This window comes from Stomoxys calcitrans, chromosome 3 (assembly GCF_963082655.1).
Source record: "Stomoxys calcitrans chromosome 3, idStoCalc2.1, whole genome shotgun sequence".
NCBI classification, from domain to species: domain Eukaryota; kingdom Metazoa; phylum Arthropoda; class Insecta; order Diptera; family Muscidae; genus Stomoxys; species Stomoxys calcitrans.
Window position 1 is genome coordinate 66,091,739 of NC_081554.1, and position 144,179 is coordinate 66,235,917.

The 144,179-nt window shown below is 40.9% G+C and overlaps 4 protein-coding genes across 8 annotated transcripts; 3 read left to right on the forward strand and 1 right to left on the reverse strand.

Annotated features, from left to right (window-relative positions):
• The first annotated feature begins 26,064 nt into the window (after nt 1-26,064).
• LOC106081538 (ribosome biogenesis protein WDR12 homolog) lies at nt 26,065-28,115 on the forward strand. Its single transcript, XM_013243553.2, has 5 exons — nt 26,065-26,311; nt 26,376-27,054; nt 27,110-27,356; nt 27,524-27,656; nt 27,730-28,115. The coding sequence occupies exons 1-5, from the start codon at nt 26,253-26,255 to the stop codon at nt 27,899-27,901; spliced, it is 1,290 nt and encodes a 429-aa protein (XP_013099007.1). The 5' UTR covers nt 26,065-26,252; the 3' UTR covers nt 27,902-28,115.
• Nucleotides 28,116-32,436: 4,321 nt separating this feature from the next.
• Nucleotides 32,437-33,605, forward strand: LOC106081540 (splicing factor C9orf78). Its single transcript, XM_013243556.2, has 3 exons — nt 32,437-32,656; nt 32,717-33,339; nt 33,400-33,605. The coding sequence occupies exons 1-3, from the start codon at nt 32,538-32,540 to the stop codon at nt 33,564-33,566; spliced, it is 909 nt and encodes a 302-aa protein (XP_013099010.2). The 5' UTR covers nt 32,437-32,537; the 3' UTR covers nt 33,567-33,605.
• A 3,840-nt stretch (nt 33,606-37,445) lies between these two features.
• Nucleotides 37,446-51,533, forward strand: LOC106081555 (ubiquitin-conjugating enzyme E2 E1). Of its 4 annotated transcripts, none has more exons than XM_059365197.1 (4): nt 37,447-37,617; nt 44,914-45,726; nt 45,804-45,888; nt 50,059-51,533. In XM_059365197.1, exons 2-4 carry the CDS (start codon nt 44,985-44,987, stop codon nt 50,069-50,071), a joined length of 840 nt encoding a protein of 279 aa, XP_059221180.1. In that variant the 5' UTR covers nt 37,447-37,617; nt 44,914-44,984; the 3' UTR covers nt 50,072-51,533. The 4 variants fall into 4 exon arrangements, with proteins under 4 accessions (XP_059221183.1, XP_059221180.1, XP_059221181.1 ...); XM_059365198.1 differs by lacking the exon at nt 37,447-37,617 and adding an exon at nt 37,624-37,707; XM_059365199.1 differs by lacking the exon at nt 37,447-37,617 and adding an exon at nt 38,185-38,356.
• A 6,249-nt stretch (nt 51,534-57,782) lies between these two features.
• On the reverse strand, nt 57,783-86,760 carry LOC106081552 (alpha-protein kinase 1). 2 transcript variants are annotated; one of them, XM_013243575.2, is made up of 6 exons: nt 86,671-86,760; nt 77,681-77,895; nt 77,135-77,605; nt 76,576-76,992; nt 64,442-65,115; nt 57,783-58,770 (listed from the first exon to the last, which is right to left on the reverse strand). In XM_013243575.2, the coding sequence occupies exons 2-6, from the start codon at nt 77,844-77,846 to the stop codon at nt 58,363-58,365; spliced, it is 2,136 nt and encodes a 711-aa protein (XP_013099029.2). In that variant the 5' UTR covers nt 77,847-77,895; nt 86,671-86,760; the 3' UTR covers nt 57,783-58,362. The 2 variants fall into 2 exon arrangements, with proteins under 2 accessions (XP_013099029.2, XP_013099027.2); XM_013243573.2 differs by lacking the exon at nt 86,671-86,760 and adding an exon at nt 86,448-86,648.
• Between the last annotated feature and the right edge of the window lie 57,419 nt (nt 86,761-144,179).

Consider the following 144,179-nt stretch of genomic DNA (forward strand, 5'->3'; position numbering starts at 1 on the left):
GCTTTTCGGTACGTGGCTTAGGTATTTTGCCATAAAATAAATGGTTATTACGATAGAATTGTTGTTTTTGTTTTAACTTTTTTTTTTGGCATAAATAACATACGAATTGGACATGGAATATTTTTGTGTGAAGGGGATTTTTTTGTTGGTAGCTGTAACCGCAAACAAAAAACAAATTATTTGCGATAGTCTGCGACGGTAGAATTCTGAAATAAAAGGAAAATGTGAAGGCGTGAATACCAGTTTATCTCTTATAGTATGTCCCGCGATGTAGGGGCTTAAGCCCAGTGGACTTCTGGTTTTTATGTGACCATCCACGGTCCGACCTATGACAGCAAAACAGAGGTGTCCTTCTCACAGTGGGCGATTAATGGGTAATGCACTACGACACCCCTCAGCTGCAGGGATATTATTACTCACTTATAGGACCATCACCGCTACCTCGTGCTACAGATAGTAGCGATTCTCTAACGTAAAAGTGTTCCCCCAACGTCAGGGTGTTACGCGACTACATGTACATTGGCGCACAGTGGGATCGAACCAAAAAAAACTAGTAAAAACCAGTAAGGAAGGGCAAAAGTCGGGCGATGCCGACACTTACCCTATAAGTACAATGTGGGAGCTAAATCCAATTCTGAACCAATTTTTATGGACCTCGGTGGATGTTTTCAGATGGGTTTTTAAACAATCCGTATCACTTTTCGAGCAAATATGTTAAAACTGTAATATCTACGGTTGATAAATGACAACATTTTTACAAATTACCCAAAATCTGACAAACATATAAATGGGAGCTATATCTAAATCTGAACCGATTTCGAGCAAACTTGTCAGATATTGTAGTAGTCATCGAGGGAAGCGTTTTGTAAAATTTTGGCAAAATTGGTAAATAAATGCGCTTGCAGTGGCTCTGGGAGTGATATATGACAGCTATATCTAAATCTGGGCTGATTTCTATGAAATTCACCAGTAATGTCGAGAGTCACAGAAAAATTATTCCTGCCAAATTTCGAGTGAATCGGTTAACAAATGACAATTTTATTGCATTATTACTGCAAATCGGACGAACATATAAATGGGAGATATATCTAAATCTAAACCGAATTCGAGCAAACTTCTCAGATATTGTGGTAGTTGCCGAGGAAAGCGTTTTACAAAGTTTTGGGAAGATATGTCAATAAATGCGCTTACAGTGGCTCTAGAAGTGAAAATCGGGCGATATACATATATGACAGCTATATCTAAATCTGAACCGATTTCTATGAAATTAATCTGTAATGTCGAGAGTCATAAGCAAATCCTTACTGCCAAATTTCGAGAGAATCGGTTAACAAGTGTTCACTTTATTGCAACAATTCTTAAAATCGGAAGGACATATATATGGGAGCTAAAGCTAAACCTGAACCGATTTCGAGCAAACTTCTCAGATATTGTGGTAGTTGCCGAGGAAAGCGTTTTACAAAGTTTTGGCAAGATTGGTCAATAAATGCGCTTGCAGTGATTCTAGAAATTAAAATCGGGCGATATATTGGGTTGCCCAAAAAGTAATTGCGGATTTTTTAAAAGAAAGTAAATGCATTTTTAATAAAACTTAGAATGAAATTTAATCAAATATACTTTTTTTTCTAAAGCAAGCTAAAAGTAACAGCTGATAACTGACAGAAGAAAGAATGCAAGCTGTGAAAAAATTTGTCAACGCCGACTATATGAAAAATCCGCAATTACTTTTTGGGCAACCCAATATATATGTGAGAGTTATATCTAAATCTGAACCGATTTCCATGAAATTCCCTAGTAATGTCGAGAGTCAAGAGAAAAGCTTTATTGCCAAATTTCGAGAGAATCGGTTAACAAATGGCCATTTTAACAAATGGGGTAACCGACTATATTGGAACGAAACCTTGCTGATACCTGAGCGCCTCAGCAATTAATAGGGGGTTCTTGACGGAGTGCATGAGACTATGCTGCGGTGGACCACTCGTGACACCATGATGAATGAAGACAATAATAATAACAAAACCAACAACAATAACACCGATGATGTTCCGTTAATCCGGGGAAGGCGCATTGTTCTGGTGAGACCACCAAGGTGGTTTCTGTGTATCCGACTAGGCCGTCTCCTTAAAACAATTTTTATACCCTCCACCATAAGATGGGGGGTATACTAATTTCGTCATTCTGTTTGTAACTACTCGAAATATTCGTCTGAGACCCCATAAAGTATATATATTCTTGATCGTCGTGACATTTTATGTCGATCTAGCCATGTCCGTCCGTCTGTCCGTCCGTCCGTCCGTCCGTCCGTCCGTCCGTCCGTCCGTCCGTCCGTCCGTCTGTCTGTCGAAAGCACGCTAACTTCCGAAGGAGTAAAGCTAGCCGCTTGAAATTTTGCACAAATACTTCTTATTAGTGTAGGTCGGTTGGTATTGTAAATGGGCCATATCGGTCCATGTTTTGATATAGCTGCCATATAAACCGATCTTGGGTCTTGACTTCTTGAGCCTCTAGAGGGCGCAATTCTTATCTGAATGGAATGAAACTTTGCACGACGTGTTTTGTTATGGTATTCAACAACTGTGCCAAGTATGATTCAAATCGGTTCATAACCTGATATAGCTGCCATATAAACCGATTTTGGGTCTTGACTTCTTGAGCCTCAAGAGGCCGCAATTCTTATCCGATTGAAATGGAATTTCGCACGACGTGTTTTGTTATGATATCCAACAACTGTGCCAAGTATGGTTCAAATCGGTCCATAACCTGATATAGCTGCCATATAAACCGATCTTGGGTCTTGACTTCTTGAGCCTCTAGAGTGCGCAATTCTTATCCGATTGAAATGAAATTTTGCACGACGTGTTTTGTTATTATATTCAACAACTGTGCCAAGTATGGTTTAAATCGGTTCATAACTTGATATAGCTGCCATATAAACCGATCTTGGGTCTTGACTTCTTGAGCCTCTAGAGTGCGCAATTCTTATCCGATTGGAATGAATTTTCGGCACCAAGTATTTCGTTATGATATCCAACAACTGTGCCAAGTATGGTTGAAATCGGTCCATAACCTAATATAGCTGTCATATAAACAGATCTGGGGATTTGACTTCTTGAGCTTCTAGAGGGCGCAATTCCTATCCGATTTGGCTGAAATTTTGCATGACGTATTTTATTTTTACTTTCAACAACTATGTCCAATAAGGTTGAAATCGGTTCATAACCTGATATAGCTGCCATATAAACCGATCTGGGATCTTGACTTCTTGACCCCTAGAAGTCGCAATTATTATTACCGATATGTCTGAAATTTTGTACGACGGATCCTCTCATGACCATCAACAAACGTGTTTATTATGGTCTGAATCGGTCTATAGCCCGATACAGATCCCATATAAATCGTTCTCTCTATTTTACTTCGTGAGCCCCAATGGGCGCAATTCTTATACGAATTGGCTGAAATTTTACACAGGTCTCCAACATATAATTTAATTGTGGTCCGAACCGGACCATATCTTGATATCGTTTTAATAGCGGAGCAACTCTTTTCTTATATCCTTTTTTGCCTAAGAAGAGATGCCGGGAAAAGAACTCGACAAATGCGATCCATGGTGGAGGGTATATAAGATTTGGCCCGGCCGAACTTAGCACGCTTTTACTTGTTATGGTTCACTCCTTACCCAGTGCTCAGTTCGTCCGTTTTAAAATATGAATCCTACTTCACTCTATCTTGACACAAGGAGAGAGGTCACCCGTGATTGAGACGATGAAAAGGCAGCTAGCCGCGCAATACAGCGATCTAGAAAGACTTCTTACAGAGACGGCATATAATGAATCTTATATTGGACTCAGTCAGGAGAGCGCATTAGGTTTGATGGTTAACCTAAGCTTGTCTGACAAGGATCTGTAGGTTACAGGAAACCGACCAGGGGACCAACCAGCGAACTGACGTCGGAGCTCCGGGCCAAACCAGACAGGATGCGCTTGATCTTGATGCGACGAGTTAGAATACCCCGCCAAGTAAGCCGAAGCCAAAAAAGCCATGGTATGCCTATAATCGGGCTTGTTCTTATCTCAATAGATATGTGGGCAAGAGCGACCTTACACAGAGGGAGAGGGGGCTCATGAGGCTCAACTGGAGAACACATCTTTGTGACGAGGGGAAGTATCCAAGCGTTGAAAAGACTCCCACTCCCTCTCTGCGGACGAACGGTGGTGTCTTTTCCGTCGCCCGAGACGCAGTGAGAGAGCGCTGGCATGAAAGTTGCCACTCTATCACCACTGGTGGGATAAAAGAAGGCAGATTGTGTTGGGCAAATGAGAATATTGAGTCCCACCGGCCTGGGGCGAAGCTAGGGTTTTATCTATGAATGATTTGCTGTTCGGACAGTGGCTAAAGTATGGATCTCGACTGAAGGTAGCTGTTCGGACAGTGACTAAAGTATGGATCCCGACTGAAGGTATTGATTCGTACCTGATGACGTTGCTGGCGAAACAGAACGTCGGCTCTTTACAGACAGGTGGAAAATTCTTTCCATAAAAATCATGTGCAGAGAGAGGTCTAAATGTGCTGTCAACTATTGACAAGGATTGAGCTTTATCCTTCCTATTGTGGCTTTGGTTATAAAAGGGATTCTCAGGTTTTCGAGAAGGAAAGAGTGAAAGTGGTTGCCTATTCTGATGGCATCCACCTGTGGGTCAAACAGCGAAAAAATTAGAAATAAGTCTTCAACTTTTTATCTGTTGATCTGAGCGTAAAAACTATTCTAGACATTTGTAGAGGAGGACATATGTCCATGAGGCCCTCCATCTTTCTTGGGTCACTCTGCCTACACGGATGGGTGCAGTGTCTTTCAGTCAGAGTTTTTTTTCGATTCTCTGGGCCTTGGGTGTGATCCTGAGTGAGGTGAGACGGCGTTCTCAGACTGTCGCGATTTATGGGGACTGTCAGGCGGCGTTTAAGGCCCTGGCTGCGCGTCAAATAAGATTACGACTTGTCGGCAGAAGCAAGGGGTTTGTTCGTTTGTTCCCTACCATCAAGGGATGGCAGGGAAGGAAGCTGACGAGATGGTTATGGCTGACGAGATGACAGTGATGGGGGGTGGGGGGGGGGGAGATTGGTCACTATAATGTCAGGTCGCTGCCATTGCGATAGGCGCGGGGAGAAGAGAATTTATGCAGCGTCTGTGGGAATCAGGAGGAGTTGGAGACAGTTGAGCATCTGCTATGCCAGTGCCCTGCGATGACGGGTAGAAGACGTTGGATTATGGGTGAACACCTCTTCTCTTCACTGACCTCTCCATAATCTCTCGACCCTCGAATTCCTAGGAATAAGGGAGTCACATAGACTTCTGGATGGGTGTAGCGTCTCTCAGGCAGAGGATTTCAGTTCCAGGGATCTGAGCCTGATGCAGGAGCGGCGGCCCACTCAGACTGTCACGATTTATGTGGGCAGTCAGGCTGCTTCGAATGCCCTGGCTGCTGGTAGCATGAGGTTGAGGCTTGTCGGGGGACGTTTTGGCGGCTGCTGTCAGATTATGATCGGTTCCGGTTCACCAAGGGGTGGTGGGGAACGAAGCGGCTGACGAGCTGGCCAGGTTTCGGGCTGTAAGATTGTCAAGGCCGTGTGGCAGAGATTCTCCGAAACGAGGACGTCGATTGTTCTCTAGCTGGGGAAGTGTTGTCAGATCGCTGACATGGCGATGGGCTCAGGGAAGTGTATGCAGCGTCTGTGGGAATGAGGAGGAGTTGGAGATAGTTGAGCTTCTGGTGTGCCAGTGCCCCGCGATGACAGGGAGACGGCGTTGGATTATGGGTGAACGAAGCGGCTGACGAGCTGGCCAGGTTTCGGGCTGCAAGATTGCCAAGGCCGTATGACAGAGATTCTCCGAAACGAGGACGTCGATTGTTCTCGAGCTGGGGAAGTGTTGTCAGGTCGTTGACATGGCAATGGGCTCGGGGAAATGTATGCATTGTCTGTGGGAAGAGGAGGAGTTAGAGATAGTTGAGCATCTGCTGTGCCAGTGCCCCGCGATGACAGGGAGAAGGCGTTGGATTATGGGTGAACACCTCTTCTTTTCACTGACCTCTTCACAATCCCCGAATTCCTAGGAATAAGGGAGTCACATAGACTTCTGAATGGGAAAAGGTTTTCGCGATACTCAGGGCCTTGGATGTGATTCTGAGTCAGAAGAGGCAGCCCTATCGCACTGTCAATATTTATGTGGATAGTCAGGCAGCTCTAAAGGCGCTGGATGCAGGTCCCTTGAGGTTGAGGCTTGTCAGGGGATGCAAGGAGCGTCTCGGACGTTTGGGGTTGGCGGGGAACGAAGCTGCTAACGAGCTGGCCAGGTTTGAGTCACGGATGGGCTCTGGGAATACGACGCCGATGGTGAACCCCCTCTGTTTTGGCTGCTTAGAAAGGTGGATTCTTACTTTGATGCAAGTGCTGACTCGGCGTGAGCTGGCGTTGTAGACCGGCAGGGCAACCCAAGGACGTGTGGCAGACATTCTTCGAAACGAGGACATCGATTGTTCTCGAGCTGGGGAAGCGTTACCTTGGATTGTTGGTGGAGGGGAGGGAGATTTGCAACTACAAAGTCAGGTCACTGACATGGCGATGAGCTCGGGGGGATGAGGACTTATTCAGGGTCTGTAGAGATGAGGAGGAGTTGAAGACGGTTGAGCATCTGCTGTGCCAGTGCACCGCGTTGACGGAGAGAAGGCGTACAATTATTGATGAACACCTCCCTTTTCATTGACCTCTCTACAGTCTCTCAACCCCCGCATCATTTTAGAATTCTGAAAGGGTTTGGAATTGCGGGCTTGGCGGCTCCCTTATCGGTGAGACTTCTTCGGTCTCTATGCCAGATTTTTAGTTTCTTTTCATATTTATCTAAGAGCTTTCCGTTCTCTATTTCTTATCTTTCTCGAACAAACACAATAGACCAGAGGCCTCCGAGTGAAGCTGTTGGCAACTGCGGTTGCCAAGCCCGTGTCCTAACCTAACCTTATGGACCTTGCACCAAAGACAAAAATGAGTAAACCAAAGATGGAAAATGGTAACCACTTCGCCAGGGAGACGTCACTAGTTAGGTATGCTAAAGCAAAACCCCCTCTTGACAGATTAAAATCTATTAAATTAAAATAAAGTCATTTATTTAAAAAAATCAAAAATAAAAAAATACCGAAACTTAATTTTACTCCAAGAACATATTGACTCTGGCACCTTATGTAACCAAGTCCACTCCATACCAAATGAATTTCCTGTAACATTTGTTTGCTTCCTACTTTCCATCAACTTCAAATGGCATAACACTGAGGTTTTTATGGCTTTAATTTTATTACCCACCAACAAGTTAAAACTTTCTGCAACACATTGTTAAGCAAATATTTTATTGGCCTTTTTTATTTTCTTTTTTCTAGCTTTTTAATGTTGGTTAAAATGGTTGTTTCAGAACTCCGGCATGGCTTGCTTTATGCCTTTTTCCTAACCGTAAGCGGACTTCACACAGGCAGTTGTTTTGTTTTATTGTCATTCCACGATGTTTGAGGTTGCTATCTTTGTTGGGAGGGTGAATGGCAGTAGAATGTAAATAAAGAAAGGTAAGATTCTAATATATGGCGAAAACACAAAAAGGAAATGCCTAACTATCTTGTGAAGATGTACATTTTATAAAATGTTATATTCAAAAAAATTTATTAGCCCTTTATTGGAAAATCAATTTATACACACACGTGTTTTATTTTACTTTATGTACCAAAGGTCTGCCAATCCATGCAAAATTTTTAGGTTCTAGGAGCAGAGAAGGCTAATTGGGAGATGGGTTTATTTGGGAGCTATATCAGATTATAGGCTGATGTAGGAAGTCATATCAAAACACTAAGTATAATATTTCAGCCAAATCCGGCAACAATTGGGGCTTCTAAGGGATCAAGAAGTCAAGATGGGCAATCGTTTTATATTAGAGCCATAAGCGTAGACACGGATGGGCTAAGCACCCTCCAAAACAGTTTTAGTTTTAGTCTTCAAGTAAAAATGGTGCTTCTGATAGTCAATGAAACAGTCATTGCAGCCGAATTGTGAGATGAGGTCAGCGGGATGACAACAGTAGTGAGCGAGGAGATAGCATACGACTGGGTTAGACCTAGGTGTCTTAATGTTAACTCAGAGAAGACCGAAATCTGCCTGTTCACGAAGAAGACGAAGGTGGGCCAATTTAACGCCAATAGAACGATTTTGATATCTGGCAAGGACAAATACTTAGGCATGATATTGGACAGGAAACTGAATTGGAAGTAACCTATTGAGAAGGCTTATAGGTGTTGAGCACAATGTACACGGGCTCTTAATGGGAATTGAATCCTATGATAGTCCACTATCTCTACAGGGGCTTGATTAGACCAATACTTACTTACGCCTCAGTTGTTTGGTGGACTGCGATGTATAAAAAGTGCAACATAAGGATAATACAATAGGTTAAGAAAACATGTTGTCTTGGCATATGCGAAGCGATGAGGACTACGCCCACTTGGGCACTGGTGACTATTCTAGATATCCGACACATTGACATAGAAATTAAGTGCGAGGCAACCACTGCGGCTATGAGACTTAAGGCGATGGGAGAATGGATTGAGTACGGGAGCAGCTCATACCATCGCGGTATAATCGAGGCGACGATAGGAAACCTGGAAGAAAGGGAAGAGGTTTCCGATCGGATACCTGAGACGATACACTGCTGCCAGCGGCACAGTCTTGGCCTGGGGGTCTACATTGAGAACCCAAGGACTGAGATCTGTTTTCGACTGCCTGACCTTAATACTGTCCTACATACAGAGATCTGGGCGATCACGGAGTACGTAGGGTAGTGTGGTGGTAACGCGAGGATGTCGAGTGTGAATCTTTACGGACAGTAAAATGGCCATAAGGGCAATAACAACCGGCACGGTAAGGTCACGTACAATCTTCCAGTGTAGAGATTACCACCCTCCTTTGTATGGCACAATCCGAATCATTTGGGTGTCGGGTCATAGCGATGTAAGGGGGAATGAAAGAGCAGACCATTTGGCAGTAAAGGCCAGAGGATTGCCGTCAATAAACTTGGTTAACCCGAAGTCTTTCGGGTTGACGCCATCCGAGTTAGGAGCGTGGTCGACGAACGTTACACTGTGGAACATCGAAACGGTCGGTAGCCCAAAAAATCCTATAGGGAGATCTTGATTGTGAGAAGACTAGGCTATAACTAAAAGTAAGTAAGAAGGAGGTCCGTATAGCTTTCAGTATCATAACGGGACACATAGGACTACGAGCTCACTTATGCAGGATAGGTGAGGAAAGTGATAGCATGTTCAGGGCATATGGGGAAGATGTGAGATGTTGGAGCATATCCTATGTCATTGTCCTACTTTCGCGGCTAACAGACACCGGCACTTTGGTGGGGACACAGTACCAGACATAAACCAACTAAGAGGCATGGTATGGAAAACAATTAGCGATTTTCTAAGCAACATGGAATTCCTGACTTAGATTTTCTTTTTCAAGCTTACTTTTTAGTATTTAGAGCGCACAACAAGCCGATTCACGAAAATGTTCACGAGTTAGTTCCTTTTTTTTGTCAAATTTAATTTTTCTAGCCATTGTAAATAGTACAAATAATGGCCATTGTAAATAGTACAAATACGTTCTGAGTACGATTATGCTAGAGAATAACAAACTTTCCAATGGAAATGCCAGAAACTTATATAGCAGCCTCGCACTAGTTTTTTTTCGATTCTATCCCACTGTACGTTGCAATGATCAGTCAGCACTCCTATCAGCAGTCTAAAGTCATGCTTCCTCAGCCGCAGGATAAGTGATGTCCACTTCGGCCAACACCTCATATGTGGCCACTGTAGAGATGTCCATTGTACCAAAAGTCTCGCATAGGGGAGGGCTAAATGATTCAGTAGCATGATCAAGCGATCCATTCCAGGGCAGCTCGTTTTAGTTTCCCGCCCATCTTGTTGGGCCGGGAGCCTAATAACCATTCCCATGGCCCGACTTAAGACTCTTCAACACCTGGTGAATGTCAGCCTCATCAGACTTTGACGATGTCGGCCTCATCAGACTTGTACTCCTATCGAATTTAGACTCATTCGTCCCCTGGTTTCGGGAATATTTGAATTAAATTTTTTTTTCGATTTTGACCGAGACTTGCTTCGTATTTTGCAGTTAAGAAGACATTTGTGATTCGATTTTAATTTTAATGTATGATTTGGATTCGTGACAAAATTAACAAGACTGCCGCATAAGTGCCCATATTTGATAGTTCTGTTAAAAGTTATACAGTTTGAGAGTCGGAAAAGTTAAAAGGAGTATTATTAGCATTTTTTGGTCGAAAAATGTATTTTAATTGATTAGTCTTTATTGAAAAAAAAAACTTGCTATTTTTTCCCATTTTTTTCTTCCTTTTAAGTAAAGAGGACATTTTGCAGATGCGATTTAAGAAAAATTTGAGAAAGATATGTTAAAATAGGCAATTTTATATTAAAAAACCAGTAAGGAAGGGCAGAAATCGGGCGGTGCCGACTGTATAATACCCTACAACTACCCTATAAGTACAATGTGGGAGCTATATCCAATTCTGAACCATTTTTGATGGACCTCGGCGAGCAAAAATATGTTCAAACTGTAATAACTACGGTTGACAAATGACAACATTATTGCAAATTACCCAAAATCTGACAAACATATATATGGGAGCTATAACTAATACTGAACCGATTTCCATGAAATTAACCAGTAATGTCGAGATTCATTAGAAAATCCTTCCTGCAAAATTTCGAGAGAATCGGGTAACAAATGAAATTAAATTAAATCAATTTTATTGCATTATTACTGCAAATCGGACGAACATATATATGGAAGCTATATCCAAATCTGAACAGATTTTTATGAAATTCATCTGTAATGTCGGAAGTCATAAGAAAATCGTTCCTGCCAAATTGCGAGAGAATCGGTTTACAAATGACTATATTATTGCAGTATTACTGCAAGTCGGACGAACATATATATGGGAGCTATATCCAAATCTGAACCGATTTTTTCCAATTCAATAAGCTCCGTCTCTAGGCTGAAGAACACGCCAATACCAAGTTTCGAGCAAATCGGTTAACAAATGACCATTTTATTGCAGTATTACTGCAAATCGGACGAACATATATATGGGAGCTATATCCAAACCTGAACCGATTTTTTCCAATTTCAATAGGCTTCGTCTCTATGTCGAAAGACACGCGCATACCAAATTTGAAGACGATCGGATGAAAATTGCGACCGTAGTTTGTACACAAATTAACATGGACAGACGGACAGACGGACATGGCTAAATCGAATCAGAAAGTGATTCTAAGTCTATCGGTATACTTGTCAATGGCTCTATCTCTCTTCCTTTTGGGTGTTACAAACTAATTCACTAAGTTATAATACCCTGTACCACAGTAGTAGTGTAGGGTATAATTAAAAAAAATCCCTCGAATTCAAAGCCCAGATCCCCCATTTAGACTAATGTTTTTTTTTCTCAATATGTTTCCGAAACCCATGCAAAAAAGTTTTTGCACCTAACAATAAATGTAGCCTCCACAGCAAATTTACTAAAAAAAGCCAATTTTGAAAAAATCTTTGCACAAAATCGTTATTTTTGGGAATTTTTGTGAAAAAAATCGGGCAGAATTTATTTTTGGTTTTTTAAGGACACTTATATCTGCAAAATTCAAAAATAACTTCTAAGAAATCTTTATTCGTTTTTTTCCTTAGAATTTTTTCAATTTGAATATTCGTTTTCATAAAAATTAAAATTTTCCTTTATTTTTGGAAATCGGACAATTGGCAGACTGAACAAATGTTCGAAATACCAAGGTGACCGACCTTAGGGGAATGTCGAAAGGGGCCCGGACAACCTAGGCCCTTGAAATGTCGCACCCGATCTCGCTAACACCTCATCTCTAACCATTGCAAATTTCAAATGTATATCTCTTCTCTTTCTCACACGGCATATATTTTGCTAGTTTATTTTTTCAATTTTCTCCCACTGTGCCCCATTTGGAGGCCCCCTGTTCCTTATTAGAATTTTTATGGACAAATATGCATTTTCAGAAAGCTGCAGCTCTACCCCATAAAAGACAGGTCGCCTAACCCACCCTTCTCCTTAAGGTGAAAAGTATCGTCTCGGTCTTTCTCGGGTTCATGTCAGGTCCGTTTGCGCGTCGCCCATCCAAACAAGTACCTCAATGCCATCGAATGAAGTTCGCAATAGTCATCACGTTCTCGAAGGACTTCAAAATCGCATTGCCACAAAAGATAGCATACAACTCCTTCTTGCTGAGTTCCTCTGGACACAATCTTCCCCATCGATGGCCGACTTGCGACAGGAGTAAAGCGCATTCAGTCCCCTTTTAAAGCTTTCCTCGACGTTGCTTCTTCACCTTAGTAGTTATGATCTCTTATCAAAAATCACATCAATCAAAGTACTTCGACATCCAGAACAGGTCCCCTGAAAATGCCTAGCCATCTCCTGATGGTGAAAAGTACCAGCTGCGGATTGACCCAAGCCCGTTGGCCCTCACCCATCCAGACAACTGCCCTAATGCACCCTGAACGTAGTCCGAAGTAGCAGAAAGGAAGCGGCCAAACACAATAATGACGACGTCATCTACGTAGGCAACGACCACCACCCCCTTCTTCTCGAAGGATTTTAGAATCCCATTGGTAGCCAGACGCCATAAAAGAAGCGTACTTCGCCAGTGATGCCTTGATAATCCAACCTTCAGCATTGTATGAAACCGATTCTCCAAAAGGGAAAAAACTTTCCTGTCTACTAGAACTCCAAGTATGGACTCCAACTTCACGTTGTTTAAAATCCTTTCTATGTCCAAGAAGGCCGCCAAGTTATGGCACTCACTCCCAAATTTTAACAAGTAAAAGCGTGCTAAGTTCGGCCGGAACGAATCCTATATACCCTCCACCATGGATCGCATTTGTCGAGTTCTTTTCCCGGCATCTATTCTTAGGGGAAAAAGGATAAAAGAAAAGATTTGCTCTGCTATTAGAGCGATATGGGCCGGTTCGGACCATAATTAAATTATATGTTGGAGACCTGTGTCAATTCGAATGAGAATTGCGCCCTTTGGGGCTCAAGAAGTAAAATAGAGAGATCGATTTATATGGGAGCAGTATCAGGCTATAGAAAAATTCAGACCATAATAAACACTTATGTTGATGGTCATGAGAGGATCCGTCATACAAAATTTCAGACATATCGGATAATAATTGCGACACCTAGAGGCTCACGAAGTCATGATCCCAGATCGGTTTATGGCACCTATATTAGGTTATAAACCGATTTGAACCCTATTTGGCACATTTGTTGAAAGTCATAATAAAATACGTCGCCAAATCGGATAGGAATTGCGTCCTCTAGAAGCTCAAGAAGTCAAGTCCCCAGAAGGGTTTAAATGGCAGCTATATCAGGTTATAGACCGATTTGAACCATACTTGGTACAGTTGTTGGATATCATAGCGAAACACGTCGTGCAAAATTTCATTCCAATCGGATAAGAATTGCGCCCTCTAGAGGCTCAAGAAGTCAAGACCCAAGATCGGTTTATATGGCAGCTATATCAAAACATAGACTGATATGGCCCATTTACAATCCCAACCGACCTACACTAATAAGAAGTATTTGTGCAAAATTTCATGTGGCTTAGCTTTACTCCCTCGAATGTTAGCGTGCTTTCGACAGACAAACGGACAGACGAACAGACGGCATAAAATGTCGCGACGATCAAGAATATATATACTTTATGGGGTCTCAGACGAATATTTCGAGTAGTATACCCCCATCCTATGGTGGAGGGTATACAAATTTTATGATTAAAAGTTTTTGCTTTAAATCTTTTTGTAGTCAGCGCTCCGCCTTCGGAGCAGTTTGACCATGTTAAGATATTCCACAAATGCCACCAGTATTTGAGAGGGGCAACAAAATTTGAAGCATTTTTGATGTTCTCGTCGGGACTCAAACTCAGACCATTTTTTGATATTGATGCACCTTCTAATCTATGCACTAGGTTAGCCATTGTCATAAATTCACAAAAGTTTAAAATAGTTGCACGATTTCCCTATTATTTTTTTAACTCTGTCAAAAACTACTCTGGTTTTCGACGTATGTATTATACATCGGAAATGTATGTCATATACGTCAGAGTTCCTGACAGACCATCCCTGGTACTGTTATCGGGTCAACCCTTATTCAAAGCGTGTTTAAAGCCACATACCAGCGAATTCGTTAATTAGTCTCTCCAGGGTCTTCCAAGTGATTGAGAGACGGATTTGCTTTTAGTTCTAACCAACCTAATCTCAAGTCTCCCATCCGGTACATCGCAAATCGCAGATACTAAAAATCATCTCAAGGAGTCGTATGGCATACAGTTCTGCCCTTTTCAACGTAGCAAGCGGTACGCCATCCGGTCCCTTACTGTAAGATCAAACGAATTCAGTAGTTTTTGCTTCCCGTTATCATTTCCTCAATGACGGACTGTGATTAGACACTGTGATGTACCAGAGGAACATCGATACAACCCAGGTACAACGACCCTCCTGCTACATCGTCCAGTATTTAGGGAAATGCATTGCTGTGAGTAGCTCGAAAACCGAAGGTTTAAACTTCGTCCAGGTTCCGCCATCTCTTAGAATGCAACCAAGGTTTTTCGGATCCGAAGAGAGCATCCTGAGGAATCTGGAGCACTCATTCAACCTCTCCATCGGCTCGCCCATGAGGCCCTCTTGGTTCGAATACTATCGATGAAAATATTCTATGACCAGCTTGTATTACAGCTTCCTTTGGAGCAACTTTGACCCTTCGTACTGCTAGTCAAAATATGTCTTTTACCATACCAAATAGCAGTTTTATGCTTGCCTATTTTTTCCATTTAAAATCAGCATTAATGCCACTTTGATCTCTCGCAGTCTTCTTTGGCCTGCTTAAAATTATAATTGTAAAATAAACGACGCGTAACATTTGTTACAAGGTTTCTTATTTTCGTTGTCTCTTGGAATACGCAAATATTTTCATAATTTTGTATTCGAAAGTAAACAAATGGCAAATGTTATTTTTAAAACATTCTCCTTACACCTCCACATTTGGTTAATTTATAGTTGGCATAGTGACATCAAAAAACTAAAATATCTGCACTTTTCTAGACTGACGCTGCATGTGATTCATTGCATTGGTGTGCCATGGAGAAAAGAACATCGTAAAGCGAGAAAACAAAAATTCAAAATTGGGCTAGGTTGGGTATTTTAAATTTAGATAGTGTTTTAGAAACGACATGATTTTTTTTACGCTTTACCATAGGATCGGAGAATACTAACTTTGTCATTCCGTTTGTAATACTTCAAAATATTGATCTAAACACCTATAAAGTATATACACATAATCGTGGTCGTCATGAGATTTTAAGTTGATCTTTCGATGTCCGTCCGTATGTCTTTACACTGTCGAAAGCACGCTAACTTTCGAACAAGTATTCAAAGTTTGCACTTTTTTATTGATGGATTCTTGTTTGAACCATTGAGTGTAGCGGACATGAACCATTATTTCGCTTCTGTATCTCGTAAAAGGTTGTAATTTTCAGAATTTTTTTTTTCTTTTTTAAGTCACTCAAGGATGGCTACGATAGTGTTATCCATTGGGCGGTTCATGATCCATCGTCTGTGCTCAGTGGAGCGGCAGATCTAGAACCACGGAGTAGGCTTAGAATGGACTCCAAAGGCCCAACAGCTGTGGTGGGTCGTAGCATGTGGTCTGCTACTGAGACCTCGACTGGTGGAGCGGTTGCGCTCCACTCGCTAGCAGATGACTGGTCAGAAAGAGCTTTCGACGAAGACACCCATCGGCCTTCTCTGGCAAACCAATACTCTCTTTAAGAGTTTGGAATAATAAGAGAATCATCGCTCTCAGGCCCTAAAGAAGATTGGCGAGATCTGGCTAGGCGCAGCACTGGATTTAGTCAAGACCAATGGCACACGCTTGGATACCAAGGCTTCCCTCAGATCCTGAATCCATACTTGGGAGACTATGGGACTGTAATCCCAATCTTTCAACCACCAACTGGAAGATAGGTAGATTGGATGAGGCTGATAGTGACCGAAGACATACAGTATTCGTACTAAACTTCAGCAGACCTCAACAAGTCTAATGGAGTTGTGTCCTACGGATTCAACAAGTCAATGCTGAGGGTCTATAAAAGCGATGGGTTTGGGGAACCAGGAGATGACTCAGCAGTTGTTGCTGAACACTTATCTGAGGAACTATCGACCGCATCTCTAAAGTCTGGAGGATTGCAGGAGACTAGATTTCCCCTGCCCTTATCGGAATAGGAGACGTAGGCGTCGAAAACGAGACCCGACAAGCCACTGCAGGTGGGTCATCCGGTTGGAGGGAAGGACAGAACTCAAAAGGGACATCGACGGCAGCAACTAGTGAATTATCTAAGGAGGAATCGTCCGCATTGCAAGTACCCGCAGTCCTGAGAAAGAGTAGTTCCATCGACTTCTTAACTACCCCTGGATGCGCAAGGAAACTCATCATGACTAGATGTAACTAATCTTCTGCGGATGAACTCCTGGCTGACTCAGAAGACGAGGGTAATGCAACAGTGGTGGAAATTCTGAATTCCGACCATGGTCCGGTTTCTGCATATAAATCTCCAATATTGTAAGGCCGCTTCGGCGACACTAAAGGTCCTTCTGATGGCAGGAGGATTTGACGTGGTTCTTATTCAGGAGCCATGGGTGTGTGGAGGAATGGTTCGTGGACTAAAAATTCCAGGATTTAAACTACTCAAAGGTACGGGAAATGGGATACACTGGGCCAGTATTATTTCAAAGAGTAGTCTATGTGTTTTTCTTCAGTAGTAGCCAGCCATGAGCTTCCCTCGGAAAGAGCCTCATTGAAGGAAATGATGGAAATGCACATCACCAGATATGGGGAAGTCCGTATGTCAACGAAAGGGGTGAGCTGCTTATCGAATACATTATAAGTTGCAATCTGGCGTTTTGTAATAAAGGGAATTAACCGACCTTTATTACCAGGAACAAGCAGGAGGTACTAGATGTTACCTTTGCATCAGAAGATCTAAGCAGAAGATTATGCGACTGGGAAATGTTGGATGAGCACAGCTTCTCTGATCATCGGTATATTAGTTTCAGCCTTTTGGAAAATACTGCAGAAGTGGTCCTCGGCTAAACAGAAGTAAGGCGGGTTGGGATAGATTTAGGCACACATTCTGCACGACTATCCCTTCTAGATCAGAAATGGAAGTGGAAACTACGGAGGATATAGACTTAATGGTCAAACGGATCACGAAGCCCCTGAATGGCTCGCTTGTGTTAGCATGTCCTAGAGCCCATCCAAGGGGCAAATAGCGACCGACATGGTGGACTCCAGAACTGGTTGCTCTTACGAAGGACTGCAGAAAACTATGCAACAGAGCGAAAACCACAAGGGCACTACACGATTGGGACGTCTATAAGGCTGAGCTAAGAAAATACATGGGCAAGCTGAGAAAGTCTTAGAACAAATCCTGGGTGGAATTCTGCAGCTCCGTGTAGGATACATCCGAGACCTCTAGGCTGAGCAAGATTCTATCCTTGAGACCTGTTACGGTGGGATATATTCAGAAGTCAGAGAATCCATGGACAATGTCGGCAGAGAGCCATTGGCAAAAGTTGGGGGTTTAAACCACATGTCATGCACTGGGTATATGCTGCAGTTGTCAGACCTATAATGATTATGATGTTGTGTTCTGGTGGACGGCGCTTTAAAAGTCCACCTACTGTTTAAAAGTCATCCGGATCCAAAAGATGGCTTTTTTGTGCATCACAGCACACTGAGGACAACACAATCTGATGCACTGAATTTAATGCTACACCTAATGCCACTGGACATTGTGGCGAGACAAATTGCCACTTCTGTGGAGCTTCCGCTTTGGTCATGTGACGGCTACGGACACTCTGTTATCCTTGATACAATGTTCCAGGCAGTGTGCATTACACCCTGCCTGAGCCGCTTCTTAATAATGAGTACTGTACTATTTTTCCTTATAGAACCGATTGGAACTATGATATCCCTGATAATAGAAGTTACATAGATTTCTAAACGGATGGTTCCGAACTAGACGACCAAGTGGGCTTTGGGGTGTACTTTGAAAAACTAGAACTGGTCCCATCGAGAAGGTTACCCGATTACTTTGGTGTGTATTAAACGGAGAACCTTGCAATTATAGAAGTGGTGGAATGGCTAAGATATAATGTTACAACGACAACTGGCATAAATATCTTCTCAGACCGCCAGGCAGCCATTAAATCTCTGGAATACATATTTCTGAAATCAAAAACCGCCCTCGACTGTCGGGAATTTTACGAGCTGGCGAGTCTAAGAACTACTTTACACATTCCAGGGGAACTGGAACCTGAAGACTTTGTTTACATGTCGCTAGAGGGATACCCACACCTCTAGCGACATGTAAACAAAGACTTACAGGAGCAGGCCTGAATTATGTCGCCTAATCCAGAATGGAAGTGGTATACCGCTTTGCTGTCAGTGGCTACAACAGACGTCTCAGCCATTGTGTCCGTCCGTCGTGACAGGTCACTGTTTGATCGGTAAACATGGTGACTGAAGGTTGCAAGTAACAACTTTTACAGAAGGACTGGCAGTCAGAAGGAGTTCCATTTTAGGTTCTCAGTTCTTTGAAAACTGTCTCAAGTTGTTGACGTTTTTAGGCAATATGGTTGTTCAACAGTAGAACCTAAAACACGCGTCCCCATGGGCGCTACACTTCTCAGACTTAGCTGTTTTTGGCAAAAAGACATCTGTTATGATTTCCAACATCCATGTCAATTTTGATCGGAATCGGTCCATAACCTGTTATAGCTCTGGTATGGCTTCCACATAAACTAATCTGACGATTCGAATCCTTGAACCTTAAGAAGTCCCAATTCTAATCAGATTTGGCTGCAATATTGCACAACGAGTTCTATTATAACATCCAGCATCCATACTAGGAATGGCCGAAATCGACTTATAACTTTAGACTTCTTGAGATTCCTGATTTTACTCGCTGACTTTGGATATTGGACAAAAAATAAAAATTTTGCCAATTCCAAAAAAATGCATTATGGCCTCCACCGTAGAGCAGAGGTTAGCATGTCCGCCAAAAGGCTGATCGCCTGAATTCGAATCCTAGCAAGAACATCAGAAAATTGTTCAGCGGTGGTTATCCCCTCCTAATGCTGGCGACATTGAGGTACATTGCAGGTAAAAACTTCTCTCCAAAGAGATGTCGCTCTGCACGCACGCCGTTTGGACTCGGCTATAAAAAGGAGGTCCCTTATCATTGATCTTACAATTGAATCGGACAGCACTCATTTATTTATGAGAAGTTTGCCCCTGGTCCTTAATGGAATGTTCATTGGCAAATTTTGCATTTTTTTACTCAACAATGACCTCCACCCCGTATCGCAGAAGTTAGCATGCCCGCCTATGACTCTGATCGCCTGAATTCGAATCCTGGCAAGAACATCAGAAAAAATTTTCAGCGGTGGTTATTCCCAACTAATTCTGGCGACATTAGGTGGAAAGTGTCGCACTGCGGCACGTCGCACGAACTAGTCTATAAAAAAGAGGCCCAATTTCATTGAATTTAAATTTGAATCGGACAGCACTCATTGATAGGTGAGAAGTGTGCCCCTGGTCCTTAATGGAATGTTCATGGGTAAAATTGCATTTGCATCCCATTGTGCAATTGCCAAAATAATCGCTCCTCTAGCCAAATCACCCAGACGAGCTAATATATATGCCTAATCAGCGCGTTACCTTGTCTTAAACAGTTTATCTGGTAACCCATCGGCGCCTGCTGCCTTGTTGCTCTAACTGCAAATTGAAGCAATCTCTACTATGTTTTCATGGTTTATATTCCTTTCGGGCGCCCAGGTTTCAGCTAAGCTCAGTTCGCGGGTTAACCTTGAATACACTCCTTAAATAAGAAGAACCCGGTTGCTTCATTGGCGGGTATGGTAACCTAAGCACTAAGGATGGCAATCATTTGGCCACATCGGCCAAATAAATAAATCATTTCATAGTTGTTGCAAAGCACAAAAAATCATTTACCTTAAATTAATCAATTATTGAGGTAATGAGTTAATGAGTGAATGGACGCCATGAATTAATACAATTTCATCATGTCCTTGTGTGTGTTTTTAAAGTTGTTGGCTCACCATTGGGGGCGGTAAGATGACCCAATAACCCCATATTGAATCAACCACATACAGGGGTCAAAAAAAGTATTCATCATTAGCAAAATTGATAATAAATTCACTTATTTTGGGTAATTGAAGAAAATTTAAAGTAAACAAATAATGCAGTTTTATGCAATAGTTTATTTTTCGTAATATGTTTTAAAATAAATTCAAAAAATAAATTTAATTAGCGCAAAAAATGCAATTTTATATAATAAAACCAAAAACAGAACAAAAAAAGTATTCATCATTGATGTGCTATCATCAAAGTCAAATTCAAATATTATTTGGGAATCCCCCTTTTCTGTTTTATTTAGTAAAGGAGGCTTTGCCCTTGACAGCAAATATTTAATTTAATTGAAAATATAGTTTTTGTCAAAATGGGTCGTAAGCAAAACGAGGTTTCTGATGAGGTAAAAGTTTTGATAATAAAACACCACAGGAATGGTTTAACTCAAAAAACTATCAGTGAAATATTAAATAGACCACGATCTACTATACAATCCATCATCAGAAAGTGGACACAAACGAAAACTGTTGACAATAAACCAAGATCTGGTCGACCAAAAGCACTTTCAGTTGGAGATGTGCGTTGGCTAGTGCGGCAAGTTCAGAAAACTCCGAAGACAAATGCGACCATTCTTCGTAAAAACACTATGGAATATTTAGGGAAGGAAGTTACTACACAAACAATTCGAAGTACACTCAAAAGGCATAGTTACAGAGGAAGAACTGCACGTAAGAAGCCCTTTATAAATAAAATAAACCGAGTGAAAAGGCTAAACTTCGCAAAAATGTATGTAAAACAGCCCGAATCATTTTGGAAAACAGTCATTTTTGCAGACGAGAGCAAGTTTAATCTTTTTGGGTGCGATGGAAAGGTCATAGTGTACAGAAAACCAAATACAGAGCTTGAAGAACGAAACACAGTTGCTACTGTAAAACATGGTGGAGGTGGTTTAATGGTTTGGGGGTGTATGGCGGCTTCAGGAGCGGGAAATCTTGAAATTATTAATGGAGTAATGGATCATAAGTATTACATTGACATTTTAAAGAGGAATTTAAAAGATAGTGCTGTAAAACTTGGGCTTGGTAATAACTTTCAATATTATCAAGATAATGACCCCAAACATTCTGCTTTAAATACCAAGATGTGGATGCTGTATAACTGCCCCAAAGTCATTAAAACTCCTCCTCAAAGTCCCGACTTGAACCCAATTGAACATCTTTGGGAACATCTCGAACGCAATTGAGAACGCGCAATTTTTCGAGCAAGAGTCAAATGCAACAGGTGATAATGGAGGAATGGACTAATATAGACCAAAATATAACCGCTAAATTAGTCCAATCGATGTCAAACCGTTTAAAAGAAGTTATAAGACGCGGTGGTCGAATAACAAAGTATTAATTTTTTTAAATTATGTTATTTATTTTTTTGTTTTTTTGCAATGATGAATACTTTTTTTGTTTAATTTTTTGTGTTCAGCTGTAAAATGGCCCTTTTTGTTCCAATAAATACTATTTTTTTCTTTAAAAACAATGAAATTGTGTACATATATATCACACAAGCACTACTGCATCATTAGTTTAATATGTTTTTATTCCAATTGTCTTTTGTAGACTTATTAAAAAAAAACATTGAATGATGAATACTTTTTTTGACCGCTGTACATCATCTTTAACAAATCCAGTTCTGGGACAAATTTCAATTCCACATGCACGTAAAGCGGTCACAAAATAAAAAGTTACAACAAGGCACTCACTCTAGATTGGTTGATAGAGAGACAGACTGCCAACCAAACTCATCGCCACCACCGTTATGGTGTAAATGTTCCAATAATGTTGGAACACTTGGTCCCCAATCATTGGCTGGGGGAATACATGGAAAACCGAGCACTTTCAACTGACATCAAATGTTCACCGGAAAAATGAAAACTTTATCCACAAATGCGCTTTTTTTTGAGTGACACTCTGGGGGAAACATCATTGCATGAAAGGAAGCATAAAAGTTAATCGAAACTGCAAATGAGCGATAAAAAACATAGTCCACAAAAAAGGATACACTAACAATGGTATATGGAACAGAGAATACGAGTGTGAAATGTTTGATGTTTTTCGATGGAAAACTAAAATTTTAGATTTATTTCATTATTATTATTTTGCTGGGGGAAGGGGGCGAAGCCATGGATAAATTCAGAATCTAAGAAGTATCTTGCAGCAATGATGACACATAATTAAGTTGATAACTAACAAAAAGTTTCTAAAGGAGGAAGTGTCAAGATTGTGACACAAATTGAGAGGAACGAAATTCATGCAAACGATTCTTAACCCATTAAGACCAAACTTTAGATTCTCTTGTCTGATTTTGACAAAAAATCACGCATTCTTTATTTGGAGATATTTTGTAATCAGAACAATCAGTTCCTACCGTTGAACTAGACAGATGAAACTTCTTCTGCTTGCCAGTGCCAAATACGCACACAGCAGGTGCTCTATAGTTTCCCGCTTTCCAACATTCTCCAAGCCGTCCTTTATATCCGGCTGAGTATTTTATGGTAGATGGATTTTTGAAGCGCTGTCCAATAAAATACAATACCATATGGTCAAGTTTCACCATACTCAAGACGCATTCCGGCAACAAACGACCCCTTCAGATGTTCACAGCGCAGCAAGAATTCTCCGATCAATAGTCACAAAAGCAACTGCCCGCTTCATTCTCGCCGCTCGAATACTAACCATCAGACAAAATTTCCCGGCCGGAGTAGTGAGATTGGCCTAGGAACGTGATGGGCTTCGCTTGTCAGCAAAAGAATAAGTGAACATAACGAAGAGATTGACAGGTTGGTCAAAGATCACAAACGCAAAATATGGTTGGAGCAAGTGGAGAAGTGCAACATAGGCTCTGGTGCCAATAGATTGTGGTCAAACGTGAGATCACTCAGGGAACACATGCCAGATCGCAATTACCGGAAATGGACAGATATCGGACTGAAAACGATGTGCAAATCATTTTGGAAGATAATTCATCGAGCATCCAACTGGAAACAAGTCGAGAAGCAGCACACTAAGAAAGACAACTTCAACTATTCAGTGCAAAAGACGTTGTCGAGGTTATAAGAAGAGCTAAGCCATCGAAGGCTATGGGCTCCGATGGAATACCGATGCTGATGCTGAAGCAATTGGGTGAAGTGGGAATAAAATACCTGACAGACGTCCTAAATCAGTCCATCTTCACCCTGGTGATTCCAGAAATTGTGAAGGTAGGTCAGGTGGTCCCTGTTCTAAAGCCAGGTAAACCTACAGACCAAGGAGGTTGTCCTTTGGACATTTTATCACATTGTGATGCTACAGGAAGAGGAGAAGGAAGATGTTTCTCGTTTCTACCGTAGAACTAGACACATGGAACTTTTTCTGCTTGCCAGTGTGGTATACGCATACAGCAGGAGCTCTATAGTTTCCTGCTTCTCGACGTCCTCACAGCGTTCTTTAGGTCCAAGCCATCCTTTGAATCCGGCAGCGGACTTTTGGAGCACTGTCCAATAAAAGACAATACCATATGGTCAGGTTTCAGGGACCATACTCAAGAAGCTTTCCGATGTTCACAGCGCAACAAGGATTCTCCGCTCAATAATCACGAAAGCAACTGCCCGCTTCATTCTAGCGAGTACCAACCAAAAGACCAACTTTCCCGAGCGAAGCAGTGAGTTAAGTCGAGGAAAGTGATGAGCTTCGACTGGCCAATCCTGACTGCACAAGGATAAGTAAACTTAGTGAAAAGATAGACAGGAGCAAGTCGAAAAGTGCAACACAGGCAAGGGTGGCAATAGATTGTGGTCAACAGTGAGATCACTCAAAGACCCATCAAGGAGCACATGACAGGTCGCAATTGCCTTCAATGGACAATAGATACCAGACTGAAAACGATGTGCAAATCATTTTGGAAGATAATTCATCGAGCAGCCAACTAGAGGCAAGGCAAGAAGCAGCACCCTAAGAAAGACACAGAAACTCCTGTTCAAAATTGAACTACAACTATTCATTACAGAAGACGTTGCCGAGGCCATAAGTAGAGCTAAGTCATCGAAGATATGGGCTCCGATGGAATATAGATGCTGGTGCTCAAGCAAATGGGTGAAGTGGGAATGAAATACCTGACGGATGTACTAAATCTGTCCATCTCAACGCTGGTTATTCAAAACATATGGAAGGTAGGTCGAGTGGTCCCTATTCTAAAGCCTGGATAAACCTGCTGACCAAGGAGACTCATACAAGCCAATCTCTCTCTTGTCCCCGGTTCCAAAGCAGTGATGGAAAAGTCAGTACTTTGGTACTTTTTCCACCCGAAGAGTCCCGAAGTACCCCTGCTACCGATTTAGTACCTTTTGATGCACTAAGAAGTTTTTTTAAGTATTCGGATGTTTTTGAGCTTTTTTTACTGACAAGTAGTTTTTAATTTGGGAAACGCATCACGCAAAAATAAGGATATTCGTTTGTAAGGCGATCGAATCATGTCCGCCCGACGCCTTATATGACTTATTGAGCCTCTAGAAGGCTTTAGAAGAAGGGATACTTGACACCCAATTTATTTATGAGAATGGCGTTCCACTCCTGAATTCCTTTCATTTAGGCCCTATGTTGTACCTTTTGGTCTACATGTCTGTTTGTAGGGTTTTGGGTTGGGGCTTAAAAATTTGAATATCTGATTTCCGTTTTGGGATTACTATCAAAAATTCAAATAAATCTGATGTATAGCTGATGTAGCAGATGTATATTTCGCAAAAGATGGGCACCTTTCGTCTTCGATTTGAGTTATATATAAGGAGTTTTTGGACAGTGTAATCACTAAGCGGTAAGGCAGTATTTTTCCAGAGAGAAATTTTTGATTTCTGCACTCAAATATTTTTGAAACTATTATGCAAAACAAAATGTTCTTTCGATCCAAAAAGTACCTTTTAAGTACTATTTAAAATGCATTTTCCATTCCTGTTCCCAAGACACTTGAAGCGCTGCTCTTACTTGGCCTGAGCTCGCCCCTGATCCCAGCAAATTATCAAAACGGATCATCATCCCAAGACAGCCGGTTGTACGTACCGGGTTGACCCGATAAAGTCCTTCATCGGCAAGGGTTGCCACCTCAGTGTAGAACACACTGCAACAACAACGGATTCCGTAAAATGCATAACACTACAACAACACTTACAGCTATCACCACATACATCGACCGCGGTCTGATGGCGAAACGGCCTCATTAACGTACTGTCCTCATTGCTCACGACTTGTCAAAAGCATTTGTCACGGTCGACCATACCTGAGTCTGATCTGTACGTTCGACATCATTGAGTCCGATTTGTGCGTTCGACATCATACGCAGATAAAAATAACTTCTAAAAGCAACAAATTTTGTCGAAAAAGCGACGATGAAATTTGTTAGTTTGCCTACAACAATTTATTTTGAATCTCAGTGACCGAAAGTACGAATTTGTTGTTGAAAGTCAATTTTTGCAAGTCAACATATAACAACAACAACAATATATCCATAAACAAGACAAAAAACCATTTAACCAAACGCCAGATGTGCTTTGGTGCACAGCTGCATATCACACAAACAAAAGATAACATTATATCCAATGCCATCTGCATTGTTAACAGATGGTCTACCATATTTAAAGTAAGTCACTCTATTCTCTTTGCATGTTATGACATATGGCAACACCGCCACTATCTGACATGTGGTAGTGATTTCTGAACGTGTTTATAAAAGCCGAAAGAAAAAAAAAACATTTGACTAACGTGATTTTAAATAAAATTCCTTGAAATTCCTACAAATAATTGAAGGAAGACTTTAAAGAAATATAAAGGAAACCGAGATAGTGATCTCAGAGTAGCGTAATAGGAAAATTCTTTAATTTTTAAACAAAAAGATGGAAGCCGAAAATGGAGAAGGACAAGTTCAAGTGCATTTGAAGACAAAACAGGAACAGTAAGTGCAATTGTGGTACTGTTTTCATGGGAAATGTTAATGGTGTTCTTCTTACTCTCCATAGTTATGGTGTTCCCGATGTTCCCTATTCCATAGATGCTACAGTAACCACCACCGAATTAAACACTTTTGTCAACACTCTCCTCACACAAACCTCAGCAGATGAACACAAAACAGTGGAGTTTGACTTCTTGGTTTTCGATGAGTACCTTAGAGGGCGACTATGTGACCATTTGCGTGAGAAGGCAATATCTTTTGAGGATGCCATTGAGATTGAATATGTAGAAAGATTCCCAGCACCTGAACCTCAAGATTGTCTGCTGCATGATGATTGGGTGTCGGCGGTAAAAACAAGCGGCAAATGGGTTTTGACAGGATGCTATGACAATACTTTAAACATTTGGACTATCAAAGGCAAACATGTATTAACTATACCCGGCCACTCGATGCCCATAAAGGCTGTAGCCTGGGTTTCGCTGGACAATGAAAGGGGAAAATTTGTCTCTTGCTCACAAGACCAAACTGCAATGCTATGGGAATGGGTTGTGGAAACAAACTCGGTGGAATGTGTTTCAGTTTGCAAAGGTCATGAGAGGGGCATTGACTGCGTTGATGTTAGTCCCGATAAAGAGAAATTTGCCACTGGATCTTGGGATACCATGTTGAAAATCTGGTCTTCAGAAATCAATGAAGCTGTTGATGGTTCTTCCAAAAAGGCAAAACTTGATGCTGGTTCCACAAGAGTAAGTTGAAGAATTCTATACTAAAATGGTAAAATATTAATCTCTACTCTTACAGACTCCCAAAATGACACTACAAGGACACCGTGAATGCATTTCGGCGGTTCAATGGATGGACAATGACACATTGCTCACAAGCAGCTGGGATCATACCATGAAGGTCTGGGATTTAAATATGGAAGGCATAAAAACCGAAATTGCCACCAACAAATCCATATTTGATGCCAGTTACTCGAATCTTAATCGTCTTATAGTCACAGCATCGGCAGATAAAAATATAAGGCTTTATGATCCCAGAACAAGTCGTAAGTATAGAACCCCATCACAAAATTTCCTTCAATCCCATGGCAGCCGGTAGTACGTACCGGTTTGACCCAATGAATCCTTCATCGGCAAGGGCAGCCGCCTCTGTGTGCAACACACTGCTATAACAACCACAATTTTTCCTATTTAAACATTTCTTAATTTGCAGAGGGTTCCGTGGTACGCAATACCTACCTGGGCCATCAACAATGGGTGGAAACTATTGAGTGGTCAACCACAGATGAATATCTGTTTGTATCGGGTTCATATGATAACCAAAATAAATTGTGGGATTGTCGCAGGTATTATTGAACTTAACATTTTATAGAGGTTTTTTTTTAACAATTGTACTTCTTTTTTGTTTTTCAATTCTAGTCCCAAAGCCCCTTTGTACGATTTAATTGGCCATGGTGATAAGGTCTTGGACATTGATTGGTCCAATCCCAAGTATATAGTCTCTGGTGGTGCCGACAATACCGTTCGTGTTTATAAGTCCCGTAAAGCTGTAACTTCTAATTCGGATACCAAAATGGATACAAGTAAATGATAAACATACTTCATTGACTTGTACTGTCTTTGAACTACCACCATGAATTACAAATTACTAGAAATATTTTCCGGGAAAATATTTACTCCTTAATGAAATGATTGCAGTCTAATCTATATTAATGCCCTAAGATACACGTTTTTTTTAAATACAACATGCAATACTGTTAAAACAAAAATAAATGGACGTAACCTTTACATTTTTAACCATTGCAGATGATTGGATTTTCAGTAATTATTTATATCTTCCACCATATTAATTGTGGAAGACATATGAACTTTGGCGCAATGCCTCGAAATATTGGTCTAAGACCCCTAGATTTCGCCATTATTATCTGATTTTAATTAAATTTTGCGTGTGACTTCTGTTCGTACCATATATAGCCCAAATCTTATTCTAACCTTAAATAACTCTTATATTAAACGATATTCGGATTTGAATTATTAGACATGTAAAGAGTGGACTTACTATCCTATTTGATCAAAAGAAATGCATATGTCGTAGAAAAATTTGATAAGATGAAGTAAGACTGTACTGTCAGCAAATGAAGGCAGTCAGAAGCGGGAATGAAGTAAAAAATTCGACTGTATGATGCGTTTGGTTTATACTGACACTACTCCACAGATGAAGAATAGTCAGCAGAGTGCAATTATTCGATTTCCCTAGATATTGGTTGTGTTGTTGGTTTGTTGTATGCACTGCAGCGCTCTTCCCATGGCCTACAAATCAAGCGTATTGTGCAAAAGATAGGTATTTACAGTAAAAAATATAGTTATGCCTAACCACACTGCTCCGGCTTTTGAAAGAGATCCAAGTAACGTCTAACCTTGAGCAATATGTGTAGTGTATTATACCATCCGGATCTTAAAGTCCGGATCAAACTAAAGTCATATCCCTCAAGGTTAGACGATACCAGCCCCAATATCTTCCCTGCATGCAACACAGGATCCCATGACACCAAACACCTATTTAAATGACCGAAGAAACCAACTACTATATCTCCAGAAGGTAGTCTAGGCACGAAATAAAGTGTTCACACATAATCCTGTTCCTTCTCATGCAATTGCAGGGAAGTCATTAAACGGTTCTCTATCATTCCAACTCATCTTCATCAACCTTACTTAACATAACTCCATATAAAGGTAGAGGCTACGCGCCATTCGACACCCGATTGTCACGTTTATTCAACTCTGATCAGATTATTCTTGTTTTTTAATAGATATCTGGCGAGTTAAGCTCGGAGCAGATAGCTGTTTCCCTTCAGTATATCTGCTGCTTCAAAACAACCAACAATTCAGACACTTAAGTATTTTAAGAAACCACCAATTAAGGCAGCCAGATTCCTCAACATTCTGATTCTGACTATGCTACAGTAGCGACTCTACTGTAAAAGTTTTCCCACAACGTCAGGGTGTTATGCGATTGCGTGCTCATTGACGTTCCATGGCTTGTAGTCGGGGGTAACTGACTATATTCGAAGGGTACCTTGCGGATACCTGGGCGCCTCAGCAAGTAATTGTTCTTGACGCAGTACAACAACAAAGCCGAAGGTAATCGATTGATCGAGGGAAGGAATATTGTGCTGTTGAGACCACCAAGGTGGTTGTGTACCTCCGATTAGTTCGTCTGCTAAGAAAAAATTTGATGGTTCACTTCTTACCCTGTCTGCTGTTCATCCGTCATATAATCTGAATCCAACTTTACTCAATCTCGCATAAGTGAGATGCAAGGAGAAAAACTACCCGTGATAGAGGACCTTGAGACGCGGAATAGGAAGCTAGCCGAGCAATACAGCGAGCTAGAAAGACGACTAATGATGGGTCTTACATTGGACTCAGAAAGAAGAGTATTTCTGCAGGTTCAAAGGACGACCTAACCTTGTCTGTAGAGGATTTAGAAACTACAGTGATTCCAGCCGCCTTATCGGAGAAAAAAGGACACAGTACCCTGCACGGGATAACCTTCAGCACCTGCTACATCTTTGATCTGAGTGGCGTTGATCGTTATCACGTGGAGTTTAGCTGGTAGCTACCGGGCACGTCCACAGGTTACGGATGGTGGAATGTCCCTCCCGGAATAGCAGTAATTGCTATCGCGGACATACAGCGGTATCGTTTGGAGATTCTCCGTGAGACTGAGCGGCACCAGCTCTTGCTTAAATACTAAGTGTCCATGATGATCGATATGACAAGGTGAATCATATGCGCCATTATTTCAATGGCCAATGAAATAATGGCTATGACTTTCCCGGTACAATCGGTTTTACGGATCGGAAAGAGCTTACTCACTTATAGGAGAATGATCGCCACTTCCAAATATAAATGTGGCTACAACAACTACGAACAAATCTGGACTCCCCTACGTTTGAATCCATATAAAACACCGCACCGGGGCATACGCCATCTCAGATGAGATGGGGTCAAAAATCGACCAGGAGGCTTTCCAGCGATATGAAGCCGGTGATTCCAGGCTAGGCAATACAGGATGTGCTTGATCTCTATAAATCGAGTCATAATACCTCGCCAAGTAGTCCGAAAGCAAAGGCCAAGAAAGCAAAGGATGCCCAAAATCGATCATGCTCTTATTTACGGAGATAAATGGGCAAGAACCAGAGCGACATTACACAGACGGATAGGGAGCTAATTATGCTCAACTGGAAAACGCTTCTTCGTCACGATAGGACTTTTCCAAGCGTTGAAAAAAGTCGAGCTTACTGAGCCTTCCTTTTTTGTAGACGATCGGGGGCGGTTGTTTTGTCGCCCATAGCTCAGTCGAAGAGCGCTGAAAAAATGGTTTGGAACTCTCCTACCACTGGTGAAATCGAAGAAAGCAAAATGTGGTGGCACATCTGACAAGGGGTTCCCAGGCGGTTAGGAGACGCCCAAGCTACGGCCAGTGATCCCGCACCAGTGAAGACTAAGTTAATTGCCAATAGGTAGAAGGCGTCTGGAAGACACCTTCTTTCTTAAAATCTAACTCGTCACACACCTGTGAAAAGAAATATATCAACCGAGGAGAAACAGCCATCGTCAAAGAAGAGACATGTAGTGCAAATCACCATTAATCATTTCTTATTATCTGTTATTGCATGTTATCGATAACTACCCACTACAATATTGCACTGGATAGGACTAAAATAAAACACAGCAAGAGGTCATTGGAGAGGTCTGGAGATCATTTTATATAGGAGCAATATCAATACACAGACTGAATAAAACCAATCAATGCCCGGTACAGGATAACTATGAGCACCACACAGGCTGGAACTTTAAGCTCCGATCTGTATGGAGTTTATTGTTATCACGAGAAGCTAAGCTCCTGGAACTTTAAGCTCCGATCTGTATGGAGTTAATTGTTATCACGACAAGCTAAGCTGTCAGCTAACGGGCGCGTCCACAAATGGAATGCTCCATACGGAGTAGCTGCAATTGCAGTCGCAGACAAACAGCGGTATCGAGCGGAGAGTTTCAGTGAAAGTCCGGGCGGCACTGTCTCATGCATAAATACTGAGTGCCTTTGAGGTGAGTTATTGGCGCATTTAAATAACCAATGGCCATTATGTTCCCGCCGCGATCTTTCCTTTGGACCGTTACGAGCTTGGTCGTCTATAGGAGCTAGACGAGGATCGCCACCTCCACATACAGACATGTGGCTACAATAACAACAACCAATCCATCATTGAAATTATTGTACAAAATATTAGCCCATGATGAAAATTGCAACCTCCATAGAGAAGAAAAGCTTATTTTTGCACAGTTTTCAACAAATTTTACTTTACCGATAGTATCGATAGTGAAACTATCAATCATCGATAATTTGTCAGCTCTATCCGGCAGGTGTCGGTTGAAAGGGGCATTTCAGGTGACAAAATTCCCACTGGGGATGAGACCAAAAGGAAGACGCCCCAAAACGCCAATCGCCAGGCTGGGTCGGGGTGAGCTGGTCCTAAGCGCCAGATGGTGGCCATTGTGGACCGCACCTAACAACTGATCAACTTCTCTGGTAATGTCTGTTTGACTGATTCTGCGATATGAAGAAGAAATGACGAGTTAAATTATTAAAATAATGGATTGCGAAAAGTTGCGGCAAATTTATTAACCCATTAGAGACTAAGTTTTCTCATCACATAAGCTTGTAGTATTAATTACACGTTGTCCTATAAAACAAACTACAAATAAGATATTTATTTAAAACAAAACAGTTGTGGTTTTATGTCAAATTCTATAAAATACACTTTTCTTACCTAAATGGTCATAAAAAATGAAGAAAGAGATTTTTTGTTGTAAAAAAAAATAGTGGCTTAGAAAATAAAATTTTTCAAAATTTTTAATTTTTTTATTTTTATTAAAAAGTTTTTTAAAATGTACATTTATTTAAATTTAAAATGTTCTAAATAATTAATATACGATATTTCATCAAAATCAGGTCTGGCGTTAATGGGTTAATAACTTTGCCATGTGTGTTTATTTTGAATTCAAAGAAACATATGGCCACTCTTAATATATCATATTTGACAGTTTGGCTATATCAAGCGAATACTCCTAATGTTTACAAAACAAAACAAAAATATTTGCAAATAGAAATTGGTCTAAAGAAGATATTTTTAAACAAAAATAGAGAATTCATCTCAAAAACAATGCTAGAAAATGAAGAAGTTAAACCAGAAAATGAGGAGAAAATTGTTTTCAAAAAGAAATCACGGAAAAATTTAAGGCAAAGACGGAACTCGGATGATAATGAACCCTCTGAAGAGCCGTAAGTAGTAAAGTTCAAGTTGAAAGCCATCTCTTGCTACATCACCATTAACACTTACAGACTCTCATTGGCCGAAATCAAAGAAAGACAAAAACTACGCGAAAGGCCCCATGGCGTAAGTGTAGTTGGCCTTGCATTGGGCAAGAAATTAGCTCCCGAAGAGGAAATCACCATTAAAGACCCTTTTAACGTGAAAACTGGTGGTCTGGTTAACATGCATGCCCTAAAATCGGGTAGTATGAAAGAAGCCGAAGATGATGCCTATGATGTGGGAATTGGTACCAAATTCTCAGCTGAAACCAATAAACGTGACGAAGACGAGGAAATGATGAAGTACATAGAGCAGGAATTGCAAAAGCGCAAAGGTCTGTCACAGCAGCAAACAGCAGAAAACGAAACAATCGCAGACGCACAAAAATATCTAACCCCTGAGGAAGCTGCACTCTATGCGTTGCCTGATCACTTGAGACAATCCTCATCACATCGTTCGGAGGAGATGTTGTCCAATCAAATGTTAAATGGCATACCTGAAGTAGATTTGGGCATCGAGGCAAAAATCAAAAACATCGAAGCGACCGAAGAGGCCAAACAAAAGTTACTGCAGAATCAGAAAAACAAAAAGGATGGACCCTCGCAATTTGTACCCACCAACATGGCTGTCAACTTTATGCAGCATAATCGATGTAAGTTATCAATGGGAAGTCGTAAGCTCTTTAAACTTAATGGTTTTACTTGTATTTTAGTTAATATTGAGGAAAACAATGACCACCAAAAACGACGTTACAATCAGTGGAAAACTGGTGACGATCCAAATGCAAATCCCAATAATCAGGTTGGGGCCAACGGTGTTAAACGCGCCACAGACAACTACCATTATGATAAATTTAAGAAACAATTTAAACGTTACTAATTTTAGAAACAAATAATAAATGATAAATTTAAGAAACAATTTAAACGTTACTAATTTTAGGGATACTTGTAGAGTGCTCGATTAAGAAGATTGAGACTAGAGCAATACCAATACCATAATACAGTATGGAATTTAATAACCTATTGGTTAACAATGTGATGCCCAGGTCTTTTATGGAAGAAAAAGTATACGTATTTGCCTGCGTAGATGGTGTTGTTGTCTTTTTAGCCACATTTGCATGTGGAGGAAGCGATCCTCGTCATACTCCTATAGGAGAGCAAGCTATTTCCGGTCCATGGTACCGATCAACGCAGGAGCGTGATGGCCATTGGTTACTTAAAGGCGCCAATAACTCGCCTAGTCATATCGAGCATCATAGGCAAGAGCCGGTGCCGCTCGGCCTCTCACTGAGCCTCTCTACTCAATACCGCGGAGTGTACGCGACTGCAATTGCAGTTACTCCGTATGGAGCATTCCACTATCCGCAAAACGGGAACGCACCCGGTAGCTCCCAGCAAAGCTTTTCGTGTTAAAGATGAACACCACGAATCTCGGAGCTGAAAGTTAAAGCCCATGTTTTTGTTGTTGTATCCACATTGGCATGTGAATGTGGCGATCCTCGTCAAGCTCCTATAGGTACGCATGCTCGTTTCGGTTCATAGTACCGATCGCCGTGGGAACGTTGTGTTCATTGGTTATTTAAAGGCGGCAATAACTAGTCTTGTCGTATCGAGCATCGTAGGCACTCATTTTTCAAGCAAGATCCGGTTCCGCCTGCCCACTCTCGATACAGCTGACTTTTCAATCGATATAACAGGGGTCGATGGTCGTTGTATCTCTACTATTTCCAGCCTCGTTTAAGGTGGTTTAATGGGCGATGACCTATGTGCTTGGGATAAACCCCAGAAACAATGAGCAGGTAGAATTAAAACACAAAAAGGTTGGCGATTTGAGGGGTTGGTTTGGAGGGACAAAATTTTCCGCTCGATCAAGAAGTTATTCTTGACAATAGATTGGATTCGGGAAAGAACGTCAACGTGGTTCGGCGAAAGAATGTCAACGTCTACTCTTTTCGTGATGCAAAAGGTAGGAGTCGGGAATGTTTAAGGCGGTGGTTCGGACGAATACCACCTATGGATGCCTTGTCTGGCAGCAGCTGTGGACTCCAAGGATTCCTAAAAAATGTACGGGGTACCGCTGCGGTGCTAATCTCGGATGTCTTGTCTGGCATCAGGCTCTGTGCAGCAGTGGCCTCCAAGGATTGCTAAAAAATTTACAGGGTACCGCTGCGGAGCTAATCTCGGTGTAAAGAGGAGCGCCTCGATGAAGCACTGAATGTCTTACTCGATCTAATGACTTTGTACTTACAGGATGGATGTGCATCAACGAAGATCACCCTCAGACCGAGGGAATGGGAAACCGTCGCAGTTCGTAGAGCAGCAATCAGGCATATATAAATTTGTTCCACTGCATGTTGATCAGAATATTACGATCCCTGCAAGGGATGACTATGAGCACCACACGGGATGGAACCTTCAGTTCCGATTTGTGTGGTGTTCATCGTCATTACGAAAAGCACAACTGGGAGCTACCGGGCGCGTCCACAGTTTGCGGATCGTGGGATGCTCCCTATACGGAGTAGCTGCAACTACAGTCGCGGGTAATTAGCGGTATCGAGTGGAGAGTCTTAGTGAGAGGCCGGTCGGCACCGGCTCTGAGTGTCTATCTTACTCGATATGACAAAGCGAGTTACTGGCGCCTTTAAATAACCAATGACTGTAATGTTCCCGCGGCGATCGGTCGTAAGGATCGGAACGAGTTGCTCACCTATGGAGCTTGACAAGGATGGCCACCTCCACATACAAATTTGGGTACAACTAAAACAGAATATCACGATATACCGCAATCCAATGGCAGCCGGTTGTACGTACCGGATTAACCCGATGAAGTCCTACATCGGCAAGGGCTGCCGTCTCATTGTACAACACTGCTACAACAACAACTACGATATTCCTGGACAGTCATGCCAGCACGTCATGTGAGGTCGAGACTGGCCGGGTCCCAAATAGATGGATCAAACCGGTTTGCGAAAACGGTGATGTGGAATAGTAAGAGACACTACCATGCCATTGCGGATACAAGACACAGGCTTCCGCTTCTTCCTTCCTAATGCTAGCGATATTTGTGAGGTGCTTTGCCATGTAAAAACTTCTCCCCGAAGAGGTCGCACTGCGCCATGCCGCTCGGATTCAGGTATAAAAAGGAGGTCACCTATCATAGAGCTTAAATTTGAATCGGAATGCACTCATTGATATGTGAGAAGTTTGCCCCTGTTCCTGGAATGCATTTTTATTATCATTCTGGGATACTTTTGTTGACTGGAAGTAACTTTGACTGATGAGAGCATATTGTTGTTCATAAAGATTCAATAAAATGATATTGCTACTATTCCTGCTACATACCAATAAGAATCATCGGAGGACCACTTTGCATGACTCATTAACTCAACACCTCTTAGCTAAGACATCGCCCTGTCTACCTCAAAATTACATTTGCACGGCTTACCACAGCGCGTTTTAAATTTCAGTATCGTGTTTCCCCATTTAAATTATACTACATTAGATAACTTTGAGCGTTTGAACATCTCTCCATCATCGGCAATGGCTGCCGCCTCAGTGGACAACACACTGCTACAACAAGAACACTACATTCATACATACAAAGTTCCGTTAACTCTATTTTACATTGATAAGATATGATGATTGTAACGAATGCCTACTGATACCACTTTGGTAAATTAATTAGACTAATAGGTAGTAAATTCAAAAATAACTTACTTTTTATTGACACTAATATATCCCCTTGATGCCTTATTTAGATTTTCTCCTCAGGATACAAAATTTACATTTTCTTATTGGACTAAATAGAACAGGCAACACAAATATTTACTATGCACAGGTGCATACTTTAAATAGCCATTACCGTGTTCTTCAAATTGCCAACAACAATAAACTCTTTAAGAGCATTTTCCAAACCACATTTTCTTTTCACTATAACACGTTTAGACACTTTAATTCACTAAATAAATCTTGACCGACCGGATGAACATTTATTTTGCATAAAATACCGCGAAATACTGAAACTGCTAAAGCAGAGTTGTACAATTTTGTTTACCACTGGATCGACCTAATTCATAAGCGTGCCCAATGAGCTTTCTTTTTTAACGGTTCATATGAAACCTGTTTTTGTTTTGCAATTTGTTTTGTCGCGAAGTGCACTATCTGACGACGAGTTTTAGTTGTGGTTTTTGGTTTTAGTTAGGAACTATTGCACCCACAAACAACGAAAAATAGCGCGAACTAGTAACATACTCGAAATCAGAGTTGCACTAACCACTGATTTTGACATAAAATGCTCTCAATATTTTGTTGTTGGGCAACTGCCACTGCCCAATATATATTCATTTACAGGTAATGGCAGTTGCCCAACAACAATGTATTGAGTGCACTATCTGTCAAAATCAGTAATTGGTGCAACTCTGATTTTGAGTATGTTAGTAGTTCGTGCTATTTTTCGTTGTTTGTGTGTGCAATAGTTCTTAACTTAAATATACACAAAACCAAAACTCGTTGACAGATAGTGCACTTTGCGACAAAAAATATGTTACTCAGCTGTTTACGGTAAACTACCTGCTAATTATGTCATGCCACTATCCGTAAATGAATCTATCTTGATAATACCCATAAAATCCGTCGATAAATGTTCAAGTATGAACACCCCATAGCGCAGTCTCAATTGCATTTCAAAGTCGAATCGAATTTGTGGACGTCGTTTCATTGGCTTTATTTTCCCCGCCGGAATTGTCAAGTGCCGGCGGCATAGATCTCTGCCGACTACTGTTTTTGCGAAAAATCAAAGCGTTTTAAAAAGTTGTCGGCAGAGAAGAGTAAAATAATTATAATTTTTAATAATTTAAACGAAAGAACAAAACGCATATATAAGTATAAGCAACGCCATAATTGTGATATTCGCTCCAAGGGAATTGTAAAAAGTAAGCTGTGGGAATATTTCTATATCAAAGAAAAAGGCTACCGATTAAATTGCCATCAAAAGTTGTGAAGTGTATAATCCGATCGGCACGGTAAGACGGCTTTGTGTGTGAGGGCAGAGAAAAGAAAATATAATAGAAAACGATTTTCATTGGAAATTTTCAATGCCAAGCATTGAAAAATGTTACAGTTTCGTATAATTCGTTAAAGATTTGTGTTGTGCTTTTAAGGTGCTTAAGTAATTGCAGAAAAACGGCAATTCTGTTATACTGAAATTTCGCCGAAATGTGTGAGCAGGCAGTAGCGACTCGACCACAAACAACAACGCAGCACAAAGAACTTCAAGTGAAAAATTGATTTAGCTTGCGGCGGCAGTAACGTTGATGGTGGTGGTGGCCATTCCTAATATTCCCACAATTTTGTTTGCTGCCAACATCGTTGCACAAATCCTTTTGCATTTGGAAAAATTGCATTTTCCCATTGAATTGCCATAAAAATTTCTTTTATTTTTTCTATTTGTGTATATTTTGTACAACACACTTCTTATTGCCGTAACTTTTTTCTGCCCAGCTCTTCTTTTCTACTGCTTTTGTGACCGAGAGTGTGTTTAATTTCGTAGTATGCTTCTTTTGTTGTTGTTGCTGGTTGTCTGATATTCTCTGATGTGCGTTGCTATTGCTACTTCTGTTTCGTGCTGTGCTCTGTTTTTGCAGTGTTTTAATACCCAAAATGGCCGCTTAAGTAAGAACGACGTCGGTGTTCAGAATTTTTTTATTTTCCAAGGGATTTATTTCATCATAAACGTTTATTAACGCTTTGTTCTGGATTGTGGTCATAAAGATTATCTGTGCGATTAGCTTGTCTAGGGCTTGGATTCAAATACCAATAATGGGAAACTAATAGGACTGATGCTATATTGCATTTTTGAAAACCCATTTTTTGGGTTTCTTGTTTTTATTTGTGTTTTTTATTTGTCAATCCTTTTATGGCTCAGCACTTTGTAGGTTGTTTTATTAATGCCTAAAACTATGCTTCGATTTTCTTTATAGAGAAACTATCCTAACCTCAACTCGAATGACAAGGTTAATGCCATAGCAGGCTTTACTAAAATGGACATCAAACGATGTTTAAATATACCTGCTCGATTTTCTTATGGTATTTGGAAATGTTTGGAATTTTTGTAATTCTCCTTACCTAGCAATCTTTATCGCTAGCCGCTTCACTCGGAGACCTTAGGTCCTTTGTGTTAGAAGAATAAAACGAGTGTAGATAGAGTCCCACCGCAGTAGGGTGCAAGATAGTAGAAGTAGATAACTCGACACCGGGTCTATGCACCAGCAACAGGGCCTTGACTATCAGCCCATGCCCCACGTAGAAAGTGTTGGGCTTATGGTGATCCTCGTCGAAAGCGACGGAAATCTAGTAGGTTGTACAGGAGAGGGTTTAATCCTATGGCAACCGGTTGTACGTACCGAATTGACCCGATGGCTGTTGTTGTTGTAGCAGTGCGTTGTACACTGAGGCGGCAGCCCTTGCCGATGAAGGACTTCATCGGGTCAATCCGGTACGTACAACCGGCTGCCTTGGGATTGGTTGACCCGATGCAGTCCTTCATTGGCAAGAGCTGCCGCCTCAGCTACAACAACAACAGGGGCTTCATTTCGTGGAAACGCACGATGGCCCGTGACTCAAATAAGCCTGATAGCCTTCCTCATGTTTAGAAGACGATTTTTTACATCCCCATATCAATCTTTCATGTCCCGACGCCAGAGCTTTAAGCGAGTTTAGATTGTCCACATTGTGTGTGTCTGTTGGGTCGCCTAAAAGAAGCTGAATCTATCTAGGGACCTATATGACTCCTTGACTCTTAAGAACTTAATGCAAACTCCTGCTCCGTAGCTCAATCCATAAAGACCCATCCGTGTATGTAGAAGGATTAGGGGGTATGATTAATGTCCAGAGCTCCCTATCTATGAAAACGGGGTCCAATCTGCCAACAAGGGAGTGAAGTAATGATAAAAGTTCGAAAAACTTCAGGTTAGCATCAGTGGCATTCCAGTCTAAAGGTGATCTTCCTTGCCCCAACAAATGCTATATTCACAGTCTACCCGGTGGCACTACTTGCCCCCTTGAGTTTAGCTTCTCCTTGATACTCTGTACCTTGTCGAACAATTTGCGGAGGCAATAACCAACCAGAGCCTTACACCAGACAAAACATCCATAGGTGAGAATCAACCGACCCGCAGCCTTAAACACCCAGTGCACTGTTTCCGGCCAAGCATTATCCTGCGGAGGTCTCTACCGAAGCATCTAGGATGTTTCCCTAAAACCACCCAGCTATCGCCTGCTTGGGAAATGTACCAGCTCAGACTTTTCGGAGTTTTTGCCTCGTCCATCCAAACGGCGTTCTCAATGCTCCTCGAAAGATGACTGTGAAGAAAAAAGTTGTCAAGTAGGGATATGGACAGTGTCCAAAGGACATTTACGATGTCTATTGAGGTCGTGATACAATGTCCGATGTTCCTTGGTACAATGCCCGATGTTCCAGGCAGTGTGGATTACAACCTGCCAGAGTCGCTTTTTGATAAAAAGTACTGTACCACTATTCCTGATAGAACTGATTGGAACTACGATATCCCTGGTAATAGCAGCTACATAGACTTCTTCGCGGATGGTTCCAATCTAGACGACTAGGTGGTCTTTGGGGTGTACTCTGAAAAAGTAGAACTGGTCATATCAAGAAGGTTACCCGACCACTGCAGTGTGTATCAAGGGGCAGATTCTGGCTAAGACAATGTCATAACGACAACTGGCATAAATATCTTCTCAGATAGCCAGACAGCCATTAAATCACTGTAAAACTTATTTCTGAACTCAAAAACCGCTCTCGACAGTCGCAGATCTCTTAAAGAGATGGCTGAACTGTTCAATATTCACCTGTTCCGCATGCCAGACCACAGAGATATCCCAGGGAATTGTAAAGCGGACGAGATTGCGAGACTAGAAGCTACCGTACACATTATAGGTAAACTGGAATCTGTGGGTATGCCTTTGGCGACATGTAAACTTAGTCTTCAGCATTAGGCCTGAAGGGTAACGAATGATAGATGGTCACAAAGGAGGGGCTGTGAGCATACCAGAATTATGTGGTCTAATCTAGACTTGCATAGGTCTACCGCTTAGCTGTCACTGGCTAGAACAGAAGTCTCAGTCATTGTGTCCGTCATGACAGGTCCCTGTTTGAACGGAAAACATGCTGACAGACTGAATGTTGCCAGTGGATGTGAACATTCGCATGTTATTGGGCTTTTTACAGCGATCTGGATGGTTCAGTGGTGTGAACTGTTCCTGTGGTATCACAATGGACGAAAACGTCTAAGTGAGTCTGATGGCAGACTGTCACATTAACTTAATCTAACCTATTTCGGTCGTGAGAAGAAGCATATTACAGGCGGGCAAGCCTGCACCTGCTACGTTTTACCTGCAAACGTTGAAGTCATCTTTACGAGAGGGGAAGGGTCTGACAAAGGTTGACGTGTTAAGGAAATCGTCTGGTGTAGGCATCAATTTCAGATTGGAAATGTGAAGGTTTGTCAGAAGAATATCTACGCCGTGAAATTTTCACGAAGATTCTAGGCATAGTAACTTCATGCGTTCTGAGATTGTACAAAAAACTAGAAAACGGACAAACTTGCTCTGGTAAAATCAACGATAGATGTTGCAAGATCCTAAACACTGTCGTGAACGAAGCCACTTCTAAACCTCCTGAAGACATATATGCTAATGGACAAGGCTGTTCTGCGGGGTTCTGGACATCAAGGGGTGACGGAGAACGAGGCGGACGATGAGGAATAGGATCGCTGTAAATAGCAGATCGTTCTACGTAATCAGTGTACCCATCCACTGCGGGCAGTCGTTATTGCTTTCAGGATGGCAAGTCCTTGAGGCCGAGGATGTCACTGTCATGTCATGTCTTTGACGTAGCGCCGGATACGGGCAGAGTCGGGTATACGGGCAGACGTCCATGAAAACTTAAACACCCTGTAAATCTTATACATTTTTCACCAAACATTCTCAATGCAAATTCTCTTTTCTTTTTTAACAATTTCTACATAGAAGTCCGCCAAACTACTGAGGCGTAAGTAAGTATTGATCTAATCACGCTCCTGTAGAGCCAGTGGACTTTCCTCCGATTCAGGCCCCATTTCGAGCCTACGGCCCGTCTACATAGTGCCCAACATCTGTGAGCCTTCCACTTCCAATTTAGTTTCTTGTCCAAGATCACACCTCAGTATTTGAGCTTGTCAGATATCGAAATCGTCTTATTGAGGCCCGGTAATTGGCCCAGCTTAGTCTTCCTCGTGAACAGGTATATTTCAGTCCTCTCTGGGTTAACATTGAGACCTCTGGGTCTAGCCCAGTCATATGCCAGACCCTTTCGTATCTTCTGCATAGCTGGTTCGAGTCCTTACCTTAGAAGTATTATAACATCGTCTGCGTTGCAGACGGGTTCAAATCTCTCCTAAGTCAGCATCCGTAATAGGTCATTTATGTTGGTCACCCATGGAGTGGCGATAAAATGCCCCCCTGTGGCGTGTCTTGCGCATTGTTAAAAGCTCCCTCGATGTCATTGCATGCCGCCAATGTATACGTCTTAGCATAGAAGGATTCTTCTATTTTATGCATAACCTCGTGCAGGGTAGTCTCCACCGACCTTCCCTTGACATAGGCATGTTGTTTGTATTTGAACAGTTCGCTGCATGTCCTACTCTTTATCATGGTGTCCACAATACGTTCCATGGTTTTGAGTAGAAAGGACGTGAGGCTTATAAGTCTATAGGCCTTTGGCGTCGCATTACTTTCCTTGCCCGACTTGGGAATAAATACCACCATCGAAAGTCGATTTTGGGATCCATATGCTTTCGTCGTTGATTGCAGGTTGGCAAAGCCTTGAGACCGTGAAATTCGAGGAACAGGACTTCACTGATCCTGGGGTTGAGAAAGCATGGTATCAAACTGCTGATAGCAGTTTTCTCTGGTTATAGCAAAGTCATGTCTTCGCCGTAGGGGAGAGTCTTTAATTTACAGCGCATGTGTAAAGAAAAAGACTTTCAAGCAATTTTGTATCACATCCCCGCAATTTTGGTGAGAAGACGCAGGATAATGGGCTAAAAGCTCTTTCCATGCCTGGTCTAAGATGGCTGCCTGAGCCACGGTGAAAGTTTGTCCATGGTCCAACAGTTTCCTTGTTGTTATTGTTGTAGTCAGATTTTCATGTGGAGGTGGCGATCTTTATCAAGCTTCTGTATGTGAGCAAGCTCGTTCCGTTCCAAAGAACCAATCGCCGTGGGAACAGGGCGGCCATTGGTTATATAGGCGCCAATAACTCGCCTTAGTCATATAGTATAATAAACCTATGGACGCGCCCGGTAGCTTTTCTCGAGACAGCGATGAACACCACACACCGTACCTCAAGGTTTCAACCTGTATGGTGCTCGGGATAACTGAGTTTTCCTACTTTTTTCTCTTTTGCATTGTTTTCCTTCTATCGTTTCTGCCAATCCCATGGCAGCCGGTTGTGCATACCGGATTGACCCGATGGACTTCTTCATCGGCAAGGGCTGCCGCCTCAGTGTATAACACACTGCTACAAGAAAAACAATCTTATGGCAGCCGGTTGTACGTACCGTACCGGATTGACCCGATGGATTCCTTCATCGGCAAGGGCTGCCGTCTCAGTGTACAACACAGCAACAACAACAAAAACAATAACAACATCGTTTCTGCTGTTCTGCATCATTCTAGATGTACGCCTGTCTGCATTTCTTTGTCTTTTGTTCACTTCTACCCTTTTTAAGAGTAAACGTGATGAACATATAATCTCAGAGTGAAGAGTCTAGCAACCTAGGTTGCTTTTCGCATGCCCAGAAATCTAACGTAACCTTTGTCAGATTTCTAGAGGATTCGTGTCCCCAACACGAGGGATCTGGGATCTATAAAAGTTTTATAATTGATAACAAGTAAAAGCGTGCTAAGTTCGGCCGGGCCGAATCTTATGTACCCTCCACCATGGATCGCATTTGTCGAGTTCTTTTCCCGGCATCTCTTCTTAGGCAAAAAGGATATAAGAAAAGATTTGCTCTGCTATTAGAGCGATATCAAGATATGGTCCGGTGTAAAATGTCAGCCAATTCGAATAAGAATTGCGCCCTTTGGGGGCTCAAGATATAAAATAGAGAGATCGATTTATATGGGAGCTGTATCGGGCAATACCATACTAAACACGTTTGTTGATGGTCATAAGAGGTTCCGTCGTAGAAAATTTCAGGCAAATCGGATAATAATTGCGCACGTTAGAGGCTCAAGAAGTCAAAACCCAAGATCGGTTTATATGGCAGCTATATCAGGCTATCACCCGATTTGAACCATACTTAACACAGTTATTAAATATCATAACAAAACACGTCGTGCAAAATTTCATTCCAATCGGATAAGAATTGCGCGCTCTAGAGGCTCAAGAAGTCAAGACCCAAGATCGGTTTATATGGCAGCTATATCAGGTTATGGGCCGATTTAAACCGTACTTGGCATAATTGTTGGATATCATAACAAAACACGTTGTGCAAAATTGCAATCCAATCGGATAAGAATTGCGCACTCTAGAGGCTCAAGAAGTCAAAACCCAAGATCGGTTTATATGGCAGCTATATCAAAACATGGACCGATGTGGCCCATTTACAATACCAACCGACCTACACCAATAAGAAGTATTTGTGCAAAATTTCAAGCGGCTAGTTTTACTCCTTCGGAAGTTAGAGTGCTTTCGACAGACAGACGGATGGACATGGCTAGATCGACATAAAATGTCGCGACGATCAAGAATGTATATACTTTATGGGGTCTCAGAAGAATATTTCGAGTAGTTATAAACAGAATGACGAAATTAGTATACCCCCAATCCTATGGTGGAGGGTATAAAAATATTGAGTTTAGCCGTTCTTCTGATGTTTCTGGGGACCAAAAGACATCTTCTGCGATAGATGAGTGATTAGATGAATGACAAGACAAACACAATGTACCCTGGGGTTTTCGGGTGATGCTTACTTAAGGGTAGATACAGTCGGTTTTTTCTATAACAATAAATAGAAAGCGTTCTTCAAGAACTTTATATATGGGGCTTCCTTTTACTCTTTTATGGTGATTGGTGTGCGATTTGTACTAAATATTAAAACATAAAAAACAGAATAGAAAACACATGCCTTCATATATATATTGATTCATATATACTTTTCTTTTAGGTCATCGTCTCCTACGAAGGCTTTCATTTTGAGAGAGGTAACATCCACATTTTAAGAGAGGAAAAACCACTATGTCATCGTCGACAACTACTAGTGGTGGCACAGCGACAACTAACAGTACTGGTTCAGCTGCACCCTCAGTAGGTCTTGTTGCAACTAATTCATCGCCTCCCGGCACTGCCAATAGCAATATGTCTGCCACAAATAATTCAACATCTAATGCAGCCGTAGCTGGTGTTGCAGCGGCTGCTGCTGCCGCTGCTGCTGCAATACGTGGTCGCAATGGTAACACTTTACAGTCTGGTTCTTTGCCAGCTTCGGGTTCTGGTGGCACTGGCTCCACAAATTCTGCGGTTGGTGGCGGCGGCGGTGGTTCATCCTCAGGCCCTGCGGCTGCTGCCGCTACCACAAGTGAAGAAACGCGCAAGGATCCCAAACCTAATCCGAAAATTTCTAAAGCCTTGGGCACTTCAGCTAAACGCATACAAAAAGAGCTTGCCGAAATCACTCTAGATCCACCGCCAAATTGTAGTGCCGGGCCCAAAGGTGATAATCTGTACGAGTGGGTGTCGACAATTTTGGGACCACCCGGTTCGGTGTATGAAGGTGGAGTATTCTTTCTGGATATTCACTTTTCACCAGAGTATCCATTTAAACCTCCTAAAGTTACGTTCCGTACGCGTATCTATCATTGTAACATCAATAGTCAAGGTGTTATTTGCTTAGATATACTCAAGGATAATTGGTCTCCAGCATTGACCATATCAAAGGTATTGCTGTCAATTTGTTCCCTGCTGACTGATTGTAATCCTGGTATGTAAAGAATGTTAAAATTATCTCTTATTTGCTGTTATAACTGTTTTTTTTTTTTTGCTTTTGCTTATTTTCAGCCGATCCTCTGGTAGGCAGTATTGCCACACAATATTTACAAAATCGGGAAGAACATGACAGAATTGCCAGACTGTGGACAAAGAGGTAAATACTTACATATTTTTTTTTTGAAAAAGAAGGGCACAATTTTGAAACATAAAAAAGAATTCAATTTCACCTTTGAGGCTGAAAGAAATCTTCCATTCACAGCTATTGGGTTGCCCAAAAAGTAATTGCGGATTTTTCATATAGTCGGCGTTGACAAATTTGTTCACAGCTTGTGACTCTGTAATTGCATTCTTTCTTTTGTCAGTTATCAGCTGTTACTTTTAGCTTGCTTTAGAAAAAAAGTGTAAAAAAAGTATATTTGATTAAAGTTCATTCTAAGTTTTATTAAAAACGCATTTACTTTCTTTTAAAAAATCCGCAATTACTTTTTGGGCAACCCAATATTTGGGGTGTAGTTAATTCTGCTAGGTTTGTGCCCCTTTTGCATTTAGATCTTGGAGATAATTGGTTTATACTTTCACATAGCTCATCGAAGTTAATCCACTTTGCCAGAATAGAGTAATCATTCGCCTATGGTATCTACTCGGCAGTAGAGGATGGATCCTGCTTAAAGAATTAGAGGTTAAACAGGATCGGGGATGGAAGAGGGATCTAAAGTGAAATTGAAAAGTCGACTTTTTCGATTATCAAAGAGCCGACTTTTCGAATTTTTTTCTATTATCAAAAAGTCGACATTTTTACAGAAAAAAATAGCTTGTTATACTCAGCATTATAGGATAGGATTTTTGCCATTACGTTTGCAATACATCGATGTATCATTTTCCGAAGCAAAAAAGTATAGACATATTTTTCTGATAGTCATAAAATTTTCACGATGTCCGTGTGGCTGTCCGATTTCACGATGCCCGTGTGTCTGTCCGTCTGTTGAACAGCCTTTAAAAATACAGAAATATAACCAACCATTCGATTGACCCACTGGTCTGTGAATCGCTTGTGAGACAAGAAACAGCACTGCGTCTTCTGTGCCTTAAGGTCTACTCTGTTCATTCTGACCCACTCGAAAATGGCCAACAAATCTTGGGAGAGCGTCTCATCCATAATGCGCCCCCTGTCCACCATCTCTTGAGGACTGGGCGTATGGTCGAATGAATATGAATGACACAGACTACTGTCTTCGGCAAATGAGTAGACTGGATTCGAAGTCAGACCCAATAGATCATCAATGAAAATAAGAAAAAGGTAAGGGGAAAGGATAGAGCCTTGTGGCACACCTGCGGTTAATGTGTACTCATCTGATGAGAACCCATCTACAACAACTCGTATAGTGCGATCTCTGACTTAGCTCGATATAAATCGAACGAAGTTATTACCGACTCCAAAAGCGACAAGTTTTGATAAAAGTAGACCGTGCCAGACCCTCTAAAATGCCTTGGAGATATCCGGAGCCACGACCTTACTCTCACCAAACTGGTGGATAGAGGGACTCCATCGTTCCGGCAAAAATGCCAATAGGTATCCCGTAGAGCGATTTCTGCGGAAGCCATTTGAACTCTAAGTATCTGACAAGATGGTGGTTAACCATATTCTCCATAACCTTGGAGAGCGCTGAGCATATCGCAATTCGTCGCTAATTCGCAGGGTTGTTCGCCTCGCCTTTTTTTGGGGATGGGCTGAACGTTCGCAACTTTCAACGCACCGGGAAAACTCCCGCACGGTAAGCAAGGTTGAAAAGATTGCTTAGTGGACGACAATTTGACTTCTTGAGCCCTCACAAGCCCTAATTTTTGTCCGATTTGACTGAAATTTTGCATATAGTGTTCTGTTATGCCTTCCAACAACTGCCCATATCTCTCGATTTGACTTCTTGAGCCCCTGGAAGTCGCAATTTTTGTCCGATTTAGTTGAAATTTTGAACGTAGTGTTCTGTTATGACTTCCAACACCTGTGCCAAGTACGGTCCGAATAGGTCAATAACCTTATATAGCTCCCATATAAACCGATCTCCCGATTTGACCTATTGAGCCCCTACAAGCCGCAATTTTCGTCCGATTTGACTGCAATTTTGCATGTGGTGTTCTGTTTTGACCTCCAACGATTGTGCCGAATACGGTCCGAATCGGTTTATAACCTGATATAGCTCCCATATAAACCGATCTCCCGATTTTACTTCTTGAGCTCTTACAAGCGGCAATTTGTGTCCGATTTGACTGAAATTTTGCATGTGGTGTTCTGTTATGACTTCCAACAACTGTGCCGAGTACGGTCCGAATCAGTTTATAACCTGATATACCTCCCATATAATCCGATCTCCCGATTGTACCTCTTGAGCTCTTACAAACCGCAATTTGTGTCCGATTTGGCTGAAATTTTGCATGTTCTGTTCTGTTATGACTGTGCGGAGTACGGTCCTAATCGGTGCATAACCTGATATAGCTCCCATGTAAAGCAAGCTCTCGACCTTTCTTGTTCGGTTCTTTGAAGCTTTAAGTTTTGCTGGTTTGACAGAATTATGCCCTTCAACTAAATTTATTTTGTATAAATTTTAAGCAGAATCCATGGTGGAGGTTCCCAAGATTCGGTCCGGCCGAACTTAGCATGCTATCCCACCACCTAAGGATGGGGATATATTCATTTTGTCATTCCGTTTGCAACACATCGAAATATCCGTTTCCGACCCTATAAGGTATATATATTCTTGATCAGCGTAAAAATCTAAGACGATCTAGACATGTCCGTCTGTCTTTCCGTCTGTCTGTTGAAATCCCGCTACAGTCTTTAAAAATAGAGATATTGAGCTGAAACTTTGTACTGGTTCTTTTTTTTGTCCATAAGCAGGTTACGTTCGAAGATGGGCTAAATCGGACTATAGCTTGATATAGCCCCCATATAGAAAGATCGACCGATTTAGGGTCTTAGTCCCATAAAAGCCACATTTATTATCCGATTTTGCTGAAATTTAAGACAGTGAGTTGTATCAGACCCTTTGACATCCTTCGTCAATTTGGTTCAGATCGGTCCAGAATTGGATATAGCTGCCATAAAGACCGATCCTCCGATTTAGGGTCTTAGGCCCATAAAAGGCACATTTATTATCCGATTTTGCTGAAATTTGGGACAGTGAGTTGTGTTAGATCCTTCGATATCCTTTTTTAATTTGGCCCAGACGATCCTCCGATTTAGGGTCTTAGGCCCATTAAAGCCACATTTATTATCCGATTTTGCTGAAATTTGGGGCAGTCAGTTGTGTTAGGCCCTTCGACATCCTTCGTCAGTTTGGCCCAGATCGGTTCAGATTTGGTTATAGCTGCTATATAGACCGATCCTCCGATTTAGGGTCTTAGCCTCATAAAAGCCACATTTATTATCCGATTTCGCCGAAATTCGGTACAGTGAGTTGTGTTAGGCCGTTTGACATCCTTCGTCAATTTGGCCCTGACCGGTCCAGATTTGGTTATAGCTGCCATATAGACCGATCCCTTGATTTAAAGTTTTGGGCGCATAAAGGCCACATTTACTATCCGATTTTGCTGGGACACTGAGTTATGTTAAGCCCCTAGACATACTTCTGCTATATGGCACAGATCGGTCTTGATTTGGATATAGCTGCCATATAGACCGATCTCTCGGTTTTAGGTTTTGGGACCATAAAAAGCGCATTTATTGTCCGATTTTGCTGAAATTTGGGACTGTGAGTTATGTTAAGCCTTGACATACTTATGCAATTTGACACAGATCGGTCAAGATTTGGATATAGCTGCCATATAGACCGATCTCTCGGGTTTAGGTTTTGGGGCCATAAAAAGCGCATTTATTGTCCGATGTTGCCGAAATTTGGAACAAAGAGTTAAGTTAAGCCCCTCCACATATTTCTGCAATTTGGTCTAGATCGATTAAGATTTGCATATAGCTGTCATATAGACCGATATCTCGATTTAAAGTCTTGGCACCAAGAAAGGAGCATTTATAACCTGATTTCACTGAACTTTGACACAATAACTTATGTTAGGCTTTTCGACATCCATGTTGTATTTGGTTCAGATCGGTTTATTTTTAGGTATAGCTACTAAAAAGACCAATATTTTGCTATGCACAATTGAACAATGATTTGTACTTATGGGACATAAGGTTTGCAATTTTCACCGGATTTTGATGAAAGGTGGTTTACATATATACCCGAGGTGGTGGGTATCCAAAGTTCGGCCCGGACGAACTTAATGCCTTTTTACAATTTTTTTTAAATAAAATTGTCTTCTCTTTATTTTTTAGGTATGCAACATGATTTACTCAATTAATAAAATCATCTAACGTATGTTGTAGTCGTAAGGAGAACCTCAAATATTATAACACCATAAACTTATTAAAAAAAACAAAAACATTACAAATATTGATAACTCACTGAAACAAAAGAATTGCCCCTCCCCCCTCAACAAAAAAATCAAGCAACCAACTACTATATAACTACAGCAACCACAGAAGAAAGCAGCAAGAACCATAAGAGAAATCTTTACATATTTCAATAAAATATCTGAATGAGTAAGAACGAGAAGAAAGAGTAAAAATAAACGAATTAAAATTGCAAATAGAAACGAAGAAATTTAAAAAAATAAATAACAAATGATACGCAACACTGCAAAAAGAAAACTATAAATATATTAAGAGATAACAAATTATTAAAACAAAAAAAAAAAAATAATAATAAAAAATATATAATAACACAAACCAAGAAAAAATTATTTTTTTTTTTTTAAATATAAAATGAAAGAATATAAAAAAGCCTATGTTAAAAAACAAAGCCCTGAAAAAGGCTTTCATTTTGGCTTTATTTTAGGAACAAGATTTTAATTTTTAACATTTTTCACATAATTTTTTTGAAACATTTGAAAAGAACCTCAATGCGTTGTAAATTCGTTAATCCAAGGCGACTTTGAGAGGCCTGACTATATGATCCCTTGAGATCAGATAAAAATTAAAAACAAAAAATTAATTTTTATATTTAGTTATGTTTCTTTTTGTCTAAAATCGTTATGGCACCTTTCGATGGAAATGTCTCTTTAAAAAAATTGTCTGTATTTATGTATATCTGTCTATTTATTTGTTTAATTCTCTCAACAAAAAATTTTTTTTTTGGTTTAACGCTAAACACACAAAATAAGAACATGGCTCACAATTCAACCGAGAATTCTCTATGAATATTCCCCTCCTTTCTCCCCCCATTGAAGGAAGCAGCAAAATAGTTTTAGTTTATGTACAGTTTTAAGTAAAAACAAAAAACTTATAATAAAAATAAAACAAACTAATAACCAAGCAAGTCCCCAAAAAATAAAAAAAAAAACATTATCTCTTACGAAAATGCAAAACAACCATAAACTATATATATATACGAGTACATAAATATTATAATTCATCATAGCTTTTTTTTATATTGATTATTTAAAACGAAATCTTTTCTTCCTTTGTCAAAAAAAAAACATCCTCTATAGTTTTGTATGTTTGTTTCATGATTTTTTTTTTGTTTGCAATCGACTTCTACTTTTTTTTATTTTTACGCATATATTTTAGCATCTCTTCCTACGATGTTTTATGCTGCATCATCAACGAAGACTAGTTTGGAAATGACATTTTTTTTTATATATAAAAACAAAAAAAAAAAACAAAAATATATTTATACACACATTAAAAAAAAGTCTTTATATTTTTTTAATTCATTAATTTTAAAACTTTATTTTAGTATGCTTTTGTTTGCTAAACAACAAAATTATCGCTTTATTCCTTTTTTGTATATTCTTCGAATTTCAAGAATGATAATAATATAATAATAATAAAAAAAAGAAATAATTAAAAAAAAATTATCTATAAAACAAAGTAAAAACAATTTCTCAATAAAACTAAATTTGACAAAACAAATTTTTAAAATTTAAATAAAAAAAGTGTAAAAAAACATACCATGAGAGTTTAATTTTTTTCAAACACACTGCCATGAGAGGGGCATTTTGCTTATTTGGCTATGGCAGAACATTTGTTCCACTAGCCGAACGTACAATAGCGTTCCAAGCGCCTCAATCTTCTGCGCTCATTCTAAAATCTCTGACACCAAGTTTCGAGGTGTCTCTCACCACATGATCTTTCCTTCGGGCTCTTGGTCCTCCCGGTTTGCGTGTACCACCGTGTTTGCCTCAATCTGCTCAGTTGTACAAGGTGTTTTGGGAGATGAAACTATCCTTTTCGTCTTATCTACATTTACTGCCAGACCCATCTTCAACGATACTCTTTGGATTCTTTCAAATGCTGCAGTTACTGCTTCCGGTGACCGTCCCACGATGTCGTCGGCATAGGCGAGTAGCATGTGTTCTCTGAGATGGGCGGTATCAAATCAATTAAATTTTTGGCGAATTTGTTTCAAACAATCAGAGCCAGAAACAAGTAAAAAGGCGTTAAGTTCGGCCGGGCAGAACTTTGGTTACCCACCACCTCGGGTATATATGTAAACCACCAGAATCCGGTGAAAAATGCATAATTTATGCCCCCATAGCAGCTATATCGAAATATGTTCCAATTTGGATCAAATTCGGCACGGACATTGAGTGGTCTAATAAGTACAAGTCATTGTTCAATTTTGTAAAAGAAAATATTGGTCTTTTTGTTAGCTATATCCAAATATCGACCGATCTAAGTCACTGTGTCAAATTTCAGCGAAATCGAATTATAAATCCGATTTTAAATCGAGGCATTGGTCTATATGGCAGCTATATCCAAATGTGATCCGATCTGGGCCAAATTGAAGAGGGATATCAAAGCGCCTAACACAACTCATTGTCTCGAATTTCGGCGAAATCGCATAATAAATGTGCCTTTTTTGGGCATAAGACCTTAAATTGAGAGATCGGTCTGTATGGCAGCTATATCCAAAACTGGACCAATCTGAGCCAAATTGTAGAGGGATGTCAAAGGGCCCTACACAACTCGCTGTCCCAAATTTCATCGAAATCGCACAATAAATGCGCCTTTTATGGGCATAAGACCTTAAATTGAGAGATCGGTCTATATGGCAGCTATATCCAAATCTGGACTGATCTTGGCCAAATTGCAGAAAGATGTCAAAGAGCCTAACACAACTCACTTTCCCAAATTTCGGAGAAATCGGACAACAAATTTGCCGTTCATGGCCCCAAAACATTAAATCGAGTGATCGGTCTATATGGCAGCTATATCCAAATCTGGACCAATCTTAGTCAAATTGTAGAAAGATCTCGAGGGGCCTTCCACAACTCACTGTCCCCAATTTCCGCGAAATTAAATTATATATGCGCCTTTTAGGGGTTCAAGACCTTAAATCGAGAGATCGGTCCATATGACAGCTATATACAAATCTGAACTGATCCAAATTGCAGAAAGATGTCGAAGAGCCTAACACAACTCACTGTCCCAAATTTCTGCGAAATCGCACAATAAATGCGCCTTTTTTGGGCATAAGACCTTAAATTGAGAGATCGGTCTGAATGGCAGCTATATCCAAATCTGGACTGATCTTGGCCAAATTGCAGAAAGATGTCGAGGGACCTAACACAACTCACTGTCCCAAATTTCGGTGAAATCGGACAATAAATGCGGCTTTTATGGGCCTAAGACCTTAAATAGAGAGCTCGGTCTATATGGCAGCTATATGCAAATCTGGAACGATCTGGACCAAATTGAAGAGGGATGTCAAAGGGCCTAACACAAATCATTGTTCCAAATTTCGGAGAAATCGGACAATAAATGCGCCTTTTTTGACCCCAAAACCTTAAATCGAGAGATCGGTCTATATGGCAGCTATATACAAATATGTACCGATCTTGGCCAAATTGCAGAAAGATGTCTAACACAACTCACTGTCCCAAATTTCTGCGGAATCGGACAATAAATGCGTCTTTTATAGGCCTAAGACCTTAAATCGAGAGATCAGTCTAATGACAGCTATATCCAAATCTGATTCGACCTTGGCCAAATTGCAAAAAAATGTCTAGGGGCCTTACACAACTCATTGTCCCCGATTTCCGCGAAATCGGACAATAAATGCGCCTTTTATGGGCCTAAGACCTTAAATCGAGAGATCAGTCTATATGGCAGCTATGTCCAAATCTGAACCGATCTTAGCCAAATTGTAGAAAGATGTCAAGGGGCCTTACACAACTCACTGTCCCCAATTTCCGCGAAATCGGACAATAAATGCGTCTTTTATGGGCCCAAGACCTTAAATAGAGAGATCAGTCTATATGCAGCTATGTCCAAATCTGAACGGATCTGAAGAAGGATGTCGAGGGCCCTAACAGAACTCGCTGTCCCAAATTTCGGCAAAATCGGACAATAAATGCGTCTTTTATGGGCCTAAGACCTTAAATCGAGAGATCAGTCTATATGGCAGCTATGTCCAAATCTGAACCGATCTTGGGCAAATTGCAGAAAGGTGTCGAGGGGCCTTACAGAACTCACTGTCGCAAATTTCGGGGAAATCGGACAATAAATGTGTCTTTTATGGGTCCAAGACCTTAAATCGGCGGATTGATCCATACATATGGCAGCTTTATTCAAATCTGAACCGATCTGGGCCAAATTAAAGGTGGATGTCGAAGGACCTAACACAACTCACTGTCCCAAATTTCAGCAAAATGCGATAATAAATGTGGCTTATGCGCCTAAGACCTTAAATAGGCGGATCGGTCTATATGGGGGCTATATCAAGATATAGTCCGATATAGCCCATCTTCGAACTCAATCTGCTTATGAAAAAAAAAAAAAGAATTTGTGCCAAGTTTCAGCTCAATATCTCTATTTTTAAAGATTGTATCGTGATTTCAACAGACAGGCGCACAGACGGACGGGCATGGCTAGATCGTCTTAGATTTTTACGACTATCAAGAATATATATACTTTATAGGGTCGGAAATGGATATTTCGATGTGTTGCAATCGAATGACAAAATGATTATGCCCCCATCCTTCGGTGGTGTTTATGAAAACATAAAAATTTGCCCATGAACATTCCATTCAGGAACAGGGGCAAACTTCTCCCATATCAATGAGTGCAGTCCGATTCATGTTTTAAGCTCAATGATAAGAGGCCTTCTATTTATAGCCAAGTTCAAACGGCGTGCCGCAGTGGGACAACATTAAGAGGTAATAAACACCGCTTAAAATGCTTCTGATTGTCTTGCTAGGATTCGAACCCAGGCGTTCAGGTTCATAGGTGGACATGCTAACCTCTGCGCTGCGGTGGCCTCCAATCAGAACCAGGGCTGCGGAGTCCACGCAAGTTGCTCAACTCCAACTCAGACTCCGAAGTCGACTCCGGGCACTTAAAAATGCTATGTTTTATACCCATAACTAAAGAAAGGGGGTGAGGTGCTCCAACCTAGGCAATATTAAAGGTTTTAGCGAGTAGATGACGAATATGTATAAATAAAAAATAAAAATTGGATCAGTGAAGGACCTACGGGATCTTGAAGATTTTGGACTACTTTAACCCTAGGCAATATGGGTACCAAATGAAAGGTATTAAGGAGTAGATTGTGAAAACGAAAAAAAAAATTACATTCACCTACAGCGCTTTTTCCAATTTTCATTTTTATCCTAAATCCATTTTGGGACACTATGGGATCGAGGGGCCTTTGCCCTAGAAAAGGACTTAAGAATCTAATTCCTGGGCTCAGAGCTAGGGGTTGCGCCCTATAAAGTGCTTTTTTCCCAAATCTCGTCATTTCGCTTCTAAACACCTCGACATATATATAATAAACTAGCTGGACTGAGCCCGATCCACTGCGCCCCTCACCATAGCATGGGGGTATACTAATTTCGTCATTCTGTTTGTAACACCTCGAAATATTCGTCTAAGACCCCATCAAGTATATATAATCTTGATCGTCATGACATTTTAAGTCGATCTAGCATTGTCGGTCCGTCCGTCCGTCTGTCTGTCGAAAGCACGCTAACTTTCAAAGGAGTAAAGCTAGGCGCTTGAAATTTTGCACAAATACTTTTTATTAATGTAGGTCGGTTTGGATTGTAAATGGGTCATAAAGGTCCATGTTTTGATATAGCTGCCATGTAACCCGATCTTGGGTCTTGACTTCTTGAGCCGCTAGAGGGCGCAACTCTCATCCGATTTGGCTGAAAATTTGCATGAGGTGTTTTGTTATGTCTTCCAGAACTGTGCTTGGTATGGCTCAAACCGGTACTTTACCTGATATAGCTGCCATATAAACCAAACATGGGTCTTGACTTCTTCAGATTTTTGAGGGCTCGATTCTTATCCGATTTGACTGTAATTTTGCACGTGGTGTTTTGGTATCACTTCCAACAACTGTGCTAAGTTTGGTTCAAATCGATTCATAACCTGGTATGGCTGCCATATACCCCGATCTTGGATCTTGACTTCTCGAGCCGCAAGAGGGCGCAACTCTCATCCGATTTGGCTGAAAATTTGAATGAGTTGTTTTGTTATGTCTTCCAAGAAATGTGCTTAGCATGGCTCAAATCGGTTCATAACCTGGTATAGCTGCCATATAAACCGTTCTTGGATCTTGATTTCTTGAGCCGCTAGAGGGCGCAACTCTCATGCGAGTTGGCCGAAAATTTGCATGAGGTGTTTTGTAATGTCTTTCAAGAACTGTGTGAACTAATTATGGTTCAAATCGTTTCATAACCTGATATAGCTGCCATATAAACCGAACATGGGTCTTGATTTTCTTCAGCCTCTAGAGGGCGCAATTCTTATCCGATTTGACTGTAATTTTGCACGTGATGTTTTGGCATCACTCCCATCATCTGTGCTAAGTATGGTTCAAATCGGTTCATAACCTGTTATAGCTGCCATATAAACTGATCTGGGATCTTGACTTCTTGAGCCTCTAGAGGGCGCAACTCTCATCCGATTTGGCTGAACATTTGCATAGGGTGTTTTGTTATGATTTCTAACAACTGTGCTATGTGTGGTTCAAATCGGCCCATAACCTGATATAACTGTCATATAAACCGATCTGGGGTCTTGACTTCTTCAACCTCTATAGGGCGCAATTCTTATTCGATTTGGCTGAAATTTTGTATGAGGTGTTTTGTTATGACTTCCATCAACTATAATACGTATGGTTAAAATCGTTCCATAACCTGATATAGCTGCCATATAAACCGATCTTGATTCTTGACTTCCTGAGCCACTAGAGAGCGCAATTCTTATCCGATTTGACAGAAATTTGGCATAAAGTGTTTCCTTATGATTTCCAACCACTGTGCTTTTTATGGTGGAAATCAGTCCATAACCTGATATAGCTGTCATATAAACCGATCTGGAGTCTTGACTTCTTGAGCCTCTAGAGGGCGGAATTCCTATCCGATTTGGCTGAAATTTGGCATGACATGTTTCGTTATGACTTCCGACAACTGTGCCAATTGTGGTTCAAATCGGTTCATAACCTGATATAGCTGCCATATAAACCAATCTGGGATATTGACTTCTTGAGCCTCTAGAGGGCGCAATTATTATCCGATTTTGCATAAAGTGTTTTGTTCTAACTTTTTTTTTAACTAACCGATCTCGGATCTCGACATCTTGAGCCGCTAGAGGGCTCAATTACGGACATGGTTAGATCATGTTTTCTTGAGCCGCTAGAGGGCGCAATTATTATCCGATTTGGATGAAGTTTTGTCAAATATACGGTCTATAGCCTCCTGATACAGCTCCCATATAAACCGATCTCCTTAATTTACTTCTTAAGCCCCTAACTGACTTCTTCTATTGTCTCCAACATTCATTTCAATTATGGTCCGAATCGGACCAATATTTGATATATCTCCAGTAGCATAGCAATTCTTTTCTTTAACCCTTTGTTTGCCTAACAAGAGATACCAGGAAGAGAACTCGACAAATGTAATCCATGATGGAGGGTATATAACGCTTTTACTCGTTTTTCTAAATTCTTACCAATTTCCTTGGTACACTTAAAGTAAAAGCTTATCTAGTTACCAACACAAATTAGATTACACTTTATTATAGTATTTAGTTTAAACTTTGTTTTAATTTACAAAAAATATGTTTGTCTGTTTGTTTTTCATGTTTGGTATGTATGTATGTGTGTGTATTTCAAAACTACACACTAAAATGATTATAATAGTATATGATTAGTTATATATATGTAAGTTTTTAATTTTTAGTTTTTATTATCCACACAAGACTAGATAAAATTAATAACTTATTTTAATACAATATTTATAAGAAGTATGAATAACTCTATTTTCTTAAATTTTTTAGCTTTTCTTGTTTCGTCACTTTTTGACTCACCGAAAGTCAAAGTCATCTATTGACGAAAACAATTGTCGCACATTTAAAATTAGTTTAGAATATATTTTTCTCTGTTTTAGTTTTCTTTGGTTTTACGGTGTTTATGGACTATGGTACTCCCATCATGTGGTAATTATTGTGTTTGTTTTAAATGTGGTATGCTCCAAAATATATATGGTATATCATCAAATTTCTTTTAGGGGTTTTTTTTTCTCCAAAGCTGTTATAAAAAGTGTTAGAAAATCGCTACGTGGTACCTGCTTACAGGTACATGCCATTCACCAGAAAATCTGCTTCATGCGAATACGGCGTTTTTCCACCCATGCGTCGAGCTCTTCTGCCCACAGTCCGCATGCGACAACCAATAAGTATGGCCAAAGCTGCAGTGATTAGTAGGCCCAATGTAAGGGATAGCACAGCGCCGCCCGGTCTTTCTGACTGGCCATCATGATCTCGAAATTCTAAGGCCATATTTTGATGTATAATTTCGTATTGTTCATGGACTGGCGAGGCAGCGGGTTTAGCTGCTTTTGACGAGCTTGAGGAGGTTTTCAAGGATGCAGATCCTTGTTGCTGCAGTTGCTGTAATTGGCTAACATGTGTTTCATCGTTGGCATCTGAGGTCTTTTGCAAGTCCTTGGATTTACTTTTGGCTTTTTTGTGTTTGTGCTAAAATGATACAAAATTACAAGAGGTGTTTTAGAATAAAAGTTTGGCGATTTTTTAGTTTTGAAGGAAATTTTGTCAAAATTCAATTTATAATGGAAACGTGGTGTAAAGGATAAATGAGTCCTTCGACGATGAAATGTATAAATTGACATTGTGCATTGGCATTGAAATGTTGACAAAATTATGCAGATATATCAAAGTCTGACAAAATTTACCATAGAAATAAAATTTTGACAAAATTTCCCATAGAAAGGTTAATTTGATAAAACTTCCTAAAGCAATGAATCGTTAAATTCCCCTTAAAATATAAATTTTAACTTAACTTCTCTTAAAAATAAAATAATTCCATATATAGAATGACATTTTGACCAAATTTCCTTAGAAAATAAAATTGTTGACAAAAATTCCCTTAAATATACAATTTTGACAATATTTCCTATAGAAATTAAATTTTAAAGAAATTTTCTTGCAAAGTTGAAACAAATTCCCTTAAAAATGATATTCATTTTTGCATTTGGCAAAATCTGGTGAAAAATGCATACCTTATGCCTCATTGCATTGAAATATGTTCCGATTTGTACCAAATACTAATAAGAACAAGTCATTAATCAATAGTGTATAACAAAATATTGGCCTTTTTAATAGCTATATCTAAAAACAAACCCATCTGAACCATATACGACACGGATTCGAAAAGCCTAACATAAGTCACAGTGTCAAATTTGAGTGAAATCGGATTACAAATGCGCCTTTTATGGGACCAAGATTTTAAATCGAGATATCGGTCTATATGACAGCTATATCCAAATCTGGACCGATTTGGGCCAAGTTTCAGAAAAATGTCAAAGAGTCTAGCACAACTCACTGTCCCAAATTTTGATGAAATCGGACAACAAATGCGTCTTTTATGGCCCGAAAACCTTAAATCGTGAGATCGGTCTATATGGCAGCTATATCCAAATCTGGCCCGATCTGGGCCAAATTGAAGAAGAATGCCAAAAGGCCTAACACAACTCACTGTCCCAAATTTCAGCAAAATCGGATAATAAATGTGGCTTTTATGGGCCTAAGACTCTAAATCGGCGGTTCGTTCTATATGGCAGCTATATACAAATCTGGACCGATTTGGACCAAATTGGTGAAGGATGTCGAAGGGCCTAACACAACTCACTGTCCCACACTACGGTGATATCGGGTAATAAATGCACCTTTTATGGGCCTAAGACCTTAAATCGAGAGATCGATCTATATGGCAGCTATATCCAAATCTCCACTGATCGGTTCTATATTGCAAAAGTATGTTGAGGGGCTTATCTTAACTCAAATAATAACTCGAGCAATAAATGTGCTTTTATGCGCCCAAGACCTTAAATCAAGAGATCGGTTTATATGGCAGCTATATCCAAATCTGAACCGATCTGGGCCAAATTAAGGATCTCGAAGGGCCCAACACAACTCACTGTCCCAAATTTCAGCAACACCGGATAATAAATGTGGCTTTTATGGGCCTAAGACCCTAAATCGGCGGTTCGTTCTATATGGCAGCTATATGCAAATCTGGACCGATCTGGGCCAAATGGAAGAAAGATGCCGAAGGGCTTAACTGTCCCCAAGTCGGACAACAAATGCGCCTTTTATGGGCCCAAGACCTTAAAAAGAGAGATCGGTCTATATGGCAGCTATATGCAAAACTGGACCGATCTTGGCCAAATTAAGATTAATTAAAGAAAAATCGGATAATACATGTGGCTTTTATGGGCCTAAGACTCTAAGACGGCGGATCGGTCTATATGGCAGCCATATACAAGTTTGGACCGATCTGGGCGAAATTAAAGAAGTATGTCGAAGGGCCTAACGCAACTCACTGTCTCAAATTTCAGCAAAATCGGATAATAAATGTGCCTTTTATGGGCCTAAGACCCTAAATTGGCGGATTGGTCTATATGGCAGCTATATCCAAATTTAGACCGATCTGAGCCAAATTGCAGAAATATGTCGAGAGGTCTAACGCAACTTAATGTCCCAATTTTTGGCTAAGTCGGCTAATAAATGTGGCTTTTATGGGCCTAAGACCCGTAATCAGCGGATTTTTCTAAATGGCAGCTTATGTAAATCTGGACCGATCTGGGCCAAATTGAAGAAGGATGACGAGGGGTCTAACGCAACTCAATGTCATAAATTTCAACCAAATCGGATAATTAATGTGCCTTTTATGGGCCTAATACCCTAAATCGGCGGGTCAATCAAGATATAGTCCGATAGCCCATCTTCGAACTTAACCTGCTTATGACAAAACAAAGAATCTGTGCAAAGTTTTAGCTCAATACCACTATTTTTAAAGGCTGTAGCGTGATTTCAGCAGGCAGATGGGCGGACATGGCTATTGCGCTGATCAAGAATATATATACTTTATAGGTTCGGAAGTTGATATTTCGATGTGTTGCAAACGAAATGACAAAATGAATATACCCCCATCCTTCGGTGGTGGGTATAATTATGTAATAAAATTTCCTATAGCAATGAAACTTTGAGGAAAATTTCCAGAGAAATGAAATTTTTTGTAGAAATGAAATTTCTGTAAGTAAAATTTTATATCCATAGGAAATTTTGTCAAAACTTCCAAAAGAGAAGAATTTTACAAAATGTCTTATGGAACAAAGAACCGAATAATACCCAAAATTTGACATTTAAAAGCCACTTTGGCCAAATTTTGTCAAAATTTCCAAAAGATAAGAATTTTACAAAATGTCTAATGGAACAAAGAACCGCATGATACCCAAAATTTGGCATTCAATAGCCACTTTGGCCAAAGCAATTGCCTGTTACGCATGCTACCTTCAAACAAAGTAAGCTAGAAACATACGCACATATGTATACAATAGAGTGGTTGATGGCCGAACATGTTAGTAATGTGTGCTTGGGGATGTGTTTTTCAATTGGTCGTCGGACAGCGTGTGTTGTTTGCAAATGAGCAATACTCAGGTGAGTGTCATATGAAGCCAAAGCAAGCAGAGGAATGAGACATCAAGTGTTTTTGAGCGGCCTAGTTATACTCTATTGTTTTTTGCCACTTGCTTTTTATACCCACCACCATAGGATAGTTTTATAGAAACCTAGTCATTCCGTTTGTAACACCTCGAAATAATGATCTGCAACCCCATAAATTCTGTATCGTCTCGACATTCTGATTCGGTCTACACCTGTCCATCCGTCCGTCCGTCTGCCGAAATCACGATAGTGGTCGAACGCGTAAAGCTAACCGCTAGAAATTTTGTATAGATACTTTATATTGATGGGCAGCATCGGTTCAAAAGGGCCATATCGGTTCAGGTTTGGATATAGCTCCCATATAAACCGATCTCCCGATTTGAATTCTTGAGCGCATGGAAGCCTCAATTTTTGTCAGATTTGGCTGAAATTTTGCAGATAGCGTTCTATGCAATGACTCCCAATAACTGTGCTAAGTACGGTCGAAATCGGTTTGTAACCTGATATAGCATATAAACCGATCTCCAGATTTGACTTCTTGAGCCCCTGGAAGCCACAAATTTCATACGATGTGACTAAAATTTTGCATGTAGTGTTTTGTTAGGACCTTCAACAACTGTGCCAAGTACGGTTCAAATCGGTCAATAACCTGATATAGCTCCCGTATAAACTGATCTCCAGATTTGACTTCTTGCGCCCCTGGAAGCCACAAATTTAGAACGATTTGACTGAAATTTGGCATGTGGTGTTCTGTTATGACATCCAACAACTGTGTCGAATACGGTCTAAATCGGTTACCTGGTATAGCTCCCATATAAACCGATCTCCCGATTTTACTTCTTGAGCCCTTACAACTCGCAATTTTTGTCCAATTTAGCTACCATTTTGCACATAGTACGGTTCAAATCGGTCTATAACCAGATATAGCTCTCACATAAACCTATCTGCCGATTTGACTTCTCGAGCCCTTAGCAGCCGAAAATTTTATCCGATTGACATAGTGTTCTGTTATGTCTTCCAACCAATGTGCCAAGTACGGTCCAAATCAGTCTATAACCTGATATAGCTTCCATATAAACCAGTCTCTCGATTATCCTTATTCGGCTCCTGGGAGCTTTAATTTTAGCTGGTTTGATAGAGTTTGGTATGTAGAATAAAATTATGCCCTTCAATTAAATTTAGTTGGAATACATTTTTAGCAGAATCCATGGTGGTGGGTTCCCAAGATTCGCCCCGGCCGAACTTAGCACGCATTTACTTGTTTATTTTTGGATGAGAATTGCTTATATCGGTGGCGTACGTGCTGTCTGTCTCCGTCAATTCAAAAGTGCCAGACTTTTTTCCTTCACCATAGGATGGGGTATCTTAATACTGATTTAGTCTTTCCGTTTGTAACATCTCGAAATAATCGTCTAAGATCCCTTAAAGTGTATATATATTCTTGATCGCCATGACATCTTAGTCGATTTAGGTATGTCCGTCCGCCGGTCTAACCGTCCGTCCATCTGCGCGTCCGTCCGTCTGCGCGTCCGTCCGTCTGCGCGTCCGTCCGTCTGCGCGTCCGTCCGTCTGCGCATCCGTCCGTCTACGCGTCTGTCCATCTGCGCGTCCGTCCATCTACGCGTCCGTCCGTCTGCGCTTCCGTCCGTCTGCGCGTCCGTCCGTCTGCGCGTCCGTCCGTCTGCGCGTCCGTCCGTCTGCGCGTCCGTCTGCGCGTCTGTCCGTCTGCGCGTCCGTAAGTCTGCGCGTCCGTCCGTCCGTCTGTGCGTCCGTCCGTCTGCGCATTCGTCCGTCTGCGCGTCCGTCCGTCTGCGTGTCCGTCCGACTGCCGACTTCTTTAGCTTTTAGAGCGCCCAATTCTTATCCGATTTGCCTGTAATTTTGCACACGGTGTTTTGGGTTCACTTTCAACCACTGTGCTAAGTATGGTTTAAATCGGTTAATAACCTGTTATAGCTGCCCTATAAACTAATCTGGGGTCTTGACTTCTTGAGTCACTAGAGGGCGCAATTCTTATCCGATTGGAATGAAATTTTGCACGACGTGTTTTGTTATGATATCCAATAACTGTGCCAAGGATGGTTTAAATCGGTTAATAACCTGTTATAACTGCCCTATAAACTGATCTGGGGTCTTGACTTCTTGAGTCACTAGAGGGCGCAATTCTTATCCGATTTGGCTGAAATTTTGCATGGCGTGACTTCCAATTACTGTGGCAAATATGGTTCAAATCGGTCCATAACCTGATATAGCTGTCATATAAACCGATCTGGGATCTTGACTTCTTCAGCCTCAAGAGGGCGCAGTAATTTTCCGATTTGGATGAAATTGGATGTACAACGGCTTCTCCCATGACCTTCAACATACGTGTCAAATATGGTCTGAATCGTTTATAGCCTGATACACCTCCCCTATGAACCAATCTCCCTATTTTACTTCTCGAGTCCCTAAAAAGCGCAAATTCCTATTCGATTTGGCTGAAATTTTACACAATGACTTCTTCTATGGTCCGAATCGGACTATAACTTGATATAGCTCCTATAGCATAGCAATTATCTCCTTAGTTTGCCTAAAAAGAGATATTGAGAAAAGAACTCGACAAATGCGATCCATGGTGGTGGGTTCCCAAGATTTGAACCGGCCGTACTTAGCACGCTTTACTTGTTCTTTTCTAATCTCTTACCTTTTTTGGTGGCTCTGTTGATTTCTCCTCCGAATCATCATATTCATCTGAATCATCCATTTTTAGGGCATTCTTGGCAAGTGATGAAGGATTTAAAACTCCTGTGGGTGATGAGGATTTAGAATCACCTGTCAACTGTATGGGTTGTTGTTGCTGTTGTGGTAAAGAAGGCACCGGCAATTGGGCAGATTGTTGTTGTTGTTGTTGCATCATTACACTCGGCACTTGTTGTGGCTGTTGTTGAACGGATCCATCAGGTTGCATTGCATATGAGGGTCCCTGGGGCAGTGTGAATTGTTGTTGTTGTTGCTGGGACATTGTTAAGCTCTGTTGTTGTTGTTGCTGCTGCTGTTGTTTCTGTTGATTTAAAATAGCCTGTTGCTGCCAATTGGAATTAATGGGTGCTGGAGGAGGGGGTGGTGGCGGGGGCAAAAGAATATGTTGTTGGGCATACACAGAATTTTGTTGATCTGCATGGGGGATATAGAGACCACTTTGTTCCAGAGTTGAAGCTACATTATTGCCAACGCCACCATTGATATCTGCTGATGAGCCAGCTGGAGTATAGATGACATTGCTACCAGGCTGGCGATTATTAACAAAGGCTGTAAAACCATCACCGACAACATTGACACCTTGTGGCAGGGCATTCATGTTTTGCAAATCTGGATTTCCTGTAATGGTAGAGAAAGGGTTTAAACCGTTTGTAAGATTGCGTGATATCAACAGAAAGAAACATAAACACCGACATAGTTAAATCCTAGGCCCTCTCTCTGTCCACCACTATAGGCCTGTCTGACTATCTGGTGTGGCAAGAAATATTCATTAGTAGTGAAGTTAGTATACCTTCCCTTCCTATGATGATTGGCATAAAAATTGGCTCTGTTGTCTGTCTGTTTTGTATTCTAATGTGCTGTTCTAACTTTCATTTTGTCTATCGTTCATGTGTGCCTTTTGTCTAAGTTTGCCCTTTAGTCTTTTTGAAAAATCTTAGCATGGGGTGTTTTTCTTAATGTAGTAATTTTCTTTGTACATTCTATTTGAAGACTTTTTTTCACTAATTACTTTTTCTCGTTTCTTTTGGAGTTTTTCCTCCTTAATTGGTGTTTGGTGAATTTCTTCTCGCCTTCTTTAATGTTGAATTTTCCACTCTGTTGAGCTTAAAACAAGTTCAGCCTAAGCGGTATTTTTATCAGAAGTTCATAATCAACGCCATCACCATCACCGTCGTCATCATCATTAGCAAGTGACACCATTGCATGACATTTGAATATGTTGCTCCGCAAAGCAGTTGAATAAAAGCGAATTGTTCCCTTTAAATGGTATAACGGAGTAGCACATAACCCTGATCTGGTAAAAATAAATGTGGGTCATTAAAGTATTGTATAGCAGTTTAAGGGTTTATGTAAACAAGTGAAACAAGCTAACACAATTATTTAAAGTAGGTGGAACGAACAAAACTTCTATAAAAAAAATTATAACAGATTTCTTAAAAATCATCCAACCCTATTCCTATAATGGGTCTTTGATGAACCTTGACGTCATCAAAATGTGAGTGTCATATTCGATGGCCACCGTAGAGCAGGGGTTAACATGTCCGCCTATGATGCTGAACGCCTGGGTTCGAATCCTGGCGAGAACATTAGAAAAAAACAAGTAAAAGCGTGCTAAGTTCGGCCGGCCGAATCTTACATACCCTCCACCATGGATCGCATTTGTCGAGTTCTTTCCCCGGCATCTCTTCTTAGGCAAAAAAGGATATAAGAAAAGATTTGCTCTGTTATTAGAGCGATATCAAGATATGGTCCGGTTTGGACCAGTATTAAATTATATGTTGGAGACCTGTGTAAAATGTCAGCCAATTCGAATTGCGCCCATTGGGGGCTCAAGAAGTAAAATAGAGAGAACGATTTATATGGGAGCTGTATCGGGCTATAGACCGATTCAGACCATAATAAACACGTTTGTTGATGGTCATGAGAGGATCCGTCGTACAAAATTTCGGGCATATCGGATAATAATTGCGACCTCTAGAGGCTCAAGAAGTCAAGATCCCAGATCGGTTTTTATGGCAGCTATATAAGATTATGAAACGATTTGAACCTTATTTGACACAGTAGTTGAAAGTACGAATAAAATACGTCATGCAAAATTTCAGCCAAATCGGATAAGAATTGGGCCCTCTAGAAGCTCAAGAAGTCAAATCCCCAGATCTGTTTATATCACAGCTATATCAGGTTATGAACCGATTTGAACCATACTTAGGACAGTTGTTGGATATCATAAAGAAATACCCCGTTCAAAATTCATTCCAATCGGATAAGAATTGCGCACTCTAGAGGCTCAAGATGTCAATACCCAAGATCGGTTTATATGACAGCTATATCAGGTTATGAACAGATTTGAACCATACTTGGCACAGTTGTTGGATATCATAACAAAACACGTTGTGCAAAATTTCATTCCAATCGGATAAGAATTGCGCACTTTAGAGGCTCAAGAAGTCAAGACCCAAGATCGGTTTATATGGCAGCTATATCAGGTTATGGAGCGATGTAAATCATACTTGGCACAGTTGTTGGATATCATAACAAAACACGTTGTGCAAAATTTCATCCCAATCGGATAAGAATTGCGCACTTTAGAGGCTCAAGAAGTCAAGACCCAAGATCGGTTTATATGGCAGCTATATCAAAACATGGACCGATATGGCACATTTACAATACCAACCGAACTCCACTAATAAGAATAAGAAAATTTGTGCAAAATTTCAAGCGGCTAGCTTTACTGCTTCGGAAGTTAGCGTGCCTTCGACAGACAGACGGACGGACGGTCATTGCTAGATCGACATAAAATGTCTCAGCGATCAAGAATATATATACTTTATGGGGTCTCAGACTAATATTTCGAGTAGTTACAAACAGAATGACGAAATTAGTATACCCCCCATCCTATGGTGAAGGGTATAAAAATTAACCGGTGATTATCCCCTCCTAATGATGGCGACATTTGTGAGGTACTTTGCCATGTTAAAACTTCTTCATAAAGAAGTGTCGCACTGCAGCGCGCCGTACGGACTCGGTTATAAAAAAGAGGTCCCTTATCATTGATGATGAAGAAAACGTGCAACTTAATGACAATACAACAGGCTTATGTCCTGCCATAGGTTGGGCGATGTTGATATTTTAGATATCCGACCCATAGATATACAGGTTAAGTATGAGGGGGCCACTGCGCCTATGAGACTCAAGGCGATGGGAGAATGTAAACAACTTTACGGACAGTATACTAGCCAGGACGGTAAGGTTATGGTTATTATGGCCTTGGAGTCATTGCCCGATTAAGGATGATCGAGAGACCGGTTTACATGGGAGCCATATAAGATTATAGACTGATTTGGACCGTATTTCGCGTAGTTATTGAAAGTCGTTAGAGAACACCGCATGCAAAATTTCAGCAAAATCGGAAAAAAATTGCGGTTTGTAACGACTCAAGAAGTCAAATCGGGAGATCGGTTTATATGGGAGCTACATCAGGTTATTGACCGATTTGGGCCGTACTTTGCACTGTTGTTGGAAGTCAAAACAGAACAATATATGCAAAAATTTCAGCCAAAACGGACAAAAATTTCGGCTTACAGGGGCTCAAGAAGTAAAATCGGGAGATCAGTTTATATGGGAGCCATATCAGGTAATAGACCGATTTGGGCCGTACTTTGCACAGTTATTGGAAGTCATAACAGAACACTATGTGCAAAATGTTAGTCAAATCGGACAAATATTGCGGCTTCCAGGCGCTCAGGAAGTCAAATCGGGAAATGGGTTTATATGGGAGCTATATCAGGTTATAGACCGATTTTGACTGTACTTGGCTCTGATGTTGGAAGTCAAAAAAAAACTAATACATGTAAAATTTCAGCCAAATCGGACAAAAATTGCGGCTTACAGGGGCTCAAGAAGACAAATAGGGAGATTGGTGTATATGGGAGCATTATCTAAATCTAAACCGATATGGCCCATTTGCAATATCCAATGACAAACATTAATATTAAGTAACTAACAAAATTTCAAGCGGCTAGTTTACACTATCGTGATTTCGACACACAGACGGCGGACGGACATGGGAAGATCGAATCACAATGTCGAGACGATTCGGAATATATATACTTTATTATTATTTCGAGGTGTTACAAACGGGATGACTAGGTTAGTATACCCCCATCCTATGGTGGAGGGTACTTGGTACATAGTTTGCAAAGTGAAGCCATTGATGAACCATAAAATTTACAAAAAACATATAAAAGCGTACTAAATTCGGCCGGCCGAATCTTATATACCCTAAATCATGGATCGCATTTGTCGAGTTCTTTTCCCGGCATCTCTTCTTAGGCAAAAAAGGATGAAAGAAAAGATTTGCTCTGCTATTAGAGCGATACCAAGTTATGGTCCGGTTCGGACCACAATTAAATTATATGTTGGAAACCAGTGTAAAATGTCGGCCAATTCGAATAAAAATTGCGCCCTTTGGGGGCTCAAGAAGTAAAATATAGAGATCGATTTATATGGGAGCTGTATCAGGCTATAGACCGATTCAGACCATAATAAACACGTATGTTGATGGTCATGAGAGGATCCTTCGTACAAAATTTCAGGTAAATCGAATAATAATTGCGACCTCTAGAGGCGCAAAAATGACGGTTTATATGACAGCTATATCAGGCTATGTACCGATTTGAACCATACTTGGCACGGTTGTTGGATATCATAACAAAGTACTTCGTGCAAAATGTCAGCCAAATTGGATAAGAATTGCGCTCTCTAGTGGCTCAAGAAGTCAAGATTCAAGATCGGTTTATATGACAGCTATATCAGGTTATTGACCGATTTGAACCAAATTTAGCACAGTTGTTGGAAGTCATAGCGAAACACGTCGTGCAAAATTCCATTTCAATCGGATAAGAATTGTGCCCTCTAGACGCTCAAGAAGTCAAGACCCCAGATCGGTTTATATGACAGCTATATCAGGTCATTGACCGATTTGAACCGTACTTGGCACAGTTGTTGGATATCATGACAAAACACGTCGTGCAAAATTTCATTCCAATCGGATAAGAATTGCGCACTCTAGAGGCTCAAGAAGTCAAGACCCAAGATCGGTTTATATGGCAGCTATATCAAAACATGGACCGATATGGCCCATTTACAATACCAACCGACCTACACTAATAAGAAGTATTTGTGCAAAATTTCAAGCGGCGAGCTTTACTCCATAGAAAGTTAGCGTGCTTTCGGCAGACAGACGGACGGACGGACATGGCTAGATTGATATAAAATTCACAACGATCAAGAATATATATACTTTATGGGGTCTCAGACGAATATTTCGAGTAGTTACAAACAGAATGACGAAATTAGTATACCCCCATCCTGTGGTGGAGGGTATAAAAATGTAAGGGTGAAGTAGTATATTTTTCAACTGTGGACCACGAATACAATAAGGCTATTTTGTGTATCGCAACTATCCAGCCTTCCCAGAAACTGGTTAGGAATCGCAAGTGTGACTACAACAATTACAACACAGTACCTAGCTTTGTGGTTAACTAATTTTGTCCTAATAAACTTTTCATAAACAATAGAATAGGGTTTCATAAATATAAGAAATATTATAATAATTTTTTTCTTAAATGTTATGAAAAATGGTCATAAATTCGATGAAAGTTTTTCATAAATGTTATGAAAACTTTTCTTGAACAACATGTTTAATTTTCATAAATGTTATGCCATGTTTCATTGATTTGAAACGTGTTTCATATATGTTATGAAAAGTTTCATTGGGGCGTAATTAAACATAATTTTCATAAATTTTATGACAAAATCATAAATATCATGAACATTTTTCTTTCTCTGTACTAAATTGTTGAATTTCAAACTCACGTTTATAACCACCTATACATTAACAGGAATGAGCATCGTTTATTGCACTACTCTGAGTGAACGTTTGCTGTTCTCATGTACTGAACGATACATATAAAATAATTTATAAAAAAATGCTGAATAATTTTGTAAATTTGTAACTAGAACACGCAATTCTCACAACCATGCCTTGGTGCTTGAAAGCGTATACCTTAAGTACTAAATGGCTTTTACGCGTGCGCAGCCATAACATAAGCTTCGGGCAAGCTGTCATGCTAAATAGACATAAATAGCTGTGGCTTAAACTAACTTTTGCCGTAAACCGAAAGCGACAGCTTGTATGATAGGGAGACAAATAGTTAAACTCTAAGAAAGTGTGAGTTTGAGTTGGAGCTCATGTAATTAACTTACTAAGATTAATTTAACTGTGAGAAAATACCTAAAGTGATGTTCTTGAAATGAGTGTACCAAGTTTGCAAAATTATTATGAAAAAGTACTTTAAAATCTAAAGATTTTCTTGATTCTAGACAGAATACAAGTACGATATAGCATGAAATAATTCATTAATGCGATGGTTAGCTTTGGAAGACAACCCATAAAAATTATGCAATTAGACATAATATTTTAATTCCATCATAAAATTATCTTAATTAAAAATTATTCCTAATTAAATAGTCCAACATCTATTATAGGCCATAACAGTTTTGCTTACCACACTTGCCCACAGAACCATGGGCTGGTTCTGTGGGCAATTCAACTCCATAGTGGAAATTAAATTTAAAATCCAAATCCCAGGGTGAAAAAGAGCAAATTTACCTTAAAACACTGGCAAATTTTACCTAAACTCGAAAGACAGATTGATGCTACATAATGTTAGTGGGACAAAAGATGCTTAAATTAAAGGCAACAAGTAAAAGCGTGCTAAGTTCGGCCGGGCAGAATCTTTTATACCCTCCACCATGGATCGCATTTGTCGAGTTCTTTTCCCGGCATTTCTTATTAGGCAAAAAATGATATAAGAAAAGATTTGCTCTGCTATTAGAGCGATATCAAGATATGGTCCGGCTTGGACCAAAGTTATATTATATGTTGGAGACCTGTATAAAATGTCAGCCAATTCGAATAAGAATTGCGCCCTTTGGGGGCTCAAGAAGTAAAATAGAGAGATCGATTTATATAGGAGCTTTATCGGGCTATAGACAGATTCAGACCATAATAAACACGTATGTTGGTCATGAGAGGATCCGTCGTACAAAATTTCAGGCAAATCGGATAATAATTGCGACCTCTAGAGGCTCAAGAAGTCAAGATCCCAGATCGGTTTATATGGCAGCTATATCAGGTTATGAACCGATTGAACCTTATTTGACGCAGTTGTTGAAAGTAAGAATAAAATGCGTAATGCAAAATTTCAGCCAAATCGGATAGGAATTGCGCCCTCTAGAAGCTCATGAAGTCAAGTCCCCAAATCTGTTTATATGACAGCTATATCAGGTTATGGACCGTTTTGAACCATACCTGGCACAGTTGCTAGATATCATAACAAAATACTTCGTGCAAAATTTCATTCCAATCGGATAAGAATTGCGCCCTCTAGAGGCTCAAGAAGTCAAGACCCAAGATCGGTTTATATGACAGCTATATCAGGTTATGAACCGATTTAAACCATAATTGGCACAGTTGTTGAATATCATAACAAAATACTTCGTGCAAAATTTCATTCCAATCGGATAAGAATTGCGCCCTCTAGAGGCTCAAGAAGTCAAGACCCAAGATTGGTTTATATGGCAGCTATATCAAGTTATGGACCGATTTAAACCATACTTGGCACAGTTGTTGGATATCATAATAAAACACGTCGTGTAAAATTTCATTCCAATCGGATAAGAATCGCGCACTTTAGAGGCTCAAAAAATCAAGACCCAAGATCGGTTTATATGACAGCTATATCAGGTTATGGACCGATTTAAACCATACTTGGCACAGTTGTTGGATATCATAACAAAACACGTCGTGCAAAATTTCATTCCAATCGGATAAGAATTGCGCACTCTAGATGCTCAAGATTTCAAGACCCAAGATCGGTTTATATGGCAGCTATATCAAAACATGGACCGATATGGCCCATTTACTATACCCACCGACCTACACTAATAAGAAGTATTTGTGCAAAATTTCAAGCGGCTAGCTTTACTCCTTCGGAAGTTAGCGTGCTTTTGACAGACAGACGGGCGAACATGGCTAGATCGACATAAAATGTCGCGACGATCAAGTATATACATACTTTATGGGGTCTAAGACGAATATTTCGAGTAGTTGCAAACAGAATGACGAAATTAGTATACCCCCCTTCCTATAGTGGAGGGTATAAAAATGCAATCTTGCCCACAAACATGAAGGAACAGGGGGTAAACAAGTCACTTATCAATTAGGGCTGTCCGATTCAAGTTTAAGTTCAATGATAAGGGACCTCCTTTTTATAGCCGAGTTCGAGCGATGTAGCGCTGTACGACTCCTCTTTGGGGATAAGTTTTTCTATATCATAGTACCTCACAAATGTCGTCAACATTAGGAGGGTATAACCACAGATAAACTTTTTTTCTAATGTTCCCGTCAGGATTAACACACAGGCATTTAGCATCATAGGCGGTAATTGCAACTTCTGCGACATGGTTGCCTGCAGTATATTTTGGAAATATATTCGGAACCGTTTCCGCGTGACTTCGAAGTGGTTCACAACCATCTCTTCTACCCGGTTAGGGGAAGGATGATTTACGCATCTGACTATAACGCCTTTCATCGTATGCCGGGCTCCCCCGGAAAGTACTGGTACGACCAACTCAAGAGGTAGAAAGAAATTCCAGATGGCAACAAGGACGTTCCTATATTCAGACGACCCGGATATGAAGACACAATGCCCGACAAAGGTTTGGTTGAAAAAAAGGTGCAGAAATTAATCTGCCCCATGCCACAATGGACATACACCTAAATCAGTAATCGGCTTCTTGTGCGCTCTCAGATTAATTTCTGCACCCTCTTTTCAACCAAACCTAACCTAACCTATGTCGGGCATTGTGTCTTCACATCCGGGTCGCCTAAATGTAGGAACGTCCTTGCTGCCATCTGGAATATCTTTCTACCCCTTGAGTTGGTCGATTGCATGCCCTCTACTGGTTGGGAGTTAAAGTCGCCTGCCACTATATGGTTATCATCAGTCTTTCTCAGCGCATCCTCGATAGCATCAAGTTTGTATTGGAATTTGTTAATAGCATCGCTGGAGGTAAGGTAACAACAAAACAACGTAAATTTCATTCGCTTTACCCACACGGTTACTCCTGATACTGGCTGATGTGACTCGTAACTTGCTGTTCTTAGTACGAGTAGTAATGCCTTCGCTCTTGACTGCGTTTCTAGGGCCAGTACTTCAAATTGGTAGTCATATAGGGGTATACTATTAGTGATCTCCATAGGTATTTTATTTTTGTTTGCAAGATTTCAAACTACATTAGCAACTAGCCTGCTCCGCCGTCAGGTTAGTTCGGCTTTTGTTGTTTTTAGTCTTGTATCACACTCAGTGGCAATTGCGGTTAGGAGAAAGTTTCCCAGCACTCTAAGAGATATACTTCAGGAATCTCTGCGCGCAATAGCAAAGTGGGCTACCGAAAGTGGTCTGGGTATAAATCCGTGCAAGACAGAAGTAGTTCCTTTTAGCAGGAGATACAGTGGAACCTATCTCCTTGGAAGGAGAGAATGTTCCATTTACATAAAGCGCAAAATACCTGGATGATTGGCTGGACAGGAAATTGAACTTCAAATCCAATATTTTAGAAAGGGCAAGAAAGGCCACTCTTGCCTTATACACCTGCAAGGGAGCCATTGGCAAAAGTTGGGGATTTAGACCGCGTGTCATACATTGGGTATATACTGCAGTTGTCAGACCAATTATGCTATATGGTGTTGTGGTCTGGTAGACGGCGCTTCAAAAATCCACCTACTGCTCAATACTTAACCGGATCCAAAGGATGGCTTGTTTGTGCATCACAGGCGCACTGAGGACGACACCATCTGATGCTCTGAACTTAATGCTACATCTTATGCCTCTGGACATTGTAAAATTGCAAATTTTGCCCATGAATATTACACTAAAGAACAGGGGCAAACTTCTCACATATCAATGAGTGCAGTTCGATTCAAGTTTTAAGCTCAATAATAAGGGGCCTCCTTTTTATAGCCGCAGTGCGACACCTCTTTGGAGAGAAGTTTTACATGGCATAGTACCTCACAAATGTTGCCAGCATTAGGAGGGGAAAACCACCGCTGAGAAATTTTTTTCTGATGGTCTCGCCAGGATTCGAACCCAGGCGTTCAGCGTCTTAGGCGGACATGCTAACCTCTGCGCTACGGTGGCCTCCAACATTGTGGCTACCCAAATTGCAGCGAACACTGCCGTGGGGTTAAGGAAGCTTTCTCTATGGTCATGTGGCGTCTACGGACACTGCGTTATCCTTGATACAATGTCCGATGTTGCAGGCAGTGTGGATTACACCCTACCTGAGCCGCTTTTGATAAAAATTACTGTACCACTATGCCTGATAGAGCCGATTGGAACTACGATATCCCTGGTAACAGAAGTTACATAGACTTCTATACGGATGGAGTGTACTCTAAAGATTTAGAACTGGTCATATCGAAGAGGTTACCCGACCACTGCAGTATGCATCAAGCAGAGATCCTTGCAATTGAGGAAGTGGTGGAATGGCTAAGATATAATGTCATTACGACGATTGGCATAAATATCTTCTTAGACAGCCAGGCAGCCATTAAATCCCTGGAGAACGTATTTCTGAACACAAAAACCGCCTTCGACTGTCGCAGATTTCTCAACGAGATGGCTGAACAGTTCAAAATTCACCTGTTCTGGGTGCCGGGTCACAGAGGATGAGCTTGTGAGACTAGAAACTACCCTCCACATTGCAGGGATAGATGAATCCGTGGGTATGCCTCTAGCGACATGTAAGCTAAGTTTTCAGGACCAGGCCCTAAAGGGAAACGAACGCATTCCAAAACTATCTGGCCTCATCTAGACTTGAGGAGGTCTACTATTTTTCTGTCATTGGCTAGAACAGACGTCTCAGTCATTGTGTTCGTCATGACAGGTAACTGTCTATTCGAAAAACATGATGATTGCCAGCAACAACTTTTGTAGAAGCTGTAGGGACATCGAGGAAGAAGATACTATAGAACACCTTCTGTGTGTGTGTCCCGCACTAGCCGTTAGAAGGAGTTCCACTTTAGGTTCTCATTTCTTTGAGAACCTGTCTGATTTAGCGGATGTGAACATTCGCAAGTTATTGGAGTTTTTAAAGCGATCTGGGTGGTTCAACGGCAGGAACTAGAAGGCATCTTCCTTCTTCTGTTCCTGTGATATCACAATGGACGAAAACGTCTAAGTAAGTCTGATGGCAGACTGCCACTTAAACCTAGCCTAACCTATCCCTCAGTATTTGATCGATATCTTGTGAGGATGATGTCATCTCTGCCGATTTTTATCTTCAAAGTAATGTATCGTCTCATCGTCAGCAGCAGATAAACAGATCTGTTGCAGCTGTAAGTCAAGTGAATCCTGCCGGCTTTTGTATGGATCTTAATTTGGCAACTTTTGTGTTCCTCAATATAATTACCGCGGTGATATTTTCTGCATGGCCCACATAGTAGGCATCGTCTGACATACCTTTCTGTGGAATCTCGTCAAGGGTGGCCTTCATAGATCTTAGCTTTGATTGTATCGTAAACCAGTGTCCAATGTTTGAAATCGTCTTAAATAACCCTGTCACTTGGGACGAACCTTTTTGAAAACATAAAGGCAACTATGCCACATAGTTTATACAAGCCTGTATAAAGAGCAAAATTCATCGAGACGTGCTGCAAATCTCTTTGAGCTTATGATGAAAACTCTGCACTTCAATGAGTACAAAATTGTTGATTTCTCGATGTGCCAACTTCCCTCACTTCAGTGATACTTCTATACAGACATATTGATAACAGATAAAAGAACTCTACGAAGAGGCATTTTTCTCCTTTACAGTAGATTTTTAACGTACTAAAATACATTCCTAATCTTTTACAACATAAACCGGACAAATAATTTGATTCCAATTACAAAGAAATAAACGTTGAATTGACATGTTATTGTTCATTATTTTCCTCAATTTTTTACTCACCTCCATTACTGCCACCAACACCAATAGGTGTGCCTGAGACAATTTTTCGTGTTTCCCATACAGTTGGATCTTCACGGTTATTGACCACAGGTATGGAAGCTACAACACCAGCAGTAGCTGCCTGATGTGAGGGTTGTTGCATATTTTGTAGCTGCTGTTGAGCTGATTGTTGCATTAGCGAGGGTTGATATTGAGATAATGAGGAACTGACCGAGGCTGTTTTACTATTGAGGGATGATGTAGTGTCAGATGAAGATTTAGAAGCGGGAGTTAAATTACTATTGGCTCCCGAACATTCCGGTCCCTCATCACTGCCATCTTCACATTGTGGTATACCGTCACAGGCATTGTAAATAGCAATACACTCACCCGAGTGGCAAGAAAATTGAAAGCGGCCACATTGTGCGGAAGCATTTACTGGAAAGGAAAGGAGAATATTAGTTGAATCTTTGGCATTTATTATGCATTTCCTTAAGGATTTGTGGAAATGGTTCCAATCATTGATCCAGCCCTATCATTTGCTTTTTTGTTTATTAGAACTCCACTTATTATTATTTACCTTTGGCTTCCTGTGCCATATCCGTTCCTAGGGACTTTTTAGTACTTCCATTGGATGGCATTGCATTAATCAGCCCCAGCTCTCCGTTCTTCTCTCTTATATCTGGTTTAAGTTTAAGATTTGATAGTTCCCATTCTTGTTGTGATATGCCCGATGAGCTCTTGTGTGCCACCAACGGATGAGGAGTAGTTATATCCAGACCATGTCGTATAACTGGAGTCAAGACAGCACTTGTATAATTGGCATGTCGTGTAAATTTACAATGGAAATTTTCCGGTGTGCCACATTCGAATAAATAGCAATAGCCATCCTTTTTACTTTCGAAAATGTAGACATCACATGATTCGGTTTCACAACACAAACGTTGACACTCTTCCATGGTGTCCAATTCGAGGCCTTGTAGATATTTGCCCCCAATGGCCTGAGATTCACCGGTACGTATTATGGTATTTTTGTGAACATCAAATTGGCCTTGTTGGGAAAAAAGGGGAAGATGTAGTTGGATCAAAAATTCAATTGAAAATTATTTGGGAGTTATGTACTTACCTAAACATATCTGCAGGTCCATGCGCTTTTGTAAATGATGCGTTTTGCCATCATTCAGGGTTTCGAAGTTCACCACTTCCTTAGTCGCATGAGTACCCATGTGTTGCACATTTGCAATTAATAGTAGTGAAACAATAGCCAGAGGCGAAATTGTAACATCCAACATGTTTCTGGCAGAGTGCAACTTGTTGACAAAGATCTAATATGGGTGAAATCTGAGAATCAAAGAATAAAAATTGGGTCAACTAAATCCTTGGTTTATTCAGTTATCCTGGTTTTATAGAGATCATTGTAAATTGGTTATATTTCTTAGGATTTTTTTTTTGAAGAATTACATCCACTAGGGTTTGAAGCACAAATTTTATTTTTAGCCCCTTTTTTAAAAAAAATTATTATTTTGGAATTTTACGAACTTTCGCCAGTTTTTGGAATAGAGGTATTTTTGGGGAGAAACAAGCATTTTTAAGTTATAAACCGTAATGCTCGCATACGACGCTAGATGTGGTTTGAATCCCCGGAGAACAGTAGAAGAATTTCTCGACTGCGCGACTGTTGACGCACATCGAAGAGTGTGCAGGGAAAAATGAAACCGCTTCGCTTGATGGGTCTCCGTCTGCAGGATCGTATTATGGTCAGGCAGTCTAAAACAGATCTCAGTCCTTGTTTTCTCAATGTAGACCAGCAGGCCCACTCTTTCCTCTAGCTTTTATCCATCCGTGTAACATGAACCTCCAGATGGCAATAAAAGGGTTCCGTCAGTACAGGACTGTGCCGCTGGCAGCAGTGACTCGTACTCGACCTCAAGTGTTGTCTCAGTTATCCGATCGGAAATCTCTTTCATTCCTTCCAGGTTTACTATCGTCGCCTCAATTATACAGCGATGGTATAAGCTGCACTGAATCCTCTATCCATTCTCCCATCGCTTCAAGTCTCATAGCCCCAATGGCTGCCTCTCACTTGATCTGTATATCTATGGGTCGGATATCTAGAATGGTCTCTATTGCCCTAGTAGGAGTGGTCCTCATAGCTCCACCTATGCCAAAGCAGCATATTCTCTGAACCTGTTGTTATACCCCCCACCGAAGGATGGGGGTATATTCATTTTGTCATTCCGTTTGCAACACATCGAAATATCCATTTGCGACCCTATAAAGTATATACATTCTTGATCAGCGTAAAAATCTAAGACGATTTAGCCATGTCCGTCCGTCTGTCCGTCTGTCTGTTGAAATCACGCTACAGTCTTTAAAAATAGAGATATTGAGCTGAAATTTTGCACAGATTCTTTTTTTGTCCATAAGCAGGTTAAATTCGAAGATGGGCTATATCGGACTATATCTTGATATAGCCCCCATATAGACCGATCCGCCGATTTAGGGTTTAAGGCCCATAAAAGCCAAATTTATTATCCGATTTTGCTGAAATTTGGGAAAGTGAGTTGTGTTAGGCTCTGCGACATCCTCCGTCAATTTGGTCCAGATCGGTCCAGATTTGGATATAGCTGCCATATAGACCGATCCTACGATTTAGGGTCTGAGGCCCATAAAAGCCAAATTTATTATCCGATTTCTTTGAAATTTGGGACAGTGAGTTGTGTTAGGCCCCTCGACTTCCTTCGTTAATTTGGCGCAGATCGGTTCAGATTTGGATATAGCTGCCATATAGACCGATCCTCCGATTTAGGATCTTAGGCCCACAAAAGCCACATTTATTATCCGATTTTGCTGAAATTTGGGACAATGAGTTGTGTTAGGCTCTTCGACTTCCTTCATTAATTTGGACCAGATCGGTTCAGATTTGGATATAGCTGCCATGTAGACCGATCTTCCGATTTAGGGTCTTAGGCCCATAAAAGCCACATTTATTATCCGATTTCGCTGAAATTTGGGACAGTGAGTTGTGTTAGGCTCTTCGACTTCCTTCATTAATTTGGCCCAGATCGGTTCCGATTTGGATATAGCTGCCATATAGACCGATCCTCCGATTTAGGGTCTTAGGCTCACAAAAGCCACATTTATTATCCGAATTTGATGAAATTCGGGACAGTGAATTGTGTTAGGCCATTCGACATCTTTCTTCAATTTGGCCCAGATCGGTTCAGATTTGGATATAGCTGCCATATAGACCGATTTCTTGATTTAAGGTTTTGGGCCCATAAAAAGCTCATTTATTGTCCGATGTCGCCGAAATTTGGGACAGTGTGTTATGTTAAGCCCCTTGACATACTTCTGCAATATCGCACAGATCGGTCCAGATTTGGATATAGCTGCTATGTATACCGATATCTCGATTTAAAGTCTTGGCCCCATAAAAGGCGCATTTATAATCCGATTTCACTGAAATTTGTCACAGTGACTTATGTAAGGCTTTTCGACATCCGTGTCGTATATGGTTGAGATCGGTTTATTTTTAGATATCGCTACTGTACTTTGGTCCAAATCGGAACATATTTTGATATAATTGATATGGGGCATAAGGTATGCAATTTTCACCGTGGTGGTGGTGTATTCCCGAGGTGGTGGGTATCCAAAGTTCGGCCCGGCCGATCCTGATTGTTACACCTCAAATTAAATTTGCTGTCCAAGATCTCTCCTAAGTGTTTGACCTTGTCATATATCGAAATCGTTTTGTTGAGGAAACGTGGTGAGTCAAATTGGCCCACCTTCGTCTTCCTCGTGAACAGGCATATTTCATTCTTCTCTAGGTTAGCATTGAGACCCCTGGGTCTAGCCCAGTCATATGCCATATGCAAGACCTTTTCGGCCCTTCTGCATACCTCGTTCGGATCCTTACTCCTAAGAAGTATTAAAACATTGTTTGCATAGCAGATTTTCAAGAAATTTAAATGGTCACCCAAAGGAGAGGCGATAAAATGCCCCCAGTGGAGTGCTTTGTGCCACGTTCTGTCTTGTCATGGGACCCGCAATTTATCAACCTGTTCCTTAGCATATGGCTTATCCAGTCTCTAAGGATCCGGTCCACCAGGTACTGGTCTAAGGATTGGATCAATGTGTCGATCCGCACATTGTTAAACACCCCCTCGAAGTCAATGCAAACCGCCAATGTGTACGTCATGGCATCGAAGGATTCTTCTATTTTATGCACAACCTCGTGCAGGGCAGTCTCCACCGACCTTCCCTTGACGGAGGCATGCTGTTTGTATATGAGCAGTTCGCTGGATGTCCACTCTTTGTCATGGTATCCACAATACGTTTCATGGTTTTGAGTAGTACGTCCTATCTACTCAAAAGGCTTATAGGTATGTAGGCCTTTAGTGTCGCCTAACTTTCCTTGCCGGGCTTTGTTATAAATACCACTCTTGCCTCTTGCCAGTCTTTCGGAGTATATGTAAGTCCTAAGCACTTTGTGAAAATAGTGGCCAGATGAGGCGCCAGATAGTCTTCCTCCTTTTGTAGAAACGCCGGAAATATTCCATCAGGTCCGGGTGACTTAAATGGTTTGAAGCTCCTCAAGGCTTCCTTGACCATACATTCCATTATGATACGCCTTTGATCAACGCCATCAACCTCCAAGATTCCGGTATCTCTGTGTGTCCCGTCGTATCCTGTGGAAAATGCATTCTCATCAAAAGCCTAAACATATCCTCTGTTGACACTGCTCTCACTTCATGTCGTCTATTAACGTTTCAGTTTGGATATGGGTTTTTGAGAAAAACTTTTTCATCTTGGCGGCATTATTAACGCTACGACCTGGTCGCAGAAAAGCTTCCAGGAGGCACGTTTTACCGCTCTGATAATCTTATTGTATTGCTTGAGCCGTGGGTAATACACATCCCAATATTCTTTCGATATTTTACGGCGTGCTCTGTTAAAAAGTCTGCGGGCCTCTTTTCCAGTTTTGCGCTGATTTCTTTGAACGGCCGTATCTTCTAAACTAGTAATCTGATATTTTTTGGGTAGCATTTTTGAAATCGTTCAAATGTTTTACAGAAGAAAGTTTCTTTCTAAATTTCGTAGGCGCACAAGAAAATATTGATTTTTGCCACCTGTTTCCTCTGTCCGCGCCATAGCCCGACGACAGCATAGTTAAACGCATTAAAATACAACGGTTGCTTTGACTAGGTCATGCTGTCGGAGTGAATGAAGAAACACCAGCGAAGAAGTCTTTAAGCGGCGGCCATGACACGCAAAAGGGCAAGACCAATCTTATTGTATATGGAGTGACCAAGTGAGAAAAACATATCGAAACTGGGGGTCAGAGATTGAAGAAGGGGTGCAGAATATAAAGGCGCTTGGAAATCTATTGGGTTGCCCAAAAAGTAATTGTCGGTAATATAGTCGGCGTTGACAAATTTTCAACGGCTTGTGACTCTGTAATTGCATTCTTTCTTCTGTCAGGTATCAGCTGTTACTTTTAGCTTGCTTTAGAAAAAATGTGCGCGAAATTTTGTTTACATTTGTTTGTTTGGCGTCAATTTTAATATGGAGCCCACAAAGGAGCATTTTCGTCATATTTTACTTTATTATTTCCGTAATGGAAAAAACGCGGAGCAGGTTGCTAAAAAGTTACGAGATGTGTATGGTGATAAAGCCTTAAAAGGAAGACAGTGTCAAAATTGGTTTCGCAAATTCCGTTCTGGAGATTTTTCACTTAAAGATGAGCCACGTTCAGGTCGGCCAAATGAAGTTGATGATGACCAAATCAAAGCATTAATCGAATTGGATCGTCATGTAACTGAGCGTGAGATAGGAGAGAATTTAAATATACCAAAATCAACCGTTCATTATCACATAAAAAGTCTTGGACTGGTGAAAAAGTTTGATATTTGGGTACCACATGTATTGAAAGAAATTCATTTAACAAACCGAATCAACGCTTGTGATATGCACCTTAAACGCAATGAATTCGATCCGTTTTCAAAACGAATCATAACTGGAGATGAAAAATGGATTGTTTACAACAACGTTAGTCGAAAACGATCATGGTCCAAGCATGGTGAACCAGCTCAAACCACTTCAAAGGCTGATATCCACCAAAAGAAGGCTATGCTGTCTGTTTGGTGGGATTGGAAGGGTGTGGTATATTTTGAGCCGCTTCCAAGGAACCAAAAGATTAATTCGGATGTTTACTGTCAACAATTGGACAAATTGAATACAGCCATCAAGGAGAAGCGACCAGAATTGGTCAATCGTAAAGGTGTCATATTCCACCAGGACAACGCTAGACCGCACACATCTTTGGTCACTCGCCAAAAACTGAGTCAGCTTGGCTGGGAACTTTTGATGCATCCACCATATAGCCCTGACCTTGCACCATCAGACTACCATTTATTTCGATCTTTGCAGAACTCCTTAAATGGTAAAACTTTCGGCAATGATGAGGCTATAAAATCGCACTTGGTTCAGTTTTTTGCAGATAAAGGCCAGAAGTTCTATGAGCGAGGAATACTAAATTTGCCAGGAAGATGGCAAAAGGTTATCGAACAAAATGTATATTTGATTAAAGTTCATTCTAAGTTTTATTAAAAATGCATTTACTTTCTTTTAAAAAATCCGCAATTACTTTTTAGGCAACCCAATATATTACGTTCCGCTTAAGGATCAAATGATTTGTAATGACCAACTAAAATAAAAGTAAAGTAAAGTTGAATTCACTTTTAGAGAACACTCATATAGACCGATCTGCAAATGCAAATTTGCCCATGACCATTCCATTAAAGTGCCGTCCGATTCAAGTTAAAAGCTCAACGATAAGGGACTTCCATTTTATAGCCGAGTCCGACCGCCTGCCGCAGTGCGACACCTCTTTGTGGAGAAGTCTTTACATGGCTGCCATACCAAATGGTACAGTACCTCCCAAACGTCGCCAGCATTAGGTGGGGATAACCACCGCTGAAAAATTTCATGATTTTCTTGCCAGGATTCGAACCCAGTCGTTCAGCGTCGTAGGCTAACCTCTGCGCTACGGTGGCTTCCGGTTTCTCCATTTTATTTCTTGAGGACACCGAGGGCGAAATTTTCGCTCGATTTCAATAAAATTTAAAATATTGGTTTGCCCAAAAAGTAATTGCGGATTTTTTAAAAGAAAGTAAATGCATTTTTAATAAAACTTAGAATGAACTTTAATCAAATATACTTTTTTTACACTTTTTTTTCTTAAGCAAGCTAAAAGTAACAGCTGATAACTGACAGAAGAAAGAATGCAATTATAGAGTCACAAGCTGTAAAAAAATTTGTCAACGCCGACTATATGAAAAATCCGCAATTACTTTTCGGGCAACCCAATATCAGCCTCCTCTGTGGTGTTTAAAATAGTGTGGAGATTTCGATGAAGCTCCCACATAGACTTTGAACTTTGCGAAGAGCTAATTCATTTAATGTCTTGATATTCGAAGAGGTAGGTTATATTAGTGCCTCTTATATCAATCCTGAAAATGGTTCAGGTAGATAAAGTTTAGCCGCCATATAAACCATTCCCTTACACACACATAAGACATAAGGTTCGCCGAAAATCAAGAGTGATGGATATTCGAATGTTTACCTCCTAGTCAGAATGAGGTCCAAGTAGCAGTGACCCGACTAAAGAACAACAAGGCAGCAGGAGCCGACGGGATACCCGCTGAACTATTTAAGACCGGAGGCGACACGCTGATAAGGCGTATGCATCAGCTTATCTGCGCAATCTGGCTAGAAGAACACATACCCGATAATCAGAACCTCAGCATACTACGTGCCGTACACAAGAAAGAAGACAAGACGGAATGTGCCAACTACAGAGGAATAAGTCTCCTAACCATCGCATACAAGATACTCTCGAGCGTACTGTGTGAAAGATTAAAACCTAAAGTCAATGAGATAATTGGGCCCTATCAATGTGGCTTTAGACCTGGAAAATCCACCCTAGACCAGATATTCACACTGCGCCAAATCCTGGAAAAGACTCGAGAAGGATCAACACCTACCATATCATTGTTGGCTACAAAGCCGCCTTCGATACTCCTTTACGTTCAAAGGTATTTCAAGCCATGTCTGAGTTTGGTATCCCTGCAAAATTAATAAGACTCTGAAGGATGACACTTGCTGATACGCGTTCCTCAGTAAGAATAGAAAAGGATCTTTCCGAACCATTTAGTACCAAACGAGGGTTCAGACAAGGAGACAGCCTCTGGTGTGATCTCTTTAATATCGTGCTGGAGAAGATTATACGAGATGCAGATGTGAATAGATATGGCACACTAATCACAAGAGAACACATTCTACTCGCCTATGGCGACGACATCGATATCATAGGTCGGTCACCGGAAGTAGTAACTGCAGCCTTTGAAAGAATCGAAAGAGAGTCAGTGAAAATGGGTCTGGCAGTAAATGTAGATAAGACGAAATGCATGGTTTCAACTCCCAAAAGGCTTTGCACAACCGAGCAGGTAAAGAAAATGGAGAAAGTAGGGAACCACAACTTTGAGACAGTCAGTAACTTTATCTACCTTGGCACCGCCGTAACCGAAACGAACCAGTTTTGAGATTAAGCGAAAAATAATACTGGCAAAAAGATGCTACTTTGGACTAAGTAGGCAGTTTAGAAACAAGGCCACCTCTCGACAGACGAAGATTACACTATACAAGACACTGATATTACCCTTGCTGTTATATGGCTCTGAAGCATGGGAACTTGTGAAAGCAGATGAGGCAGCGCTTGGAGTATTTGAGAGAAAGATTCTTTGTAAAATATATGGACAGTTTGCGTTAATGGAGAATATAGGCTAGCTGTATGAGCTGTATGACGACGATAGCATAGTTACACGCATCAAAATACAACGGCTGCGTTGGCTAGGTCATGTTCTCAGAATGGATGAAGAAGCTCCAGCAAAGAAGTCTTTTGAAAGCAAACACGGTGGTACACGCAAACCAGGAAGACCAAAAGCCCGATGGAAAGATCAAGTGGTGGGAAACACCACTCGAAACTTGATGTCAGAGATTTTAGAATGAGCGCAGAAGATCGAGGCACTTGGAACGCTATTCTACGTTCGGCTAGTGTAACAAATATTCCGTCATAGTCAATTAAAGTAAAGTAAGGATATTCGAAAGTCTGGCCCTGCCTTGTTTTACTTGTAACTTATTACTTTTTTCCTACATTTTTAAAAACTTCTGTCTGATTCATACATGCCCCACACTTTGCTATCCCCCAAACATGAGTGACCCTTTATCACATGAGTAAACAGCAGCAGGTTGTTTTTAAACATATCAGGGAGACCCTCCTTAGTATTTAAACTTTAAAATTTCTTCAATTACTTTTAAACACGGACCTTTTCTTCCAAAAAAGATAACACAATTTTCCACTAACGTCTGACAATCGTTTGTGGCTTCGTATATAGTTTTCTTCTTTTCTTTTCTACTACAATAACTGAAGCAAACAGACTAATATTGTATTGTCATTGTCGTTCAACTCATCCTGCCACATTTTAAAGGGGATTAATTGTTGTTATTTAATTTTTACACAGATACAAACATGCACCCCAATGGATACACGCAATTTTAACGCAGAAACACGCACTCATTCACACACACACACACACACACAATCACAAATAAAAGACAACAATAACAAATCACAGCAATATTGATTTTGGAAAATTTTTGGCCATTGCCACATTCCCCTTGGCTAATTCCCTTCTCTTAGTCAATGGGGGGGCTGCACACAGCCTTATCAATTTTTCACTCAGCAGGTATTGTGTGTATCAATTTTTTCTTTTTTGGGACATTTCGTTATTAGCTGCTTAATATTTCTTTTTATTTATTTTTCTATTTACTTTTAATTTAAGGTCATTTAAATTAGACCTGCTTGGTTGATTTCTTTTAGTTTTGACTTCGTTTTCAATATCTCGCTCTCTCTTGTTTTCCTTTTCCACGATACTGTTGTTCACTACACTTGGATGTTAGAAAAACTGAAATTGTCAAATTGAAAGCAAGTGTTCTTCACCACCAACACCACCATCTCCACCACAAACACACACACACACATACAAATGCCACCTTATGAGAGAATGGGGAATAAAAGGAAAAACTGCACAATGCAAAAACTATTATCAAAACACTGGACACAGGCAAGGTGCTGCCATCAAGAGTACAAATACGATAAAAAGAAGAGGAAGCATTTGAATGAAACAGAAAGAAAGAAACAAACAAAACAGAAAATCAACCACCACCACTTACAGGGGAAAGTCATTGCATCAACATTGTGACCATTCACCCACCCACCCTTGGTTATATTTTGTTTACTTTTGTGGGGGTGTATTAACAGGGGTGCTTTTCAACAAGGTTGTATTTGGGTATAAAGACAGGGTTGTATTTATAGGGCAAGAAGACCGACTATTGTGAATGTTTGGCGTTAATATAGAAAGACAAAATACAAGTCGAAGTTTTTTTTTTGAATTTTGCAGATAAAAGTGCCTATAAAAACCAAAAATAAATACTGCTTCACAGAAATACCTAAAAAAACCCATTTTGGGCAAAGGTAGGTTCCACATAGGCATTTTTAGTAAATTTGCTGTGGAGAATACAAAAATTGTTTGGTGCAAACAAATTTTTGCATGGGGACATATGGAGTAAAAACAAGTAAAAGCGTGCTCGGCCGGGCCCAATCTTATATACCCTCCACCATGGATCGCATTTGTCGAGTTCTTTTCCCGGCATCTTTTCTTAGGCAAAAAAAAAAGGATAAAATAAAAGATTTGCACTGCTATTAGAGCGATATCAAGATAGGATCCGCTTCGGACCACAATTAAATTATATGTTCGAGACCTGTGTAAAATGTCAGCCAATTCGAATAAGAATTGCGCCCTTTGGGGGCTCAAGATGTAAAATAGAGAGATCGATTTATATGGGAGCTGTATCGGGCTATTCAGATTCTGACCATAATAAGCACGTATGTTGATGGTCATGAGAGAATCTGTCGTACAAAATTTCAGGCAAATCGGATAGGAATTGCAACCTCTAGAGGCTCAAGAAGTCAAGATCCCAGATCGGTTTATATGGCAGCTATATCAGGTTATAAACCGATTTAAACCATATTTGGCACAGTTGTTGGATATCATAAAATAAACGTCATGCAAAATTTCAGCCAAATCGGATAGGAATTGCGTCCTCTAAAAGCTCAAGAAGTCAAGCACCCCGATCTGTTTATATGGCAGCTATATCAAGTTATTGACCGATTTGAAGCATACCTGGCACAGTTGTTGGATATCATAGCGAAACACGTCGTGCAAAATTTCATTCCAATTGGATAAGAATTGCGCCCTCTAGAGGCTCAAGAAGTCAAGACCCAAGATCGGTTTATATGACAGCTATATCAGGTTATGGACCCATTTGAACCACACTTGGCACAATTATTGGATATCATAACAAAACACGTCGTGCAAAATTTCATTCTAATCGGATAAGAATTGCGCACTCTAGAGGCCCAAGAAGTCAAGATCCAAGATCGGTTAATATGGCAGCATGGACCGATATGGCCCATTTACAATACCAACCGACCTACACCAATAAGAAGTATTTGTGCACAATTTCAAGCAGCTAGCTTTACTCCTTCGGAAGTTGGCGTGCTTTCGACAGACAGACGGACGGACGGACATGGCTAGATCGACATAAAATTTCGCGACGATCAAGAATGTATATACTTTATGGGGTCTCAGAATAATATTTCGAGTAGTTACAAACAGAATTACAAAATTAGTATACCCCCCATCCTATGGTGGAGGGTATAAAAATTTCCTAAAAAATGAAAAAAATCTTTTAGTCTGGGAACACCTGCATCAATTCTCTTCAATTGATTCTGTTAATAACATATTGGGCTCTCCCATTATAAAATTTCAGCTCTCTCTCTCTCTGCTTCTCTCACTTCCTTCTCTCTCTCTTTTATTTTAACCTATGTTGCTAACACGCAAGTACAATCAAACTTCTGGTAGTGGGTGGGTGGCAGCAGTACGGAGGGCAAATGTTAATGAAAATTCTTTTCACAGAATAAACAAGGATAAAAAGGGCACTACTAAAATGCTTCTTGCAAATAAACACAAACGAACATACCTTCGTGCATGTATACTATGTGGCGGGGTGGTATGTGTTTACACCATGATGTCCGTGTTAAATGTAAGATGCCGCCATCTAATGAAGACGAGAACTTTGGAGATACATCGTTAAAGAGGAACAAGAGGAAAATATATGCTTAAGTCTTAAATTATATACCTTAAGACATAACACAGACACATACTTACTATTTGGCAGACTTGAAGATGGGGATCCTTGTTATTACAATTTAACCCGTGCATATTTAATGTACCTTTTCTAACATTCACACACGAGTAGGTACGTAAAATATTCATTTAGAATATATGTGTTTGCGAGTGCATTTGTAAAAAGCCTCGACGAGAAATTGTAAATGTACACGTGTATGTGTATATGCATAACATTAACATTACAAAATGGATGTGCAAGTTGGCGTGGCTGTGGCGTGCGTTCGTGTGAGAGAAGCGCAATTTCAAGAGCACCCAACAATTGCAAAACATTGGCAAATACTAACGACGCCAAATGGTAATAACAACAAAAATATAGACGGCATCGATAACGTCTACCACATGCATGCACCATAAACAACATACCACAGGCTCAAATGAAGAATGTTTGAATGGAATGATATCTATACCTGACGCAATGAAAACTTTGGTGTCTAGTTGCTCAGTGAATAAATGTGATAGGCAAAGGGTTAAATAGCATGTCACCAGACGCCGCCAGTCGGGGCCTATAATTGTACCTATAAGGGGCTGAAATCATTACCTGTACTCATTTTCAAATTTCAAAGTTGAAAAAATATATTGGACGATATTCTAAAATTTTTGTACCAAAAAGTTCAAAATATTGGGTTGCCCAAAAAGTAATTGCGGATTTTTTAAAAGAAAGTAAATGCATTTTTAATAAAACTTAGAATGAACTTTAATCAAATATACTTTTTTTACACTTTTTTTCTAAAGCAAGCTAAAAGTAACAGCTGATAACTGTCAGAAGAAAGAATGCAATTACAGAGTCAAAAGCTGTGAAAAAATTTGTCAACGCCGACTATATGAAAAATTCGCAATTACTTTTTGGGCAACCCAATAGTACGAAGCGATACGTTCTTTACAGATTGAGCTAAAGCTCTCAAAATTTGGATTCAGGTACAAATTGACCATATGGTACTTTACTTATAAATTGAGATAAAACTGTCAAAATAAGGACACAGTTAACCCCTAACAATCTTTTTGGGCGAATGGAAGATTTTTCCGAAATGCGTACATTTAGTAGTAAAAAGTACAAAATTGTACGAAATGGTGCTTTCATTACTAACCTGTAGCTCTCATAAGTGGGATACAGGTGCATATTGAGAGTGCGTATTTGATGACTGAAAGATTTTTTCTGGAATTTATGCATTCAGATAATAAAACCTTCTTTAAGGACTGAACTAGAGCTCTCGAAATTGCGATAAAGGTACACGTTGACAGTACTCGTACATATAGGACATATATAATATGGTATTTTCTAAAGAGATAAAGCTCTTAAAATTGTGATATAATTACACCTTAACAGTATATATTGGACGACTGAAAGATGATTCTGCAATTCTGCTAGTGTCCGACGTTGACGGCGTGAAGGATGCCGCAGAACCAATCCCTGATGATGGTATAACATGTTTATCTCCTAGTAAGAATGCGGTTCCCGTAACGGTGACCCGACTGAAGAATAACAAGGCATTAGGAGCCGACGGGTTACCCGCTAAACTATTTAAAGCCGGAGGCAACTCGGTGATAAGGCGTATGCATCAGCTTGTCTGCGCAGTCAGGCTTGAAGAACGCATGCGCCAATCATCGGCTTTGTAGCCTTTCCAGGATTTAGCGCACAGAGAATATCTGGTCTGTTATAGATTTTCCAGGTCTAAAGCCACATTGTTAGGGCCCAATTATCTCACGGACTTTAGATTCTAATCTTTCACACAGCACGTTCGAGACTACCTTGTATGCGATGATTATTCCTCTGTAGTTGGCGAATTTCATCTTGTCTCCTTTCTTGTGTACGAAACATAGTATGCTGAGGTTCCAATCATCGGGTATGCGTTCTTCTAGTCTGATAGCGCAGATAAGCTGATGGATACGCCTTATCAGCGTGTTGCCTCCGGTCTTAAATAGTTCAGGGGGTAACCCGTCGGCTCCTGCTGCCTTGTTGTTCTTCAGACGGGTCACTGCTACTTGAACATCATACTGATTAGGAGGTAAACATTCTATACCATCATCATTGATTGGTTCAGAGGTATCCTCTTCACCGCCAATGTCGGACACTAGCAGTTGGGTAAACTGCTATTTCCATATCCTCAGCATGCTATCTGTATCAGTTACCAGATTTCCTTCTCTGCTTCTGCAGGAGGATGTGCCTGCACCAAAGCCATCGGTTTGATGTTTAGCAGTTTGCTCCAAGATCCGAGGCTCGCCTCCAGGCGCACCTAGGAACAGACGCCGATGTTGGCCATTGGTTATTTGAAGCCGCCAATAACTCGCCTTCTCATCTCGAGTATCATTGGCACTTAGTAATTAATTAAGAGCCAGTACCACCTGACTCCTCACTGAGACTCTCCTCTCGAAAATCGCTGACTGCTCGCGGCCGCATTTGCAGATACTCCACATAAAAACGGAGCTTTCCAACATCCGTAACCTGTGGACGAGCCCGGTAGCTTTCAGTTTAGCTTCCCGTGAAGCTCCAGCCTGTATGGTGCTCATAGTAATCCCGTGTAATCCGGTATAATTGGGCTTTAGATCTGGTAAATCACGCCAAATAATAGGACAAATGAGCTGTCATAGCCAATTAGAGTAAGAAAGTAAGTGGTATAAAATCAATACCAAATGGTATTGAATACTATTTTCGTATAATATCATTACAATGTTAACAACACGTATTGGTAAAATATTGTCTTTTTTTTATTAGTGTAGGTGTTATTCGAGCTCATGTCCCTTAGAAGTAGCTGACAGAGTAGCTTCAGGTTCAATTCGTGGCAGTCTTTTTATGCTTCTCAAATTGTTAATAGTTCTTTCGATACCTCCAACAAGAGCATTTCGTCAGCGAAAGATAACACTAACCAGCACGATTTTTGTTTTATTGCTATGCTTACGTCAATGTTTCGATTGAAAAAAGAGGTCCCTTAAAGTTCGTAACTCCTGTAATTTGACAAGAACCTCTGACATAGCAACAACCATTTCTTTAGTAAATTTATTGGTCATGGGTGCGTATGTTTACTTTCGATAATTATGCCCTAATACGTCATACGTCATACGCCACCTTGTTCACTAATTTTCCATATGAAAATACTCTACAAAAAATTATTTGCAAATCAAATCGCCAAACCAGTGGTACTACGGATTTTATGGCATCCCTTTTCCACTATAACATAGCCGTAAGGGGAGAACATAGCTCAAAGTAAGGCTTATATGAAATTTTGGAAATGTGCAATATATGTAAATATATTTCTTAAATACATATTGACCACAAATGTAGCAAAAACTATTTGGATCAAGTATACCACAAAGTTTACCAGCACTCTAGGAGCTATACTTCAGGAAGCTCTACTTGCAACAGAAAAGTGGGCTACCGAAAGTGGTCTAGGTATAAATCCGTGCAAGACAGAATTAGTTCTTTTCAGTAAGAGATACAAGTTGCCTACAGTGGAACCTGTCCCCTTGTGTGGGGAGAATGTTCCATTTACAGAAAGTGCAAAATACCTGGGTGTTTTACTGGACAGGAAATTTAACTTCAAATCCAACATTTTGGAGAGGGCAAGAAAGCAAACTCTTGCGCTATACACCTGTAAGAGAGCCATTGGCAAAAGATGGGGGCTTAGACCACGTGTCATGCATTAGGTATATACTGCAGTTGTCAGACCTATAATGCTATATGGTGTTGTGGTCCGGTTGACGGTGCTTCAAAAGTCCACCTACTGCTCAATACTTAACAGGATCCAAAGGATGACTTGTTTGTGCATCACAGCCGCACTGAGGACGACATCATCTGATGTACTGAATTCAATGCTACAATACATCTTATGCCTCTGGACATTGTGGCTACCCAAATTGCAGCAACCACTGCCGAGCTTTCTCATTGGTTATATGGCGGCTACGCACACTGTGTTATCCTTGACAATATCCGATGTTCCAGGCAGTGTGGATTATACCCTATCAGAGCTGCTTTTTGATAAAAGTACGGTATCACTATTCCTGATAGAACCGGAATTGGAACTACGATATCCTCGGTAACAGAAGATATATAGGGGCTGGTTGGTTTCAAACTAAACGACCAGGTGGGCTTTGGGTTGTACTCTAAAAATCAAGAACTGGTCATATCGAAGAGGTTACCCGACCACTGCAGTGTGTATCAAGCAGAGATCCTTGCAATTATGGAAGTAGTGGAATGCCTAAAATCTAATGTCATTACGACGATTGGCATAAATATCTTCTCAGACAACCAGGCAGCCATTAAATCCCCGGAGAACGTATTTCTGAACACAAAAACCGCCCTCGACTGTCGCAGATCTCTCAACGAGATGGCTGAACAGTTCAAAATTCACCTGTTCTGGGTGCCGGACCACAGAGACATCCCAGGGAATTCTAAAGCAGACGAGCTTGCTAGACTAGGAACTACCTTACACACTCCAGGGACACTTGAATCTGTGGGTATGCCTCTAGCGACATTTAAGCTAAGTTTTCAGGGGGGGGGGGGGGGGGGGGCTGTGAGCATTCCAAAACTATGGGGCCTCATCTAGACTCGGAGAGGTCTACTGCTTTGCTGTCATTGACTAGAACAGACGTCTCAATCATTGTGTCCGTCATGATAGGTCACTGTCTAATCGGAAAACATGCTGACAGACTGAAGGTGGCCAGAAACGACTTTTGCAGAAGCTGTAGGGACATCGAGGAAGAAGAAACTATAGAAAACCTTTTGCGTGTGTGTCCCGCACTAGCAGTCAGAAGGAGTTCCACCTTAGGTTCTCATTTCTTTAAGAACCTGTGTGATTTAGAGGATGTCAACAACCGCAAAGTTATTGGGATTTTTAAAGCGATCTGAATGGTGTAATGGTAGGAACTAGAAGACATCTTCCTTCTTCTGATCCTGTGGTATCACAATGGACACAGTGAGTCTAATGCCACTTAAACCTAACCTAACCTAAAGCACACTACATCCTTTTTTGCGAATTCATATCGAAAAACAACTATGAAATAATTTTCAGAGTCCTGACAAACTTCTGGAGTGTACATGAGTCTTAATCATGCCGAGAATAAAGCGTCTGTCAGCGGAGCCAGATAGTCTGCCTACTTCTATAGTAATGGTTGGATGCATTTCAAGGCTTCCTTCGAAAGACCCCATTATTGCAATCGTACTACTAGTACAATTGCGATTTTCTGTACGTGGATATTCCACTTCCAAATCTTACCCTGAGAAGTATTTTCAGTTTTGTCCAGTTGCTTTCTTTTACCGATTGAAAAATCTTTAAAACTTTAACCGGCATAACATTTTATTTGAAGTTTTCTAATCTCTAAAGGTAGACCACCGTGGCGCAGAGGTTAATATGTTCGCCTATAACGCTGAACGTCTGGGTTCGAATCCTGGCGAAAGCATTAAGAAAAGATTTCAGTGACAGTTATCCCCTCCTCATGTTGGCCACATTTGTGAGACTTGAAGCCATATGAAAACTTCTTTTCTAAGAGGTTTTGCTCTACGGCATGCCATTAAGATTCGGCTATAAAAAGGAGCACCTTGCCACTGGCCTTAAACCTCAGCTCCTAGAAATATTTCCTCATGATGAAATTTTGGATTTCTTTTCACTTTCGAGCAGCGAATTACAAATTCGTATTAGTTTGCTGGGTAAAGATTTCTACTGCAACTTAGTTCCACCTTAATAGACAAGCACCAAAACCACGTCAAAGAGCAGGCGACAACAAGATGAGAAAACAAAATACGAGAATATAAAGAACAAACCCAAAAAAAAACTATGTTTTGCAATCATGCAATATTTCTTAAACTTGTCGACTTCTATCTATCTTAGTCACAGAGAATGTCATCCCAAGAAAACAAAGTTTCCCCCAAAAATAAGTTTTGTAGCAGTGGGGAAAGATGGCTTTGGGGAACCGAAAAATCCCCAACATTTCCCTGAGGCAAATATAAACACACATATACACGTGATGGAGTTAACTTTGTGCATACATGTGTGATTGTATGTGAGCAAATATATTTACTCACACTCACTGAAGCATCTCTTTTCGTTAAATATGCAAATTTGCACGAGACTGGACTATCAAGTGGTATGCAAGAGCATCCACTCGCAGGCAGATGGATACTCACACAAACGCACCCACACACATGTGTGTGTGTGTGTAGTTTGTTGCCGATCTCACAACACCATCGTTAATGTTGGAGGGTGTTGTTGGGTGGCCTTGATGATGTGTTTGCCTGGGGTGAGTTACAAAATCTCGTGAGCTGTAGCAGAGAAAGCTAACTTTATTTTCATATTTGTGAGAGAAGGTGAATGAGTGGGTGTATATTTCAGCAACACACGTTGCCATTGTTCTACTATGAAATGAGATTTAAAAATTAATGGAAATAATTTTGGTATCTTTTAATATAAGTGATTAGATCTTAACGAAATGGTACACAATGTTATATTACAGTTGCTGCCATAATTAGGTACACCGAAATTGGAATACGACTTTAGACCTTATAAAAGAGCACGTTGTTAAAGAGCGACAGTTGTATTGTGTTTTACAAACGGCTTAAGCAATGCTATATGAGGAGCAGAGCGGTGAAACATATTGAGTAGTTTTTTAACTTATGTTAGAAAAAGTACGTCTTATGCATAGTGTGATTATTTAGAGGCCTGATGGCTTCGCATTGCATGAAATGAAATAAATAAATAAATAACTCCTGAAAGCTTTTTAGCTAACAGGTCGATGGAGTTAATGACTCCGCCAAATTATAATTGCAAATTTAGTAGACAAAATGGGAGAAAGAACAGAGACAGCAGAAGACTTCTAGACCGTTTTGATGTAAAGGCATTTTTCACAGGACACAACGCAAATTGCAAATTTTCCCATAAATATTCCATTAAGGAATACGGGCTAACTTCTCGCATATAAATTTAAAGCTCAATGATAAGGGGCTCGGTTTGGACTCGGCTATAAAAAGGAGGCCCCTTATCATTGAGCTTAAAATTTGAATCCGACTGCACTCATTGATATGTGAGAAGTTTGCCCCCGGTTCTTAATTGTGTGCAGATCGGTTGAAAATTGTAGCTACTACGATCATTTAAGTGCAAATCGGGCGATACATATATATGGGAGCTATATCCAAATCTGAACCAATTTTGATGAAATTGTGCAGATATGGTAAGATCAGTAACATATCTGCAAACAGTCCCTGCCAAATTTTGTGCAGATCGGTTGAAAATTATAGTTACAACGTCACAAAATTTTTCAGCGGTGGTTATCCCCTTCTAATGCTGGCAACATTTGTGAGGTACTTTGCCATGTGAAAACTTCTCCTCAAAGAGGTGTCGCTCTGCGGCTCGCCGTTCGGACTCGGCTATAAAAAGGAGGTCCCCTATCATTGAGCTTAAGATTGAATCGGACAGCACTCATTGATTTGTGAGAAGTTTGCCCCAGTTCCTTAATGGAGTGATCATGGGCAACGGATTTGGACCATACTTGACACTGTTGTTGGAAGCCACAACAAATTACTTCGTGCAAAATTTCAGCAAAATCGGATAATAATTGCGCCCTTTAGAGGCTCAAGAAGTCAAGATCCGAGATCGGTTTATATGGTAGCTATATCAGGTTATTAACCGATTTTGACCATGCTCATCACATTTGTTGAAAGTTTTAAGAAAACACCTTATGCAAAATATCAGACCAATCGGATGATAATTGCGCCCTTTACAAGATCAAAAATGTAAGATCCAGGATCGGTCGATATGGTAGCTATAGAACGAACTATAGTTAATTACGAATAAAGTCAGGAAGGAGAAATAGGCTTTATACATTGTTGATATCGGAAGGGGGCGGACCCTTCCTTGTTACCTCAAAAATACCACCGAAAATCAAAACTGGACCCATATAATAATATGGGTATCAAATGAAAGAGTCCAAGTACCCAGGAAGTCGCCCTTATGCCAAAACTCTTCCAAGCAGATAAATTGAAAATTCATATCAATATGGGGCTCAAATGACAGTTATTCGGGAGTAGATTACGAATCTGGCATACAAAATCAGATTGAAGTATAGGGGGTCACATCAACCCCCCACAAAACGCCCCAAATGGCCAATTATGAGTATATGGGACTTGGTTTGTTTGCTTGTTTCGTAGATTCAAAAACGGCTTAACCGATTTTCTTCAAATTTTCACAGATTGTGTAGGTTGGTCTGGAAGCAAACATTGGTTTCGGATAGGGGCGGACCCTCCCACATACCCCAAAAACATCAATCAAAATCAAAAGTTGGCCGATAGGCACAATATGGGTACCAAATAAAAGGTATTGGAGACTAGAAAACGAATATCGAATTAAAATTTTGGGTCCAAGTGCCCAGCGGGCCGCCCCAACCCTAAAACTCATCTAGACTGATATATTCCATGTTCATGTCAATATGGGACTTAAATAAAAAAATATGGCATATAAAATTAGGTCCAAGTAATGGGGAACGCCCCACCCCAAATACCCCCAAAGGGCAATTTGCCGACCATGGCTATATGGGACTCAAATGAAAGGTATTTGGGAGTAGATTACGAATATGACATTAAAATTTGCGTACAGGTTTAGGTGGCGCTTTTTCTCCTAAAAATATGTCAAATAGGCTCATTGGCCCATTACGACCATATGGGACTCAAATGAAAGGTATTTAAGAGTAGAAAAAGAGGGATTTGGGAGTGAATCACAAATTTAATATGGATATTTGAGTTGAAATGTCTGAGGTGCCATCCCGTTCAGTTTCATAGGCGGACATGATAACCTCTGCGCTACGGTGGCTTCCATGTAACACCTTATTGGGGAGAATTTTCGTGACCATGCATGGCATGGGTATAACCACCGCTTTAAATTTTTTTCGATGTTCTCGCCAAGATTCGAATGCAGAAGTTCAGCGCCATAGGCGGACATGGGCTATAGTGGCAAATTTCAAATTTTGCCCATGATCAATTATTTAAGTCCAATTCAAGCTTTTTCTTAAAGATCTGGGGCCTTCTTATTGTAGCCAAGTCCGAATGGGGTGCCGCAGTGCGACACCTCTTTGGAGAGAAATTTTACATGACATAGAACTTCAAAAATGTTGCCAGCATTAAGAAGGGAAAACCACCGCTGAAAATTTTTTTCCGATGGTCTCGCCAGGATTCGAACCAAGGCGTTCAGCATCATAGGCGGTCATGCTAACCTCTGCGCTATGGTGGCCTCAAGTGCTTTCCGATTTATAGTGGCACGAAGTCGATATCCACATTCAGGGCGAAGTACCCCACCCTAAAAATTCATTATAGAGATAGAGAAGGCGCAGCGGACCGGGCCCGGCTCGGCTAGTACATTAATATACGTCAAGGATGATAAATGAGATTTGAAAATAGTGAAAAATATAAGTCGAAAATGTACTTTTTATTGCCAAAAAAGGTAGCTAAATTTATTATTGCTCCCAGGTAGCTAAATTTATTGGTCTAGTCCTTCCATGAAGAAGTACCCCATGAATGAAATTATACCAATCATGAAGGACCTTAATGCTCAAGTTTTAGAAATGCATTTTGTTGACCAATTTAAAAAAATCATAATGTAAATAAATGCAATATTTAGAAGTCTAACTCCAACTCCATATAGGGCGCAATTCTTATTCAATTTGGTCGACATTTTGCATAATGGCTTCTATTATGGTCTTCAACAATCATCTATACTAAGGATGTTCCGAATCGGTCCATAAACTGAAATAGCTCCAATAGCATTATCCATTATCTTTGGTTTGAGATGACGGACAAAGAACTTGACGAATGATATGGTTGAGGGAATATAGGATTCGATCCAGCAGAACTTAATTCATTTATACTTGTTTTTGATTTTTTCCTCTAACTTCGTCATTTCATTTGTAAGACTTTGAAATATTGGTCTTAGATCCTTAAATAGGTATATTCTTGATGGTCATGACATTTAAAGTCAATCTAGCCATGTCCGCCCGTTTGTCTGTCAAAAGCACGCTTACTTTGGAAGGAGTAAAGCTAGGGACGTGAAATTTTGCACAAACACTTCTTATTAGTGTAGGTCAGTTGGTATTATAAAAGGGCCATATCGGTCAATGTTTGGATATAGCTCCCATATAGACTGATCTCTCGATTATTCTTTGGCTGAAATTTTGAATAATGACTTCTCTTAAGACCTTCAATATACGTACCAAGTACGGCCGAAATCAGGTTTAAACTTGATATAGCTGTCATATAAACCAATCTCCCGATTGGACTTCTTGAGCCCGTATAGGGCTCAATTCAGATACGACTTGGCTGAAATTTTGCTCAATGACTTCTACAATGGTCTCCAACATTCAAATCAAGTATGGTCCGAGTGACCTGATAAAGTTCTAATAACATAGCAATTCTTATTCAATATCCTTTGTTTGCCTATAAAAGAATAACGGGCAAAGAACTTGACTAATACGATTCATGGTGGAGGGTATATAAGATTCAGCCTTTCCACATTTGGCACTCTTTCACCCGTTTTAATTTAATCCCATTGTGCAATGTTTTGTTTTCTTAGAAGTGTTTAATATTTAATGGCCATGCACAGGTACAGAAATATGCAAATTCCGCTTGTTTATCTCAAGATTGTCCTAACTCAGAATCCATTTTTAAGGCGATAGTAAATTTAATGACCAGCAATGGCAAGATATCAGTGATAGGGTTCGTAACATTTCTTTCTTTAGAGTGGCAGTGGTCTTCTTGGATTTTCTTCTTATTATTTTCTTCTCATATAAGCTTGGATAAATTTATATATTTTTGTTGAACACAGAATCTCGAAAAAAACTCAAATTTTGTGTTAATACACTTTAAAAGTGCAAGAGGGCAACATGGGTAGGTGGTGTGAAAGAAGAAAATTTGTTTCACACATTGCCACTTGATATACGTGTATGAACTTTGTTTCGAATGTAAATATAAAACTTTCGCTGTAACTAAAAATGTTTTGCTAGACTTTTCCTCATAAACATGTGTTTTCAGATTGCCAAATATTTTTAGCAAATTTTATAATAAAATAAGAAAAAAACTCGATCAAACTCTAACGGCCTTATTTCCGAAAATTAATAAAGATTTGACAGGTTTCCTTTATGAATAAAACTGTCAAATTAACCTATTTTAAGGCTTCATTAAGTTTTGTGAATAAGGCCGTAAACCTTTACCCTAGCTTTAATAATCAATATTTTATTTATGAAAATATATACCAATTCAAGTTTTCTGCAAATTTTGGCCATGAACATTCCATTCTCGCTTATCAATAAGTGTTATTCGATTCAAGTTTTGTGAGGCTGCCGCTAGGCTAAGAAGGAGACCAGGTAGACCCATTGATAAGTATTGGGTTGCCCAAAAAGTAATTGTCGGTAATATAGTCGGCGTTGACAAATTTTTTCAACGGCTTGTGACTCTGTAATTGCATTCTTTCTTCTGTCAGTTATCAGCTGTTACTTTTAGCTTGCTTTAGAAAAAAAGTGCGCGAAATTTTGTTTACATTTGTTTGTTTGGCGTCAATTTTAATATGGAGCCCACAAAGGAGCATTTTCGTCATATGTTACTTTATTATTTCCGTAATGGAAAAAACGCGGAGCAGGTTGCTAAAAAGTTACGAGATGTGTATGGTGATAAAGCCTTAAAAGGAAGACAGTGTCAAAATTGGTTTCGCAAATTCCGTTCTGGAGATTTTTCACTTAAAGATGAGCCACGTTCAGGTCGGCCAAATGAAGTTGATGATGACCAAATCAAAGCATAAATCGAATTGGATCGTCATGTAACTGAGCGTGAGATAGGAGAGAAGTTAAATATACCAAAATCAACCGTTCGTTATCACATAAAAAGTCGTGGACTGGTGAAAAAGCTTGATATTTGGATACCACATGTATTGAAAGAAATTTATTTAACAAACCGAATCAACGCTTGTGATATGCACCTTAAACGCAATGAATTCGATCCGTTTTTAAAACGAATCATAACTGGAGATGAAAAATGGATTGTTAACAATAACGTTAGTCGAAAACGATCATGGTCCAAGCATGGTGAACCAGCTCAAACCACTTCAAAGGCTGATATCCACCAGAAGAAGGTTATGCTGTCTGTTTGGTGGGATTGGAAGGGTGTGATATATTTTGAGCTGCTTCCAAGGAACCAAACGATTAATTCGGATATTTACTGTCAACAATTGGACAAATTGAATACAGCCATCAAGGAGAAGCGACCAGAATTGGTCAATCGTAAAGGTGTCATATTACACCAGAACAACGCTAGACCGCACACATCTTTGGTCACTCGCCAAAAACTGAGTGAGCTTGGCTGGGAACTTTTGATGCATCCACCATATAGCCCTGACCTTGCACCATCAGACTACCATTTATTTCGATCTTTGCAGAACTCCTTAAATGGTAAAACTTTCGGCAATGATGAGGCTATAAAATCGCACTTGGTTCAGTTTTTTGCAGATAAAGACCAGAAGTTCTATGAGCGTGGAATACTAATATTTGCCAGGAAGATGGCAAAAGGTTATCGAACAAAATGGCAATTATATATTTGATTAAAATTCATTCTAAGTTTTATTAAAAATGCATTTAATTTTTTTTTTTAAAAATCCGCAATTACTTTTTGGGCAACCAATATTTAGCTATGTCCATCTGTTTGTCCATGTCCATTCTTGTGATCAAGGTAGAGGTCGCATTTGTTGTCCGAATGTCATGAAATTTTGCACAGGTTAGGTTGAAAAGAGTGTGCCCATGCCACTATGGACATACACCTAAGCCAGTAATCGGCTTGATGTGTGCACTGAAAACTATAAAGTGACCTCTAACAAAAAAAATTTTAAGTTAGGAATTCCGTGCTACTTACATAATCCTTAATTGTTTGCAATACCACTCCCCTAAGTTGGTTCATGTCTGGTATTGTGTCTCCACCTAAGTGCCGGTATCTGTTAGACGCGAAAGCCGGCAATGACAAAGGAAATGCTCCAACGTCCCATCATCTTCCCCGCATGCCCTACACATGCTATCACTTGCCGCTTTTACCGATTTTACATAAGTGAGCTCGTAGTCCTTTGTGTCCCTTTATGATACCAATAGCTATACTGATCTCCTTCTTGCTTCCTTTCAGTAATAGCCTCCTCTTCTCGCGATCTGGATTCCCCCATAGGATTTTCGCCGTCCTACCGACCGCTTTGCTGTTCCACAATGTTGCATGCGCATTCGTCGCCCACTCCCTTAACTCGGACTGCGTCGACCCGAAAGGCTTCGGGTTAACCAAGTTTATTGACGGCAGTCCTCTGGCCTTCACCGCCAAATCGTGTGCCGTTTCATTTCCTCTTACTCCGTTATGGCCCGGCGTTAATCTCCTTCTTACACTGCAGACTGTCATTTCCGTTATGGCAATTTTACTGTCGGTAAAGATATTCACACTCGACGTCCTCGCGTTAGCACCACACCACTTCGCGCATTCCGTGATCGCCCGGATCTCCGCCTGCAGGACCTTGTTATGGTCAGGCGGTCTAAAACAGATCTCAGTCCTTGGCCGGCTGCTGCCATCGGCACAGTCTTAGATAGACGAAACCTTAGTATTGCCATCTGGAAGATCATGTTATACGGATGGATCAAAGCTAGAGGACAGAGTGAGCCTGGGGGTTTACATTGAGAATCCAGGGACTGCGATCTGTTTTAGACTGCCCGACTCGGCACTCGACTTCAAAGTTCATCTCAGGTATCCGATCGGAAACCTCTTCCACTCCTTCCAGGTTTCCCATCGTCGCCTCGATTATACTGCTATGGTATGAGCTGCTCCCATCCTATCCTCAATCCATTCTCCCATTGCCTAAGTCTCATAGCCGCAGTGGCTGCCTCACATTTAATCTGTATGTCAATTGGTCGGATATCTAGAATAGTCTCCAGTGTCCTAGAGGGCGTGGTCCCCATCTCTCCGCCTATGACAAGACAACATGTTCTCTGAACCTGTTGTATGGTCCTTATGTTGCACTTTTTCTCCATAGCAGTCCACCAAACTACTGAGGCGTAAGTAAGTATTGATCTAATCACGCTACTGTAGAGCCAGTGGACTATCCTCGGATTCAGGCCCCTTTTCGAGCCTACGGCCCGTCTACATAGTGCCCAACATCTGTGAGCTTACTCACTCTACAAATGTGACACTTCCAATTAAGTTTCCTATCCAAGATCGCTTCTAAGTATTTGACCTTGTCAGATATCAAAATCGTCTTATTGAGGAAACGTGGTGCGTTAAAATGGCCCACCTTCGTCTTCCTCGTGATCAGGCATATTTCAATCTTCTCTGGTTTAACATTGAAACCTTTGGGTCTAGCCCAGTCATATGCCATATGCCAGACCCTTTCGGTCCTTCTGCTTAGCTCGTTTGGATCCTTACCCCTTAGAAGTATTATAACATCGTTTAGCAGACGGGTTCAAATCCCTCCTCAGTCAGCATCCGTAATAGGTCATTTATGGTGGTCACCCATAGTAGTGGCGATAAAATGCCCCCTGTGGCGTGCCCTGTGCCACTTTCTCCCTTATATTTATGCCATGAGAAACATAAATTTGCACAGCTCTCCTTTTTTATTCCAAGGACAAACACTGTTGAAATCGGATCAGATTTAGATAGAGGTAGTGAATATTACCTTTGTATCGGAAGATATAAGCGCAAGAATATGCGACTTTGAAGTGTTAGACGACCACAGCTTCTCTGATCATCGTTACTTACACTGCTGATGTGGTTCCTCGGCTAAACAGAAGAAAGGCGGATTGGGATGAATTTCGGCACAAATTCTGCAAGTCTATCCCTTCTAGACCAGAAAAGGAAATGCAAACAGCGCAGGATATAGACATAGTGGTGAAGCGGATCACGAAGGCCCTGAATGACTCGATTGTGTCACCATGTTCTTGTGCCAAGCCAAAGGGGCAAACAGCGACCGCCATGGTGGACCCCAGAGCTGGTTGGTCAAAGAAAGGATTGCAGAAAACTCTTCAAGAGGGCGAAAGCCACATGAGCACCACACTATTAAGGCATCCATAAGGCTGAGCAAAGAAAATATAAGGGCGAGCTGAGAAAGGCTCAGAACAAATCCTAAGTTGAATTCTGCAGCTCCGTGGAGGATACATCTTAGGCCACTAGGCTAAGGAATAGTCAGTGATAGAGGCCTATTACGGTGTGGTATATTCAGAAGTCAGATAATGTATGGACAATGTCTAGTAAGGAAACACTAGAACCACTCGTTGATACACATTTCCCGGGAAATTCTCCAACTGATAACGTGACGCCAGAAGAGGTTGTCACTGATATTCATTCGTCGGAGGTTATTAGGCAGATTGTGTCTGAATCGAAAATCTTTTCTCTTTGGGCGATAAGAAGTTTCGACTGCTTTATGATGTATCACCGGTTGAATTACAACCTGTGGTTGATAGACTGGTGCCATGGATAAGAGAGATATACTCTGCTTGTGCTAGCATATCATATATATCCCTGTGGGATGGAGGGACACAAAGCTTATTTTCATTTCGAAAGCAGGAAAATCTTATCACACGAAGGCCAAAGATTTTCGTCCTATTAGTATGTCATCCTTTATGCTGAAGACTCTTAAGGGGTTGATAGAAACATATCTTAGGGCAAAGATCCCTGGAGATCACCTGTCGCGGCAGCAGCATGCATATAGTAAAGGCAAATCCACTGAAACAGCCATGACCTAGTCGGCTACATAGAGGGTTCTGTCGCTGTCAAGGTATATACGAAGGTAGCATTTCTTGATATTGAAGGTGCTTTCAATAACGTAAAACCGATGTCAATCATGAAGGAGATGGAGTTTCTAGGCATCAACTCTACCGTAAGGAAGTTTATGAATAACTTACTTACTAAAAGATACATTACGGCAGGCTTGGGATCTGTGAATCTAAAAAGATTTGTCAGTAGAGGAACACCTCAAGGAGGTATACTGTCTCCTCTACTTTGCAATATAGCCATTTACAAAATATTATTGTCTCTGGAAGAAAAATGTGTAAACGTGGTCACGTATGCTGATGACTTGGCTACTGCGGTTAGGGCAAAGTTAACCAGCACTCTTAGAGATATACTGCAGGAAGCTCTACGTGCAACAGCGAAGTGGGCTACCGAAAATGGTCTTGGTATAAATCCGTGCAAGACAGAAGTAATTCTTTTCAGCAGGAGATACAAGTTGCCTTCAGTGGCACCTGTCTCCTTGGGAGGAGAGAATGTTTCATTTACAGAAAGCTCAAAATATCTGGGTGTTTTCCTGGACAGAAAATTGAACTTCAAATCCAACACTTTGGAGAGGACAAGAAAGGCAATTCTTACCCTATACACCTGCAAGAGAGCCACTGGCAAAAGTTGGGGGTTGAGACTGCGCGTTTCATGCATTGGGTATATACTGCAGTTGTCAGACCTATAATGCTATATGGTGTTGTGGCCTGGTGGACGGCGCTTCAAAAGTCCACCTACTGCTCAATACCGGATCCAAAGGATGGCTTGTTTGTGCATCACAGCCGCACTGAGGACGACACCATCTGATGCACTGAATTTAATGCTACATCTTATACCTCTGGACACTGTGGCTACCCAAATTGCAGCGACCACTGCCGTGAGGTTAAGGGAGCTTTCTCATTGGTCATGTGGCGGCTACGGGCACAGTGTTATCCTTGATACAATGACCGATGTTCCAGGCAGTGTCGGTTTTTGATAAAAATGACTGTACCACATAGACTTCTATACGGATGATTCCAAACTAGATGGCCAGGTGGGCTTTGGGGTGTACTCAAAAGATATAGAACTGGTCATATCGAAAAGGTTACCCGACCACTTCAGTGTGTGTCAAGCGGATATCCTTCAATTAAAGAAGTGGCAATCCACCACTACTTTAATTTCAGGGATCTCCGCCTAAAACGGCCAGGCAGCTATGAATCCCTGGATAACGTATTTCTGACCACAAAAACCGCCATCGACTGTCGCAGATCTCTTAACGAGATGGCTGAACAGTTCAAAATTCACCTGTACTGGATGTTGGGTCACAGAGATATCCCAGGGAATTGTAAAGCGGACGAGCTTATGAGACTAGGAACTACCTTACACAGTCCAGAGAAACTGGAATCTGTGAGTATGCCTAAGTTCTAAGGACCATGCCCGAAGGACAGCGAATGATATATGGTCACAAAAAGCGAGCTGTGAGCATTCCAAAACTATGTGGCCTCATTTAGACTTGCTTTGCTGCCATTGGCTAGAACAGACGTCTCAGCCATTGTGTCCGTCATGACTGGTAATTGTCTAATCGGAAAACATGATGACCGACTGAAGGTTGCCAGCAACGACTTTTGCAGAAGCTGTAGGGACATCGAGGAAGAAGAGACAATAGAACACCTTCTTTGTGTGTGTGCCGCACTAGCCGTTAGAAGGAGTTCCACTTTGGTTCTCATTTCTTTAAGAACCTGTCTGATTTAGCGAATGTGAACATTCGCAAGTTTTTGGGCTTTTTAAAGCGATCTGGATGGGTCAACGGTAGGAACTAGAGATATCTTCCTTCTTCTATTCTTGTGCTATCACAATGGACAAAAACGTCTAAGTGAGTCTGTTGACAGACTGCCAATTAAACCTAACCTAACCTAAATATAGCTCTCATACATATCTTTAAGGAGGCCACAGACCCGCAGAGGTTAGCACGCTGCCTATGACGCTGAACGCCTGGGTTCGAATCCTGGTGAGACCATCAGAAAAAATTTTCAGCGGTGGTTTTTCCCCTCCTAATGCTGGCAACATTTGTGAGGTACTATGCCATGTAAAACTTCTCTCCAAAGAGGTGTCGCTCTGTGGCACGCCGTTCGGACTCGGCTATGAGAAGGAGGCCCCTTATCATTGAAATTAAATTTAATCGGACTGCACTCATTGATAGGTAAAAAGTTTGCCCCTGTTCCTAAGTAGAATGTTCATGGGCAAAATTTGCAATTTGCATAACTCTGAACCTCTGTGTGTGTTTTGGACTCTGCTGTCAAATAATGCTTTAAAAGTTGTATTTTTGTACTTATCATCATTGAAAAATACCCTTTTTATAACATCTTGGCAACTCTATATTCTGTATACTTTCAATTACAGCTAAAGATGCTTTAACAACAACAACGGGGCTCTTGCACTTGAAAACGTAATGGCATCCTTGTAAAAGTTTGTATGTATTGTGTTGTGTTGCTGTACTCCTCTAAGTTGGCGCTATACTCTTCGCCTTCACCACGAATTGCTCATGTATGAGTGTTGTGTATATTGGTGTATTTGGTTTTTATTGCTCAATTTATCTACATGAAAAAAAGGGCCACGAACAAAGGCGAGACATGGCAGTCTGTGTGTGACATGGCCGTTGTGTTTAGTTGTACGTGCGTGTAAGGAAAACATAAACTTTTCCGATGCCATAGACATTTGCTCTCTCATGCTTTTAAGCAGCATACAACGAGAAATCCTTATAGACAAATTAAAGACTTTGACTCATGGGCTCGTTGCTGCTGTGCCATATTCATATGGACCACCATATACATTCAGCTAAGATTCTATTTAAATTACAAAAGTCAGGATATGCAACATTTGTCAGTTAACAGCGTGTTTTCCTTTTATTACAGCTTTTCTGGGATGATTGTTGCTGTTGCTATTGTTGTTACTCGAGTTCTTGATGTTGCGTCAAAATAACACTTGGCTCGTCTCCTCAAGACTTGTGTAATGTTTTCATGCCGGTTGATGTGGCTTCATCACTGCCAAGCATGTTTGGCCTTTGTGTAGGTAGGTAGAAGAAGGGTATTTTGCTATTTAGCCTCTTAAGGGCTGGGCTTTTTCATTACGACCATTTTAAAGGATTTTGTGCCTTCACAAAACACAATGTTGTGTCTCTTAAATAATTTAATATGACAATATGCACGTGCTATAATAACTTCAGTAACGCAGAAACGTGCTAAGCTTTTCATTTTCTTTTCATCCTGGCATTTTCCTATTTGGAGGTTTGATGATGGCCAAAGTAAAGGTATGATGATGGGGAATGTGTGTGTGTGTGTGTGAGAGAGTGTTTTTGCAGCTAAGAAATGTCATATAACTAATGCCACGCGCTGTGCGTTACCTATTCTCTAAGAAATGGAAATTAGTAATGCTTAGCCCCATGGCCTTTTTGTTTGGCCATTCAATTTGAAGTTGACTTAAAGGCATACAAAATGTCCACGAGCATCCCATTAAAGAATTGTGGGGAATGTTCTTTAGTATCTATATGTGCGCTCGGAATCAGGCTTTTAGCTCAGTGATTGTGCTCTAGCGGGACCTATGGACGGAAGATAGCTAAATAGACAAGATTTTGTATACCCACCACCATACAATGGGGGGTATTATAATCTAGTCATTCCGTTTGTAACACCTCGAAATATTGATCTGCGACACCATTAAGTATTGGGTTGCCCAAAAAGTAATTGCGGATTTTTTAAAAGAAAGTAAATGCATTTTCAATAAAACTTAGAATGAACTTTAATCAAATATACTTTTTTTACACTTTTTTTCTAAAGCAAGCTAAAAGCAACAGCTGATAACTGACAGAAGAAAGAATGCAATTACAGAGGCACAAGCTGTGAAAAAAATTGCCAACGCCGACTATATGAAAAATCCGCAATTACTTTTTGGGCAACCCAATATATATATTTTTGATCGTCTCGACATTTTTTGTCGATTTGACTAAAATTTGGAATGAAGACTTGGGTTATGATTTCCAACATTCATGCCAACCAAGTATGATCCGAATCGGTCCATAAACAGATATAGCCCCCATATAAACCTATTCCCGGATTTGACTTCTTCAGCCCTTAGAAGCCTAAATTTTTACCTGATTTGGCCGAAATTTTGGTCCAAAAACATATCTTATGACTTAAAACATAAGTTTCAATCGGTCAATATGGTGATATAGGCCCTCCTTGAGACTTTTTGAGGCTCCAGATATGACTTCTTGAGACCAAAATAATTTTTTTTAGCGGAATCTATGGCGGTGGGTACCCAATATTCGGCCTGGCCGAACTTAGCATGCATTTACCAAACTTAGCATACCCACCACAATGGGGGGTATACTAATCTAGTCATTCCGTTTGATCGTCTCGACGTTCTGGGTCGATCTAGCCTTGTCCATCCGTCTGTCGAAATCACGATTGCGGTCGAATGCGCAAAGCTAGCCGCTTGAAATTTTGCACAGGTACTCAATATTGATGTAGGTTGTTGGAAATGGGCAATATCCGTTCAAATTAAGATATAGCTCCCATATAAACCGCTATTGAGCCCCCGGAAGCCGCAATTTTTATCCGATTTGGTTGAAATTTTACATGAAGTATTCTGTTGGAGGCCACCGTATGATGCTGAACGCCTGGGTTCGAATCCTGGTGAGACCATCAGAAAAATTTTCAGCTGTGGTTTTCCCCTCCTATTGCTGGCAACATTTGTGAGGTACTATGACATGTAAAACTTCTCTCCAAAGAGGTGGCGCATTGCGGCATGCCGTTCGGACTCGGCTATGAAAAGGAGGCCCCATATCATTGAGCTTAAACTTGAATCGGATGGCACTCAATGATATGTGAGAAGTTTGCCCCTGGGCAAAATTTGCAATTCTGTTATGACTTTCAACCACTGTGCGAAGTACGGTCCAAATAGGTTTATAACTTGATATAACATCCATATAAACCGATCTCCCGATGTGACTTCTTGAGTCCTTACAAAACGCAATTTTTTTCGATTTGGTTGAAATTGCATGCGGTGTTCTGTTATGAATTTTAAAAACTGTGCCGAATACGGTCCGAATCGGTCTATAACCTGATATAGCTCCCATATAAACGGATCTCCCGATTTGATTTCTGAAGCTCTTACAAGCCGCAATTGTTGCCCGATTGGGCAGAAATTTTGAGTGAAGTGTTCAGTTATGGCTTTCAATAACTGTGTCAAGTAGGATCCAAATCGGTCTATTACCTGATATAGCTCCCATGTAAACCGATCTTCCGATTTGACTTCTTGAGTTCCTGGAAACTGCAATTTTTGGCCGTTTTGGCTGACATTGAGCATGTAGTGTTTTGTTATGACTTCCAACAACTGTGCCAAATACGGACCGAATCGGTCCGTAACCTGCTATAGCTCCCATGTAAACCGATCTCCCGATTTGACTTCTTGAGCCTCTGGAAGCCGCAATTTTTGTCCGATTTGACTGAAATTTTGCATGCGGTGTTCGGTTGTGACTTCCAACAACTGTGCTAAATACGGTTAAAAGCAGTTTATAACCTGATATAGCTCTCACGTAAATCGGTCTCTCGATCAGCGACTTAAGGTTTGAAGTTCTCTGAATCGTGTGCCATATTTGGGGAAGCCAGCCAGTAATGAGACTTACTTATTTAAAGGCTGGCTGACAACTTTTTTTCAGTGTATCCCTAATCTTTTTGTCTTTTAATTTTTATTCTTTAGAAAATTAAGGGACTTTAGCAAATTTTTTTTCGAGCACCTTAAAACAAATTCTTGCAATTTGTTTGCTTAGCGACGGAAGCAGAAAAACATTTAGATTACCCTTTGCAAAAATACAGGCTTTGTGTCTCCCATTCCCCGTACCCTTGAGAAGTTTAAATCCCGGAATTCTTAGTCCACGAACCATTCCCCCACACACCCATGGTTTCTGGTTAAAACCACTTCAAATCCCCCTGCTATCAGGAGGACCTTTAGTGCCGCCGAAGCGGCCTTACAATGGTGAAGATTTTTTTGTAGAAACCGGACCATAGTCAGGATTCAGAACTTCCACCACTGTTGTGTTGTGTCTCGTCTTCTGACTCCATCAGGAGTTCATCCTCACAACATTGGTTAGAACTTGTCATGATGAGCTTCCGCGCGGTTCCAGGGGCAGGTGAGAAAGCTGTGGAACCACTCTTCCTCAGGACACTGGACACTTGTGGTGTGGTCGATTTCTCCTTAGATGCTTCACTAACTGCTGCTGTCGAAGTACTTTCTGAGTTCTGTGTTTCCCCGCTGGTGCACACTTTGAGCCCAGTCCAACATTGTGACCCACCCGCACAGGGCCTGTAGGGTCCCAATTCGATGCCTTCCTCTCTTGTCTCGATCGTGCCAGGGAGATTTTCAGTCTCCTGCAATCGGTCAGACTTTAGCGATGTGGTCTGCTGCTGAGTCGTCTCCTGATTCCCCAACCCCACCGCTTTTATAGACCTTCAGTTTGAACTTGTTGAATCCGTATGATACAACCCCTTCAGACTTGTTGAGGTCTGTGAGCGAGATAGTCGGAGTGAAAGGGGGATTTTCAGTCTCCTGCAATCGGTCAGACTTTAGCGATGTGGTCGATAGTTCCTCAGACAAGTGTTCAGCAACAACTGCTGAGTCGTCTCCTGATTCCCCAACCCCACAGCTTTTATAGACCTTCAGTTTGAACTTGTTGAATCCGTATGATACAACCCCTTCAGACTTTTTGAGGTCTGTGAGCGAGATAGTCAGAGTGCCATGGGGATTTTCAGTCTCCTACAATCGGTCAGACTTTAGCGATGTGGTCGATAGCTTCTCAGGGAAGTGTTCAGCAACAATTGCTGAGTCGTCTCCTGATTCCCCAACCCCACCGCTTTTATAGACCTTCAGTTTGAACTTGTTGAATCCGTATGATACAACCCCTTCAGACTTGTTGAGGACTGTGAGTGAGATAGTCGGAGTGCTAGGGGGATTTTCAGTCTCCTGCAATCGGTCAAACTTTAGCGATGTGGTCGATAGTTCCTCAGGCAAGTGTTCAGCAACAACTGCTGAGTAGCTTTTATAGACCTACAGTTTCAACTTGTTGAATCCGTAGGATACAACCCCTTCAGATTTGTTGAGGTCTGCGGGGGCTAAGTACGAATACTGCATGTCTCCGGTCACCATCAGCCTCATCTAATCTAAAATCTTCTAGTCGGTGGTTGAAAGATTGGGATTACATTCCCTTAGTCTTCCAAGTATCGCTTCAGAATCTGAGGAAATCCTTGGTATCATGTCATGCGTGAATGGTCTAGAAGGAATATCTTCCTGCTAGTACAGAACCTGCTCAGATCTCACCAATCTTTTTTAGCGCACAACGATACATTTCAATTGAGCGTTGATCGTCGAAGGCAATTAGCCTGCATCGTCATAAACTGGAGGAGATCCAGGAAATTCCGCAAGAACATCGGAGTATACTGATGAACGTACGGTCCAAATTTGTCTATAACTTGACATAGCTCTCATGTAAACCAATCAGCGATCAAAATTTGAAATGGGTTTATGTCCGCTAGCATCTTGATTTTCAAACTTATGTTCTTTGACTCGTTTTCATTGCTAAAGTCCTTGGAATAAGGAAAATACTTCAATTAACTGACAACTTTTTTTCAGTGTATCCTTAATCCTTTTGCCCTTTAATTTTTATTCTTTAGAAAATTAAAGGACTTTAGCAAAGTTTTTTTCGAGCACTTTAAAACAAATTCTTGCAATTTGTTTTGTATATTTTTGCAATTGCAAATTTCTAATTAAAACTTTTTTAATCCATCAATCCTCCATGTTCGTCCTTAATTATAGTACTGTACTTGGTTGTTCAATTCTTTTTTTTTTTTGGGGGGTTTTTTGTTTTGCATCAACCTCAAAAAGTGTTTCATTATTCTTTTATGTTTGTTTTCCAATTTACGGACCAACTCACCAAATAGCCGAATTGAATAAATTTAATACTTTAGCCAATTTTCCAGCAGCACACTCAACCCTGGTCAGACATATTTCAAAATTACATTTGTGGAACTCCTGTGGCGTTGCTGAAGTGGCATGATATGGTGTGGCTTATGCTTCAGGTTGGACTTGGGGTTGTTGGCTGTTTTGCAGCTATGCTGGTTTGTGGCCTTAACCCCTTAACAGCGTTTTTACAACATAATTGCAGGGTCTAGTCGAGATGGGTTGTTTGTGTATATATTTTGTGGGTATATACCGAGAAAAGGCTCATAGCTTAAAAAAAGGAAAAAATCCTGGCCACCAACTTACATATACATACATACATTGAGGGAGTTGTATGTGCAGTGTAGTGTTGTACACACAAAATTGTTCACTCTTGTAAAGCATATAAATTCAGAAATGTTGGCTGGTTGGTAGACACGCGAATGAGTGCAGAATAGTAGATATGCTTTTTGGTACAAAATTAGGGTGACCAGGTTTGTTAACATTTTACCCAACTGCTAGTGTCCGATGTTGGCGGCGAAGAGGATACCGCAGAACCAATCCCTGATGATGGTATAGAATGTTGACCTCCTAGTCGGAATGAGGTCCAAGTAGCAGTAACCCGACTAAAGAACAACAAGGCAGCAGGAGCCGACGGGTTACCCGCTGAACTATTTAAGACCACAGGCGACACGCTGATAAGGCGTATGCATCAGCTTATCTGCGCAATCTGGCTAGAAGAACGCATACCCGATGATTGGAACCTCAGCATACTATCTCCCGTACACAAGAAAGGAGACAAGACGGAATGTGCCAACTACAGAGGAATAAGTCTCCTCCCCATCGCATACAAGATACTCTCGAGCGTACTGTGTGAAAGATTAAAACCTAAAGTCAATGAGATAATTGGGCCCTATCAATGCGGCTTTAGACCTGATAAATCCACCCTAGACCAGATATTCACACTGCGCCAAATCCTGGAAAAGACCCGAGAAGGACAAATCAACACCTACCACCTCTTTGTTGACTACAAAGCCGCCTTCGATACTCCTTTACGTTCAAAGGTGTATTTCAAGCCATGTCTGAGTTTGGTATCCCTGCAAAATTAATAAGACTCTGCAGGATGAGACTTACTGATATGAATTCTTCAGTAAGAATAGGAAAGAATCTCTCCGAACCATTTAATACCAAACGAGGTTTCAGACAAGGAGACAGCCTCTCGTGTGATCTCTTCAATATCCTGCTGGAGAAGATTATACGAGATGCAGAAGTGAATAGATATGGCACACTAATCACAAGAGAACACATGCTACTTGCCTATGCCGACGATATCGATATCATAGGTCGGTCACCGGAAGTAGTTACTGCAGCCTTTGAAAGAATCGAAAGAGAGTCAGTGACAATGGGTCTGGCAGTAAATGGAGATAAGACGAAATGGATGGTCTCCACTCCCAAAAAGCTTTGTACAACCGAGCAGGTAAAGAAAATGGAGAAAGTTGGGAACCACAACTTTGAGATAGTCAGTAACTTTATTCACCTCGAAGACACGAAGACTACACTTTACCAGACACTGATACCAACCGTGCTGTTATATGGTTCTGAAGCATGGGTACTTGTGAAAGCAGATGAGGCAGCGCTTGGAGTATTTGAGAGAAAGATTCTTCGTAAATTATATGGACCAGTTTTCGTGGAGAATATGGGCGACGTATGAACCACGAGCTGTATGACGACGATGGCATAGGTACACGCATCAAAATACAATGGCTGCGTTGGCTAGGTCATGTTGTCAGAATGGATGAAGAAGGTCCAGCAAAGAAGTCCTTTGAAGGCAAACACGGTGGTACACGCAAACCGGGAAGACCAAAAGCCCAATGGAAAGATCAAGTTGTGGGAGACACCTCGAAACTTGGTGTCAGAGATTTTAGAATGAGCGCAGAAGATCGAGGCGCTTGGAACGCTATTCTACGTTCGGCTAGTGGAAGAAATATTCTGCCATAGCCAATTAAAGTAAAGTAGGTTTGTTAATGATATGAAAAACTTTGAAACAAAGTATGAGCAAGGCTATTAAATGAAATTGTTGGCTCAAATACATATGGGATATTACGAAACAAGTAGAAACGTGATAATTTTTGACGAGCCCAATGTTGAGTACCCACCACCATGGACATATTGACTAAGTTATACCCTCCACCATAGGATGGGCGGTATACTAATTTCGTCATTCCGTTTGTATCACCTCGAAATATGCATTTAAGACCCTATAAAGTATAGATATTCTTGATCGTCATGACATTTAAAGTCGATCTAGCCATGTCCGTCCGTCTGTGTGACCGTCTGTCCGTCCGTCTGTCCGCCCGTCTGTGTGACCGTCTGTCCGTCCGTCCGTCTGTCCAAAGCACGCTAACTTTCAAAGGAGTAAAGCTAGCCGCTTGAAATTTTGCCCAAATACTTCTTATTAGTAAAGTTCGGTTGGCATTGTAAGTGCGCCAAATCGGTCAATGTTTTGATATAGCTGCCATATAAACCGATCTTGGGTCATGAGCCTCTAGAGGGCGCAATTCTTATACGACTTGGCTGAAATTTTGCACGTGGTGTTTTGGTTTTACTTCTAATAACTGTACAATGTATAATCTAAATCAGTCCATAAACTGATATAGCCGCCATATAAACCGATCTCCCGAATAGACTTTTTGAGCCTTTAGAGGGCACAATCCTATTCGATTTGGCTGAATTTTTGGGTTACCTGTTTTGTTATGACTTCCAACAACTGTGCTAAGTATAGTTAAAATCGGTCCATAACCTGATATACCAGCTATATAAACCGTTCTTGGGTCTTGACTTCTTGAGCTTCCAGAGGGCGCAATTTGTCCGAAATTTTGTACTTCCAACAACTGTGTCAAGTATAGTCTAAATCAGTCCATATCTTGATAAAGCCACCATATATACCGATCTCTCGATAAGACTTCTTGGGCTTCTAGAGGGCGTAATTATTATCCAATACAGTTGAAATTTTGCAGATGTCGTTTTGATATTACCAAGTATGGTCTAAATCGACATATAACCTGATATATTAGGTTGCCCAAAAAGTAATTGCGGATTTTTTAAAAGAAAGTAAATGCATTTTTTTACACTTTTTTTCTAAAGAAAGCTAAAAGAAACAGCTGATAACTGACAGAAGAAAGAATACAATTACAGAGTCACAAGCTGTGAAAAAATTTGTCAACGCCGACTATATGAAAAATTCGCAATTACTTTTTGGGCAACCCAATAGCGGCCATATAAACCGATTACCCAATTTGACTTTTTGAGCCTTTGGAGAGCGCAATTATTATTCGATTTGCCTGATATTTTGGAGGATATACCGCCATGCTGCGGTGGAGGGTATTAAAATAAATCAAAGTGAAACCCTCAAATGTTTTTCAAAAACACCCAAGTTGTTGTTCATTCCATTACTGATGCTTCTATCTAAAATTAATTCTGCCTTTATAAAACTTTTATTTCGATTGAAATATCACAATAAGTGAAACACAACAAACTTGTCTATAACTCAGAAAAAAAAAACAATGACATGTAGGGAGAGCCCCCATTATGAATACAAAGTTGGAAATATTGTACATTGATGAATTCTTATTGTTCTCTGAATTACTTGTCATGACAGTCCATGTCAAAAAGTTGATGAGCTGAAGTTACTATTAATATCGAAAAGCCAAACATCTCTTCAACACAAAGTGCACTAAGAGATTTTGCAGCATAAATTAGTTACTGTAGTATACAACAATTCTTGTTTGAACCGTTGAGGTGGAACGGACGTATTGTTATTTCACTCCACATGAATTTTCCTGTAACTCGTAATAGGTCATTATTTTTGGAACAAAAATTTAAGTCACTCGAGGATAGCTGCGATAGAGGTATCCATTAGGTGGTTGATGATCTGCGTCTGGTTCCTGTGGAGCGGCAGATCTAGAGCCCGGAAGTTGGCTTAGAATGGACTGCAAAGACCCAGTAGCTGCGGTGGTGGTAGAGCGGCTGTTCCAATCTCCACTAGCCAACAGATGGTTGGTCAGCAGGGACTTTTGACGAAGACACCTGGTTCGAGTCTCAAGGACAGGGCCGGACCTATTCTATCTTCCCATGCCTATAATTTGCCTAGGCCATCAGCCTTTCCCGACAAACCAACCAATAATATTGGGTTGCCCAAAAAGTAATTGCGGATTTTTTAAAAGAAAGTAAATGCATTTTTAATAGAACTTAGAATGAACTTTAATCAAATATACTTTTTTACACTTTTTTTCTAAAGCAAGCTAAAATTAACAGCTGATAACTGATAGAAGAAAGAAGCAATTGCAGAGTCACAAGCTGTGAAAAAATTTGTCAACGCCGACTATATGAAAAATCCGCAATTGCTTTTTGGGCAACCTAATAGAAGACGCTCTCAGGTTTATGGAGAGGCTTGGTGCGAATGATCCTAAGACTCTAACTAATAGGGAACGAGACCAAAGACTACACGTCTTTATTTGGAAACTGTACCGCAGTCAGCCAAATGGCTGCGGTCATCTGGAGGGCATCCCATGCCTAAAAGAACTAGGGCGAACCACAGTAAGATGGTTCCAAGAACCTTTGCAAATGGCGCTAGGGGCTGTTTGGTGATGGCAGTTGTCGACAAGGGAGAAGAACAAGGCTGCATACCTAGGAATAATTGGAGTGGGATAGTCAATGGACTGTCATCAGTATACTCCGATGTCCTTGCGGAAATTCCTGGGTTTCCTCCATTTTGTGACGATGCAGGCTGGTATCAGGGCCGATGCAGACTAATTGCTTTCGAAGATCAATGCTCAATTGAAATGTATCGTTGTGCGCTAAAAAAAGATCTGGCCAAGTGCAGCACTAGATTTGGTCAAGAGGGAAGAAACTCCTTCTCGACCAATGGCGCATGGATTCCCTTAGATCCTGAATCCATACTTGGAAGACAAAGGCAATGTAATCCCAATCTTTCAACCATCGACTGGAAGATTTGTAGATTAGATGAGGCTGATGATGATCGGAGACATGCAGTATTCGTACTGAACTCCGGCTGTCTCGCAGACCTCAACAAATCTGAAGGGGTTGTATCCTACGGATTCAACATGTTCAAACTGAATGTCTATAGAAGCGGTGGGGTTGGGGAATCAGGAGACGACTCATCAGTTGTTGCTTAACACTTGCCTAAGGAACTATCGACCACATCGCTAAGGTCTGGTGGATTGCAGGAGACTGAAAATCCCCCTGCCACAATCGAGACAGGAAGGAAAGGCATCGAAACGGGACCCGACAAGCCCTATGTGGGTAGGTCATCCGGTTGGATTGGACTCAAGGTGTGCGACAGCGGGGAAGGACGGACTCAAAAATTACTTCGACAGCAGCAGCTAGTGAGGCATCAATGGAGGAATTGTTCATCCCGCAAGAGTCCATTGCTTTTTCAATTGCCCCTGGATGCGTACGGAAGCTCATCATGACAAGATCTAACGAGTACTCCGAGGATAAACTCCTGGCGGAATTAGAAGACGAGACTAAAACAGCAGTGGTGGAAGTTCTGAATCCTGACTATGGTCCGGTTTCTACAGATAAATCTTCACCATTGTAAGACCGCATCGCCGGCACTAAAGATCCTCCTCCAGTGGCACTTGTCTCCTTGGGAGGAGAGATTGTTCCATTTACTGACAGTGCAAAATTTCTGGGTGTTTTGCTGGACAGGAAAGGGCAAGACATGTAACTCTTCCCCTAAACACCTGCTAGAGAGCCATTGGCAAAAGTTGGGGTTTACACCGCGCGTCATGCATTGGCTATATACTGCAGTTGTCAGAATTATAATGTTATATGGTTTTGTGGTCAGGTGGATGGCGCTCTAAAAGTCCACCTACTTTTCAATAGTTAACCGGAACCAAAGGATGGCTTGTTTGTGCATCACAGCCGCACTGAGGACAACACCATCTTATAAACTGAATTTAATGCTACATCTTATGCCTCTGGGCATTGTGACTACCAAAATTGCAGCAACCACTGCTATAAAGGTTAAGGGAGCTTTCTCATCTGTCATGTGGCGGCTACAGACACTGAGTTATCCTTAATACAATTTCCGATGTTCCAGACAGTGTGGATTAAACTCTACCTGAGCCGCCTTTATGATAAAAATTAGTGTACCACTATTCCTGATAGAACCGATTGGAACTACGATATCCCTGGTAATAGAAGTTACATTGACTTCTATACGGATGGTTCCAAACTAAACAGATAGGTGGGCTTTGGGTTGTACTCTAAAGCACTAGAACTGGTCATATCGAATTGGTTACCCGACCATTGCAGGCTGTATCAAGCAGAGATCCTTGTAATTAAGGAAGTGGTGGAATGGCTAAGATATTACGTCATAACGGCATTTGGCATAACAATCTTCTCAGACATCCAGGCAGCCAAGCCCTGGACCCACCAGGACCGAAGGACAACAAATGAAAGATGGTCACAAGAGGGGGGGGGGGGGGGGGGTTGGGTCTGTGAGCATCCCAAAACTATGTGGCCTTATGTAGACTTGAAAAAGTCTACTGCTTTGCTGTCATTGGCTAGAAAAGTCTCAGTCATTGTGTCCATCATGGCAGCTCACTGTCTAATCGGATAACATGCTTCCAATTCGGCTGAAATTTGGACTTTCAACATCCATGCCAAGCATGATCCAAATCGGTCTGTAAATAGGTATGGCCTCCATATAAACCGAAACCCGGATTTGACTTCTCGAGCCTTTAGAAGCCTCACTTTACATCCGATTTGGCTGAAATTTGGACCGAAGACTTAAGTTATGATTTTCAACATCCTTGCCAAGTATGATTGGAATCGGTCTATAAACAGATATAGTCCCATCACCGGATTTGACTTTTTGAGCCCCTAGGAACCTCAATTTTCATCCGATTTGGCTGAAATTCCGAACAAAGACTTGAGTTATGACTTTCAACATCCATTCAACATCCATGCCAAGAAAAATCCAAATCGGCCCATAAACAGTTATAGCCTACATGTAAACCGATTCCGGATTTAACTTCTTCAGCCCTTAGAAGACTACATAATTACCGGATTTGGCTAAAAATCTCAGTTAATAAGAGTACATTTTTAGCGGAATTCATGTTGGTGGGTACCCAAGATTCGGCCCGGCCGAACTTAACAGTTCTACTTATTTTAATTGAAAACTAATTGGAATGGAAAATTATAGCAACAAATATTTAAGAAATGTTCTTTGTTTTCGTCATGTTCCCATTCATTGCAGGGAGTGCCTCATTTCACCATATGTTGCTCAGCTGAATATGAAATTTAATCAATTCATTCGATTCATAGAGTTTTAATTTTAAGACAAACTGTTATAGTTTCTTGACATGTATTCTATTTACAAAAACATTTCATTACAAACACTAACACTAACACAAAGCGACTGGATGTCTATAAAGTTTTGATTCATTCGAAGTAAATACGAATGAGATTAATAACAATGGACTGATAACTACCATAGCATGTCATAAACTTTCCATTACAAAAATTTCTATTAAATCTTCACAAAAGAATCGAATGTGTGTTCACCATACATGTTTGTAATGGAGATAGTGTAAGATTTCATCTATTATTTAAACGATTTTATTAACACGAAGAGATGCCAAATGAATTGAAAAAATTAAATTAAACAATTTTAAACAATCTTATATAAAGGGTGATTCATTAGCGATTGTCTTTTTGGCAACACTGGTTTAAACAGCTCACTCAAGTTTCGTGTTTTTTTTTCACTGTCAAACTTCTTCAGTTTGTTCTATAATTTAACCACGAATAGTCTTACAAACGAATAACGCTTGCAAATGTTAAGAAAGTTCCTGGCGCTAAAATTGTGTTTAGCAACGAAGCTCATTTTTGGCTCAATGGGTACTTAAATAAGCAGAATTGTCGATTTCGGAATGAAGATCAGCCAGAATCATTGCCAGAGCTACCAATGCATTCAGAAAATTTAACAGTTTGGTGTGGTTTATGGGCAGGTGGCCTCATTGGGCCGTACTTCTTCAAAGATGATGCGAATCGTAACATAACTGTGAATGGTAAGCACTATTGTGAGATAATACTCAACTTTGTTTTTGCCCAAAATGCAAGAGCTTGACATGCATGAGTGGTCCTCATCCCTCCGCCTATGCCAAGACAACACGTTCTTTGAACTTGTCGTATGGTTCTAACGTTGCACATTTTTCCATAGCATTCCACCAAAGTACTATGGCGTAAGTAAGTATTGGTCTAATCACGCTGGTGTAGAGCCAGTGGACTATCCAGCCCCTATTACGAGCCTATGGCCCTTCTCAATATGCTCCTGAATGTGACACTTGCAATTAAGTTTTCTATCCAAGATCAGTCCTAAGTATTTGACCTTGTCAGATATCGAAATCGTTTTATTGAAGAAACGTGGTGCGTAAAATTGGCCCTGTCTTCTCTGGGTTAATATTGAGACCCCTAGGTCTAGCCCAGTCATATGCCATATGCAAGACCCTCTCGGTCCTTCTGCATAGCTGGTTCGGATCCTTACCCCTAAGAAGTATGGGTTGCCCAAAAAGTAATTGCGGATGTTTAAAAGAAAGTAAATGCATTTTTAATAAAACTTAGAATAAACTTTAATCAAATATACTTGTTTTACACTTTTTTCTAAAGCAAGCTAAAAGTAACAGCTGATAACTGACAAAAGAAAGTAAGCAATTACAGAGTCACAAGCTGTGAAAAAATTTGTCAACGCCGACTATATGAAAAATCCGCAATTACTTTTTGGGCAACCCAATATATAACATCGTCTGCATTGCAGACAGGTTCAAATCTCTTCTCAGTCAGCATCCGTATTAGGTTATTTATGGTGGTCACTCAAAGGAGTGGCGATAAAATGCCCCCTGTGGCGTGCCCTGTATATTTTATGCACAACTTCGGGCAGAGCAGTCTCCACCGACTTTCACTTGACATAGGTATGCTGTTTGTATTTAAGCAGTTCGCTGGATGTCCTACTCTTTATCATGTTATCCGAAATGCGTTTCATGGTTTTGAGTAGAAAGGACGTAAGGTTTATATGTCTGTAGGCCTTTGGTGTCGTATAACTAGATTTGCCAGGCTTGGGTTTAAATACCATACTACCACCACCTGGCTTTCGAAATATAGTCTTAGGCACGCTGTGAAAATATTGGCCAGGTGGGGCGCCAGATAGTCTGCCTCTTTATATAGTAACGCCGAAAATATTCCATCAGGTCCGGGTGACTTAAATGGTTTGAAGATCCTCAAGGATCTTCGATCGGAATAATGAGACCTTCGATCAGTCTCATTATTCCAAGATTCCGGTGTCTCCATGAGTCCCGCGTATCCTGTGGAAAATGGGTTTTTATCAAAAGCCTCAAATTGTCCTCCGTTGTTTCTGCTCTCACTCCCATGTCATCTACTAAAGTTTCAGTTTGTACATGGCTTCTTGAGAGAAACTTATTGTCTTGGCGGGGACATTAACGATATCGACCTGGTCGCAGAAAAGCTTCCAGGAGGCACGTTATGCCGCTCTGGTAATTTTGTTGTATTCCTTGAGCCGAATGTAATACATATCCCAATAAAAAGTCTGCGGACCTCTTTCCCAATGTTCACAATGTTGCGAAACTCCCCGGTCATCCAGGATTTTTCTTGGGCTGTTTTTCTTTCCCGAAGATGACTGCATTGACTTTTCTGTCATTGCACTGCCTGATGCCATCGTATTAGGTTTTTTGCCTATCCTAGTCTTCCAACTCTTTATAAAGTCGGTAATGGTTCGTCGTCGGGTTCTTTTTCGTTAGGCTGTATTGAGATTTCATTCTCTGTATTGCCTGATATTTCAATATTAGGATCTTTGCCTATCTTAGTCTTCCAAATCGTAAGTAAATGGGTAAATCGGCTTCCTGTTCGTTAGGCTGCATTGAGACTCCTGTGGCTGCTCAGCATAATGTTTCAATATTAGGATCTTTACCTATCCCAGTATTCCAAATCGATGTCGGTGATGGGTCCGTTTTTGGGTTCCTGTTTGTTAAGCCACTGCACTGCCTGATATTTTAGTATAAGGATCAATGCTTCTCCTCGTCAGAGGCTACCATAGCGCAGAGGCTAGCATGTCGGCCTATGACGCTGAACGCATGGGTTCGAATCCTGGCGAGACCATCAGAAAAAATTTTCAGCTGTGGTTTTCCCCTCCTAATGCTGGCAACATTTGTGAGGTACTATGCCATGTAAAACTTCTCTCCAAAGAGGTGTCGCACTGCGGCATGCCGTTCGGACTCGGCTATAAAAAGGAGGCCCCTTTTCATTGAGCTTAAACTTGAATCGGACTGCACTCTTTGATATGTGAGAAGTTTGCCCCTGTTCCTTAGTGGAATGTCCATGGGTAAAATTTGCATTTTTGCTTCTTCTCGTCTTTCCAATGATGAGAGATGCCGTCATTGTCTCGTTGTCAGCCCCCTGTTCGTTGGGCGGTATTGAGTCACCTGCCACTGCACGGCCAGATGTGTCAAAATGAGAATTTCTGCCTATTTTGAAAAAGACAGTTTTGCTCCCGTAGCGCCAAACTTGTCACTGAGACTTGATTAATGCCAACCACAAAGAGAGTTCCTTCCTCCTTCTCCTCCCTGTGGAAGACCACCCAATACTCTGCGACCAAAACTTGGTTTTGCTTGCCCAAGAATCTCAACATGCGTTCTGTCGCAAATTTTCTGTCCCATCCCTTGATGAAGACCGTAGCCTTTGTGAGCTAGGGGATATCCATCTTTCTCACCAGGTCGAGCTTTGCGCCCTCCCAGGGAGCGTGAATACCTCTGACAAGCTGTTTGACGGTATTAATACATTCCGCCGAGGCAAAACGCAGCGTAAAGATGACCCCACTAAACTCGCTGCTCATCATTTGTCTGGGTGGACCCTCTGCAGAGTTCCACACATGTTCAAAAATCCGATCGTTAACCAGATTCTCCACTTGGGATCGATGATCAGGTGGAGTCCTTCTGGATGCACAGCCGATATTGATGACTACATAAGTCAGCTCATTTATGTTGTGCTTCCTTGCCACTCTGACGTAAAAAGGCGGCTGCTTACCATACTCAGCGACCATCTTTCCCTTACGTGATGGCTGTGGCCTCCTATTGGATGTCACATTCCTCCATGAAGACTCAGGGGCCGTGCTCGCTTCCTTCGTTTCTGCTCCGACTTTGTCTTCCTCCGCAGGACACTGTCTGGAGTCTCCATTGCGGGATGGCTGGCTTGGTTTTCCCAGAATACTAGCAAGCGGGGAGCTCTTTTTATACCCACCACCGAAGGATTTGCCATTCTGTTTGCAACACATCGAAATATCCATTTCCGACCCTATAAAGTATATATATTCTTGATCAGCGTAAAAATCTATATATATTCTTGATCAGACGGACAGTCCGTCCGTCTGTCCGTCTGTCTGTTGAAATTACGCTACAGTCTTCAAAAATAGAGATATTGATCTGAAATTTTGCACAGAGTCTTTTTTTTGTCTATAAGCAGGTTAAGTTTCGGACTATATCTTGATATAGCCCCCATATAGACCGATCCGCCGATTTAGGGCCTAGGGCTCATAAAAGCCACATTTATTATCCGATTTTGTTGAAATTTGGGACAGTGAGTTGTGTTAGGCCCTTCAACATCCTTCGTCAATTTGGCCTAGATCGGTCCAGATTTGTATATAGCTGCCATATAGACCGATCCTCAGATTGAGGGTCTTAGGCCCATAAAAGCCATATTTATTAATCGATTTTACTGAAATTTAAGACAGTGAGTTGTGTTAGGCTCCTCGACATCCTTTGTCAATTTGGTTCAGATCGGTCCAGATTTGGATATAGCTGCCATATAGACCGATCCTCCGATTGAGGGTCTTAGGCCCATAAAAGCCACATTTATTATCCGATGTCGCCGAAATTTGGGGCAGTGAGTTGTGTTAGGCCCCACGACATCCTTTGTCAATTTGGCTCAGATCGGTCCAGATTGGGATATAGCTGTCATATAGACCGATCCTCCGATTTAGGGTCCTAGGCCCTTAAAAGCCACATTTATTATTCGATTTTGCTGAAATTTAAGACAGTGAGTTTTAATGGGCCCCTCGACATTCTTCGTCAATTTGGCTAGGAACGGTCCAGATTTGGACCGATCCTCCGATTTAGGGTCTTAGGCCCATAAAAACCACATTTATTATCCGATTTTGCTGAAATTTAAGACAGTGAGTTGTGTTAGGCCCTTCGATATCCTTCGTCAATTTGGCCCAGATCGGTCCAGATTTGGATATAGCTGCCATATAGACCGATCCTCCGATTTATGGTCTTAGGCCCATAAAAGGCACATTTATTATCCGATGTCGCCGAAATTTGGGACAGTGAGTTGTGTTAGGCCCCTCGACATCCTTCGTCAATTTGGCCCAGATCGGTTCAGATTTGGATATAGCTGCCATATAGACCGATCCTCCGATTTAGGGTCTTAGTCCCATAAAAGCCACATTTATTATCCGATTTTACTGAAATTTAAGACAGTGAGTTGTGTTAGGTCCCTCGACATGCTTCGTCAATTTGGCCCAGATCGGTCCAGATTTGGATATAGCTGCCATATAGACCGATCCTTCGATTTAGGGTCTTAGGCCCATAAAAGGCACATTTATTATCCGATGTCGCCAAAATTTGAAACAGTGAGTTATGTTTGGCCCTTCAACATCCTTCGTCAATTTGGCTCAGATTGGTCAAGATTTGGATATAGCTGCCATATAGACTGATCTCTCGGTTTTAGGGCCATAAACGCATTTTTTGTCCAATGTCGCCGCAATTTGGGACAGTGAGTTGTGTTGGGCCCTTCGACATCCACCTTTGATGGAAGGTGGTTTACATATATACCCGAGGTGGTGGGTATCCAAAGTTCGGCCCGGCCGAACTTAACACCTTTTTACTTGTTCTTCTTCAGAATTTTTGGAGGATTATACTCTTCGGTGAGTGAGTATGTTGTTATTATGTTTAGAGAAACATGCTTTGGATAAAATTTTACTAATTCACATATGCTGCCGAAAAAATATTGGAATGAAACACTGTGCTACTGGTTGTCAATGGCCTCGAACACAACCACTGTGCTGTATACCTTTTGTCAAGCTCCGTAAAGATATAATTGATATGTTTCAGAATGACCTTTCACCACATCATTATATTTCAGCAAGCGCGGCATGTAATCACAAAAAAACAAAACAGAACCAAAAAATCAACATTTGAATATCGTGTAAAGTAACAATTTAATTCAATGGGGCCTGCAAAAGTAACACCACCATCAGACAGAAAGAACACCACTAAAGTCAAGCCAAATAAATGAAAACAAAAAGTTAAGAAATGGGAAAAGTGTTTTGAACCAGAAAGAAATGACAAACGGCATTTAAAGTGACATGAACTACATAACAACGCCAAAGTTTGCTGTATGCCCTTTTTTGAGGCGGGGAAAAGGAGGAGGAAAAGGGGAGGTGTTGCCAAATAATACCCCACAATCTGGCCAAAAAGAAAGGTATCCAATTCTACAACAAGAGAACACCACCTACCATATCAAATAGACTTCGTCACATTGTATCGAGAAGTGACAAAGAAACCAAAATAAAAAGGTAATTTTTTTTTTCGATTTTAAATTGGATAGAATTACACACTATGACAATGCTGGTAGACAAAGAGATTACTCATCGGCCTGACTATTACGTTAAGGGTTTGGGTTGTGGGTTATATGCCCAACCACACAAGTGTTTGCATAGAGATAGGCTTGGTTGACGTTTTCGTTTAATAATTGGGGGAAGGGGGGCGGGAAGAGGTAGAAAATCTACACCTGAAAATATTTAACGTAATTGAAGTTAACCGTAATCCGGATATTGTGATGTTTAATGTATGTAATTTGTGGTTTTGACTGTTAGTCCACACCCACACCCACCTAAAATGACAATAACAATTCTAATTGGGGGCAGATTTTAAAATCCGCTTGTGACGGTAATTGATAACTGGAGTAACATGCGTATCGAAATTATCATAAGCGAGCAACAAACAAGGGCAGATAAATGTCGAGCTGTGATGAATATAAAATACCCTAAACCACAAGTCGAACCCTTTGTACTTATGACATTATAAGTGTTAATCGGACGCAACATGTATATTGAGCCGATTTAAATTAAATATTTTGAAAGTTTTCAGATTGAAGTAAATAGTCTGTAACAAATTTCGTATATATCAGCTGACAATAATAGTAAATACGACCTCAAGCGTTTAACTCGGTCGATAGTTTAATCTACATTGGAGGTTTGTATGACAAACTAAACAGATTTAAATCCAATCAATAGTGTTCGTACTTGGATAAAAAAACACAAGTAAAAAGGCATTAAGTTCGGCCGGGCCGAACTTTGGATACCCACCACCTCAGGCATATATGTAAATACCCTTTCATCAAAATTCGGTGAAAATTGGATAACTTATGCACCCAAATTCGACACGGACATTGAGTGGTCTAATATATATGTCAATATTCAATTTTGTAGAACAAAATATTGATCTTTTTTGCAGATATATCCAATTATAAACCGATCTGAACCATATTAAGGTCGGATATCGTGAAGCTCAGCAAAACTTCCTTCTTAAAATTTCAGCGAAATCGGTTAAAAAAAAATTGTTATAAGCTTCAGACCCTTTATGGGGAGATCGGTCTATATGGCAGCTATATCTAAATATAGTCCGATCAGAACCATATTAAAGTCGGATGTTGGGAGGTCTTAACTTACTCATTGTTTCAAATTTCAGCGAAATGGGTTAAAAAATAAAATTTTTATGGGCTTCAGACCCTTTATTGGGAGATCGGTCTATATGGCAGCTATATCTAAATATAGTTCGATCTGAACTTTATTTAGGTCAGTTGTCGAGAAGCCTTAAACTACTCACTGTTTCAAATTTCAGCAAAATCGGATGAAAAGTAAAGTTTTTATAGGCATTAGACCCTTAATCGGAAAATCGGTCTATATGGCAGCTATATCCAAATATGGTCCGATTTGGCCTATTCAAGAACTTATCTAGCGTGCATCAAAAAGACGTATCTGTGCCAAATTTCAGCTCAATATCTCAATTTTTGATGGCTCTAGAGTGATTACAACAGACGGACGGACAGACACACGGACATCGTTAAATCGTCTTAGAATTTTACGACGATCCGAAATATATATATATATATATATACATATTATGTAGGGTCGGAAATGGATATTTCGATGTTTTGTAAACGGATTGATAAAATCATATGGAGGAAGAAAGCGCATATGGCACACGATTCAGAGATGGCGCCTTCAAACCTTAAGTTACTGGTTCATATTGCATTTGTATCGAAAGATATAGGCGCAAGAATAGGCGGGAAATGTTGGATAACCACAGCTTTTCTGATCATCATTATATAAGTTTCAGCCTTGGAGAATATACTGCAGAAGTGGTCCCTTGGCTATAGAGAAGAAAGGCGGCTTGGGATGAATTTCGGCACAAATTCTGTTCGTCTATCCCTTCTAGACCAGAAAAGGAAGTGGAAACTGCGTAGGATATAGACATGATGGTCAAGCGGATCAAGAAGTCCCTTCGCTTGTGTCAGCATGTGCTAGTGCAAAGCAAAGGGATAAATAGCGACCACCATGGTGTACCACAGAGCTGGTTGGGCAAAAGAAGGACTGAAGAAAACTCTTCAGCAGCGCGAAAGTCACAAGAGCACCACACGATTGGGACATCAATAAGGCTGATCTAGGAAAATATAAGGGCGAGTTGAGAAAGACTCAAAACAAATCCTGGGTAGAATGCTGCAGCTTCGTGGAGGATACATTTGAGGCCTCTAGGCTAGGGATGATTCTGTCCTCAAGACCTATTACGGTAGGGTATTTTCAAAAGCCATAGAATGTATGGACAATGTCTAGTGAGGAAACACTAGATCTACTCGTTGACGCACACTTCCAAGGAAACTCCCCGACGAACAATGTGGCTCTAGAAGAGGTTGTTACTGGTATGCATTCGTCGGAGGTTGTTGGGGAAATTGTGTCGGAGGCGACAATCCTTTGGGCGATAAAAAGTTTTGACTCCTTTAAGCCACCTGACATTGATGATCACCAGTTGAATTACAAGCTGTATCTGATAGACTGGTTCCCTGGCTTAGGGAGATATACTCTGCTTGTGTCAACATGCCATATGTGGGATGGAGGGACACGAAGGTAATTTTCACTCCGAAGGCAGGAAAATCTTACCACACGAAGGCGAAAGATTTTCGTCCTATTGGTCGGCCATCCTTTAAGCTGAAGACTCTTGAGAGGGTGATAGAAATATTGGGCTGCCCAAAAAGTAATTGCGGATTTTTCATATAGTCGGCGTTGACAAATTTTTTCACAGCTTGTGACTCTGTAATTGCATTCTTTCTTCTGTCAGTTATCAGCTGTGACTTTTAGCTTGCTTTAGAAAAAAAGTGTAAAAAAAGTATATTTGATTAAAGTTCATTCTAAGTTTTATTGAAAATGCATTTACTTTCTTTTAAAAAATCCGCAATTACTTTTTGGACAGCCCAATATATCTTAGGGCAAAGATCCCTGGAGATCGCCTGTCTCGGCAGTAGCATGCATATAGTAAAGGCAAATCCACTGAAACAGTCCTTCACGGCCTAGTCGGGTACATAGAGGGTTCTCTCGCTCTCAAGGAATATACGATGGTAGCATTTCTTGACATTGAAGGTGCTTTCAATAATGCTAAACCAACGACAATCATGCATAAGTTGGAGTTTTTAGGCATTAACTCTACCGTAAGAAAGTTTATTTATATCTTACTTACTAAAAGATGCATTACGGCCGGCTTGGGATTTATGGATCTAAAACTCCGTCAGGAGGTGTGCTATCTCCTCTACTTTGAAGTATAGCCATTAACAATATATTATTGTCTCTAGAAGAAAAAGGTGTAAAAGCGGTCGCATAGCTGATGACGTGGCAGTTATGCTTAGGGAAAAGTTTTCCAGCACTCTAAGAGATATACTTCAGGAAGCTCAACGCGCAACAGCTATGTGGGCTACCGAAAGTGGTCCAAGCGTAAATCCGGGCAAGGCAGAAGTAGTTCTTTTAAGGAGGAGATACAAGTTGCCTACAGTGGAACAAGTCTCCTTGGGAGGAGAGATTGTTCCATTTACTGACAGTGCAAAATTCCTGGGTGTTTTGCTGGACATTGAACTTCAAATCCAACATTTTGGAAAGGGCAAGAAAGGCAACTCTTACCCATACACCAGCAAGAGAGCCATTGGCAAAAGTTGGGGTTTAGACCGCGTTTCATGCACAGGGTAATTACTGCAATTGGCAGATCTATGCTATATGTTTTCGAAGTCTGGTGGATGGAGCTTCAAAAGTCCACCTACTGCTCAATACTTAACCGGATCTAAAGGATGGTTTGTTTGATTTGGGTTGTCCAAAAAGTAATTGCGGATTTTTTAAAAGAAAGTAAATGCATTTTTAATAAAACTTCGAATGAACTTTAATCAAATGTATTTTTTTTACACTTTCTTTCTAAAGCAAGCTAAAAGTAACAGCTGATAACTGACAGAAGAAAGAATGCAATTACAGAGTCACAAGCTGTGAAAAAATTTGTCAACGCCGACTATATGAGAAATCCGCAATTACTTTTTGGGCAACCCAAAACATCATAGCCTCACTGAGGATGACACCATCTGATGCACTGAATTTAATGCAACAACTAATGCCTCTATACATTGTGGCAAGGTAAATTGCTGCGACCTGTGAGGGAGTTTTGTCTTTTGATACAATGTCCGATGTTCCAGGCAGTGTGGATTGCACTCTACCTCAGCAGCTTTCTGGTACAACGTATTTTACCACCCTTCCTGATAGAACCGATTGGAACTACGATATTTCTGGTAATAGAAGTCACATAGCCTTCTATACGGATGGTTCCAAACTAAACGATCAGGTAGGCTTTGAGGTGTACTCTAAATATCAAGAACTGGTCATATCGAAGAGGTTACCCGACCACTGCAGTGTGTATCAAGCGGAGATCCTTGCAATTAAGGAAGTGGTGGAATGGCTAAGATATAATGTCGTAACGACGATTGGCATAAATATCTTCTCAGACAGCCAGGCAGCCATTAAATCCCTGGAGAACGTATTTCTGGAAACAAAAACCTCCTTCGACTGTCGCAAATCTCTCAACGAGATGACTGAACAGTTCAAAATTCACCTGTTCTGGGTACCGGGCTACACAGATATCCCATGGAATTGTAAACCGGACGAGTTTGCGAGACTAAGAACTACCCTACACACTCCGGGCAAACTGGAATCTGTGGGTATGCCTGAAGCAAAGTGTAAGCTGAGTTTTTGGGAGCAGGCCCGATGGACAGCGAATGATAGATGGTCACAAAGAGGGAGCTGTAAGCGTTCCATAACTATGTGGCCTAATCTAGACTAGAAGAGATCTACCGCTTTGCTGTCATTTGCTAGAACAGACGTCTCAGTCAATGTGTCCGTCATGACAGGTCATTGTGTAATCGGAAAATACGCTGACAGACTGAAGGTTGCCAGCAACGACTTTTGCAGAAGCTGTGAGGACATGGAAGACGAAGAGACTATAGAACACCATCTGTGTATGTGTATGTCACGCACTAGCAGTCAGAAGGAGTTCCACTTAAGGCTCTGATTTCTTTGAGAACCTGTTTGATTTAGCGGATGTGAATATTCGCAAGTTAGTGGGCTTTTTATAACTCGCGAATATTCAGGGCATCTTCCTTCTTCTGTTGTGTGGTCGAAAACATCTAAGTGGATCTGATGGCAGACTGCCACTTAACCTAATCTATCCTATAATGGTAGCTGATCCTCACGGTAGCAGATTTGGCATCGTGCTCTGATTATCAATGCGTGTCGTGTGTTCGATTCCCACAAGAGGCCTGATCTGTCGCTACTGTGGTATCACAATAGACAAAATTTTTCTAAGTTTGTTTAGAAAATAGACTGTCTTTCTAACCTAACCAGCATGGAAGATATAGTACAGCGTGTCAACTTTCGGTATTTCCTTTCCCAATTCATAGCTCTTCCCAAACCTCCTTATAGGAAGGGCGATGGAAGGCCTTGTACTTTTCTAGTACATCTGCTAGTGCGTGAAATGCTCCTTTTATGTAGTTCGGAGTTCGGACTTGGCAGATTTGATCGTTTTCAGGGGTCGTCAGCGACCTATGTAAGAGTAATTTAATCTTCTACGAGGGCGGGTTACTAGTCCTAGACCCGTGCGGTTTTGTGGGATTGCAGTTATATGCCTTAATATAGTGAGTCGCTTGCTTCAAGATCCGACGCCTGCTTTCAGTCGCCCCTAATCTGGGAACTTAGGCTGATGACGGTGATTGGTTATTGGATATTTAAAGGTGCCTATAACTTACCTTGAAGGGCACCATAGCGCAGAGGTTAGCATATCCGCCTATGATGCGAAGCTCCTGCATTCCAATCCTGGCGAGAACATCAGAAGAAAGAAAATGTTCAGCGGTGGTTATCCCTTCCAAATGCTGGCGACATTTGCGAGTGTGTTATACCATGTACTTTTCCCCAAAGAGGTGTCGCACTATGGGACGCCGTTTGGACTCGCCTATAAAAAGGAGCCCCTTAATCATTGAGCTTAAACTTGAGTCACAGCACTCATTGATATGTGAGAAGTTCGCTCTTGTTCCTTAGGAAAGTTCATGGGGAAATTTACATTTGCATATCAGAACATAGACCGATTCGGATCATACTTGGCATGGATGTTGCAAATCATAGCAGAAATCTTTGTACCAGCCAAAGAGGTATCGCACTGTACCCCACCGTTAGGATTTGGTTATAAAAAGAAGGTCCTTAAACATTGAGCTTAAAATTGAATCGGACAGCACTCATTGATATGTGAGAAGTTCGCTATTGTTCCTTGGGAATGTTTATGGGGAAATTTGCAGAATATAGACCGATTCGGATCATCCTTGGCATGGATGTTGGAAGTCATTGCAGAAATCTTTGTACCGGCCAAATCAGGTGAAAATTGAGGCCTCAAGGAGCTCAAGACATTAAATCCGGGGATCGGTTTATAGGGGGGCCATACCAGTATATGGAACGATTCGGACCATACATGGCGTGGATGCTAGAAGTCATATCAGAAGTTTCTGTGTCAAATTTCAGTCAAATCAGATAAAGGTTGAGGCTTCCAATGGCTCATGAAGACAAATCCGGGGATCGGTTTATATGGGACTATAATATTGGCAATATTGGCTTGTGCCGAATTTCGGTCAAATCGAATGAGAATTAAGGTCTCCAGGGTGTCAAGAAGCCAAAACGGAGCATGGGTTTATATAGGGGCTATATCCAGATCTGAATCTTGGGTACCCACCACCATGGATTCCGCTAAAAATTTGTGAACTCAGTTCATATATAAATTATTTTTGCGGTTTGCGCTGCTGTGGTCTCAAGCATTCATATATGGGTATTTAGGGGGCCTATATCATTATATGGAGGCCACCGTAACGCAGAGGTTAGCATGTCCGCTTATGACGCTGAACGTCTGGGTTCGGCGGTGGCTTTCCCCTGCTAATGATGGCAACATTTGTGAGGTACCATGCCATGTAAGAACTTCTTCCCAAAGAGGTGTCGCGCTGTGCCCCGCCGTACGAATTCGGCTATAAAAAGGAGGTCCCTTAGCATTGACCCTAAACTTGAATCGGACAGCTCACTTATTGATTAGTAAGAAGTTTGCCCCTGTTCCTTAATGGAATGTTCATGGGTAAATTTGCAATAAACCGGCTTGTTATTGGCTTTAAGTTCCAGAGCATGGGTAGAGTTAATATAAAATGGAGCTATTAATACATAATAGGCACCCAGTATTTTAGCAAGAGCCAGTGCCAGCGGGCCTCCTTGAGACCGCTGATTGTTCGCTACTGCATGTGCATCTACTCCGTATATCTGTGGTCGCGCCCGGTAGTTTTTAGCTGAGCTTCCCATGATAACGACAAAGACCACAATGTTTCAAACTCTGTGGTGCTCACAGATATCCCATATCAGCCGGGATTTGACTATCCATTAAATTTTTATAATTATTGGTTTATTCATTTCATCTGAGCATTTTCAGCATTTATTGATGTCTTAAATTGATATATACATCAGTTCTTCAGCATCACTGAAAAATCAAGCGACTAGATAACACTTGTAAATAACCCCTTTAAATCGCATCCGAAATGCATCCCTTTTTGGCCATGGCTTGCGGTCACAAAGTCGATCTGTCACTTAAGATGAATTTGTTTGTTTTTTTTTTTTTGGAATAAAAACAAATCCTTACAAGTCGAAGGACATTGCCACAGGGGGTATTGGCCTGCCATTTCTTTGGGCAACATACTGTAGTTTCGCTGCAAAACACTCTTTCATTTAGGGGGTCATTTAACTTTTCAGCCAATGACTCCTCCAGTCTCGGCAGCTGCCGATTTCCTCCAAAAAAGGAAAGCCAACCAACAAAGGGAAGCCAAAACCAACGACCAAGTGAGCGAGCGAACGACTGAGGGGAAAAAGTTCAATAACATTTTGTTTCATTGTTGGCAATAAAACCGCAGTGGAATTGGCAGCGAAAAATGAAACAAACGAAGCAAATGGGCAAAAAAGCATAAAACACTGCAACAATATAAGGGTGAGTCTATTTGGCGGCAATGGTAGCAGTGCCAGCAGTGGAGCCACTGAGCTTCTGAGCTGCTGTGCTTTGCGGTTTGTTTTATTGCCATTTGAACATGGTCCCCGAATAAAATCATTAAATAAATAAAAACAGCTAAGGAGAAAATAGGGAACAATTTAAGCTGGCATGTGAATATGTAAATGACTTCATGTTCGTCATGAAAATGGGGGAGGAAATATTGTCGAATTTTCATGTTTAATGTGCTTAAAGTCTGAAGGGGCCATTTGAGATATATGAAAGTAACGTGAGAGTATTTTAAACAGATTTGTTAAAAACAAGTAAAAGCGTGCTAAGTTCGGCCGGGCCGAATCTTATATACCCTCCACCATGGATCACATTTGTCGAAAAGAAAAGACTTGCTCTGCTATTAGAGCGATATCAAGATATGGTCCGGTTTGGACCACAATTAAATTATATGTTGAAGACCTGTGCAAAATGTCAGTCAATTCGAATAAGAACTGCGCCCTTTGGCGCAGTTCTTATTCGAATTCATGTCAGTCAATTCGATTTATATGGGAGCTGTATTGGGCTATAGACCGATTCAGACCATAATGGTCATGAGAGGATCCGTCGTACAAAATTTCAGGCAAATCGGATAATAATTGCGACCTCTAGAGGTTTAAGGAATCAAGATCCCAGATCGGTTTATATGGCAGCTATATCAGGTCAAGGATCGATTTGAACCATACTTGGCACAGTTGTTGGATATCATAACAAAATACTTCGTGCAAAATTTCATTCAAATCGGATAAGAATTGCGCCCTCTAGAGGCTCAAGAAGTCAAGACCCCAGATCTGTTTATATGACAGATGTATCAGGTTATGAACCGATTTTAACCATACTTGGCACAGTTGTTGGATATCATAACAAAACACGTCGTGCAAAATTTTATTCAAATCGGATAAGAATTGCGCCCTCTAGAGGCTCAAGAAGTCAAGACCCAAGATCGGTTTATATGGCAGATATACCAAAACATGGACCGATATGGCCCACTCATAATACCAACCGACCTACACCAATAATAAGTAGTTGTACAAAATTTCAAGCGGCTAGCTTTACTCCTTCGGAAGTTAGCGTGCTTTCGATAGACAGACGGACGGACAGACGGACGGACATGGCTAGATCGACATAAAATATCGCGACGGTCAAGAACATATATACTTTATGGAGTCTCAGACGAGACCGCTTCAGTGAACTGCCACCCCCCTCTGATGTGCTTGTGGCCGAGAGGAAATTCCGAGACATCATTAACGCAGAAGCCGCTCGCTTTATACCAGCCGGTCGAATACCCCAAGTGCGGCTAAATTTCCCGGCGCAAGCAGTGGTGCGTTCGCAGATGAGCGTGATGGGATTCGTGCTATGGATCCCGCTAACCCCAGAATCAGCGAGCTGAATCTGGTAATAAACAGGGTAGTCAACGAACATAAGCGGAATTTTCGGCTAGAACACTTGGAGCAATGCAACTTAGGCAGGTAAACTGTGGTCTACTGTTAAGTCACTCTCGAACCCCGGTAGACGGGGGTTCAATTTATTGTGCATCCCGAGAGAGACAGGGCGAGGAGGAGAGCCATTCGCCGTATTCGTAGTCTCCGAGCCGATGAACAACCATCACAATTTACCGTGGGCGAAGTTACGAATGTCATCCGTGGCGCCAAATCATCTAAGGCTTTGGGCCCCGACGGAATCTCTACATTGATGTTGAAGAATCTGGATTCACCTGGAGTTGAATACCCCTTACCACTGTCCTCAACCTGTCATTGAACACTCTTATAGTTCCCGATGTCTGGAAAATGGGCAGAGTGATCCCGCTACTGAAGCCTGGAAAAGACCCGAGTTTGGGGGAGTCGTGCAGACCGATCACCCTTGTCTCACCAGTGGCAAAGACGCTTGAGGCATTACTCCTCCCGAGCCTCGTAGGAGAATTTCCATTCGCTGAGCATCAATATGGATTTCGAAGACTGCACAGCACAACAACAGCTTTGAATGCCATCACCGCACACATTTGCTGTGTCTCCAATCAGCTCAGGCCATGAGATAGGACGGTCCTCGTGGCACTGGACCTATCGAAGGCATTCGACATGGTCACCCCTGCCAAATTATTTGAGGACATCGCCAACACGTCCCTCCAGCCAGGCTGGAAACGATGGGTCGCGAATTATCTGTGTGGTCGCCAGTCATTTGCGGAATTTAGGGATAAGAAGTCGAAACATCGTAGAGTGAAACAGGGAGTTCCCCAAGGTGGGGTGATATCTTTGGCACTGTTTAACCTCTACCTATCCTCCATTCCACCCCCTCCAGACAGCATAGAGATCGTATCATATGCGGACGATTGTACGATCATGACATCAGGCCCTCCACCCATTGATGACATCTGCGTCTACCTCAACGAGATTGCCTCATATTTCGCGGCAAGAAATCTGAAGATATCCATACAAATACAAATACGCGTGAGGTGAATACTGAGCTGACTGTGATGGTCCATGGACAAATTATTCCGACCATCAAGTGTCACATTTGACAGCTACATGATCTAGAGTGTGAGGTTCAGCGCTACAAGAGAGAACATCTAGTTCAAGCGGGTCTAGGCAACATTCATGCAGATACGGTACCAGATGCGGTAATTGGCTACCGGGTGAATGTAGTCCTTGTAGAACGACCGCCACCCTTTGCACCCGAAGAAATCGACCTCCCCCGGCAAACCAGAGTAGTTCTGGCTCAATTACGTTCCGGCATATGTAGCCGCCTCAATTCCCACAGAGCTAGGATTGATGCCGACGTGCAAAATGTATGTCCCGATTGTAACCAGGGACCGCACGATACACGTCGCCTGTTTAACTGCCCGGCGAGACCCATTCGACTCGGACCCTGATCCCAGTGGACGCACCCACCCCATCTTAGTCGCAGAGTTCCTGGGTCTTGACACTCAACGGAATCAAGCAGACGAAATATAGAACACAATAAACTCCTACAACAACAACAACAACATATATATTCATATATCCTTTTGGCACTGAGTTTAATCAATTTTTCAACCCTAACCCTACAGTTTTTTTAACTAGGATCAAATAATTAATAATATAGTCGATCCATATTGTTCGGATCATAATCTGACTTTATTCGAAAATTGGCTTACACTTTCTTAATTCTTGCCCCCTCCATTGAAACTTAATTCTGCGAAACCCATTTAACGGCTGCCTCCACAAAGTTCATTCTGCAAAAACAAACCAGAATAATAACAATATAATGCAGAAGGTGGCTGAACAAATATTAACATAACACGCGTCAAACGATTATTTCAAGTGAAACATAAAGAGGCAACAACAACAGAAAAGCATCGCCAACGCAAAGGCAACTCAAGCGACAGAAAAACATCGTCAACCACATAAATCGTGATGTGCTCGTACTGTTGAGTGTGTAACATATGAAACACCTTAAATGGATATGCATGAAGACCATAGGTCCAATTGACAGTCAGTGGTCCAAGACCTTGGCAGACAGAACACGAGAAGAAGGACAAGCACAGTGGGGTTAAAGTGATAAGCGCGAGGTATTGCAAATATCTAAAATGAAACTGAAACCATTCAGCAGAGCCTTGTTTAACAAAAATTCGTCGGAATTTTTTTTTTTGGAATATTGTATTTTGGTTGAAATTTTTGCAAAAACAAAAATTTAGGATTTCAACAGGATTTTATTCAATTTTAGAACTCTTAAAAGTTTGGAAAAATATGGGTTCTGTGGACCGTGATTTATTTGATTTTCTTGAAAAATATCGTTAAAATTAGTTTTTTAGAGAAAATATTTTTTTCGAAGAAAATTTTTTCAACATGATTTTTATACCCATCACCGAAGGATTGGGGTGCATTAATTTTTTCCGATTACCGGCCCTATAAATCCATGTCCGCCTGTCTGTCCATCTGTCTGTTGAAATCACACTACAGTCTTTAAAAATAGAGATATTGAGCAGAAACTTTGCACAGATTTTTTATTTCTCCATAAGCAGTTTAAGTTTGAAGATGGGCTATATCCTTCACCAATTTGGCTCTGATCGGTCCAGATTTGGATATAGCTGCTATATAGACCGATCTCTCGATTTAAAGTTTTGGGGCCATAAAAGGCGCATTTATTGTCCGATTTCGCCGAAAATTTGGGAAAGTGAGTTGTGACAGGCCCTTCGACATCCTTCTTCAATTTGCCCCAGATCGGTGCCGATTTGGATATAGCTGTCATATAAACCAATCCGGTGATTTAGGGTCTTATGCTAATAAAAGCCACATTTATTATCCGATTTTGCTGAAATTTGAATTGTGTTAGGCCACTCGACATCCTTCCTTAATTTGGCCTAGATCGGTCCAGATGTGGATAAGGTTTTGGGCCCATAAAAGGCGCATTTATAGTCCGATTTCGCCGAAATTTGGTCCACATCGGTTGAGATTTGGATATAGCTGCCATATAGACCGATCTCTCGATTTAAAGTTTTGGCCGAAATTTGGGACAGTAAGTTGTGTTGGGGCCTTCGGCATCTTACTTCAGTTTGGCCGAGATCGGTTTAGATTTGGGTATAGCTGCCGTATAGAGCGATCTCTCGATTTAAAGTCTTGGCCCCATAAAAGGCAGATTTATAATCCAGTTTCGCTCAAATGTGACACAGTGACTTATATTAGGCTTTTCAACATTCGTGTCGTATACGGTTCATATCAGTCTATATTTGGATATGGCTACCAAAAAGAGCATTTTTTTATACACAATTAAACAACGACTTGCACTTATTAGACCACTCAATATCCTTTTAGAAGCTGATTTGGGGGCATAGATTATGCATTTTTCACCGGATTATGACGAAAGGTGGTTTACATATATACCCGAGGTGGTGGGTAACCAAAGTTCGACCCGGCCCTCCATCATATGATGGATATATACCCTCCACCATATGATGGGGTTATACTTAATTCGTCTTTCTGTTTGTAACTCCTCGAAATATTCGTCTAAGACCCCATAAAGTATATATATTCTTGATCGACATGACATCTAGCGACATGTCGATCTTGCCATGACCGTCCGCCTGTCCGTCCATCTGTCTGTAGAAAGCACGCTAACTTTCGAAGGAGTAAAGCTAGCCACTAAAAATTATGCACGAAGACTTCTAATGAGTATAAGTCGGTTGGGATTGTACATGTGCCATATCGGTCCATGTTTTGATATAGCTCCCATATAAACCGATCTTGGATCTCGACTTCTTGAGCCTCTAGGAGGTGCAATTATTATCTGATTGGGCTGAAATTCGGCATGACGTGTTTCGGTATGACTTCCAACAACTGTGCTAAGTCTGGTTTGAATCCGTCCATAACCTGATATAGCTGTCATATAAACTGATCTGGGGTCTTGACTTCTTGAGCCTCGAGAGGGCACAATTCCAATCCGATTTGACTAAAATTTTGCACGACGTGTTAAATTAAGACTTTCAACTACTATCCTAAGTATGGCTTAAATCGGTTCATAATCTTATATAGCTGTCATATAAACCGATCTGGGATCTTGACTTTTTAAGCCTCTAGAAGGCGTAATTTTTATCCTTTTGGCTGAAATTTTGAACAACGGCTTCTCCCATAACCTCCAACGTACGTGTTAAATGTGGTCCGAATCGATCTGTAGCTTGATACAGCTCCCATATAAACCGATCTCCCTAATTTACTTCTTGAGCCTCTAGAGGGCGTAACTCTTATCCGATTTGGCTGAAATTGGGCATGACGTGTTTTGTTATGACTTCTAACAGCTGTACTAAGTATGGTTCAAATCGGTCCCTAACCTGATATAGCTGTCATATAAACCGATCTGGGATCTTGATTTTTTAAGCCTCTAGAGGGCGCAATTATATTGGGTTGCCCAAAAAGTAATTGCGGATTTTTCATATGGTCGGCGTTTACAAATTTTTTCACAGCTTGTGACTCTATAATTGCATTCTTTCTTCTGTCAGTTATCAGCTGTAACTTTTAGCTTGGTTTAGAAAAAAAGTGTAAAAAAAGTATATTTGATTCCAATTCCAATCTTTCCAAGATTTATTAAAAATGCATTTACTTCTTTTAAAAAATCCGCAATTACTTTTTGGGCAACCCAATATTATCCGATTTGGCTGAAATTTAGCACAACGGTTTCTCCCATAACCTTCAACATACGTGTCAAATATGGTCTGAATTGGTTTATAGCCTGAAACTGCATTGGTATTTAGCCTGAAACACCACAACAGAGATACCGGGAAAATAACTCGACAATTTTGATCCATGGTGGATGGTATATAAGATTCGGCCCGGCCGAACTTAGCACGCTTTTACTTCTTTTTGGCTGGCTGGCTGGCTGTTGAGAAACATTTCGTGGAAATTTGATTTTTAAATCATTTTTTGTTAACATTTCTTTTTCAAATTCCTTTATCTCGGAACTTAGTTGAATCTTCCATATTCTCTTATTCTTCAAATCTCCATAGGACCCCTTTATTTCTTTTCTCTCCATCTCACAACACCCACTGTGCAATATTTAATGCCAACGAACCACAAATTGCTATGATAAAGATGTTAAGTGCAAAGATAATGACGGTTGACAACTTGAGCATATTTGTTCACTATATATAAAAAAAAAAAATTTCCAAAAAAAGATTCTTCTTAAGATTTAAATGTGGAAAAGAGTCTATGCAAAAGTCAATGTAAACGTAAGTGAATGACTTGTTAAGTAGTACAACATCAAAAACACCACCATACGCAGCAGCAGTAGTAGTGGCAGTAACGAGGGAGCGTAGCACTATCAAACCATCGTCATCAAAAGCATAAGCATCATTGACCTTTTTTAAGTTAGTTCTCCATTTGGCTGGCATAAAAAACACCATTTAGGGCTATGCCATTCGAATTCATTAAAACACTTCTCATGTCGCTTGGCAACATTTCTTTCTTTGTTATAGAAAACTAAACAAAAGCTTGAGCATTGTTCCTTTTATCCCATTTCATTTGTCCAAGAAAATTTCTTACAGTGAAAATATTTTCGTTATATTCAGACGAAAAGTTACCAGCTGAGCTGGTTGCTGACATGTGGCACATGGACCACATGAACCATAGACGATACATTCGTTGTTAAGTTACTCCCTACCACGGCTTTGAAAAGGTCATGTCCCCATCACCTCTCAATGCTGAAGACAACAAAGGTACTTAAGTGTGTTTGTTTGTTTGCTGCAGCTACTTGCAAAAGCTTTGTCAAGGATATGTGGTTGGATTTAATTCAGAGGTTGTTAATTCATGCATTGGGTGCGTGACTATAAAGGTGAACATTTTGGAAAGGTTAATAAATGATTATTTTGCTTCCCAAGAATATTCAGAAACTCGTAATAGGTAGTTTGTTAGGGAAAATTTGTTAAGTTGCACGTTGAATGGAGCGGATGTTTTGTTATCTTACTTTACTTAAATTGGTTATGACAGAATATTTGTTCCACTAGCCGAACTTTGAATAGGGTTCCAAGCGCCTCGATCTTCTGCACTCATTCTCTGACACCAAGTTTCGAGGTGTCTCCTACCACTTGATCTTTCCATCGGGCTTTTGCTCTTCCCGGTTTGCGGGTACTACCGCGTTTGCTTTCAAAAGACTTCTTTGCTGGAGCTTCTTCATCCATTCTGACACCATGACCTAGCCAATGCAGCCGCTGTAATTTGATACGTGTAACTATGCCATCGTCGTCATACTGCTCTTACAGCTCGTGGTTCATTCGTCGCCTATATTCTCCATTAACGCAAACTGATCCATATATTTTACAAAGAATCTTTCTCTCAAATACTCCAAGAACTGCCTCATCTGCTTTCGCAAGTACCCGCGCTTCAGAACCATATCAGTGTCTTGTATAGCGTAATCTTCGTCTGTCGAGAGGTGGCCTTGTTTCTAAGCTGCTTACTTAGTCCAAAGTAGCATCTGTTTGCCAGTACTATTCTTCGCTTAATCTCAAAACTGGTGTCATTCGTCAGGTGGAACGGTAGCTCTAGGCTACACTAGCCGACAGACGACTGATCATCAGGGGATTTTGTCGGAGACACCCGGTTCGAGTCTAAAGGCCAAGGCTCAAGCTACTCTCTCTTTGCATGCCTATAATTTGCCTAGGTCATCGCCAGTCTCCGGCAAACTAATACTGCCTTTAAGAGGTTGGAATTATAAAGGGTACATCGCTCTCTGGATTTTTAAGAGGCTTGATGCGAATGATCCCAAAACTCTCGCTGATAGGGAAAGAGGCTCCTTAATTGGGCTCAAAGATTAGCTGCTCGGGCTACCCCAAAAGCTACACGCTTACGGCTGCGGTCACCTGAAGAGCATCCCATCCCCAAAATAACTAAGGAAACAATACTAAAATGGGCCCAAGAACCTTTGCTAAGCACAGCTTGGTGGTGGTAGTTGTTGACAAGGGAGAAGAACAGGGCTGCATGCAAATCCTAATTTGCAAATTTTGCCCGTGAATATTCCTTTAAAGAACAGGGGCAAACTTCTCACATATCCATGAGTGCAGTCCGATTCAAGTTTAAGCTCAATGATAAGGAGCCTCCTTATTATAGCTGAGTTCGAACGGCGTGCCGCAGTGCGACACCTCTTTGGAGAGAAGTTTTACGTGGCATAGTACCTCACAAATGTTGCCAACATTAGGAGGGGAAAACCACCGCTGAAAATTTTTTCTGATAGTCTCGCCAGGATTCGAACCAGGCGTTCAGCGTCGTAGGCGGACATGCTAACCTCTGCGCTACGGTGGCCTCCATATCTATGAACAATTGAAGTGGTCCAGACTGTCATGTATTCTCTGGGGTTCTTGGGGAATTGCCTGGGCCTCCTCTATTTTGCGACGATGTAGGCTTGTATCGGGGCCGATACAAACTACTTTTGGAGACCAACGTTTAATTGAAATGCATCGTTGCGCCCAAAAGATATTGGCGAGAACTGACCAGGCACGAGGATTCACTGCATAGGCTAGACTAAAACCTACTCCAGGTGGCCGCAGCCGTACGCGGCCACCTGGATTCAAGTTTAAGCTCATCCTATCCCCAAAAGAACTAAGGAGAACCGTAGCGATATCGGTCCAAGGACCTTTGCTAACGAAGCTAAGGACAGCTTGGTGATTGTAGTTATCGACAAGGGAGAAGAACAGGGCTCCATACCTAGTAGCAATTGAAGTGGGATAGTCAGTAGACTGTCATCTCTATACTCCGCGATTCCTGTGGAATTACTTTCGCCTTCTCCAGTTTGTTGTGATGCAGGCTGGTGTCGGGACCGATACTAATTTCTTTCGGAGACCAACGTTTAAAGAAATTGTTGAGAACTGGTCAGGCGCGAGGTTTCGATGTACAGGCTACCGCAAAACCTGCACGTCTGCGGCTGCGGTCACCTGGAGGACATCGTATCCCCAAAAGAACTAAGGAGAACAATAGCGATATGGGTCCAAGGACCTTTGCTAACGTAGCTTAGGACAGCTTGACAAGGGAGAAGAACAGGGCTACATACTTAGTAGCAATTGGAGTGGGATAGTCAGTAGACTGTCATTTCTATACTCCGGGGTTCCTGCGGAATTACATGCGCCTCATACAGTTTGTGGCTGGTATCGGTGACGATTCAAGCTAATTTCTTTCGAAGACCAACGTTTAATTGATATGTACAGTTGCGCGCAAAGAAAGATTGGTGAGAACTGGCCAGGTGCAGCACTGGATATAGTAAAGAAGGAAGATAATGCTCCTCGACCAATGGCACATGCGTTGATAC

What these genes read in the sequence shown, in the direction of transcription:
- LOC106081538 (XM_013243553.2), top strand. Translation starts at nt 26,253, where the DNA reads ATGGAAGCCGAAAATGGAGAAGGACAAGTTCAAGTGCATTTGAAGACA. An exon ending in TTATGATCCCAGAACAAGTC is followed by an intron (nt 27,357 to 27,523) that starts GTAAGTATAGAA and finishes CTTAATTTGCAG; the next exon opens with AGGGTTCCGTGGTACGCAAT. An exon ending in AAATTGTGGGATTGTCGCAG is followed by an intron (nt 27,657 to 27,729) that starts GTATTATTGAAC and finishes TTTCAATTCTAG; the next exon opens with TCCCAAAGCCCCTTTGTACG.
- LOC106081555 (XM_059365197.1), top strand. Translation starts at nt 44,985, where the DNA reads ATGTCATCGTCGACAACTACTAGTGGTGGCACAGCGACAACTAACAGT. An exon ending in GCTGACTGATTGTAATCCTG is followed by an intron (nt 45,727 to 45,803) that starts GTATGTAAAGAA and finishes GCTTATTTTCAG; the next exon opens with CCGATCCTCTGGTAGGCAGT.
- LOC106081552 (XM_013243575.2), bottom strand. Translation starts at nt 77,846, where the DNA reads ATGTTGGATGTTACAATTTCGCCTCTGGCTATTGTTTCACTACTATTA. An exon ending in TATGGCACAGGAAGCCAAAG is followed by an intron (nt 76,993 to 77,134) that starts GTAAATAATAAT and finishes TTTCCTTTCCAG; the next exon opens with TAAATGCTTCCGCACAATGT. An exon ending in CAACAGAGCCACCAAAAAAG is followed by an intron (nt 58,771 to 64,441) that starts GTAAGAGATTAG and finishes GTATCATTTTAG; the next exon opens with CACAAACACAAAAAAGCCAA.
- LOC106081540 (XM_013243556.2), top strand. Translation starts at nt 32,538, where the DNA reads ATGCTAGAAAATGAAGAAGTTAAACCAGAAAATGAGGAGAAAATTGTT. An exon ending in AATGAACCCTCTGAAGAGCC is followed by an intron (nt 32,657 to 32,716) that starts GTAAGTAGTAAA and finishes TAACACTTACAG; the next exon opens with ACTCTCATTGGCCGAAATCA. An exon ending in CTTTATGCAGCATAATCGAT is followed by an intron (nt 33,340 to 33,399) that starts GTAAGTTATCAA and finishes CTTGTATTTTAG; the next exon opens with TTAATATTGAGGAAAACAAT.